Here is a 144179-nt window from a genome sequence, read left to right as displayed (position 1 = left end):
TTTTTCGAGGAATCTGGGGAAAAACTTTAAACGCTTATATCTCCGTTAATATTGAGAATTTCGCAAAAAGGAGCTTAATTTGTGATCACTACTATTGGTAGAGAGTCTGAACTTCAAAATGGTATATAGGTTGTGGGGTCTAGGTGCCAGGAAAATTTCAGATTTTTCGAGGAATCTGGGGAAAAACTTTAAACGCTTATATCTCCGTTAATATTGAGAATTTCGCAAAAAGGAGCTTAATTTGTGATCACTACTATTGGTAGAGGGTCTGAACTTCAAAATGGTATATAGGTTGTGGGGTCTAGGTGCCAGGAAAATTTCAGATTTTTCGAGGAATCTGGGGAAAAACTTTAAACGCTTATATCTCCGTTAATATTGAGAATTTCGCAAAAAGAAGCTTAATTTGTGATCACTACTATTGGTAGAGGATCTGAACTTCAAAATGGTATATAGGTTGTGGGGTCCAGGTGCCAGGAAAATTTCTGATTTTTCGAGGAATCTGGGGAAAAACTTTAAACGCTTATATCTCCGTTAATATTGAGAATTTCGCAAAAAGGAGCTTAATTTGTGATCACTACTATTGGTAGAGGGTCTGAACTTCAAAATGGTATATAGGTTGTGGGGTCTAGGTGCCAGGAAAATTTCAGATTTTTCGAGGAATCTGGGGAAAAACTTTAAACGCTTATATCTCCGTTAATATTGAGAATTTCGCAAAAAGGAGCTTAATTTGTGATCACTACTATTGGTAGAGAGTCTGAACTTCAAAATGGTATATAGGTTGTGGGGTCTAGGTGCCAGGAAAATTTCAGATTTTTCGAGGAATCTGGGGAAAAACTTTAAACGCTTATATCTCCGTTAATATTGAGAATTTCGCAAAAAGGAGCTTAATTTGTGATCACTACTATTGGTAGAGGGTCTGAACTTCAAAATGGTATATAGGTTGTGAGGTCTAGGTGCCAGGAAAATTTCAGATTTTTCGAGGAATCTGGGGAAAAACTTTAAACGGTTATATCTCCGTTAATATTGAGAATTTCGCAAAAAGGAGCTTAATTTGTGATCACTACTATTGGTAGAGGGTCTGAACTACAAAATGGTATATAGGTTGTGAGGTCTAGGTGCCAGGAAAATTTCAGATTTTTCGAGGAATCTGGGGAAAAACTTTAAACGCTTATATCTCCGTTAATATTGAGAATTTCGCAAAAAGGAGCTTAATTTGTGATCACTACTATTGGTAGAGGGTCTGAACTTCAAAATGGTATATAGGTTGTGGGGTCTAGGTGCCAGGAAAATTTCAGATTTTTCGAGGAATCTGGGGAAAAACTTTAAACGCTTATATCTCCGTTAATATTGAGAATTTCGCAAAAAGGAGCTTAATTTGTGATCACTACTATTGGTAGAGGGTCTGAACTTCAAAATGGTATATAGGTTGTGGGGTCTAGGTGCCAGGAAAATTTCAGATTTTTCGAGGAATCTGGGGAAAAACTTTTAAACGCTTATATCTCCGTTAATATTGAGAATTTCGCAAAAAGGAGCTTAATTTGTGATCACTACTATTGGTAGAGAGTCTGAACTTCAAAATGGTATATAGGTTGTGGGGTCTAGGTGCCAGGAAAATTTCAGATTTTTCGAGGAATCTGGGGAAAAACTTTAAACGCTTATATCTCCGTTAATATTGAGAATTTCGCAAAAAGGAGCTTAATTTGTGATCACTACTATTGGTAGAGGGTCTGAACTTCAAAATGGTATATAGGTTGTGAGGTCTAGGTGCCAGGAAAATTTCAGATTTTTCGAGGAATCTGGGGAAAAACTTTAAACGGTTATATCTCCGTTAATATTGAGAATTTCGCAAAAAGGAGCTTAATTTGTGATCACTACTATTGGTAGAGGGTCTGAACTTCAAAATGGTATATAGGTTGTGGGGTCTAGGTGCCAGGAAAATTTCAGATTTTTCGAGGAATCTGGGGAAAAACTTTAAACGCTTATATCTCCGTTAATATTGAGAATTTCGCAAAAAGGAGCTTAATTTGTGATCACTACTATTGGTAGAGGGTCTGAACTTCAAAATGGTATATAGGTTGTGGGGTCTAGGTGCCAGGAAAATTTCAGATTTTTCGAGGAATCTGGGGAAAAACTTTAAACGCTTATATCTCCGTTAATATTGAGAATTTCGCAAAAAGGAGCTTAATTTGTGATCACTACTATTGGTAGAGAGTCTGAACTTCAAAATGGTATATAGGTTGTGGGGTCTAGGTGCCAGGAAAATTTCAGATTTTTCGAGGAATCTGGGGAAAAACTTTAAACGCTTATATCTCCGTTAATATTGAGAATTTCGCAAAAAGGAGCTTAATTTGTGATCACTACTATTGGTAGAGGGTCTGAACTTCAAAATGGTATATAGGTTGTGAGGTCTAGGTGCCAGGAAAATTTCAGATTTTTCGAGGAATCTGGGGAAAAACTTTAAACGGTTATATCTCCGTTAATATTGAGAATTTCGCAAAAAGGAGCTTAATTTGTGATCACTACTATTGGTAGAGGGTCTGAACTTCAAAATGGTATATAGGTTGTGGGGTCTAGGTGCCAGGAAAATTTCAGATTTTTCGAGGAATCTGGGGAAAAATTTTACACCCTTATATCTCCGTTAATATTGAGAATTTCGCAAAAAGGAGCTTAATTTGTGATCACTGCTATTGGTAAAGGGTCTGAACTTCAAAGTGGTATATAGGTTGTGGGGCTAGGTGCCAGGAAAGTTTCTGATTTTTCGAGGAATCTGGGGAAAAACTTTAAACGCTTATATCTCCGTTAATATTGAGAATTTCGCAAAAAGGAGCTTAATTTGTGATCACTACTATTGGTAGAGGGTCTGAACTTCAAAATGGTATATAGGTTGTGGGGTCTAGGTGCCAGGAAAATTTCAGATTTTTCGAGGAATCTGGGGAAAAACTTTAAACGCTTATATCTCCGTTAATATTGAGAATTTCGCAAAAAGGAGCTTAATTTGTGATCACTACTATTGGTAGAGGGTCTGAACTTCAAAATGGTATATAGGTTGTGGGGTCTAGGTGCCAGGAAAATTTCAGATTTTTCGAGGAATCTGGGGAAAAACTTTAAACGCTTATATCTCCGTTAATATTGAGAATTTCGGAAAAAGGAGCTTAATTTGTGATCACTACTATTGGTAGAGGGTCTGAACTTCAAAATGGTATATAGGTTGTGGGGTCTAGGTGCCAGGAAAATTTCAGATTTTTCGAGGAATCTGGGGAAAAACTTTTAAACGCTTATATCTCCGTTAATATTGAGAATTTCGCAAAAAGAAGCTTAATTTGTGATCACTACTATTGGTAGAGGATCTGAACTTCAAAATGGTATATAGGTTGTGGGGTCCAGGTGCCAGGAAAATTTCTGATTTTTCGAGGAATCTGGGGAAAAACTTTAAACGCTTATATCTCCGTTAATATTGAGAATTTCGCAAAAAGGAGCTTAATTTGTGATCACTACTATTGGTAGAGGGTCTGAACTTCAAAATGGTATATAGGTTGTGGGGTCTAGGTGCCAGGAAAATTTCAGATTTTTCGAGGAATCTGGGGAAAAACTTTAAACGCTTATATCTCCGTTAATATTGAGAATTTCGCAAAAAGGAGCTTAATTTGTGATCACTACTATTGGTAGAGGGTCTGAACTTCAAAATGGTATATAGGTTGTGAGGTCTAGGTGCCAGGAAAATTTCAGATTTTTCGAGGAATCTGGGGAAAAACTTTAAACGGTTATATCTCCGTTAATATTGAGAATTTCGCAAAAAGGAGCTTAATTTGTGATCACTACTATTGGTAGAGGGTCTGAACTACAAAATGGTATATAGGTTGTGAGGTCTAGGTGCCAGGAAAATTTCAGATTTTTCGAGGAATCTGGGGAAAAACTTTAAACGCTTATATCTCCGTTAATATTGAGAATTTCGCAAAAAGGAGCTTAATTTGTGATCACTACTATTGGTAGAGGGTCTGAACTTCAAAATGGTATATAGGTTGTGGGGTCTAGGTGCCAGGAAAATTTCAGATTTTTCGAGGAATCTGGGGAAAAACTTTAAACGGTTATATTTCCGTTAATATTGAGAATTTCGCAAAAAGGAGCTTAATTTGTGATCACTACTATTGGTAGAGGGTCTGAACTTCAAAATGGTATATAGGTTGTGGGGTCTAGGTGCCAGGAAAATTTCAGATTTTTCGAGGAATCTGGGGAAAAACTTTAAACGCTTATATCTCCGTTAATATTGAGAATTTCGCAAAAAGGAGCTTAATTTGTGATCACTACTATTGGTAGAGGGTCTGAACTTCAAAATGGTATATAGGTTGTGGGGTCTAGGTGCCAGGAAAATTTCAGATTTTTCGAGGAATCTGGGGAAAAACTTTAAACGCTTATATCTCCGTTAATATTGAGAATTTCGCAAAAAGAAGCTTAATTTGTGATCACTACTATTGGTAGAGGATCTGAACTTCAAAATGGTATATAGGTTGTGGGGTCCAGGTGCCAGGAAAATTTCTGATTTTTCGAGGAATCTGGGGAAAAACTTTAAACGCTTATATCTCCGTTAATATTGAGAATTTCGCAAAAAGGAGCTTAATTTGTGATCACTACTATTGGTAGAGGGTCTGAACTTCAAAATGGTATATAGGTTGTGGGGTCTAGGTGCCAGGAAAATTTCAGATTTTTCGAGGAATCTGGGGAAAAACTTTAAACGCTTATATCTCCGTTAATATTGAGAATTTCGCAAAAAGGAGCTTAATTTGTGATCACTACTATTGGTAGAGGGTCTGAACTTCAAAATGGTATATAGGTTGTGGGGTCTAGGTGCCAGGAAAATTTCAGATTTTTCGAGGAATCTGGGGAAAAACTTTAAACGCTTATATCTCCGTTAATATTGAGAATTTCGGAAAAAGGAGCTTAATTTGTGATCACTACTATTGGTAGAGGGTCTGAACTTCAAAATGGTATATAGGTTGTGGGGTCTAGGTGCCAGGAAAATTTCAGATTTTTCGAGGAATCTGGGGAAAAACTTTAAACGCTTATATCTCCGTTAATATTGAGAATTTCGCAAAAAGGAGCTTAATTTGTGATCACTACTATTGGTAGAGGATCTGAACTTCAAAATGGTATATAGGTTGTGGGGTCCAGGTGCCAGGAAAATTTCTGATTTTTCGAGGAATCTGGGGAAAAACTTTAAACGCTTATATCTCCGTTAATATTGAGAATTTCGCAAAAAGGAGCTTAATTTGTGATCACTACTATTGGTAGAGGGTCTGAACTTCAAAATGGTATATAGGTTGTGGGGTCTAGGTGCCAGGAAAATTTCAGATTTTTCGAGGAATCTGGGGAAAAACTTTAAACGCTTATATCTCCGTTAATATTGAGAATTTCGCAAAAAGGAGCTTAATTTGTGATCACTACTATTGGTAGAGGGTCTGAACTTCAAAATGGTATATAGGTTGTGAGGTCTAGGTGCCAGGAAAATTTCAGATTTTTCGAGGAATCTGGGGAAAAACTTTAAACGGTTATATCTCCGTTAATATTGAGAATTTCGCAAAAAGGAGCTTAATTTGTGATCACTACTATTGGTAGAGGGTCTGAACTACAAAATGGTATATAGGTTGTGAGGTCTAGGTGCCAGGAAAATTTCAGATTTTTCGAGGAATCTGGGGAAAAACTTTAAACGCTTATATCTCCGTTAATATTGAGAATTTCGCAAAAAGGAGCTTAATTTGTGATCACTACTATTGGTAGAGGGTCTGAACTTCAAAATGGTATATAGGTTGTGGGGTCTAGGTGCCAGGAAAATTTCAGATTTTTCGAGGAATCTGGGGAAAAACTTTAAACGCTTATATCTCCGTTAATATTGAGAATTTCGCAAAAAGGAGCTTAATTTGTGATCACTACTATTGGTAGAGGGTCTGAACTTCAAAATGGTATATAGGTTGTGGGGTCTAGGTGCCAGGAAAATTTCAGATTTTTCGAGGAATCTGGGGAAAAACTTTAAACGCTTATATCTCCGTTAATATTGAGAATTTCGCAAAAAGGAGCTTAATTTGTGATCACTACTATTGGTAGAGAGTCTGAACTTCAAAATGGTATATAGGTTGTGGGGTCTAGGTGCCAGGAAAATTTCAGATTTTTCGAGGAATCTGGGGAAAAACTTTAAACGCTTATATCTCCGTTAATATTGAGAATTTCGCAAAAAGGAGCTTAATTTGTGATCACTACTATTGGTAGAGGGTCTGAACTTCAAAATGGTATATAGGTTGTGAGGTCTAGGTGCCAGGAAAATTTCAGATTTTTCGAGGAATCTGGGGAAAAACTTTAAACGGTTATATCTCCGTTAATATTGAGAATTTCGCAAAAAGGAGCTTAATTTGTGATCACTACTATTGGTAGAGGGTCTGAACTTCAAAATGGTATATAGGTTGTGGGGTCTAGGTGCCAGGAAAATTTCAGATTTTTCGAGGAATCTGGGGAAAAACTTTAAACGCTTATATCTCCGTTAATATTGAGAATTTCGCAAAAAGGAGCTTAATTTGTGATCACTACTATTGGTAGAGGGTCTGAACTTCAAAATGGTATATAGGTTGTGGGGTCTAGGTGCCAGGAAAATTTCAGATTTTTCGAGGAATCTGGGGAAAAACTTTAAACGCTTATATCTCCGTTAATATTGAGAATTTCGCAAAAAGGAGCTTAATTTGTGATCACTACTATTGGTAGAGAGTCTGAACTTCAAAATGGTATATAGGTTGTGGGGTCTAGGTGCCAGGAAAATTTCAGATTTTTCGAGGAATCTGGGGAAAAACTTTAAACGCTTATATCTCCGTTAATATTGAGAATTTCGCAAAAAGGAGCTTAATTTGTGATCACTACTATTGGTAGAGGGTCTGAACTTCAAAATGGTATATAGGTTGTGAGGTCTAGGTGCCAGGAAAATTTCAGATTTTTCGAGGAATCTGGGGAAAAACTTTAAACGGTTATATCTCCGTTAATATTGAGAATTTCGCAAAAAGGAGCTTAATTTGTGATCACTACTATTGGTAGAGGGTCTGAACTTCAAAATGGTATATAGGTTGTGGGGTCTAGGTGCCAGGAAAATTTCAGATTTTTCGAGGAATCTGGGGAAAAATTTTACACCCTTATATCTCCGTTAATATTGAGAATTTCGCAAAAAGGAGCTTAATTTGTGATCACTGCTATTGGTAAAGGGTCTGAACTTCAAAGTGGTATATAGGTTGTGGGGCTAGGTGCCAGGAAAGTTTCTGATTTTTCGAGGAATCTGGGGAAAAACTTTAAACGCTTATATCTCCGTTAATATTGAGAATTTCGCAAAAAGGAGCTTAATTTGTGATCACTACTATTGGTAGAGGGTCTGAACTTCAAAATGGTATATAGGTTGTGGGGTCTAGGTGCCAGGAAAATTTCAGATTTTTCGAGGAATCTGGGGAAAAACTTTAAACGCTTATATCTCCGTTAATATTGAGAATTTCGCAAAAAGGAGCTTAATTTGTGATCACTACTATTGGTAGAGGGTCTGAACTTCAAAATGGTATATAGGTTGTGGGGTCTAGGTGCCAGGAAAATTTCAGATTTTTCGAGGAATCTGGGGAAAAACTTTAAACGCTTATATCTCCGTTAATATTGAGAATTTCGGAAAAAGGAGCTTAATTTGTGATCACTACTATTGGTAGAGGGTCTGAACTTCAAAATGGTATATAGGTTGTGGGGTCTAGGTGCCAGGAAAATTTCAGATTTTTCGAGGAATCTGGGAAAATCTTTAAACGCTTATATCTCCGTTAATATTGAGAATTTCGCAAAAAGGAGCTTAATTTGTGATCACTGTTGTTGGTAGAGGGTCTGAACTTCAAAATGGTATATAGGTTGTGGGGTCTAGGTGCCAGGAAAATTTCAGATTTTTCGAGGAATCTGCATAGCGCATATTACCATATTTTTGAAAATCGCAATAAACTCCTCTTGAGTTAATCATACATTTCGACTATAATATAGAACACATGGTGTGGAAATTATTAATAGCAAAACAAAAATAGATGAATGTTGTCATTTGTTTTTACATCTGATTTTTGACTTGAGATTGTGTTTTCCCTTATTTTGCTTCCGCTTTAGCAAAGATTTTTTCTCGAATATTGCCATTTCTTTCACAATTGGTTAAGCGTGAAAGGACATCGAATAATAATACGGAAACTAAAAAATGAGCAGCTCAGGTACGAAAGGTTTAGTAGTTTTCTTATAAAAGAAACCTTAAGGCACCTCTTCTTAATGATAGAACATAGAAGATAGAAAGAAATGAAGTGCTGAACTTAAAATGCATGATTAGCTTGCATTCAATTGATTAGGGAATAATCTGTACTTTTTTCCCTTTATACAAGGTTTGGCAAATAAATTCACATGGCATTTTGTGCAAAGTTAAATTATTATTTTATGAAATTTTGAACAATCTGTAAGCAAGAAACGGATAATAATTTAGACTCTAATTTCGAACTGCAGACTATCTTAAACGCAATGGAGATTATTCCACTTTCACCTAGTTCATCTCATGCTTTGGTAAAAAAGTCGAATAAATTGGCTTCGGACCCAACACGAGTAACATTTGAAGAATAAAATGACGTTGAGGCTTGTTGAAGGACTCAACGATAGTTCCCAAAGTATTATTGACTCTAAGGCAGCAGAACAAACTGTAAAGTGCCACAGATGTAACGATTTGCATCGATAGTCATGTCCTTTTATACCAGTCGAAACTGTAGATCCCGGTTAGTTTCTGTGCTCTTGAATTAATTCTTCCTTGGTCATCTGCATGACTTTCGGGGGAGTATTCTGTCATTTTCAATATTATGACTTCGCTCTGTAATGAATACAGAACAATGTATCATCTAAAAACAAAAATTCAAAAATAGGATCCTTCTTGCCGTAATGGTTGACTTCTTGTGTCTTTTTGTTTATTGTCTCTTAAGTTTTGCTTCTTTTAGTTTGAAAGTTTCGAGTTTTAAATCACTTCCTATCACTGATTTTCAGTCCTCAAGCCATCTTTCTCGTTGATCAGCCTACATTAGGCCTATATTGTTCCCTAATTACATCACAAACTTTTTTTACAGAACAGTTTTGTTTTTTTTTGTTTTCTAGGACGATCAATATTTTTATAATGCCCATCAAAAGGTTTAATAGGGCGCCAAACCAATTGTTTATTTACCATGAGTCATTTACATATTTATTGTTGTGACGTTTCCTTTTCATGCAATCATAACTGAAAGATTTATATTCTCACGACTGAAAAACATACTAAAAATTGAAAAAAGGATAAAACATATATATGAACTAAAAGAATACATCTAGGCTAAAATAACAATGCAAGTATATATTTTTATTAGAATATATAAAAATAAATTCAATTAGAAAAAGGTAACAATTTATGTTCCACGCCCTGTAGTAGTAATTCTTGAAAACGAGATTTTTATACGTTACGTGAGTACTTATACAATTTTCCGATCTGTTGATTTAAAAAAATAAGCTTTAGAAAAAATCATACCCCCTTCCTGCACATACATGGGGAATCCCTTTTACCTGAGCTTAACTAATTTCAAAATAAAACGCTTGTAATAAACCGACTGAGAGCGAATAGATCGTTTTACACAAACCCTTGAAAACGACGAAGATTTTCAACTATAACTTTCGAGGAGGCGAACAACAGTACTTACAATAATAGGACATATGGTTTACAAGAGTTTTTATCTTATAAAATAAAAAAAAAATCCGACCCCAAATCCCCACGCGCCCCTGACAGAGTTTTTAAGATAACGTCCGACGGAATTTCACATATAGATGTCACTTATTGCGCGACAAAACTGCCGTCATGTCGGCACTCCTCATACACGCCCCGTCATAACAATCAAACTGTCATCGACACGTCAAAGAGGTTTCAAAAGTGCTCCTGGTGGGCCCGTTATTGCATTTGAAAATATCACATCCTGGCTCTGAACAGCCATGAAGTTTCTACGAGAAGTTGTAGAGGTTTCGAATGAGAATGATTCAGTCGACGCAAAGAAAAATATCGCGAAAATACTAACGGAAATAAAGCGCTATCAAAGCAAGACCCGGAGTTTCATCGACGCAAACTATGTGGACTTCTTGCCGAACTTGAGCACAAACGAATTGTACTTAGAAGATGGCGAAAAACTTGTTAGGGAGGTAAATGGATGCCTTACTAAATGGACGCTCAGCACTAACATTTATTCTCCATGCACAGGTTGAAAACTTGATGGAAATTGTTGAGAATGATACAAAGAACGACTTGAACATTGCCGTCGATGAGCTGCAGCAATACGTGGAAGAGCTGAGGGAAGCGGCGCTGGGTTTAAGAGTCTCCTACAAGATATTGAAAATTGATGAATTGTTCCAGAGCTTAGAGTCGGCCAAGAGCAATAACGAATATCTTGAAGCCATGAACATCGCGGACAAAATCAAGAGCTTGATCACGGATGTATCGGACAAAATATTCACGGGGTTGGACTGCTATCAAAATGTTAAAATCAAATACCAAGTGGAATCAGAGATGTTGATGCACAAGCTGCGTTTGTGCTTCGAAGAGTTAGTTCAAATGTCGGAGAAATCGTTCCAGAATACAAAAGCTGTTAACGTGAAAATATCGAAGAATAGTAGTCACCTGCATCAAACCATCGTGGCGCTGTTCAACGCAAAATATAACCCGAAACAGTTGTGCGATTTTCTGCTTGAGAATGTTTTCCAACCGATCATCACTAAGCCAGTTTCCGTTGAGCTGAAAGACGACGATGAGGACTTTGTTCAGCTTAATCTGTCCTACAGTATCAAGGACCTCGCTGAAGATCTCCGGCCAAATTATAAAACCGTTTTCAAAAGCATCAAAACAGTCATGACCTGCTTATCTTATATAAATGTTCAGATCTCCGATACTCTGTGTGTCTTTAACATTTTCGGGGAAAAGTTGAAGGAGCAATTTTTAAATTTGCTAATAGGCGAGTGCCTATTGTATGCAATTCCCGACACTATGGACGAAATGAACGATTCAACGTTGGTAGAGGACATCATTGATTTCAATGAGTATTTGGTGAGATTGCCATTCTTGAAAGTGGACCAGGATCGCGATTTGATCAAATACGCCGAGAAAATTGGGTTGCTGTTTCAGAATCGTTTCTGCACGAACATTCTGGACAATGCGATCGATATTATGCATAAAGACCTTCATGATATGATTCTAGTGGCTGAGAGTAATACGTCGACCGAGACAGCAAAAAATCCTTCACTATTTCCAAGGTGTATGATCTCGAAGAGTACTTTGGTGAGTGCGAAGTTCTTAAGCTGATAAACACTGCCATATTTACTGGAAATACTAATATGGCTCTCTTCTAGGAAATCATTAATTTGATGGAGAAAGTGATTCGACAAACTTCCACAGTCGATGATGAAATTTCACAACGCCTGCTTTCAACGATTCCCATAATCCTGAATCGATACCTAACCGAAGTGCCGATGTATCATGAGAAACTTCTACACAATATTCCCCAGCAAACGGCTTTGTTTCACAATAACTGCATGTACTTAGCGTATTGGCTCACAAAGTATGCATCAAAAGGGATCGATCCGTCTGAAAATACAACGAAAAATCTGCAGAATATGGGAACGGAATACTTCGTGAATCAGTTCAAAAATCAGCGGACACAACTCATGGAAATTTTGCAAGGATTCGGTAAGTGTAACATTGCGGTAAATTGAAGACGATGGACGGCGCAATTCAACGTAAGTTGATTGGTTATTTTCGCGATTCGTAATAAGTAATTTCGAATCATGATATGTTATTCACTGCAACAAGTCGATTGATGTTGGATATTGGCTAGTAATTTATTTTCACTAAAACGCAGTGGGCATGATTCGATTTCATTTGTGTTTTGCGTGTATTTTAGAAGTCTGCCTCAGCCTTCTCGGCAACGAAGTCAAGAAAAAAAACGCTTCGATAGGGTATTGAGTAATCGGAAGATATTCTCAAGAGCAGCTCTCAATATTTGGGATAGGGTTGGGATAGGTTTTCCTCATTTGATGATATTGTAGATGTTTGCTCGATCAGTACCAAGTTGGGTTTAGACTTCGTGATCGACTTTAGGACCTCCTGATGGTGCAGCTGGTGCTGGTGGTATCGTCAAGATGTTTCCTCTTTATTCTTTGAGCATCTCGTGTTGTGTCGGATATTACGAGAAAGTGTTTCATACATTAAGTGACGATTGGCCTGAACACTCCAGGAACATCCTACCAAACACTAGTTAGTGAGCACATTATTTTGGTTTATTGTATTATTATTAAAAATCTTTTGCCGCAAGTGAACCTAGGATGACATAAGGAGACAGTTTGTACAGACGTCTGAGTTTTCAGCCATTGAATGGCACTTAATTTAGGTCAGGTGTGGACTACCGCTTTGTTCATAACTAGTAGAATTTCCTTGTGCTTTTATACGGAATTTCCAGATAAGACTTTCAGAACTTTGATCCTGTTTCTTATTTTGCTACATATCGCAGAGGCGACTACGTTATCGAAAGTAATATATATGATTGTAGAGTTACTAATGGTAGGTAGATTGCCTACTAACAATCTAGTTGCACGTTCAATATCTGTCTAAGTCGTGAAAATGATCGCCATAGACTTAATTTCAGGTTATTTAAAAGAAGGAAGTCACTCTAGCGTGACAGCAGAAAAACACCATTTTTTGGAGATAGGTGTATAAATTGCTCTGCATTTCAATACGCAATCCTTATGTATGGGGCCAAAAATTCTTCGGAGGATTCTTCTCTCGAACGCGGCCAAGAGTTCGCAATTTTTCTTGCTAAGAATCCAAGACTCCGAGATCATAGTCTTGTACAGTAAGAGTTTTGACCCTATGGTGAGACGAGCGAAACAGTTTTTGTAAGCTGAAATAGGCTCTGTTGGCTGCCAACAACCGTGCGCGGATTTCATCGTCATAGCTGTTATCGGTTGTGATTTTCGACGCTAGATAGGAGAAATTGTCAACGGTCTCAAAGTTGTAGTCTCCTATGTTTGTTCTTCCCGTTTGACCAGTGCGTTTTGATGTTGTTGGTTGGTTGGTTTTTGGTGCTGACGTTGCCACCATATATTTTGTCTTGCCTTCATTGATGTGCAGTCCAAGATCTCGCGCCAATTACCGCCTGCTTGATCTGGATAACGGCAGTTTGTACGTCTCGGGTGGTTCTTTCCATGATGTCGATATCGTCAGCATAGGCCAGTAATTGGGTTGAGTTAAAGAGGATCGTACCCCTCGCATTTACCTCAGCATCACGGATCACTTTCTCCAGGGCCAGGTTAAAGAGGACACATGATAAGGCATCCCCTTGTCGTAGACCGTTGTTGATGTCGAATGGTCTTGAAAGTGATCTTACTGCTTTTATCTTATCATGCCTCTTTGCCAGTCGTTAGGCATTTATTCGCTGTCCCACATCTTGAGCACAAATTGATTGGTGTAATTGGTCGCCTCCATATTTAAACAATTCGGCTGTAATTCCATCGGCTCCTGGCGACTTATGATTTTTAAGCCGATGAATGGCAGTATTCGTCTGTCGTCTTCGGTTGGCGGAACCTCCAACTCGCCGATGTTCTGGTTGTTCAGTAGTTCATCAAACTGCTCAACCCATCGTTCCAATATGCCTATTCTGTCGGAAATCACATTTCCCTCTTTGTCTCGGCAGGATGAGCATCGAGGTGCATAAGGCTTCACCCTGCTGACTTGTTGATAAAACTTGCGCGTCTGGTGCGGTTGCTCCCTGTACTTTTCTAGTTCACAGACTTGTTGGTTCTCACAGGCTTCCTTTTTCCGTCTGTGAAGTCGCTTCTCCGTCCGCCGGAGTTCGCGATACGTATCCGCGCGTCTCCGCGTCCTTTGAGAATGCAGCATTACTCGGTATGCGGTATTCTTCCGTTCTGTTGCTAGCTTACATTCATCGTCAAACCAGCCGTTCTGACTCTTTTTGCGGCTGGGGCCAAGTATGTTTGTGGCCGTAATTATGATAACGTTCTTCAGGTGATTGTCAAGATCATTTGTTGATGCTTCATCTCCAGGATCTCTGTTGACTGCGGTTATTGCGCCATCCATTTCCCTCTTATAGGTGTTGCGGAGGGCTGTGTTGTGGATGGCTTCAGTGTTAACTCTTAATTGATTGTCAGAGGGTATTCTAGGCGGTGTTGTTGAGCTCGGAGCACCATGCTAACGAGACAGTGATCCGAGCTCATATTGGGCCCCCTATATATTCTGACATTCATCAAGGCTGAGAGGTAGCGGCGTTTGATTAACAAGTGGTCAGTTTGGTTGAAAGTGGTCCCGTCTGGAGAGGCCCACGTATGTCTGTGGACCGCTTTCTGCGCAAACCAGGTACTTCCAACAACCATTTCGTGTGACACTGCTAATTGGATAATCCGCAGTCCGTTATCATTTGTATTTTGGTGTAAGCTATGGCAGCCTGAATACGGGCTCCGTCCCTACTTGGCTGTTTAAATCCCCAAGTACAGGCTTCGAGGGTTCGTTCTACCGCCTCGTAGAAGATATCCTTCTCCAACTCTGCAGTCTCCTCTGTAGGAGTGTGAACGTTAATGTGGCTTATAATTCTAAATTTGCTTCGCAAGCGCAGAGTGCGTAGCCGTTCGCTTATGTTTTCAAAGCCGATAACTGCAGGTTTCATTTTTTGGCTGACTAAGAAATCTACTCCGAGCTCATGATTTACGGGATGGCCACTATAATATATGGTGTAGCGATTCTTCTCCAGGAAAATGGTCCCTGTCCAACGCATCTCCTGCAACGCCGTTACATCAGCCCTATATTGGTGCAGGGTATTGGCTAGCTGCTTGGCAGCTTCATCTCTGTACAGGGAGCGCACGTTCCATGAGAAAATGCGCAAATCGTTATTCCTTTATCTTTGCCGGGTTCGTCGTTGTGTTATCCGTCCAGCCCGACGCTCCTGTTGTGGCTTCGTAGCTTCGGTTTTCCGTGTAGGGTTGTCAGCCTTACCCAACCCCCAACCTGGAGGAGGAGTTGATACAATTTGTCCCGTTTTTAGGCGCGGGAGACTCGCCTTCATCCTTTCGTTAAGAAAGAGCTCCCAGCGGTCACCACGTGGAGGTGGAGATAGTGTTTGGTAGTAGAGCTGTTGGTGTTGGTTCAGCAGGCATTTCCCAGGTTTTATGCTCCATCGTGGGTACCAATCCACGTTTCGCCCTGGGATCTATACTATCGTTTAACCACCACTAATAAATATATGGTGAAAAATTCGTATTTGTATCTTTATCCAGTTCTTCACAAAAAAATTTCGCCTTAAGTTCGCCAAGAAAACGTTTTTTTCGTTTTTACGTAAATTGTAAAATGTTAGAGTGGTGAGAATGTGCAAACTTAAAATGAGACAGGACTCATTTTCAAAAGCAATTTAGGACCTTGCTAGCCTCAGAATATGTTCCATTCCCATATCTGCTCAAAGAAACTTAATGATAGGATATTACCAACTTTTCGAAAATTGTTCGGAAAACTCCCTTTAAGTTCATCCTAGAAATACCGAATTTTGCATTAGCATTGAAGATAATAATAATAATAACTCCGCCGAAGCCGGTCCCAAGCCCGGTTGTGAAAGGAGGAGGGATAGAAAGCTTCAGTCTGAATGGCTGTACGCCACCGCAGCGTCTCAGGGGGTAGGTGAGGAAAGTGCAGGAACTTTGCAGTCTTGCAGATTACTCACTAAGGAAGCTATCTACACACCTGGCAGCTAGGGATAAAATGCACCACCAACAATGAGAAGAAAGAGAAATTTGAGGTCCGGTACGGATAACCGGCGGGAGTCGTCTGACTTGGTGACTGGGTCGGGCTCTCGTAATGGACAGCACGGCGTCGAAACCGCTAGTCGTGGGGAGGTTCGACGTCTAGGCGCCACGACGACCAGGAGCACAGCTCCGCCTGCTGCAGCTGTTTCGCCACCATCTGTGGCGACCACTTCAGCAGGTTCGCGTAGGAAGCGGATGAAATGGACTGAAGAAATGAACCTCTTCATCATCCGCTCCTACTACGAAATAACGGCGGGGGCGGGTATAACATCTTACCGCCCCTTGTTGCACCAGAGATTCGTCGAGCGTTTCCCGCAATTCGCGCACGTGACTGTGCAACGAGTCGCAGACCAGTACCGCTTCATCACTCGCAGTGACACAATCCCGGCCACCATCAGGGAACGTGTTCGACTTGAAGTCATCGGGGAAACTGGTGACCGAGAGTCGATGGGGGCAGAGGCGGCGGCATCAACAACACCACGCCGCACTGCAGGCAACAGGTTCAGTACTCGCCGAAGCACTCTTCTCCACCGTCCAGCTGAGGTTTCCGCTGAAGTTCGGGACGAATTCCAAAGAGCGTGTATAGAATTCTCGGATATGGATCCTTTGCATAGACCAGGTATTCCCAGGCTCTATGCATCTCCAGCAACTCCGGGAATTCTATCTCAAATCAATGATGAGATTGCATCTCGACTGTGTGCTGATATGTCGCTGCTGCAACTACAATCACTTGTGTATTGTGGTGCAGTTGCGGCTATCAGATTGCACGGTCAGAAGATTCGCTTTCGCGTTATTGGTTTGAGTGACAAAAGAGATCCACCATGGAAAATTCGTCTGGAACGTCGGCGGGACTCACTAAGGCAGGACATTGCTAGACTGATTCAGATCAGCACTGGCAATGCCAGCCGACGGGTGAGAAATAAAGTGCAGAGGGTTTACCGGAACTATGCCATCCCCTGTGAGACACCCGTAGTTGAAATTCTGGACACACTAAAACAGAAACTTTCTGTCATATGCAGTCGGTTACGACGGTATGGCGAAAGTTATTCCAGACGTGTCCAGAATGCAACATACGCGAGGAACCAGCGGAGCTTTTTCAGATCTCTCAACGAATCCCAACAGAGCGCCCAGACAATACAGTTCTCGGTGACGGAAGCGAAAGAGTATTGGGGTGGACTTTGGGGGTTACCTGCCCAGCATGCTGAGCATGCTGAGTGGATCACCGCCGAAGGCACCCGCCATGCCAATACACCTGGCATGAATTTCGCGGATGTTACCGAAGAGGAAGTTCGACGAGCTATAAACATCTCGAAGAACTGGAGGGGCCCAGGTCTGGATCGGGTGCAGAATTTCTGGTATAAGAAATTTACCAGCGTACACAGTCGGTTGGCACGCAGTATAAATGAGGTTATGAGTCGGCCGGAGGAATTTCCACCTTTCCTCACTGCGGGAATTACCTACCTTATCCCTAAGAAGGACACGGTGCAGGACCCCGCAGACACAAGACCGATCACTTGCTTACCAACCCTCTACAAATTCATCACGTCCATTATTAGTGGAAGGATCAATGCACACCTCGAGACCAACAACATTTTGTCCGAGGAGCAGAAGGGCTGCCGAGTTGGGTCAAGGGGTTGCAAAGAGCAACTCATTATCGACTCGGTAGTTGTAGGACAAGCAACTAGAGGCCAAAGAAACCTCTTCAGTTGCTATATCGATTATGCCAAGGCTTTTGATAGCGTTCCGCATACCTGGCTAATCGACATCCTACATCTGTATCGCATTGATCCGAAACTAATAAAGTTTTTGGCGACAGTCATGGAAGGGTGGCATACCACCTTGTCAGTCCGTACATCTGAGGGTGCTAATACCTCAGAGCCCATCCGTATTCGGAGGGGCATCTTCCAGGGGGATTCATTGAGTCCTCTTTGGTTTTGTATGGCACTGAACCCCCTTTCATGGCTACTGAATGATACTAGAGGGCATGGTTTTGCAATAAAATATGGCCTACGTGCTAAGTGCGAACTGACACACTTGATGTACCTAGATGACATCAAGCTGTATGCTGGTACTGACAACCATCTTAGAAGTCTGTTGCGAATAATAGACATGTTCAGCCGTGATATTCGGATGGAGTTTGGATTAGACAAATGTCGAATCCAAGCCATTCGCAAAGGTCATCACGAGCCGCATGCCGGACATAGCATTGGTGACCTCCACATCGAAGCTATGACCGAGACAGACTTCTACAAGTACCTAGGAATTCTGCAAGGAACCCATGCTCGAGTTGGTGATCTGAAGGAAGCTCTGCTGTCCGAATTCCTGCGACGTGTAAAGCTGGTGCTGAAATCGCATCTCTCGGGGAAGAATAAAATAAGCGCGTTGAATGTATTCGCCATCCCTTCACTGGCTTATGCATTCGGAATATTGCCGTGGACGAAGACCGACCTGGAAAACGTCCAGCGGCGGATACGGACAACTATGTCCAAATTCCGAATGCATCACCCAAAGTCTGCCGTGGAGCGGATGAACCTGCCTCGGGACATCGGAGGCAGGGGCGTGGTTGACGTGGCGGCACAACATCATCGCCAAGTCGACTCGCTGCGCGCTTATTTTTACAGTAAAGAGCAGGCGAGCCCCTTGCATGCGGCTGTCTGCAAGGCAGACTGTGGACTGACTCCACTTAACTTGAAGGATCGATCTTTCAATCCTCTGAGTGGGGTGAAGTCGGACCAGGAGCGGATTGAGGAATGGAAGTCGAAGGCAATGCACGGTAAACACGTGAATTGTCTCTGGCAGCCATTTGTCGATTTGCATCTGTCGAACAGGTGGCTGTGTGCTGGGGAGCTCTTTGCTGAGACGGAGGGGTTCATGTGTGCCATTCAGGATGGCGTGGTCGCCACCCGAGCTTATAAAAAGCTCATCATGAAAGAACGGGTGGAGAACGACCAGTGCAGAATGTGTGGTTCGGCGTTAGAGACGTTGGACCATCTCATTTCTGGCTGTACTTTTATGGCACCGGTGCAATACATCACCAGGCATAATGCTGTATGTAAGGTTATCCATCAAAACCTTGCATATAAGCATGGGCTGATCACGGGAACATGTCCGGTTTACCGATATGAGCCGCAAGCAGTACTTGATAGTTCTGCTTACAGCATGTATTGGGACCGGCAAGTTCTGACTGATCGCCATACCGCACACAACAAGCCTGACGTACTGCTAGTTGACAAGACGGGTCGCTCCGCGTATATTATTGATGTTGCTATCCCCCATAATAGCAACATTGAACGGAAATACGTGGAGAAGAAGGTGAACTATGAGCCATTGGCTCGGGAAATCAAAGAAATTTGGCGTCTCGAGCGGGTGGTTGTAGTTCCCATAATATTGTCAGCTACAGGTATTGTACCTAAATCCCTGACGGCTTCCCTTGATGTCCTGGGACTTTCGCACAGTCTGGTTCAAACCATGCAGAAGTACACCATTCTGCATACGTGCTCGATGTTGCGGGGGGTGCTCGACGGATTCTCCCACTGACCTACCACCGGCCACCACCACCAGTGCCCCTTTAGTTTTTAAGTAGGTAGGATCGTCCGAGCCTAAATGCTTGGCACTTAGTGCTAGTATTAGGTAAAATCCGGCATCTGCCGAGATTGTGATAACTCGGAAATAATAATCGTTGGCGCAACAATCCATATTGGATCAGGGCCTTGAAGTGTGTTAGAGCACTTCATTCAAGACCGTAACGGTACACTACAGAGCACTGTAGGAGGCAATGTGGTCAGCATTGCGCTCGCCCGAGATTATTACCCTGATTTGACTCAGGTACTCATTCACAGCTGAGTCGACTGGTATCCAACGTCAAGTCACGATGCAAATCCTACTGCCACCAGCGAGATTTGAACCGCGGCCTTCCGTATAACAACCCAGTGCTCTAACCACTGAGCTATCCGGACACGGAAGATAATATCCCGCATAATTCCACCAAGTTTCGTGGAAATTCGACTATTAGCATCAATCTTATCAATTTCGTGCCACTTTACTGCATCTTAAACCATGCAAATGTAAATGACTTCGAACAAATATGTGCAACCTCAATTTAAATCATAGTAATGACAATTAGCCAGGACATCAATTGTATAACTTTAGGGCAAATATTTAGGTAAAACTCTTACTACTCGAATGTCAGCAAGGAGATCCTGCTAAGATATTTTTCTAGCAAATTATTCGCAGTGTTCCGTGAGCTATAAAGTGGCTTTAGGTCCGCCCCCAGAGTCAGAAAAATGCACATCGATTATAAATACGCCTGGCATTGAATGAAATGCTCTACAGTTAATTGTGCCTAAAGGTGTGTTATTAAATGTGAATAATGATCGCTAAAATGACATTCAGTCAAGGAAAGGGTAGTATTGTGTTTCTATTCGGCTGACCAGCTAGATAGAGTATTGTGTACAGTTTGATTCTACTGCACTGGCGTTAGAAATCCAGCCCTTTTGGAGTTCGTGAAAGCCACCCTGAGAATTGTGTGACGAGTTGGACGTCGAATTTCGTCTCCTGTATGGCGGCAGGGATACGATGTTGGATCATGGAGGTTGTAATTTTGAAGATCTAGTGAGGTGATATTGAGGTTGGCGGCGGTAGGGGCTGGCGTGAGATTATGTTGCGTTTGAATTCGTTGGATGGTATTTTGGGTTACAGGAGTTCTTGGTAAATTGTTGCTTACGATTTTTCCATTGGTTGATGGTAGAGGAATTACATTTTATATGGTGACTGAGGTCAGAGCAGATTCCTAGCCCGAACCGTTCTTTGCACAGGATTTCGATTTCAGTGCGGCTGGGGGAATCGGGAGCAGGTACATCAAAATATGACGCTCCCAATTTATCTGAAAAACGAAAGAAGAGAATATACGAACATATATGTGTCCTCGCATTGAAGTAGGCTCTGACAACCCTTGCTCTTTGAGGGCGCGTTGCTCCGGTACAAAACCAGCTACCAGCAGGAGAATTGATGAAATTTCGGATTTTTCGATTTAATTGAAATTTATAGTAACATTTTTAAGTCAATATTTCAAATTTTGAGTCGAGTGATTTTTTCTAATTTTTTTACTTGCAAATAGTGTATTTCGAGAGCCAACTGTTCTCTCTTTCTGTATCACACGGGAGAAAGCTTAAAAAATGTTTGTCGATTGCAGATATCGTACTTCGGAAACGTTTTTGTTATTATTCAGTCCAACTTTTGCCTCTTTTTAATATCCAAGACCTTTGCATACCTCCAATATTTTCGCTTCTATAAGTGCTGCAACATCATTGTCTTTAAGGACTGCTATAGAATCATTCTTCTATTGCTATATACAGTGATGGGAAAAGTAATGACAAGTAGATTTTATTCATCATTTAGCGTTTATTCATTTTATAGTCATAGCACCATTTTCCCCATAATCTCTAAGTGAAATTCCTGTTGTCCGAAGCATATTTTGTAACTTTAGGGAAATATTACAAGTCCTTTAAGGAAGGCTCGATTCCACGATGCAATTCATAAATCTTTCTATATTCATATATATATAAAAATTGTAAGGAAAAAAAGGGAGCCCGCACAATTTTCACCTTGGGATGAATTTTTTGGCATCATTTTTACCCCGGGCCCCGATTTATGTGTACGGTGTAAAAAGTCTATACTTAAAATGGTTTTATCCAGAATATCTAACTACATTATCTCTCTTTCTCTGAGCAAGATGCTAAAAAAGGCAAAGTTGTTTTCGAAGCTTACAGTTTAGTGAGAGGTATCAATCTAGCCATAGGCGCACCAAAACGGAATATGTTGAATTAGTAAGCTTGAATTGTCATGCATTCAGGGCCCCCGGTTTCCAAAATTAACATGGGATCTATAAAAAAATTATATCTGGAGAAAGTGCAGCAACCAAGTACGCGTAGATGACTGGCTTAAAAGACTTTCTTCAATATTGCCCTATGATTCCATTGATGAAGATGCAAACGGAGCGAGTCTTTTTTACAAGTGCTTACCAAAGGGAACCTTGATGCTAAAAGAAGATAAATCTTTTGGCAGAAAGAATAGGAAGGAAAGGGTAACTTTCCTCATTGAAGTCAACAGCTGGGTCGCACAAGTTGAAGTCTTCATCAATTGGGACATAAATAATTAATAATAATAATAATCGTTGGCGCAACAATCCATATTGGATTAGGGCCTTGTAATGTGTTAGAGCACTTGATTCGAGACCATAACGATACACTGTAGGAGGCAATGTGGTCAGCATTGCGCTCGCCCGAGACTATTACCCTGATTTAACTCGGTTAATCATTCACAGCTGAGTTGACTGGTATCTGACGTGAAAACACGATACAAATCCTTCTGCCACCAGTGAGATTTGAACCGCGACCTTCTATATGACAGCCTTGTGTTGTAACCACTCAGCTTTCCGGACCTAAATGATTCGCCGAAAATAATGAGACACCTTAATTATGTGGCAAACAGGTGGTCATGAATTTTTCTAAGTTTGTTGACCGGTGAGGGCAAAAATATAAGGGTAAAATTCAATCAAGAAACATGGTTGTCATTCAGCATTTCAAAATGCATTACCAGTGTAGTGTACTACAACCTATCACAATAATATTCCCATGCACTGTAAGCTATCAACGAATCAAAACATACATTGCAACCCGCGTCATCATTAAACTAATAAATTACATAATCGAGTAAACAAAACATTCCAAGGTACTTGAACTCGACATAGAGTAAATTCACCCGACCTAAAAAACGCCAGGGTTCGAGCCAGAAATGCAATGCATGTGATTTCGCATTGCATTTCTGGCTCGAACGAAATGTGCGCATATGGATATGAGCAATGTATATGCACATATATATGCCTCATGGGAAAATATACTAAGTGCAGTGTTCGAAGTAATTTGGTGTTGAATTACTTTCGAACCAATAATTAGGTCAGATATTATTGTTGATAGATTAATAGCAATTTTAGGTTTAAGACTTTTATATAAAAAAAACGAAACGACGAAATGAATGTTCTTATTGATTAGAACTTCATGCGGTTTAAACATCATCTCTCATCCCACATCATATGGCGACCTTGACAGCCTCCCTCCTATATTACACCAGAAACACAAATTAAAAAGATTTCAGTTTATTTTCAAGACATTACATTTACCATAAATACAATTATATGTACACATTAGCAGAAAATCAGTTTCAAACTCTATAACGTTCGCCGAAGTCCACCAATTCGATATCCCTAAGAGTTTTTTAACGTCCTGGGCTACACCATCGCTCCACCTAAGGCAGGGTCTGCCACGTCTTCTTTTTTAGAGTGAAAAATAGGGGTAAACTGCTACCGCTGCATGTTTACATAGGTTTCTTATTAAATATATGATAAAATCGGTATTTTAAATTATAAGTATTTAGATGCAACTCCTTTCATTTTAAGCAGTTTTTGACCTAGATGTCAGGAAGTACTTAAAACGAACTAATCGACAATTTAATACAAACGTTATTTTCAGATCAGGATCATTGTCTTACTTTATTGGCATTTCTTCCTCGACAGGATGTGTAGGTAATCTCTAGAAAATGTTTCCTTTTCTACTCAATATAGAAGACCAACCCCAGCAGCTGAAAAACAAATTTATTTTGGCTTTGTTATTCCAAGCACGTTTTCTCCAATTTGCGGGTAGAATGTGTTTAAGGGTGAATTTAAACTTTTACTTTGCACTCTTTTCGCTGAAAAAGGTTCTTGTAGCTCTTCCAACTAACTTGAGATCGATTCGAAGTGGCACGACTTGTAACTGTAGAGTTCTACTATTAAATTAGATGATGTTATATGATCCGTTATATATTTATGTTATAAATGGTCCCTTTTACACGTCCCAGTAACAGATCGAGCCCATGTAAGCGTTTTCCGCTTTCTTCCTCTTATGTTGGTCTGAAAGTGCTTTAAAAAACTTGTGTCTGGAACACTCTACGTCTACTATTTTTTTTTTGTTTTTCCCTCCTTTCGAAACTTTACCATAGTTCCCCTTTTAAATGAAATGCCGCGTTCCTTTAATTTAATTCTATTTAAAATCTTCTTTCCGTAATAGATGCTAATTTTATTTAAAAAAGAAGTATTTCGCAAAATGCTCTTCTACTAATATTTCACTTTGGAACAAAAAAAAATTTAGCTATTATTTTGTAAAGCTCAAGATGTGTCCGACTGATCATAACATGCCTCCGCCGTTAATCGTCAGTAATTGTTCAGCGAAATAGAATGACAAATAAAGTACCGTTATTAAAGATCCTTTTACAATGGTTACTAACCTAAAATAGCCTGGACAACATTTTTTTTTGCTGCTAGTTTGAATTTATCCCTATTATTCATCCCACTACTGTGTATATTGTAGGACGTGCACGAAAATTTTGAATTCCAGCTCCCTTTCGAATCACCAACACTGGCAATACATTTATATTTGGCCCTCACGAGAAAGTTGTCTATGTCGCAATTTGCTTCGCAGTAGGTTTTTTATCTCCATTAGGTTAGATATAAGTACCATAAACAATCAATCAGATCGAATATTTTTTTGGCAGGCGTAATCGCTTAATATCAACATTCGGTCGTTTCTGTCTTTTTTGAACCAATTGTTCGTTTAGCGCATGCAAATACTCATAAATCTCTTGTGGATTGAATTTTAACTCATCATTTTGTATTGTCTCCACTATATGTTAAGATAGCCGTTAGAATATTGAAAATTTCTGCTTATTCGATATAATCAACTATTTACAGATTTATCCGATGGAGTTTCTGAACTAGGAATTGGACCACAAAAAGCGATACGCCAATGTTTACGTCAGCTGGATTTGTTGAAAAACGTTTGGCAAACAATTTTACCAAATGCGGTCTATACGAAAACAATGAGCAACCTTTTAAATGATTTATGCTCAGAAATAATACGACGAATACTTTCAATGGAGGATATATCGTCAGCTATAGCTAATGAGCTCGTCGAGATCTGCTCTATTATGATTGAGCGCGCACCGACGATATTCAAGGTATATTTAATGATATTTGATATTAAAATGCATAATTATACATCCCTTAAATTTTAGGACCCTTTGCAAATAAATGTCAACGTAAAAACCTGGACAAAACTTACACAATTGAAAATGGTTCTAGGAGCTTCCCTGGCGGAAATAACAGATCAGTGGTCGGAAGGGAAGGGTCCGCTAACATTAAACTTTAAGGCTGAAGAAATAAAACATTTAATACGCGCTCTTTTCCAAAACACTGATCGGCGAGCGAAAGCCTTAGCTTCTATCATTTAAGAAATTCTGTTTTATCTAATGTATCGTTTTGTTAAAGTAAAACTATCAATCTATGAATAAATACTTTCTGAACAAAAAAATTTTCTATGGTTTTATTCTCTATAGGGAAAGTGAAAACTCTTCTAAAAGTGTTGGTCCCGTTTTGATAAGCGGATATAAATATAACCTTAAATGGTCTTATTCCCTATTACCAAAAATAACAGTTCTTCAGAGAATGTTCCGGTGTGATAACCTCTCCAGTTTGAAAATCTCAGGCATCGACATTGAATGAATCCTTTATAGGTGGCATTCCTCTATACTATTTATGTTAGGCGTTATTTGTACGTACGGATGATTAGGCTTTAGAAGTTCGAAAGAAAGGATTTATTTTTTCTACATATTACGAAAAGAAATACAGTAGACTCTCGAAATAACGAACAGCCAAAAGCGAACGTCAGTTTTTACACATTAGGTATTCTAAGTAGCATACAACAAGTCGCTCGAAATAGCGTTGTAATTGTTCGAAACATATGTTCCGCATCCTTCGTTAGCTTTGTGCGGACATATATCACTTTATTTAAACTACATCTGTGCAATAAAATAACAATATTAAACGATATAGTCTTCAAGTAAAATAAGAGTGCCAAATCCGAAAAGGGTATTTCAAAACATTTGAATAAGCAACTGTATTACTGAGTACAAATTATATTCATTAATATACAATACCTATGATAACCTATTTTAGGACGATCTTGTTGGAATAGAGAAATTGAACCATTAAATATTTCAAAATTAGTTTTGGGAATTTTTGTTTTTGCTACGTGTGTTTGAAATGAAGTATTATCCCAAGAATTTGCTGCATATGCGTAGATTTCACAAAGTTTCCTGAAAACATCTTTATTTTATGGTAACTTGGATACGCATAGCTAATTGATAATGCAATAAATACGGCTGACTGAATATGCAAAAGGCGCACTACCCTATTTATGTAAAGAACTCCGGGAAATATGTTTCAATTGTGCACTTGAATCATTCGAAGCGTGTCTGTGAATCTGTTCAAAACGTGATGAAAGAGGTAGGACAAAATTCTAAACCTTTGAAGTGAAAGGATAAATATGAAGTGACTTAGACAAAGGATTAATTGTATCTCCGGCTCATTCATCGAAGCTTTTGATGTGCACGATTAGAAATTGAACAAACAAAATTTTAAGTGCAACTTTAAGGGAACCCGAGCAGCTAAGAATGGAAAAGGAATTAAAAAAATAATTTAGAAAACAACGATCATGCGATATATGATTAAAGCCGAAATAAAAAAGGTAAATTCTTTCTAGTCAATGTGCGTTCAATTTTATGAAAGAGATGAGAAGTGCAAGTGTATATCGTAACTACGTTGAATTTGTTCTACACTGTCGCTCCAAAAGGAATAGACTTCTTTTCCTTATACAATTTTTAAATTTCTTTGCTATACATTTTTAAGATAGGTTTAAAAATTGGAACAGCGGAATTTCAAAGAAACAAAAACTGACTCTAGATATATGAATCGCTGCCAAATATTATCAGATGATCAACAAAGCACTAAAATATGTAAATGTGCAGAATATAGTGTTAGTTAATATTCAAAATTTACGACAAAACTATAATTTTACAATCTCGAAAAAATATTTTCCAAGCAAAACTCATATATTCTTCCCACAGAAATTGTGTACATGTTATTAAGTGAAAAGTTGTTACAATGCATAGACATAGACATTCTGCAATATCTCATCCAAAATAATGTTTCAAAATAACAAATACATTGGAAATAACGAACAAGCCCTGTTTTTTGTTCGCTATCTGGAGAATACTGTGTTCAAATTTCGGACAGAACTAGGCACCATTATTATAGTCATGATCGATCAATGCGAGTGCCCTCCGTGTATATGTCACGCATAAGACTTCACTCAGATTCGATTTTTGTCTGCTACTTGCAGTCTAGTCTAAAAATTAATAGACAAGGGGAAGCTTCCTCCAAACTACAATTTTTAGTTGTAAATGTAAATATGAATGGGGTAAGTCGCTCCCAAAATATATATTTACATTTAAAACTAAAAATTGTAGTTTGGAAGAAGCTACCCCTTGTCTATCAATTATATTATATATTATATAGGCACACCTCGACTTATCACGTTAATTGGTTCGAAGAAAGTGCGTTATAAGTCGAAGCGTAAGAAATACATGCTCGTATGCATAGGGTAAAGGAGAGGAGAATTCATCGTTAATTGTCGCTTGTTGCTTATGAAGTACTAAAACTAACATTGCGCAAATAACACCTATTAAGATTCAATTCAAAATACATACAAAAATCTAAACGATTTTAGTTTATACTATCAAAATATTATAACAGTACACATAATTAAAAAAGTGCACATGCATATAAATGTGAATATTTGTGAGCCACTCCTCATCACGATAAATCCCTGCTGAGGTTTGCAGTTGAGAAGTTGTCCCAAATGTTAATGGTTTCAAAAATTTAGCTAAAGTTGTATGACTTGCTTTAAGCTTTCTCGATTTGTACAATTCCCGATAACATTCACCACTTTTACTTATTGAAAAGGACAACGTCTATCTTCTTTCATTCTCTCGATTATCCTCCAAATACTCCAACGCCTTCTCAAGGTCTTCCAAAAATTTGGAAATCTTTGATTCCTGGGCAAAATTCATTTCTAAACCATTCAGTGAATAACGCCGAAGTTACGCAAGCCTTTTTATTATGTCTCCAAATAACTGGCAACATGGTTTTCTAAATATTTTTTAAGGCCCTTGGATTTTCCGAATGGTACACCTGTAGAGGATTCAGTTTGAAATCGCCAGCGACATTTCCGCCCAAAACAAGTGTAAGCCTGTCTTTGGAGACTTTGAAGCCTGGTGTTATAGCTTCTTCCTTGAAAGTCCAGTAAAGTCCTGTCTCATCGACATTAAAAACTTGTCTCGCGATGTAACCATGTTTATCAATAATACTCTTAAGCATGTTGGGAAATATTTTCGCTTCTTCATAATCAGTACCCGCTTTTCCAATCAATTTTAAATTATACAGACCAAATTTTGATTTGAACTTGCCGAACAATCCTCGACTTGCATTAAATTCGAAGGCTTTGTTTTCACTTCTGATGATATTGGACAAACTCTTCGCCTTTTCTTGGATGATTGCAGTTGAAATTGATGTTTCTCTAGTTCATGTCGAGAATCCAGGCACACATCAATTTTTCCATCTTCTCTAATATAAAGAGTCGGTGTTTTGTTATTATGATACTTCCTGGTGAAAAAAAGCCCGCCTTAATGTGTTCGTGAATTTTTTCCGCATTCTATTTTATCTGTCTGATAGCACATCCCTTCAATCCTAAGGGAACAGTAATTTGCGCAGCTCTCTCTCTTTCGTCCAAACTTTTAATTTTTAAACTAATAACTTGCCTCTGCCTCTTCTTTTTAGAGGGGCTGTATCCTTTATCCACACTGCTATGTGGGCTTTTGATCCTTTTTCTGTTAAACAATTTTGTCGCTTGGAATATGAAGGTCCGTTTAAAAAGAAAGTTTCTTACCAAATTTTAGTCGTTATTTTTTTTTACTCGAAATCAAACCAATATCGTATTAGGCGTCCTTTAGCCTTGAGTTCTACTACCAAGATTGAATTAAAACTAACGAGGCTTCTTTTATTTATGTGCCAGATAATTATGTACATAGTTGGATGGATTTCAATATTTGCAACATCCGATCCTTTTCGGCTTTATTTGAACAGATTGCTTACATGCAACGGATCCTTATCCAGCGTTATCTGAAAGTGTAATTATGTCCTTCCGTTTTCATGTAAACTTGCAAACCAACCATAATAAACCAAAATAATTTGTTCAGTTGGTTCCTTTTGTTCACAATCATCGAAGTTTGTTCACGTGAACCAAGTTCTTCCCTTTCAACAAATATGTTAATACGTAACTAAGGATCCAAAAAACAAGGAATCAATAAAAAAATTCACACCTCTCAAAAAATTCGAAATAATCGAAAACACCGACCACTTGTGGAACATTCAGACCTATATTCAATACATATGCCCAAACGGCGCCAGAAGAGAAATATTTTAATTTGAACATATGCACATTCCCTCCAATCCACTTTTATCTAAGCGAAAGAACTCCGACAATGGAAGTGTGTAGAATTTAAAATATGTATGCACATAGCGCTAAAAATTGTGTGATAAGTCGAAGCAAAAACGTGTTAACTCGAAGCGTGTTGCTTAATTTTTCGAGTGTCAAAAGTGATATAAGTCGAAGTGTGTTAAGTCCAGGTACACATGTACTGTAATATTTCAAAAGAGATTGTTAACCTGATGATCTTGCTAAACCGATATTTTGAACGTTAGCAATTTTGGATTCCGGAGTGAAATCATCAGCCAAAAAAGCGAAATTTTTAAGTACTTATTTTACAAATGTATGTTTATCGTGTAAACCACGGGGTTGCCTATTAGAATGCCGCCATTTTGTAAAAAATGATGATAACAATTCAATAAAAAAATATTTTCGTACACCTTGAGAGTGTGTTTATTGAACTCAAAAAGAATTTCCTCAATATCTACTTCAGGAACTTTGTATGTGTACGAAGCTTATAACACCCACAAGCTGTATCATATATTATGAATCGATATTAATTTGATTTCCATTTGCTTATAGGTATTTACATATATGCCAAAAATGCATAAATACCTTATATACCAAGAAGTTGGATTCGAATTCCTCGTTGGAGCTCTTTCATGAACCTGGAAGCTATCGTTTTTGGTGGAGATGTTACTTGAAACATACTTTTTCATCAGTAAAAAATTGTCAACTAAACAGCTCAAAAAAATAAAACAACAAATTTAGTTTCTGGAACGTAACTTTCAATTTATTCACTAGTCCACATAATTCAAAAATGTGTTAACCTTCACGAGCTTGCATTAGTAACGGGACTAGTTGCTCGTTGTACAAACTATGATTCTTTCCATGGGTAACTGCTATGATTTTTTCAGCTTCTATCAAGTTTCCAAATGCTTCCTGTAACCGATTCTCATATAACAATAGTTTTCCGCATTTCAGGTATAGTAGCCCGAGAAGTGGATTCCAATCGCCGCAATATTTTCTAAAATGAAAAGCTTAAATAATCACAGGGGATAAAAAATAAAATGTGTTTACCTGAAACCAGGGATCAATCTTAGTCCATATTCTAAGGCAGTTGTCCATTTTTGCACTTTAATCGCAGCTTCAAATGCTGCATCCAACGTTTTCACGTGCCACACGTTGAGCGGATGCAAAAGTGATTCTTGTTTATTCAGGCAAATTTCACATACGTCCAGATCTACGGTGAAATCAAATTTTGTGTAAGTAGTAGAGATTGTTGAATAGATATTTTAAGAGTAGAAGAATTTCATTGGAATATACGCCGAACTAAATTCATATAGTTAGGTATGTAGGTGGTAAGGGATATTAAAATGCTTCTCGAAAAACAAGTTCTAACAAGTCCCTTTTTCCGCCCATCGGTATGTATATGTAATTATATTTTACTCATTTAATAACGCAACATTTTCTTAGTTGCACATTTTTATTAAATATAGAAAGAAAATAAAAAGCACCATAAAACCGAATATTTTGACATAGTCCATTACTTTTTATCTTCATCATTTGATTCAACTATTAGTGGATTAATCGCTGGACCAAACTCTAACTGAATCACTGTAAAGGTTAAACATGGTTTCTTCAATTGAATGAGGGAGAGATGACGTCTATATGATAAATACCGCACAACATTCAATAGTTCTTGCGCCAAGTTTACATTGATCATATGACGAGAACGAAGCTGAATTCTTAAAACAGCTGGGTCTGTATTGAGGAAAAGTGCGTAAGCACCATCTTTATTAAAATCTTCTTGAGTATAGCATTGATAGTTCTTTTGTTCAACCATAATTTTAAATGTGTTAGGCTGCTTAGCCAAAATCAACATTCTTTCAGTGATTACCTCATCATCTATTTCAAAAAGCGTGGCAAGTTATGGATTAAACCCATTTATTGGAGAATTGATACGCAGTCCCAGAAACCCCTGTTCATCATAATATTATTATTATAGCTTGTAGAAAGTTTTAATGTATTTCATGATATGCAGTAGTATATAGGCATTATTTTTTCAGAATCCACTGAAAACACCGAGAATGTAACGAGTAGTAGTGACCGATATCACCACTTTTACTTAAGGGAAAACTATGGTGTTCAAAGGGTAGTACAGGTCCTAGGACAATAACTTAGATTGGAACCCACGGTAGAGCATAAAATTTGGGAAAGCCTGACGAACTAAAAGTAAGAACTCTTTTTTTAAACCCTATCTCCACCTCCACGTGATGATTGCTGGAAATTACCTCGTAATGAAAAACTGCAGACGAAGAGGAATAAAGACGAGTTTCCAGTGTCCAAAAAACGAGACCAACTGTACCGACTGGACCTCTTGGCTAGGGTTTGGGTAGGTTTGACAACCTTACACAGAAAACAATTGTTACGAAGGAGCTGGACTGGATGGATTTTACAACGATGAATCCGTCAATGAAAACGGACAAACCATTTTGCAATTTCGCATAGAACTTGCGCTCCCTCTGCAGAAAAGGAGCTGCCAAGTAGCTACCCTGTCCCAATATAAGGCTGATGTCACAGTTTTACAAGGAATGCGTTGGACAGGGACCGGCTTCCTAGAGTAGAGCCCCTACAACATGCATTATAGTGGCCACCCCGCACACCATGTCCTCGGAGGGGGTTTCCTAATCAACCAAATGTAATCTGCTGTTTTTCGCTTTGAAAACATAAGCGAACGACCATTCACTCTGCATTTGCGAGGCAATTTCGAAGGAAACTGCAAAGTCAGAGAATACCTTCTACAAGGCAGTGAAATGGACCGCCAAAGCCTGTCACAGGTGTGATATCAAAATCATACTTGAAGATTTTAACAGCGAAGTAGGGACAGAGCCTCTATTCAGCTGATATGTTGGATATGCATTATTTAAGTAGCTGTGTCACATGAAATGGTTGTTGATAGTACCTGGTTTGTACGGAAAGCGGTCACAAACAAATGTGAGCCTCTCTAACCGGTACCGCTTTTAACCAAATTGACCCTATGCAAATGATCTTCACAACCACCTGAAGAACGCTATCATTGGTACAGGCCACAAACATATTCAGGTTCAGTCGGAACGCTTGGTTCGACGATGAATGTAAGCTAGCAATAAAAGGAAAGAATGCTGCATGCTGCACCAACGGAAGACGACGGGCAAATGCAACCACCACCAAGCATGAAAGAAACAATCCGTACAATTCATTGGGTTTAGAATCGTAAGTCGCCAGGGGCCAATGGAATTACAGCTGAACTGGTTAAATATGGAGGCATCCAACTATACAAGACGGTACATCAACAACTGACTGATAATGAGGCATTATCTGTCCCATGCATAAAAGGGGGGATATCACCCTAGTGCAGCAATTATATTCTTCGCTATCTTGCTAGGTCGGATAACCCCATACACCCAAAATATCGCTGCCCCATTCCAAAGATGCGCACTCCAGGTAAATCCGCAACAGATCATATTTTCTCTCTGCGGCAAGCAATGGAAAAACTTTTGGAGTTGCAGTTGCACTACCAGAGTAAAACTGTACATGGCTATAAGAGAATTTGGTATTTCGACTGATACGACTGACTAGGCTGATTAATGTGCGCCGCCAGATAAAAGCAGCATTATCATTCTCGAGAAATGCTTTATCATGCATCCTTTTTAATCTGGCCCTCGAAAAAGTGATTCGTAATGCTGATGTAAATTCGGGAGTCACCATTCTCTTCAAGTCCACTCAACACATTAATAAAGGTAAGGTAAAGGCGAAACTATATAGTGGCAACATCAGCATCCAAAACAAAAGAAACAACAACATCAAATAACACTGTTCAACTGAAAACAACACAACTTCGAAACAGAAACTGTTCCGCTCGAAACATCTCAACATAGGGTCACAGTAATTTATGTACTTATAAATTGTAATTCTATATTTTCTCACTAAAATTTGTACCCTTTGATAACTTTAATTTTGTTCAGCAGTTTACCTTTTACAATTTACGTTTACTGTTTCCGCTTAGCCTGATGCTATGAATCTAGTTCCGTTTGGCAGAATGCATATGGTTGATTAGTACGCGTAGACTGTGTGGGCGATAAATCGTTTCGCAGACATGATTCTGTACAATTTCTATTGCTTGAGATAATGATGAGATGACATTGACATTGTTAAAGATTGATATTGATAAAGATAAAATGCAGCATACCGAGTAATGTTGCATTCTCAAAGAACGCGGGCACGCGCAGAGACTTATCACGAACTCCGTCGAGCGGAGAAGCGACTTCACAGACGGAAAAAGGAAGCTTGGGAGAACCAACAAGTCTGTGACCTAGAAAAGTACAGGGAGCAACCGCACCAGGCGCGGAAGTTTTACCAACAAGTCAGCAGAATGAAGCCTTATACACCTCGATGCTCATCCTGCCGAGACAAAGAGGGAAATCTGATTTCCGACAGAATGGGCATATTAGAGCGATGGGTTGAGTACTTTGATGAGCTACTGAACAACCAGAACATCGGCGAGTTGGAGGTCCCGTCAACTGAAGACGACGGACAAATACTGCCACCACCAAGTTTAGGAGAAACAGTCCGTGCAATTCATCGGCTGCAATTCATCGATAAGGTAATATCATAAGCTCAACAAATTCTATACAAAAAAAATATCCAAAATCCATACAAATATCAAACTATTTCAATAAAAAGCTGATCATCATTCACATAAGTCGCCAGGAGCCGATGGAATTACAGCCGAATTGGTTAAATATGGAGGCGACCAGTTACACCAAGTGGTTCATCAACTTGTGCTCAAGGTATGGGACAGCGAATCAATGCCTGACGATTGGCAACGAGGCATTATCTGTCTCATACATAAAAAGGGAGATATCACACAGTGCAGGAATTATAGAGGTATCACGTTGCTGAGTACCATCTATAAGATATTCTCCACTATCTTGCTAGGCCGGATAGCCCCATACGCCCAGAACATCATTGGCCCACACCAAAGAGGCTTCACTCCAGGCAAGTCAGCAACAGATCAGATTTTCTCTCTGCGGCAAGCGATGGAAAAACTGTTGGAATATGGACAACAATTGCACTATCTGTTCATCGACTTTAAAGCCGCTTATGATAGCATAGCCAGGGTAAAATTGTACACGGCCATGAGAGAATTTGGTATCCCGACGAAATTAATAAGACTGACTAGGCTGACCCTGACCAATGTGCGAGGCCAGATAAAAGCAGCAGGATCACTCTCAAGACCATTCGACATCAACAACGGTCTGCGACAAGGGGATGCGCTATCATGCGTCCTCTTTAACCTGGCCCTCGAGAAAGTGATCCGTGATGCTGAGGTAAATGCAAGAGGTACGATCCTCTTCAAGTCCACCTAACTACTGGCCTATGCTGACGATATCGACATCATAGGAAGAACTACCCGAGACGTACAAACTGCCTTCATCCAGATCGAGCAGGCGGCGCGGGATCTTGGGCTGCACATCAATGAAGGCAAGACAAAATATATGATGGCAACGTCGGCACCGAAGACGAATCAACCAACAACATTAAACCGCACTGGTCAAACACGAAGAAGAATAAGGATAGGAGAATACAACTTTGAGACCGTTGACAATTTCTCCTATCTAGGGTCGAAAATATCAACCGATAACAACTACGATGATGAAATCCGCGCACGATTGTTGTCAGCCAACAGCGCCTATTTCAGCTTACAAAGACTGTTCCACTCGAAACGTCTCACCATAGGGTCAAAGCTCTTACTGTACAAGACTATGATCTTGCCAGTCCTCATGTATTCCTCGGAAACTTGGGTTCTTAGTAAGAAAAATTGCGAGCTCTTGGCCGCGTTCGAGAGAAGAATTCTCCGAAGAATTTTTGGCCCCCTACATGAGGATGGACGATTCCGTAGCCTACACAATGACGAAATCTATGAGCGATACCATGACCGTCCGGTTGTGGATAAAATCCGGCTCAATAGGTTACGGTGGGCGGGTCACTTAATCCGTATGGATGAGGATGATCCCACCCGGAAAGTCTATAAGGGCAATATCTATGGTAGAAAAAGAAGACGAGACAGACCCTGCCTAAGATGGAGCGATGGCGTAGGTCAGGACGTCAGACAGCTTTTAGGGATATCGAATTGGTGGACCTCGGCGCAAAACCTGGATGTCTGGAGTTCCTTATTAAGGCAGGCCTAGACCGGATAAGGGTTGTTGCACCGTTGATGATGATGATGAATTGGTGGACCTCGGCGCAAAACCGGGATGTCTGGAGTTCCTTATTAAGGCAGGCCTAGACCGGATACCGGTTGTTGCGCCGTTGATGATGATGAAAGATAAATAATGTTTGCATATGAATCAAAAAATGAATGTTGGTATTTAATTTATGGGGGATCGATTGTCGTAGTCTGTGGATATAAATATTTGCAATCTGTCAGTAAAGTAAGCGAATATAATCATGATGAATGTGAACAATGTGCGAGGATCAGGGTAAATATTTACAATACATCACAATGCAAGACAGATATAAACCTATACTGCGTGAAAGTAACATATATTTAGAGGTGATTAAAGTAGGATTGGTGATGACAGATTGACCCCATCCGAATCTCATTGACTAAAGACTTCAACCTTTTCGAATTGTTCCCAAAGAAAATGCAAAGTAATGTTTACTTACACGCTATATCTTCCATATTTTGTAAATGATTTTTCGTCAAATCCATAATTTCCTTGAACTTTTCACGATGTTCCATTGTTATATAAGAATTACATTTTTCGCACCTATCACTTTCAATATCCACAAGCGCATCACAACGCTCATTCACACAGGATGCAGCATTCATTTCCATATCTTTCTGTTTATCAACACATTGCGAACAGCAACACAAGAAATAATAATTTGCTTTAAGATCATTTCTCCTCTCGGTACTGGTGCTCAACAAGTCAATATAACTAATAAATATCTGCAACAATTAAAGCGGTTATATTTCACTATGAACGCTTTTTGTAAATAATTTATCCAACCTTTGACCAATCCAAACTGGGAATATCTTCGATTAAACGGATACTTAATGTTGTCCCTTCAAATGTTGCTACCGCGTTAGGTTTGCAGCTGTGATCCACTACAGAAACTCCTAGGTAAATTCCAGTTCCAATAGCATTCATTTCAGGGTCTAAAATATTGAATCCATTCGTGATAAGCTGTCAAAAACAGCTAATTAAGATTTAACTTTATTAGTCATATTATCAGTATTATAATACTTACTCTGCCATACATGCTTAATAATTCTGCTTCATTCGGGACGAGCAAGTTTCCAAGGAGGTCTGTTAAAACGGCTCTTAGAGACTCTAGATGTTCGAGGCGTTTTGGGTCACATTTTATTTCATTGTAATCTAAAACAACGGTAGATTTATCAAGGATTATTTTTGTTTTCGTATATATTCTTGGAACAAAAACATTCAAATTTATTAGATATTGGTTGTATGTGTAAAATAAAATTTCTTTAGACAATTTTTTCCTGAAAACCATTCGCATATCCATGTTAATCATATTATTCAATTGTTCAAGTCTGGAAATTTGGTGCCGCATTCAAATTTATTCAGAATATTAGCCAGAAGGATTACGCTGAATTCGACACATGTGTAGTATATGAAGGCTGCAAAATCAAGGCAAGTAACACCCCCGAGACCTACTGACAATATCTTGTTAATCCTTCACTTTCTATATTATAAAGCAATTTGATTACTAGGAGAAAAACTGCATTTCTTTTTCTTTTGTTAAATAAGTAATATCAACTTATTTTTAATTGATTAACCAATCGAATATAAATCTGCAAAAGTTTATCTAACCAATCTAACGATGAAAAGGTCTTTTGTCCATTTTTTCTTGGCTATATCGAACATTGAAGTGAAAAAGAGGAGTCTTTTCCTAAGAATAATATCAAATTTTATTTTAATCGAGTAAATTTTTTACTAGTGTCTTGATTGTCGGTGGATAGTTTAGAAAAATAATTTCTCCACCAAAGACGGTCCGAAACTGTCAGGCGTCTTAGGGGGTAGACGGAGCCTTTTTAATAATGTTTACTATTAACCTATCGCATTTTTACCCCACTGAGATAGTGACTCTCCTTTGAGGTGAGGATCAACTTAAATTATTAAAGGATAGAAAAGTGTGCTATAAAAGGGGGAATATACCTCAACTAATTTTTCAGTTTTGCTGTGTCCGCAAGGATCCGGAAAAGTGAAAAAGGAAAATTTTAATACAAAAGTACAAGATAACAAATTCTAGGTAAGAGCCGCTAATTTTTTTGAAGATTGCAGGAACTTTTATGAAATGGATATTTTTTTCTAACAAAAGATATACAGCAGCAAATTCAGGATCTGTGTCAACAGAACAACAGCATTTCATTAGCCGACGGCTTAATGTTTCAAGGGAGGCTGCCCTTTTGTGGACCCAGCAATTCCGAGACAAATTGAAGGACTGGAAAAAATTAGGATGCTACAAGTGCTCCAACCGAGCGATAAGAAAAAAATAAGAATGTTGATCAAGGATCAAGTTGGAGTCGGAACAAGGACTGTAACAAAGTCCTCAACCAGTCACCTAAATTCAAGCGTCAAGGAGAAAAAAGTCTCTAGAATTATCGTCAAGTTTACATCAGGAGCTTCCCGTGGGGATAATATGCCTATTTGAGGCCAACGAAGCTGCTTCTGACTGAAAAGAATATTGAAGACACACAAAGAGATTAATCGACGAAAGTTTCACACCCTAGCAAATGCGAAAGGCAAGAAACAACGAGCTCACAAACTTTTTACAGATGAATCCCCTATCGAAATTTCTCTGAAACCAAATCGGCAACTATACGAGCAAGAACATCGGAGGGATAAGTTTATATGTTAGATCATCATTGATGAAAGCTGCACCAATAATGGCGAGAACTATCGAAACAAAATATTATCGATCTATGGGAAGTGCCTCAACAACCAGCAGCAATATCCAAAAGGAACATCTCCCATTCTTATGCAAGATGGTGTTCACGGCGCGAAAGCGGGTATAGCGAAAGCGAAACAGTATTTCGCAAAGGTTTGAAACGGTTGGCCATGCATCTTAATCCCATCGAAAATGTATGGCCAAAATGAAGGAAGCAGTTTTCAAGGAACCTAAGGCAACCAGCCGTTAATCGCCAAGTCTAACCCTTAACATACCAAGGGCCTGCCTCGGATGACCTCATAGAGTGATTTTAGCTGATTTTACCGTAACTACAAAAAACAATTAGACCTTGATTTTTATGTCCCAGATTAGTTAGAAATGAATATCATATTAACATTCCTATAATAAGTTATTTGAAAAGGCTTTAATTTTAATAACCCTCCAACGCAAACGTTAGAGAAAAACTAAAAAAAGTAGGAGGTCTTCTTAGCAGCCCAGCGTAGTAAACGACGTTGACGACAGGACCTTGCTGTTAAGGGCTTACAGATAACCAATCTGAGTCTCAATACCCCTAATAGGAAGGCATTGTACCCGAAGTAGGGGAGAAGTATTAGAAAGGATTGAAAGATGGGGGAACTTGAGAAAAGAATATTATTATAAGAGTTTGTATTATAGTAGACAAAACCTAAATGGTATTTGTTATACATATCATAGTATATTTCATAAGTGGGGAAATGGCCACTTCCACCTTCCTTTCTCTCTATACCTTTCAAGTCCACCGGATAACATGTAACTAGCTGGTAGTATCAAAATGGTCGCGGATATAATTTCACGATGAATAACAAAGAAAAACGTGCTGTCATTGAGTGTTGCTTTAAAACCCTTAAATTTGTGACGGAAACAAACATCAAACATTGGAAATTTTAAGATTGTATTATGGCGGATCTGTTATGTTTGTTGTCCAGATAGCTGAGTGGTTAGAGCACAAGGCTGTCATACGGAAGGATTGTGTTGTGATTTGATGTCGGATACCAGTCGACTCAGTTGTAAGCTGTAATCCTGTAGTGTACCGTTGCGGTCTTAAATGAAGGGCTCTAACACACTTCAAGGCGCTGATCCAATTGGATTGTTGCGCCAACGATTCTTATTATTATTGTTTTGTTGCCCAGTGAGTTTGTCCTCAAGAATACATTCAAAGTCTTCCCTGCTTGTCGTAAGAGGTGACTAAAAGGGATAAAATTTGTGGACATCGAATAGGGACTGACTACACGGCTGCGACCTTTGGCTATCGAAAACGGACTACGATTGGTTTTTGGAATGTGTGCACGTTCCTCGACAACGGTTGTAAGGGCAATCAAAATGCTCGCTTTCTTCAACTTGAGTGAGAATTTCAACGATATAAGCTGGACATTCTAAGCCTAAACGAGATAAGAGCAGACGCGAATTTGGTATTGGGTTGTTTCTGACGAGTACCGCAAGGTTCCCTCTTTTGACCTGGGAGTAGCCTTCCAACAGACTTCTGAATGCAAGATTCCGGTCCAGGTTAAGCGGCAACACACTTGTACAGTGCTACTAACAGAGACTTCAGATATAATGGAGAAGGATGCTTTATACGACCAATTACATGCAATTTGGGGGAGGCTTCCTAAAGGCGGGATCTGACAACACTTTGCTCGGACATGTGATTGGAAAGTCCGCCTTGGTGACCGTAACAATAAAGGGTGGAGGTTTATAGGTCTCTGCAGCTTTCACTACTTCGGCATTACTGGCACATTTTTCGAGCACAGAACTTGCCATAAAATCAGTTGTCTTTCAACTGATCGAAACGGTACAAACGATAAGATCGACGACTTTGTGATCAGCAGTAGATTTAGGAATTGTCTCCTGAATTTGCGTATCAAGAGAGGCGCTGGCATCGTCCCTAAAAGGGGTCATCATCTGCTTTTCGCTTACATTCGCTTGCATGATGCAGATATACTGAGTATCCCGCAAGAGAATATCGATGAGGTTTGGGCTGCCATCAAAATGCTCTTTTCTCGTCGTCGGCCACGACCCGAAAGGGCGTCAACATCCTGGAACAGTGTACGTTTAGATTTTCGTTTCACCTCCTTGGGTTCGATTTCGAGAAAGCTTTCGATAGTGTGAATAGGGATTGTATCTGGCGTTCTCTACGCAGAAAGGACATTCCGGACAAACTAATAGCTATTATCACTGTGACATATAATGACCAAAAATGTCACGAAGTAAAAACTCGAAGGAATTTGAGGTCCAAAGCGGAGCCCAAAAGAATTGGATCTTGTCATCGGAAGACGTGGAGGAGTGGAATGGGCGATAGCATCTTTCCTACAACACCTCGGCTACAATCATGATATCTGTTTGCCCTCTCAGCGGGTCATGGACCTTGCTCAAATGGCTCTGCTTTTGGAAAGAGGGGTAGAAAAAGTTGGACAGAAAATAAATACTAATAAAACCAAGGTACCCAACCTTACGGCTATCATCGGAGTAGATTGGCCCGGTCGGCGCACAATCCTGTTACTCGTAATCAAAAGGCAAACGTGGCAGCAGATAGGACATACTTTAAGGAATCTACTCCCCCAAGATGGCCGATAAGTGGGCCGCCTCAAGAACACTTGGCGCAGAACAGTAGAGGAGTGCGAACATCTTGGGCAGTCCTGGGGGAGTTGAAGCGTATTTCGGAAAACCGCGAGCAATGTGGCGGCGATGTGGCAAACATCTAAAAACACGTAAAATGAGTGATATCCGCAAAGCAGAAATAATCGCCTTATTTCATGAAAAATATAGCACACGACAAATAGCGGTCGTTGTGGGCTTTAGTCAGTCCTCTGTAGCAAATTTAAAAAAAAAAATCTGGGTAACTCGGTGTACTGCCGGAAACAGGGATCTGGAAGGCCGAGAAAGACTACATCAGCCGAAGACAGGCTGATGCGGAGATTTTGCCTGCGGAATCGGTTCAAAAGTTCATCGGACATTAAATAAGAACTCAAGGATGACATTGGGACAGAAATTGATGCATCAACGGTTCGGCGGAGGCTCAGAGAGGGCGGATTTCATGGCCGACGTCCCGCAAAGAAGAGTTTTTAAATGGAAGAATGCGGAAATAACGATATTTATGGGCAAAGGACCACGAAAATTGGATCCTGGAACAGTGGCAAACTGTAATATTCTCCAATGAATCCCAATTTAATATTTTTGGGTCGGATTGGGATCCAACACGTCTGGAGAAGATCAGGTGAGCGATTCAATGGGGAGTGTATTGAGACCACAGTATGCCAGCCGGTGAGCAGGATGATCGGAGCTGCTTTTCGTTTTATGGTGTGAAAGAACTTTCATTAATTGATGCAACCTATAAACGAATCTTGGAGGAGCATCTGATACCTTGCATTAAAGAGTAAGATCAGTATTCAAGTGGAGTTATCTTTCAGGGCGATTCTGCGCCCTGTTACAGGTCCAACATTGTAAGTAATCATTTTTTAGCTGTTTTATAAGAAATATTGAAGGTTTTCAAATTATTTGACTTTTATTACTTTGGAGGTACGCAATTTCCTGGCCGAAAACTCAGTAAAACAGCTGACTTAGCCCGGGATCAGCCCGGATTTAAACCCCATAGAAAACTTGTGGGTACTAATGAAGAAAAAGGTAGCTGAACAGAAGCCGAAAAAGCAACATGAGCTTGATTTAATTCTCTTGACGACGTGGAATGATGGAAGTTGACGTGCAAATTCTGCAGAATCTTATTTTATCAATGCCATCGGGGATTAGAGCCGTAATTAAGGCAAGGAGTTTATTGTTTAGTTACTAAGTAAACAAAAAAAATAAAATATTGTGATACAACGAGTTTTGTGATTGATATGAAACATAAACCAAATTTACCTATTTTTCGTAAAGTAGACTAATTTTGAATAAAAGTCCTTCATGAAAAATTTTACATAGGTTTTTATTTTCTTTAACAACTATTTTTAGTGCAAAATATCAATACAAAAAACCCTCATATTACTTTTTTTCAAAAATCAGATTTTCTTACTGATCGGATTTTTTTGGCCCAGTACTGTATATATAAGTTTTGCGCTACTTCTTTTCGGTGGTATAACTTTTTATGAAGGCAAGTAAGACTGTTGAAGACAATGAAAAAAGTGGACAGCCATGTATCGCGAAGAGTAACAAAAACATGCGAACTGTAGATTAATAGAAGAGCTAACTGAAATACGAGACGCCATCAATACAATATATTATTTGAGAGAGCTGCTATGTGCGCGTTTCCTTCCACACGTCTTACCGACGAACAGAGATAACAACGAGTTTGTCATTACATGACTGGAAATAATTGGAACACAGCAGAATTATCTTCAATTCATTATTAAGGGAGACGAAATGCGTTCTCAGACTTACAATCTTGAAATGAAACGGAACAATGGAAAACTTGCCGACCAAAAAAATTTACATTTAAAAAATGAAAAATGAAGACAATGTCGGTCGCTTTTTTGGCCCTAAATCCGGAAAGAATTCATTCCACAAGATACTACTGTGAAAATAAGTTTTGGCCGAAAAATGGTACTTGTGCTCAAATTCCCACCGTCCTACTCTGACTCGAGTCCCATCGACAACTTCCTTTTCCCAAATTGACTCGAAGGGGGACTGTTATGCGTCGCTATCATGAAAACAAAATTAAAAAGTATTCCAAAACAGTTTTTTTAAAATGCATGAATAGGTTAAAATATCGTGCCAACATATCTATTTCGAATATTAAAAAAAAAATTGTAATTTTTTAAACCTTTTATACGCACAGTCTTAAAACGTGTGGGACACACCGTGTATTTCATATGCAAGAAATGACAAATCACATTTTACCGATTATACACTCTTCATATAACCTCTTCTAAAATGCCTTAATGAATATTATTAATCCTACATTGGCCCTTTTGAGATAAAAATTCAACAATTTCCAACATAATATTGGCGTTGTTTTCATTACTGCTTTTAATGTCGAATTCATGACAAAAAAATTTGTTCTTCTTATTCTGATGGGAGCTTAATCACATTACAAGAACCAGTAACGATTACGTGCACAAATGGTTGACGCGATATGCCCCAAGTAGGGGTTAATGGCACACTTATAAATGTATTCTCTAGCAATTGCTTCATGCAAGTTACAGTCTGAATTCCAATAATCTTACAATTTCAACATAACATCAGAAACCATGAAAAAAATCGCCTCATTCCATTTTTTCGTAGTTGTTTTGAATGCAATTAATACTGATATAAAACATTTAGTATCTACCAACACAGAAGGAAATACAATTAACTCAAGCTAGATAATTTATCTAAAACCACTCACCAGACAAAGTGCGAACGGCTTGTCACATTTGTGCCTTTTATCAATTAAATTATTCATTGCAATTTTTCTGTACTTCTACTCAGTACTTATATTTTTCGTATTTTCCACAGTCCTTTCCCCTTTCATATTACTTTTGCAATTTATATAAAAATGCTAACTATCATAGCCGAAACTTGAAATTCAAATCAGACTCACGTGACATCAGATCCATATATTTCCGATAGCACTTTTCCGTGTAGTAACCTCTGATACGATCACCACCATTTCTTAATTTCAAAACAATCCGTAACAAAACACGAGCCGCATCCGGGACAATTTTTGGATATACCTTTTTCAGGTAAGCACATTCCGTCTTATGCACTTCCCATGCACTACTCTGGCAGTCCTGATTGCAATACGCCACATATTTGCAGCTTGAACACTTACGCACTTTGTTCCTAAAAAGAAGGCATATCAATTATCATAAATAATATTAGCATCATTTAATGGCACATTACGTACAGTTGTAAGCAATGATCACACCGTTCTCCTCTGAATTTCGACTTTAAAACATGGACAAATGGCGATTCAGATAAAATACACGAGCCCCTTTTCAATGATGGAGACATTCCGGAAATCTCGAGAAAGCCTAACTAAATCTGAATTGCGTATGCTTCTGCGTTTAATCCCATATGAAAGCAAAGCGTTCCGCCTCGTATGATGTGCTGTTTGTTTCGATGATTATTTTTGAGAGCTCTCGTTTGCATTTATCCTATTTTTAGAAGAAGGTATTATTTTGGTACCTTTCGATGGTTTAGTGGGAATAGAATGCAATAACAGAACTGACGCAGGAAGGTAGAAAAATAAATAAACAACAGAAAAATTTGAATCAATAACATTAGAAAAGTTTTATAAATATCACAAGACACGACTTGTTCAGGTCTCCTTGTTTGAGTTGAAAGCGACGATAAACATTTGCAATTATTAAAAAATATGATTAATGTACTTTTTAGTTGGCAATCATTTTGAAAACAATTATTACGGAAAATATCTTTCAAATAATAACCTTAATAGAAATGCCATTTGAAGAGTGTTAGTAATATATATGAATCTATCTTTACAATTGTATACATGTAGTATTCAAGATATTCAAATGGATCCCAATGAGTGGTCAAAGTTGGAAAGTCCTGGAGTAAACAACAACCGCCGCGGGCGTGGTTGACGCACAATGCCCCACGTAAAGGTCGAAGGCAAGCATATATAATGCGTATGTTCATATTCTGCTCCCGCTTTGCGAATTTTGAACTTTGTACAAACCTACTAATTAGGATTGGAGGAAATTCTGACAAATATGATATTACGCATGCATCTTCTTTTATCCCAGAAATTTAGTAAATACCCAGTCGTTTTTTTTCTTCGCCCTAGATTGAGTTTTATTAAATGACTGTAACAAAGAACTATGTTGTAATATATAAGGAATGGGGGATTGAATTCAAATAATGGTAGGCTCGACGGAATTAAATGGGGTGGAATATCCTGTACATATAATTGAGCGTGTCTACGTGTATACGCACAATAAAAAGGGACTCGCCAAGAATTACATTGCTTTTGTTTGGTGTGGTTTCTTATTTCTTCTATGATTATTAGTACCAGCTTAGTGTTAAAATTAGTAGTAGTAGAGGCTTACCAACTATAGAGTATCGATGAGTACTGAACTTTCATCTATGTAAGAGTGCTCTTCTGTAAATTAAGCTATTGGCGATATTTGAAATCTGGAAAAGGAGTTTTCTGCAACTGTTAAATAACAAGGCAATCCTTGGATGTATACACGAGATTATCAAATTAAACAACGGAAATTAGCCACATAACAAGGATATCAGAAGATCGTAAGACATATAACGTAGCCAATTCATGATCAATGGCGCAACAACCGGTATTCGGTCTAGGCCTGCCTTAATAAGGAACTCCAGACATCCCAGTTTTGTGCCGCGGTTCACCAATTCGATATCCCTAAAAGCTGTCTGGCATCCTGACCTACACCATCACTCCATCTCAGGCAGGGCCTGTCTCGTCTTCTTTTTCTACCATAGATATTGCCCTTATAGACTTTCCAGGCTGGATCATCCTCATACGGATTAAGTGACCCGCCCACCGTAACCTATTGAGCCGGATTTTATCCACAACCTGACGGTCATGGTACCGCTCATAGATTTCGTCGTTAGGTAGGCTACGAAATCGTCTTTCCTCATGTAGGGGGCCAAAAACGAACGCGACCAAGAGTTCGCAAATTTTCTTGCTAAGAACCCAAGTTTCCGAGGAAAACATCGCCAAATATCAAATAAAATTCATCGTTTCATTTTTCTTTCCAAATCCTTTTTGATGTTTCCTTTTCCTTACGTTTAAGATTTGACCCTGTATCGCAAATTTTCGATTATACTTTCATTCGTCATTCTCAAATTCCTATTTCTATCTGCCGCAGTCGATTAAAAATCTGCTAGAATAAGACCATAATTTGCATCTTCTATTCCCAAATGATTTTACATTCCTATGAGAGTCAGTCTCACATCAGTCTCAACCCATCTGACATCAGTCCATCATGAATGATTGAATTGACAGATTTTATTCGAACATTTTTGCGAGTCTGTTTTATCAGTCCACCAGTACCAAATTACGTTTATACAATCAGTTTGTCGTCATTCTGACATAATTGACTGATGCCAGACAGATAGGGAACTGATCGTGGCACACACCTCTTGTGATGGAATCCACGCACAGTTGTTGGCAGCTAACAGAGTCTACTTCGCTCAAAACGTTTGTGCTTGGAAATTTTGGTAAATGGTGAACGTTCGAGAAAAAAATCCGTTGAAGAATGTTTGATCCTTTACAGAAGAAAAGACGAGTTCGTAGCCTATATAATAAAATATAGATATAATATTGCGATCGCTTGGGTGTGGATAAAGCATAACCTGGTAGACCGCACTGCGCAGTTCATCTAATTCGTATGGGTAAAAATAATCTGACCTAGGAAGTCTATAGAAATATATTGTTGCATATGCTATAAAAAGAAGTCATTCCAAATTCTGCTCTAGGGTGTTGAATTGTTGGATATTGGCTAGAAACGGGATGTCTGGACTTCCTATCTACGGCAGTCCTATACCGGATACTATTTGGTTCGCCGTGGACAATAATTCTTCTTTTATATGGAGAGGAATATATTATTCGGAATTTAATGTATATATACTAATTAAGAGGGCGATCGGGTGAACGGTGTATAGTTGATACTTTGCAGCGCCGTCTGGTGGCAAATTACAGCCACGTGTTTAGCGTATAAACCTTTCCCATTGAAATGTATATATATGTACCAATTTTCACAACAGCCGGTTAAACGGTTTCGGAAACTAACTATAAAAAACGGATATATAAAACAAGCGTTTCCATTTTGATATAAAAATAACATTCATTCATTGATTGATATAATTATATACGGTCGATTCCAAAGATTTGATTCTCATTTTGAGAAATTGTTGTACGCCTTTTATATTCCGCCGGGATTTAACCGTTTTGTTGACGACGTAGCTTAAAAAGGAGTTAAAATTTTCGAAATTTTGTTTCTTTCACTCAAAGTTTTCGACTCTGGTACGAGCTATAGCGGCTACCTTATATACTTTAATTTTCCACTTAGAATTATTTTCTTCATTTCCAGAGCTGAGATAATGGGTAACCCAGTTTAAAAAGTGATTTTTTAGGCAGCCATATCATCGCCATATATGTATACTTTCTTTCTATAATGTATAAATAAATCTTTGTATGAAGAAAAGAATTTTTTAAAATCTGTTAAAAGATGCCAGACGGCCCCCTGAAATGACAAGATTCTACTCTAGTTATCGGAAGAACTGTCTGGTTTGAAGTGAATTATTTCGATCAGATTGACCAAATCAAGTCTCACTTTGCCTAATTATAAATGGTATGACACAAGAAGATCAAATGAGAAATATCAACACTTTCGTAAGGAAAATTTACGAATAGCCCTTATGCACACATCAGGAGGCGAATTGCGTTGTACGTTTCGAAAAAAACGGAATAATGCGGAGATAGCACTCCAGATATATTTTGGGATTAGCCTATGATACGCCACTGCAGGTGGATTATTGCATGTTGCGCTGCGATTTGTAAATTAAATTGCAGATTATCAAAAACTCCACTCTAGACAGAAACGATACAGTAGGAGGCTATGTGTTCAGAAAGAGCACTCAGGTACTCATTCACAGCTGGGTCCACTGGTATCCGATATTCGACATACAATAAAATAAATCGCAGGTTCTGGATTCTGCGAGTTTAGGAACCTTTAAAGAGTATTAACAACAACTGTTGGATGAACCCTTTCTTTTCGTGCACCTGCTAATTTATAGCTCAGCGGCCAAAACGTTGTTCGCTGGTCACCCATATATCGATCTATAAAAATATGAAATCCTGACATGTCGGTGAAATAAAAAAAATGTTGCCGTGATCGCAATATAAAAAAGTCTGTAAATCGAACTTAAACCGTTTGCGATTATACGGTAAGTATAAAAACGTGAATGATAGTACGTATATAAATGGCTAAAATGTTCTCAAAAATAAATGGATTCCAGGAGGTATCCAAAGGTACCTAAAAGTCAAGAGAAAATAGAAAAACATTCAACACCCAAAGTGTTATGCGACCCGTGCTAATTGGTGAATGGTATCATAGAATAATAAGCTTTACACGTCTATAGGATTATTGTGCACGTATACCACCAATTATTTCTGTATCGTTCTACTACATCTTAAGACACGAATTGATTTTGTGACTACAATCAGAGCCCCGCTGAGACAAGCACAACGGTACCAGTCTATACCAAGTGCATGGCTTAGCATTCATACTGGTGCATGCAAGATATACCTAAATCTCTACCGAACTAAGGAGTACGGCACCCGTGTTGAAACGCAACACCATGCCGAGGCCCGAAGGTCTCTTCTCGCTTGAGCATAACCACAGCCCTCATGAAACTCCCACTAGGGGGCCAACTGCAAACAACCGAGCTGTACTCATACAGGAATTCTCCCGAAGTATATGAGTCCAGGGGCTATCCCGGTTCCCATGGTACCAGTATACCCCTGGTAAGGTTTCGTGGCTATTGCCACTTCAGATGAGTCCCCGTGCAGACTCGGGTCTGATCGCCCTAATTAGGCTTTGGAGCATTCGCCTACTGCATCACGGCCGGCAAGCCAATGCGATACAGCGTGAAGAATAGCTACATGAGATATGGACTTGCGGACTGGACCCGGGCATTCTCCAAGTGCTAAGGGAAGTGAGACGGAATGTCAATTCCCGCCAACTGAACCGAATTCTGCAGACAAATGGATGGAAATAAGGAGATACTAACAATGTTTCGAAAAAAGCTGTTCGGAGCCTATAGGCGAACAAAGAGCTATCGCATGAACGATGGAAAGAGTGGAACCTATTCAACTGTGCAGGTGATCCCATGTTATACCGAAGACCGCAGTTGGCGACGGAACGCGTAATCAAAAGTAAAGGGAAGATCGGAATAAAAGCCGTTCTGGAGTGGGGGTAGTACTCTGGAAGATAGGAGGTAAGTTAATACACGACACATCTTCTGGTAAACCCAAAATATCAATATTTATGAAACACCAAATTCAATTTCACAATCTTTACTGACTTGACTTTATTTCTAGTGACTTCGTGACCACCAGTCCGCGGACGGATAGGAACGAGTGAAGCTACATAGTAGGAGCCAGCTACTTCTTGTGGGATCCGCAGATGCACACCCACGATGAAAAACGAAGCTCTGATTAATTATCGCGAGGCACATAACCTCCTGGTGTTTGAACAGAGGTGAGCACTTTTATGAGTATATTATTAAACAAAATTTGATAGTACATACTAGAGGTATGTATCATAGAGCGGCGGAAAGACGTAGAAAAGAGACTATAGTTCGAATCGCTCTCAAGCTACTGGAAAGAGATGTATCTGATGAACCCTCGTTCTCAGAACATAGATACATCGGCATGGGTATTGCAATGAATAATAGTGTTAATCTAGAAAATATACCTCGCAATCCACGTGACATGAACTGGGAGCTAAAACTGGTAACGAAAATGGGAGTTGCAAAGAGGATGGTCAAAACCACATACGACATCGCGGTGGTCGTAGATAAACTAAAGAATAAGTTATCACCTCGAATGAAATTAGATATAAGCTGACAAAGAAATAATAGCATTCCAAATTGTAGCTGCTGGAATTGTAATCTTACAAGCCTACAATAGAAGGCACGCCGGCAATTCAGTAGGGCGAAAAATAGGGGAGGAATATAATCAAACACTTACCCAGCATAAAAATGGAATAAAAGTTAAGGAAAATTTGTGAGGAATTGAAAATGCTCCCCGGAAGAATGCGCCTCCAGAGCTAACGATCCAGCTAATCCCATCGTCATTGAAGAAACTGAACAGAGCATACCCAGAAACTGAAACTAGAGATCCTTTAAGAATAAGATGAAGCTGCTCTAAAATACTGGAACTGTAACAGAACACCTAAGAAGAAGGAAATGTGGAAGATAAGAAGAGAAATTATGGACCAACGACCGAAATGAACTGGACAACATTCGATCAACCAAAAGGGGATGAAAGGCTTATAGACAATGTACACAACAGTGATCGGCTGAACTTCTGCTGGACGCTCAAAAGCCTTGATTGGGCTTTGAAACAATACGAAAAAGAAAGCACTGTATAGCTTAAGAACATCTGTGTTTTGAGAGTTCACAGGGAAGAGTGCTATGACTTCTATTATGGGACCTTGGAGTGGAACAATTTCTAGTCTTACTGAACAGAACAGAATATTATGCCCGACAAGAGCAAACGGACACTTTTCCCTAAAAAAATTGCTGTAGATAAGACATCAGCATTGAATCATTCGCACGGTTAACTTGGTATACCAAATCTTGGTGAAGCCCGCGCTTACCTACTGAGTACTAGTAGTTGCCAAAGGTCCAGTAGATGCAAGCTGTCAAGAAACTGTTTTCGTTCCAAAGGCTAACCTGCCTCTGCATTACGGGTGCGTTAAATACCGAAACTACCCTTGCTATGAAGATGCTTGCCATCCTTCGATGAGGCGAGGTTTGTAGTGCATAAATATAGCAAATCAAAAATAAAATCATAAACCCAACACCGGAGATGGGCAACGATTTTGAATCTATCTTGTTCATTATCTTGTGGAGTATAGGGCACCTATAGAGTCTCTGTTTAGTGTTGGTATTTTATTTTTCCTATTTGATTTTCAGAAACTGTGCTTCGTTTTCATTATCATCACACTTTTTGTGCTTACAGTAGCGAAACAGGAGGAAGGGAACACAAATATCCATGACAAACCGTAATATGAACCCGGGTTAACGATATCTAGAAGATGAGGTCCAACCACCTTAAACACCGAACCTTCTAGTATTTCCGTCAAATCAAGATCACGATAGTAAAGGAGGACTGGTCTCATTGGAGTGACAATTATCTAAAGGATCCCTTACTGGGATACATAGCGTGGGATTGGGAACCAGGGCTGGAATACATGGAATGATCCTGGGCCACGAAATGCCGTGACTCCTAGGTCAACAAAACATTTTTTTCAAGCGAAGATATTCGCGATAAACCTACCAAACATGTTAAAATCCATATTCTTGATGAAAGTAAAGCTGCATTAAAAATTTTCTTATCGCATCCTAAATTAGACCTAACTGGTATGAAAATGCCAACCCCGCAGAAACTTTGGCATCCAAAAACGAGATAATGTTAAAATGGTGGATAAGTGGAAATCAGCAATGCCGCAGCTGCGAGAATCATAAGAGATTGGGAACTGAAGCAACTAGTTTATCGGTGGGGACAGGGATGCGCTGTTTGCATGACAAATTAATAATGCAAAAACCAATTCTACACAAAGCACCCTAGCAAAGGAAATAAATACAGAACGACTGCCAGAAGCACGCAGTATTCTTCTGGTGCCAGTTTATTCTTAACATTTTGCTTCTTGTGTTTTTTAGAAATCATTCGTGAAAATTATTGAAACAATTCCAATTGAAGGTAGTCTGCAGACTGTTGATGAAATGAGCTGGTGGAATGTTATAATCAGAAATATGTAGTAAGAAGTTAGATCTGTTTGAATGGGATGCCTGGAACAGTCGTATATGTTCAGTGATAGTTCTAAAACCAATCAAAGCGAAGAAAACGCTTCGATGATACAAAATATCGCACCTGGGGAACTGAAAATATTAATTTTCAATTAGATTCTCGTTCAGTTTCCAACTAATCACGCGTCCAAAATCTCCATGTTCCCTAGGCGCCACATTGACATTCGATCATTAGCAATTAGTTTGCATGTTCATATGTGAGCTGAAAATCTCACGCACCAACGACTGTTATGTTGTCTCAATAGTCCACAAGCTATTTTCGAGAAAACTTCACGATAAATTTAGCACCGATGCCGCAAAATCTATTTTTAGCAGAAACCGCACATCACAGTTGATATCTCTCAGAAATACTGACATGAAACAGCTGTTCGTAAACAAACCACTTTTGTTGAGGCTTCAGTTGGATTGCTTAATTATGGGGCCTGTACACGTACAACCTGGTAGGTAATTACATTGTTAATTGATTTGCCCCCAAACCTTAACATCATAAGTTTTTAAATCTTGAGATTGTGTGATGAGCGTGTGTTGTTGTTCTACACATGTATCATACCAACGTTGTTAACTATGCTGCGGAGAGAGCAAGCTGGCTGCCAGCCTGAGGCTCATGAATACCAAAATTAATTAATAACCTTGCTACCGTTGGTGCAACAACAACAACCGAAACCTGCTCATAGTCTAGCCACTTCAATTATGTTTGCAGCCAACATACAGGTCTGCGGTCTACTCAAATATCTTACTTGGAAAGGCGGGGATTTCCCTAAATACTTGAGGTTGATCTTCGTTGTGCAATGTGAGGACGTTGAATTTGCGTCCCCATCCTTACGCCACTTAATTCTTCAACGGATGAATGAGGGTTCTGTTCAGACACATTTTAATAATAACTACACTAGAGTCGAAACTAGACTTGTATTCCCCAATGTATGCCGCACTTCAAATTAGTCTCATACAAATTACTGATATTAAAAGTACACATCATTCTCAATAGCAGCTGATAAGAAGTAAACAAAACTGCATTACCATCGAGAAGGGTTGCGTAAAGCCACCTTTACATTTAGTTTCTATGAAGTTTCGTTAAAGCATATTAATCAAATTTCACACTTAGAAAAACATAAAATAAATCAAATGACGATACTGAGCTTGGATTAGAATGAAACATCTAAGAAATTATATGCAAGATTCGATCAGGCGGGAAAAGTGTATGAATGAAATCATATGTTTTCTGAGTCATTCCGGTCCGGTCGCTTGACAGCTGCGTCCGATAGGAACGTAGTTTGATTTATTTGACTGGAAACTCAAACAAACCTAAGATGCGTTTTCAAATTTTAATCTTAGTAATTGCTTTAAAATCGTGTTATAGTTTAATCGATCCTGTAACGATAGGTGTCGGCATTGGTCTGGGCGCAATGGGTTACAATTTTGATTTCTTGAAACGAAATTCATATTGTAAATTGTACGAATGTTGTATCGACGAATATATTATTGGTGATGTTGAAGGTTAGTAATTGGACAATGCAAAGTTTAAGTGTAAATAATGTGGATTATCTGCTGCCGTTGTCCTCTCCAAAATTTGATGACATAGAGCACCGCTCTTCGCCTCGATGAGAAATCTTGTTATTTATGGTAGAAGTTTCTAAAAAGTTCAGCGTTTTCTCAGGTTACCCTCACTATGTTGTTCTGAGTTAATCTGTGCAAACAAGATCATTGTCTTGTATAGTAAAACCTTTGACCCTATGGTGAAATAGGCTCTGTTGGCTGCCAACAACCGTGCGCGGAATCCACCATCGTAGCTGTTATTGGTTGTGATTTTCGATAGGAGAAATTATCAACGGTCTCAAAGTTGCAGTCTTCTATCTCTATTCGTCCCGTGTGACCAGTGCGGTTTGATGTTGTTGGTTGGTTGGTTTTCGATGCTGACGTTGCCACCATATATGTTGTCTTGCCTTCATTGATGTGCAGCCCAAGACCTCGCGTCGCCTGCTCGATCTGGATGAAAGGAGTCTGTACGGCTCGGGAGGTTCTTCCCATGATGTCGATATCGTCAGCATAAGCCAAGAGAAACTTCGCAAATTGTTAATTTGTTGTAAAATCCATCCTGTGCAAGGCTCCTTTCGTGGCTTCGTAACATCGGTTTTCCGTGTAGGGTTGTCAGCCCTACCCAACCCTCAACCTGGAGGACCAGTTGCTACATTTTGTCCCGTTTTTAGGCGCGGGAGACTCACCTTCATCCTTCTCCGTCCGCAGTTTTTCATAAAGAAAGAACTCCCAGCGATCACATCGTCGAGGTGAAGATAGGGTTCGGTAGTAGAGCTATTGCTGTTGGTTCAGCAGGCATTTCCCAGGTTTTATGCTCCATTGTGGGTACCAATCCACGCCTTTGACAGTCTCATTCAATGTGTTGATAAAATAGGGAAAGTAAATTCAGCAACAAATTCGATCTATATTTCGCAACGGCGAGTATTCCTTTATATTAATATTTAACCCCAAAACATACACCCGGATGTTCGTGTATCCACTTCCAAGTATGGATTGCAGTAGCTGTCGAACAAATAGTCCCATAATATTGAAGCCCCGGATGTTGGGAATCTAAGCAATCCTATGTAATTTAAAGGTTTTGTCTAATTTGTTTCAATGGCTTAGGAGGTATAATAATAAAAGTGATTATTATAAAATAAACCACAGAAAATAACAAGATTTTTTTTAATGTTTTTGTAAATTTACCATAATAAATGTTTATTGAAACTGGGAAAAGTAAAAATATATTTACCTCAACACAATATATTCATATATTATTTAATATTACTACCAAATAAACACACACAAACAAGATTCTATAGAATGCTGCAAACATATTGGTTTCTTACACATGACTTTTTGGTCTTCCTGCATCGTTTGGCAGGAACCTGTGATTGGTTTTCTGGAACCAGCAATGGCAAATGTCGGTGGATCGTCTTCAAAAATAAGTTCCATTGGCCTTTTCAAATAACCCTCAATTTTGATTTTTGTGTAGTTCCGCTTAGTTTGGCGAGTTATAGCATGTTCTTCAAAAATTCGCATTTAAAGCTAATGTGCCACTTTCCGCAGAAGAAGTTCGTATAGTAGACGAATGTATACTGCCAATGTCGTAAGGTCTACGTTAGAAGACTATACACAGGAGGTGGAACTGCCTAGGGAAGTCTAGAAGCCTTGAGACGTGATATCTGGTCGTTGAGCCTGTCAGTCAAGTTCGCAGATGCGTTGCTGGCATTTTCACGGCGAAGTTTTGGTTTCCATTTGTATAATGATGTGATTTTCCAACTAGGTTCCAAATCAATCGTCAAAAATTGTAATCCAAATAATATCATAATGTCACACACTGTCTGTATAATTTGTTGGCTGGTTACAGGAATTCGCGTACACAGACGTGTTGTAGAAACACGACACGCAACACATAAAGAGACCGTAAAGCGGGCTGCGACTTTGACTAGACCTCAACCCGGATGGTCTATTTTTTGTCCCGCTTTTACTTTCCAGTTTCATCACGTCTGTATGGTCTTGGCTATACTAAATTAAAAAATAGTAATAATGAGCAAAGTTTTGTTGAGCACTGTAGCGTATATTAATATATTTATATTGTTTATATACTGTATTAGTTTTGCAAATCAAATTCAGAATTTTCCAAACCAAATCGTCTTAAATCGCTGTGTCGTATTGAATGGATGAAAGTGTTACAGCTTTGTTTTCCGTAGAACATAAAAACAAAGTGTCACACTTCTTGGTAGCCAAAAGTCTGGTCTATCTTTGTGTGATTTTATTTCGTTCGGAATGTAAGACTTATTTAGCGGCCACCTCTGAGTCAATCGAAAGGAGTTTCAATTTCTTACCATAAAGGACCTCTGGTTGATCATATCCAATTCATAACGGTTAAATTTACTCTCTAGATCAGTGGTGCTGTGGCTGAAGTAACATACATATCTTATTGTTTTCTTCATCTTTCACTTGCGTCAGTATATACCTTGTGAATTCTTTATTTTGGTTGGCACACATTTTGTTGGTCCCCTTCCCAACGAAATTCTAGATTATTCGCAATAACTCGTTTATTAATCGGTAGATTTTCGAAAAATCCTTGATAAATCTTAATTAATTTTGTTTATTTCAGGTGATATACCTTATGAACTGATTTCATAGCCCAAGGAAAAAATATCTTTCCAGTTAGCCGTAACGCCATGTCTAATTTTTCTAACAAGATTTTTAAAATCGAAATTTCCTTGAATCGTCTTTATTCAAATCAGAATATCGTCCATGTAAACGATAACTTTCCCGAATAGGGTTACGTTTACAATCTTCTTCATTACCCTTGAGAAAACTTCAGGTGAATTGAAAGGACAAGTTATTATTCGTAATAACTTTTTGGTGTTACAAAGGCTGTACATTTTCAAATTTCTTTGGTTGATGATAACTACTCAACAAATACAACATGCATAGCGCGCATTCTATAATTGTCATCATTTTTTGGCACCAACAGCATATTACTCGCATATTTCGATTCTGATTCGGCAGTAATATCTAATCTCAGTATTTCCCCTGTTTTCGTACGTAGAATATCGTTTCACTCTAACTCGTATATTAATTTATATGGTTTATATAGCAGTGTGAATGCGTTCCACAGCGTTTAAAATCTTCGGAAATTTGGAAAATGCACCGGTTGCCCATGTATTCACGGATTTATTGTTGGATCTATCTAAGAAATCACACCCAGGTATCATCGGGATTCCTTGAATACCATCACTGCGACGAATAGGATAATTTCCAAACTTACGTCCTAATAATTGTCCTTTTTTCTTTTTACAACAAATCAGTTCAGTAAAACATTCATGATCAAAGGCACTTCGGGACCCAAATATATTGCCTCTAAAAATCTCAGATCACTGACCCCGTCTTTAAATGCCAAATACTAACAGCGATTTCTTTGTTTGAGTAGAGTTACAATATAAACTACTGTAAGCCCACTTGAAGTCTACAAGCATCTTCCCAGCATTCCTCAAACACATGCGTTAATGAGAACAGTTGAGTATTCAGTTCTGAAGCCACCTTGGTATTCACCAATGGTATTTTCCGTGTATGACCTTAGCCTTGTTTCAATGGTTTTTGTCAGGATTTTATATGACGTAATTGTTACAGCGGGGTTTATCTCCTTTCTTAAATAATGGGTATATAATGCTTTGCGTCAACCGATAACAGTGTTATTTCATAAGTTCATATAACAATCAAGGAGATTTGGCAAGTATGCTCTGCCTTGTTTCCACAACTCTTCCGATATCGAATCAGCACAACGAGCTTTTTTATTCCTCTGATTGTGTAGAGCTGCTTCGGCCTCATTTAATGATGGTTGTCGTGAATGTACTTCACCTATTTGCTAGGTTTCTGGTACGATTGTTTGGCCGGAGGTACCCGCTTTCTTCGCTTGAACTCGTCGTTCTATGCGCTTTAATTAGTGGCAGCAAAGTGTCTGGCACCATCTTAGAGAACAGAAAGGCAGACGTTGTCAAACACTAAACGTCAATTGTAGTTATGACGACGGAGATTGCACAGTTATCATTACAGTGGTTGCGATTATATAATCACATAATTACGTAATTGCTCGTGTAATTATTTCCAGCGATTGCGATTATAATCGTGTGATCATATTACCTTTTCATTATAATTATAGTATAATCGTTGACCGAGCTACAGGACGTTACGTAGCTAGAGTATAAAGCGCTCGCATCTAGCTTTTGAATTTTATCCCTAATAAGTTTCATTGAGGGGCCTATTTTAAACTATAGCCTTAAAAATTAGATTTTAGCTGCTCTTGGCAGTAACGGCAATCAACATTTTGATCTGGGGATTAAATTTTTTATATTAAATTAATATAGTCTTTGTATTTTTTCCTTTTTTGTTCAGGTCTAAAACGTGATTTCGAAAACCATCTTTTCGGTCAACACATCGTAATACAGCAGCTAATTCCAGCATTAAAAGCGCATTTGGATAAGGAGCGCACACCTACCAAACCTCTAGTCATAAGTTTCCATGGGACACCCGGAACTGGCAAAAATTTTGTCTCAGACTTGATGGCTAAAAATCTTTACCGCCAGGGTTTAGAAAGCCAATACGTTTACAAATTTATGGGACGATCAGACTTTCCGTTAGACTCAAAAAGTGATATTTATAAGGTAACTGTTATTTTAAGGTGCATTTGAGTCTTTAAGTGATATCGTCCCGTTTTCTTATGTCTCCGTAGAGTGAACTTAATGATAAAGTACGTCAAGCTGTAAAGAAATGTCCTCGTTCGCTTTTCATTTTCGATGAGGTTGACAAAATGCCACCTGGAGTTTTTGAATCCATCGCGTCGCTTCTTGATCATCACACCCACTTGAATGGGATTGATTTTAGACGGTCAATTTTTATATTCCTTTCAAACACTGCAGGTGTGGAGGTATCGAAACGCCTGGCTGAACTAATGAAGTATGGAGCTTATCGCCGTGATACCAAACTGCATGACTTTGAGAAAATTCTTGAGTTAGGTGCATACAATTTAGATGGCGGCCTAAAGAAAGCTGGTATTATAGAGCAAAGCCTAGTTGATCATTATATACCTTTTTTGCCACTGGAAAAGGCACATGTCGAAAATTGCTTGCGGGCTGAGTTTAGAAGATTAGGTGCTGAGCCAAAAGAGGATGTTATAAAGTGAGTTTTATAGTTTGATATAATGTTGAGACTTTCGCATTACTTCCTTTTTTTATCTTTTTAGGTCTATAATTGACAATTTCGTTACATTTGATAGAGAACTAGGGTTGTTCGCGACGACTGGTTGCAAGCGGCTAAGTAAAAAAGTGGAGGTTGAAGTAAATAGTTGAACTGTATTTAGTTAATAGGCTTATAATGATATTAAATTTTTTACTCTATTTTCATGAGACTTTGCATTTCAGGATTTGTGATTTTTTTTTATCCAACCATCCAACCGTTACTTAATTTTCTAGCAAAAGATTTATGAAGGTGTGGTGATATATTTGAGTTTCATCATCCCGACGCTCAGATCAGATATTGTTTTGCCATTTTTTATGGATGATATTTTCAGGATCAAGCAAACAAGCATTTTCAAATCAAGAAGTGGACTGCTTTATATTAAATATGGATCAAAGGTGAATGTAAGGAAAACAATGGGTAGCTACTACTAACGAATAATTTATCAGAATTGGCTTAGAAGTAATTCCACATACCCTACTCGAAGGCATTTATTGCTTGCTTTTTTTTAAGGTTTTGTGTAAAACAAGACCTTGTTGGAATCGGTTTACTGTCTGTCATACGCATTTACTGGAAAACGATTACTACTGGTATGCATTTGGTAGACAGGTGGAAACTGTGACTCCCGTCGCATGCAGTGAGCAACATCCTGCCACCTTGAGCCTAAGGAGAGGTATGCAAAGAAGGGTTTACTATTTTTGTCCATCGTATATTGTCATGTGGGGTATGAAATGAAAGGTCGCAAGTAGCACCTTTCAAAGAAGGTTTTCGACATGTTTTTATTTGTTAACTGTTTCAAAATTGGGCAGATTCTGGTTAAAAATAATCGAGAAAGTAAGCATGTAGGTACCCTATCCTACCAAGGTGCGTATTGATGTTGATAAACAACCTTTCTAATGAAAACCAAAATACGAAGAAGTGGGCTTTCAACATCTTTAATATTACTTTTGTTTTCTATTACTTTTTCCGATTTTCTCGATGCTCCTACATAATATTTGGTACCTTATTTCTTTCTCAAATTAATAATTATTTTCGCTTTTTTGTTTACGAAATCGACATTGAAACCTTCTAGGATTTTCCGCATTACTTGCTTTTTTTCATGTACCGCTATAAATTTCGTTCTTTTCCCCGAATTCTGCATAATAGGAAAGGTATTGACGTTTAAATTATTTATATGGTTTCCCCATTTTCCGCTATTTCAATCGTACAAACTAGATATTAGGTTCCAATTTCTCTACTAAATTCTGCAAATTGACGTTTATTTTTCTATTACTGTTTCAATTCACTGGTTTTATCTTTTGCTCCTCCTATCAATTCAAGAAGTTATCTTGGTCGTTTGGTTTTTGTTAGATTTTTGAAGACGATTGTGAGAAGTATGGAATTCAACAGCCAAAGCTTTAAAGTTGCAATGGAATCAAAAAAAGGCTGCATCGCAGTTTACATAACTAAATATGTAAAATTACTCTCATATCGCTAGTAACAAATCCCATCCGTAATTAACCCAATAGTGACATAGTGTTTTCCTTATTTCTGTTGATTTTTATAATTTTAGTCCAGAATGAGTTGTAGTAATTTGTTTATTTTAGTTGTGCTTACTTTGTGTCTAGTGAAAATCAAGGTTCCACAGCCATCGAGCTGAACAAAGCGAGAATGAACGCGGCCGATTTCGTTCGAATGACTGAATTCAACCCAACGCTTAACCGAGACTGGAAGGGCTGTGGACCATACGTGGTGGAATTCAATGGAGTGTTTGAATCGCAAACTTACAAATAAGCTCGGGATCAACGTAAGTAACGTCCAAAACACCATCATCGTGATGACTTCCTGAATGAAAGGATGAAAAAGATACGGCTCACTCACCGTCTGATCACCGAGCGATCCTCTGTTGAAGGCGCTTTTCACCAGAACACTACGGCTGCGAAATCCCTCGACGGCAATTCGTGAGCTCAAATGCATTGAACCCAAGGAAGAAGTTTTAAGTATTTGTTGTAAATTTATTTGTTTTAATGTCATAGTTATTGATAAAAAAGCCAGGAGCTTGGGTACGAAAATCGAACCGTCTAGGTTTTCAATTACAACCCTTAGTGTAAAGCCCACTCCATACTCTCTGTCGACCAACACAACAAAGCAAACGTGGATTAGATCCAAGCTCTTTTAGTCTTACGAAATATTATTTTCGCCTGCCTATGTTTGTAGCCCTGTTTCTAACGCAATTTACGTGCTTATTCTGAATGATTAGAGCATCGGTGGATTTATAAAATTTGACTCATTTACAAGCTATTATTCTGCTAAACGGTTTATAAAAACAAAGTCAGAATAATTGTTTAATGCGACATGATACTGTGATTTAGATTGCTAACCAAGATTTGTAATAAACTTGTCCAGGTTTGTAATTTAATCGAATAATCAAATTTCCAATACCATTTATATACCATTCATATTTTCTGTTTAATTAGCATATTTCTGAGATAACATGTGTATGTGATGGAAAAGAGCAGAGCCTTTGATCACCCAGATCGTAGTGCTTCATTATTGTACTCGATGACGGAGGTCTGATGAAATATCCCAGATGCGTTGGCGTATCGCAGGATTTTCGTTACGATTGTGATGCTACTGTCCAGCAGCATTTAGGCTCTGCCATTTGTCCTTATCAAACATTTGTTCCCACTTTATGATCACAGCATTACCCAATGCTAGCTACTAGCACTCCAACTTTTGATTGAAATTAAACCCTCTCTTGCTATGGCATTTGAGGACCATTCGTAAGGTTCCAAGATAACTATCTCGCAACTCTGAAAGGCGTTTACATGCGTGCAATGCCACGGAGCAATTTGTGGATATTTTTCGGAGCTTGTGATTGTGCGCTTATCTAAAATCTTTTTGGTGCCGTCGATTTCATTGGCAGTTGGTGCCTCAGCATGGGCTTTCAGTAAATGCACATAAAATCACGATGGCATACCTCCAGAGATGGTGGAAATAATCCTTTAGCTCTCGTCAGAAGTGGGAGTTATTTTAGATAAGAATCTCTTTGAGGCAAAAATGAAACGAGCTCTTACAGCTTATGGGAGTCTTCCTTTCGAATAAAAACGAGAAGTGGGTTTTCCTTCGGTTAATGTGAAACAGTCTTTTAGACTGAAATATATGCGATCCTTAGAGTGAAAACCTGCGTAACTGACGAGCGATTGAAGGGCAAATGTACATATCCCAATCTGCAGCGATAGTGAAGCTGCCCCGCGGTTGTTGAACAGTCCTTTGATTTCCTCAAAAATGGCTCGTTCGAATTCTATTTCTAGATTCAATATGATGGAACTACTCTGGGTAGCCGATTACTGTAACATCAAGCCAAATTAAATCTTTTAGAAATAACACGGTCGCTCTTCTCCCTCTGGAGGCATTGGTCGCAATCTTCCAGATCCGTGGCTCTAAAGATATTGTTTGTTGTGGTAGTGGTTAATAAGTAGTCTGTGAATTGTTTTTCTAAAGCCGGTTTGGGCTTGATTTTACTTAATCGAGGTTTCCTTGGCAGTTTTGGAAAGAGTATATTACTGTAATTGCCAGATTTCATGTTGTTTCCCTTAAAACTGCACATCAAAACTGTTTATATTGAGGTGTAACTATTCCTTTTTATTGCATGAGATACTTTGCAAATTGAACTGGAGGATTCTTACCGTTTAGAATTTTAATCTTTTGAACGTCACTCTCAATATTAATTTTATTAGCTCTTTTTCTGAGTTTAAGGTATGTGTTTAAGAATTCATATCACTGAACTTGCTGGTAGTTTCATTTAATAGCTTGATGAGCTTGTTGACTAGTTTCTGTTACTTCAAATGAGTTTGGTTGGAAGTTGAACGATGAAATTACAAAGGCTCTAAGAAAGATTTATGCTTTTTGTTGTATTTGTTGTTGTTTTTTTTTTAATTAAAGCACTTTATCCTTTGTGAGAGCCGAGTTTAAGGATTCCCTAGAGTTTAATTCTTAATAATCATGTCGCTGAGCTTTCTTGGTCACCTAGATCATAGTCCAGCGATTGATACATAAACCAAGATGCAGACACATTTCTTTACCGGAATTGCAGAACTGGAAAAATCTGTCTTTGTGGATAGGTTACCTAGCTCAGATTTTCATGCACCCGAAGATCAAGTGTTCTGGTAAGCTCGCGAATACAAAAGTATAGTTTAATCGTTCTAGCGGATTTGAGCTCCTTTTGAGTTTTATTACATTCCATTCAAATTTTGTGTTCTAAGAATGATAGTAGAATTCCTTTTAAATTATACAGTATAAGAGATTTCAACAAATTTGCATTTATTCTAGCGGATAAGCCGAGAGTACAGCAGCGGCAAAAAAAACCCAGGGCATTTTTTGCGAATATGTGGTGCTGAGCGGTTTTTCGATAAGAACCGTTGTCTGCCGGGCCTTTTTAAGGTTTTGTGTAAACACAAAACCTTATTAAAATCGGTTTACCGTCTGTCTGTCTGTCTGTCTGTCCGTCACACGCATTTTTCTCAGAAACGGTTACAGCGATTGACACCAAATTTGGTAGAAAGGTAGGAACTGTGAACGCTCACGCATACAGTGAGTTGCATCCTCTTACGTCGAATTTAAGGGGGGGTCCCCATACATGCAAAAGGGGGGTGTAATTTTTTTTTCATCAAATATAGTCATGTGGGGTATCAAATTAAATGTCTCGGTTAGTACTTTTTGAAAACGGTCTTAGTTTTGACATTTATTGGAAAGGTGGGGAGTGCGAGGGGTTGAAAGTGACCATTCCTTTACGGGGGCCATTCTCAGAAACTACCCAACCGAAAAATCTAAAAAAAATCAAGAGGCTGCCACTATATGGTGCCTGGGCTCCGAAATACCTTCCACACTGATATCTGCACAAATAAAGTTAATAATAGTATATTACTATAATTTTTAGTAATTCGCTGCAAAACACCCCTTAAGTTCATGCTAAGACCACGAAATTTCGCAACAATATAGGGTGTAACATAGAGCATGATGTTACCAAGTTTGGTGGAAATCGCACTATTGCTAACAAAGTTATAATACGTCAAAGTCGTCGCTTCTTTGCAAATTCGAGGCTATAAATGTCAATATCATCCGAAAATGGATATTCTCACATAATATTGTATATGCATATATTACGTGCTACGTACTAAGAAATGCACAAAACCTTTCGTACCTGAAGCGTCCAGCTTCCGGTTTCCCGACTTGTTTATTTTTATTTACACTATAGGGCAATGATGAAATAAGTGAATTTGTGATGAAAACGACGATTTTGACAGAAATACAGAAAATTTATATGGTTACTTGTAAATTTATGCTTATAAAAAGGACAAATGTTGCTATGTCGGGTGAGTGATTAGGCGCAGTGAATCTCAATAAGAAAATTCTGGGCGAATTATTCGTAAACGGAAAGCCTAGTGCACCAGTCTGATAGTGGACTTTCAAAGAAGTTGAGGGAGCGTAAGGATAGGAATTTGTTCCAAATATCTCTGCATAATCGTCTTAAAACTTTCTTAATTCTAGTGAAACTGAATTGTATCAAATAAATCTAACGATTTCCTTCAATTTTTAAATATTATTGGATTTATAAGGGCTGAAACCTTTCAGCAGCATTGAGCTCTGGGTTGTTTGCAGACTATGATAGGGACTTAGTCCCTGAAATATCTTAATACTCCTTAATTGATCGAACCATATCAATTTTGTGCATTTCTATCAAAACCATCGCGATTCATTACAAATTCACCTATTTCATCAATTGTTGCAACTTTTAATGTCAATAAACTCAAGAGAAATTAAAAGAGGCCCTTCAGACAACTTCTCATCGAAAAACACCTCAGCATCATATTTTCGAAAAAAATGCCCTCGACTTTTTTTACGATTAGTCTATTTGCTTGGTTAGCTATGTTACAGAATAGCTTGCAATAAGCAAAACCCTCTTCTTTCTCGTGGGCAATTCTTTTCTGCGAGAATTGGGTACATTTTCAAAAAACATGTTACTGCTATAGAGTAGTTCATTATTGGATGCTTGTTGAATGTTTTTTTTTGGGAATTTTTGCTGCATTCTGATCATCCATTTAGCAGATAAGTCGACCATCAACCTTGCAATTTTTTATCGTTGACATTTTGCGTAATATAGCCCCTATAGTTATGGAAAGGTCGAATTTGCGATGTTGATTACTTTCCCATGATCAGCAATGGCATTTCGAGCAATATTATTGATAAGGATTTTGAGAAATCCTTTTTCAGAGACGAAATTCATCATTTAGCTTAATTTATAGTGAATGATCAACCTAGCTAAGTCGGAGGTCATGAAGTGCGCTATACGAATAAACAGGTTTTCTCGTACACTTAAAAGGTGGAGATTAACGCTTTTAAATTGGATGCAAAATCAAATAGAGGTATCGCAAAGCGCTATTAACAATGACCTGATGGTAAAAAACATCAGTGCCCAAGAAGGGTACCGAAAGGCAACAGGAGTCGAATAACTCGAATAACACACCGATGGTAAGGGAGCCGTTGAGAAAACTTTCCCGTTTGTTCATACCTGAGGGCTTTGGCGCCTTACGGCTTTGATCAGGGCAGATGCAGTCTGAATTCGTTTGCTAATACGGACTCTACGTAAACATAGTTTTTTTAAAACTAGATTTTTTTACCTTATATTATGTATAGTAGCTCAGAGGATCGCTGTTTTCTTTGACGAGAAAAGTTCACCTGATCGAGAAGAAATTCAATCTTGATGATCCAAATGGGCATTAGATTTCATACGGCGAGAATTAAGGTAGAAACCTTGAATTTTTCCAGACGTAACTTTACTGGCGACTCCTGATTTGATCTAGGAGGAAAATATCGTTTTGAGCAAAATTTATAGTGACAACAATCAGTGTGGCTTTCAGATCTTTTCTAACTCCCAACTAATGTTCATTCACTAGGGCAGCTCAACTACAGCATGGCTTCTAGGAAGAACATTCTAGCATCGCGTAGCCAGAAACTACTGTATTATTCCCCCAGAATTTCCGGTCTCTATCTTGTTTTTTTACGAAAGAACACTCTTGCTTCTAACTTTGGCACATATTACTTTTATGATAGGAAATACGTTTATGAAATTTTAATTAAATCGGAGTCATAATAAAAAACTTGGACCAAAAAACAGGGTGATTCTCAAGCTTGTGGAAACGCCGCATACTGGTTAAATTCGACAGTTCATAGATAATAAATTTTTAAATCAATAAGATATTTATTATGTTTAGAACCGAAAATATATTTAATAATCCTCAACTACAATTCTATAATTAAAAGGGATTCAGCCACTTCAACCTAGAGTCCTTTACTAATGTTTCACTGTCTAGTTTACGTGTATCATCGACGAATTTCCGAGTAGCTTCGACCCTGCCATCATCAATTTTGATTTCTTTCGTAACAATACATTCTCCGTTTTCCTTTAAAAATGTGTGATCAATGTCGTTCTCTGTTGGCTCGCCATATGGAAATGTGATTGGCACGATCTTCACCAAATGTTTCACTTTCCACAGCCGCTCACAATTTTCTGGGATATTTTTGACAATGGCAAAGTCGTTCATGTTCGTGTCTAGTTTTAAATCAATAAGGATTTTCTTCTCCCAATGTGTGTTTCCTTTCATTGGTTTTATCCGTTGCACTCGAAGGAGCTTTGATGGTGTAATTGGAGGATCCTCTTGGTCCGGCCGTCTGGAATGTTGTCATAATGACAGAATAATCACACTTCAACAGGAGAACTGAATGATTACCTCGGATAGTATATCACGCCTTCGTATCGCTTTCCATCCTTAAACAAAAGGTGCTTATTTAGCTTGCCGTAGTTGCGCACAGATTGCACAAAACAGCATTGAATTTGAAGCAGCCTCGCACTCATTGCAACCGAAGCCTCACGCAACTACCAACGAGCGATTGCCTACTTCTTTAGGTTATGTTTTCTGAACAGCTGTCAGAAAATGTACTAGTGCTAGGGTTCTGTGCATTTTTAAATTGGTTACATACACTATATATTGGAAATACAATAATGCTCCGATGTACGTTGTCTTAATTTAGGATATTCGATGGACGTATGCATTTATTTAAATTTATGTGACTGGAAGACATTAAGATCTTAAATATAATATACAGTCAACCAATTAAAAAGTTAGACAGCTATTGCAGTACACTTTGAAGTCAAATATCTCGAAAACCATGCGATATTTTTTTTAAATGATTTGTGAATGAAAAAACAATAACTTTTACAGATGTTTTGTACCGTTGTTATTATTAATTCTATGTTAGACAGAAATATTACAGAAAAATAATAAAGTAAGCGGTTACCGTATCCAAAAAAAAACTTGGATACTTCAAGTTATCATTTTATATCGCAACACGTAACGCGATTACTGCTCATAAGGAGATGCCGTCATGTTTTGTGTTGTATTTAGAACTCCTGGGCTCCCTGGCGCATATTACAATGATTAACTTCATTGCAAGTATCACGCGTTAAAGGGCCGAAAATGAACAATGGGCAGCTGTCTTGTGACTTCATTGAGATGATTATTAAATATTATAAAAGCATTCAGAAAATAGCTAAATACGCAAAAGTCAAAGTTTACTGTTCATTAAGAAAGTGGCTAGGCTTCTCCCAAAAAAGGTAGTGGTCGAACTGTGAAAATGTAGTCGAAGCAAACAAAACGGTAAATTTTGTGAAGCATTAGAAAAAACTCCAAGACAACTGAAGTATCTATGGCGAAGAATGTTGGCGCAAAGGCATAGTAACGGGTCATCCTAATCCCATTCATATTGTTCTGCACAGAAAGGAATTAAGGGCCTATAATCCGAAGAAGAAGAAGAGTTGAATATGCTCAAGAGTTTGTTAATAAGACAGAAGAGCTTTGGGAAACCATTATTTTTTGCGACGACTCTAAATTCAACATCTTCGGTTCCGGCCTACAATTGGTATGGAGGAGGGTGGTCACTGCCTAACAAAATCGTAATACGAAGCCAACAGTTGAACACGGTGATGGCGTCTATAGGAACAGGATTACTGCGTATAATCCAAGATAACGTCACTAAAATAGGTTCTTGACATATTAAGCCAGTACTACCAGTAACTATGCCAAAAACAGTACCAGGCCCATTTGAAAAAGTAATTTTAGGCAGAATGGTCGAAGGACACCTGCCCATATCAGGGAATAAAAGAAGTATAATTACAATAATTAGTTAACATATCTAACTTCAAGCTATCGAATCAGCCATTTTGATATAACTCTCTTGTAAGCGTAACCACGCAACGTATTTCTGCAAATCGTAAAATGCGACTAAAAGAGTAGAAAGTTCGTAAGTGTAACACATATTTTCGGATAAGATCTTTCTATTCTAAAATTCAATATAGGTCTTTAAATTGTATCGAATTTTGGAATTTGGTTGGTAATGGTAACAGATTTATAGATTCCTACAGCTTTTATCGTCCTATCATTGGCGGCGCAGTGTTCTATTGAAGTGCTCTAGGTTTAGTTAGGTTTGTTTTAACCGGTGCAAGCATTGAAGTAGGTAGGGAATGTTACGTTCAGCGGTAGATTTCGGATTTGAGCAATGCATGCACTGATACGAGTTTTTATAACTGTTTCGATAAAAGCGACCACTGATGATAGGAACGTTATTCAAAAGTAGTGATTCGTATAAGGCACAGGGAACTCATCAAATGCTTTATCATCTTTGCCCTGGAAGGAGCTTGGTCTACAATCCAGTTAAGCATATAAACGAGGCAGATTTTCTATGATCATGATTAGTTTTTGCTCCAACACAAGTAAGATTTTCAGTCAAATTATTTATTACTTTTCTAAGTCCAGGTAATTTTATCAACGCTACCACCAGCCTGTATGGTTCTCAATGATATCTGGTAATGTAGGTACCTCAGTACCAGCAAGTAGACTCTGATACGCATCGCCATTTGTCCTGTGTTGCTTTATGACAGTTGAGAGAGTATGAGAAATCGTCACTGGAAAATTCCCATTTTGTATCAACACTTGCTCAAGAAGCGTTAACGAGACACTCTTTTAGGATGCAATCACGAAATATTTCGACATATAGGTCAGGAACCTGAGTATGTAATGGAAAAATGGATTTGAGGGGTAAATCACCAAATATTTATTAAGGTGGTAAACAAAGTATTAACTCCATTTTCTTTATTATTTCCTACTATTCTTTGAGCTATGAATTGATATATATTTTTTTGCTTTCAGATAAGTATACAAAAAACTTTCTTTCTGTTTTATAGAAATAAAATTACAGAACTGATAAAATTTAGTTTTATCTGGATTCCACCAGAAAAGACGTCATGGACAATATTGATAGAGCTGAAGAGATAAAACGATTAAAGAAACCATAGTTGAGTTCAAAGATGATTTTCAATTTCAAAAGGGTGAATATGAAAAGATTAAAAAAGATTTGGGACCAAGATTCGATCCAATTGATCTAGACGTAATTATCGTCTAAATTAGCCAACATTGCATGTCAACCAAGCTCGTAAGAATTTACAGAAATAAAAAAAATAATGCGGTCACATTGTTTCGCAATCCTTAATTAATTTGCACAAATACCGCCGTTTTTAATTTGCACAGATACTTGACAGGCAGATCTATTCTGCAGATAAGAATATATAATATATATAACAATAACAAAGTGAAGATCACTCAATTACAAGCCCTACAAAATGCCTTGAAAAGGCGTTCGTATCAATAATGCGTGTTTTGCTTATATTGAGATCGGTATAGTCCGATTTTTTTTTTTAATTTTTGAAGGTTTGTCTCACAGTATATGTACTAAGCAGTACCCACACTAAATGGTCTGAATTTGCGAATGAATTGGGAAAGATTATCCGCACGCATCAAAGGCCCTCAGTACCAGTATCAACATGTGGTTTAGCGTCTATGATGTGTACGGATAAGTGTAGCTAAAACATTCGTAAGTCCATTTACAACGGATGTGTGCATGCTACTTATTTGATGTACTGCGGGCCGGATTATCCAGCAAAAATGGCATATTCTCATTCCCTCATTCAAACATGTTGGTGCATTTGTGGTGATCGGTTACGAAAAATGTCAAATACGATTTCAATGCTCCTCAAACATCCATCTTAAATATTCTTTTACACTGATTTCGATCTATGTATTATGGTGGTCGCAACTTATATAGTAAACGCGATAAAAACTATAGAAATAATTGACGAAATGCCTAAATTTGTTGATTCTAACGAAGCTTGATGTCTTACAGCAACAACTAAATCTATTAGAGAATACCGCTGGCTACATAGAAATTAATGGCTGTTCCGATACTTTTTCTTATAATAAAATGTCAATTTCTGCTCCAATAACAATACTTATTTTACAACAGACCAGATGTAAAGGGAGGTAGACCTACAGTTTACCCTTCAAAAAATAGAATAACTAGGAAATTTTTATGTTTTCAAACGAGGGGTAGTCTTTGATCATAGAATAAATATTAAGTGGAAAAATCAATAAAAATTGGTGATAATTTAAGGTCTTTGGAGATTTCATATCACATATAAACTTCAAATCGTTTGATTGAACTTCTTCAGAAGAAGTACTTTTTAACCCAACCATTCTTCTTTCGCGGAATTTCGAAAAAATGGTCTTTCAGATTTCTAATGAGATATTCTACTTTACCATTACCACACCATTTCAGAGAAAATGACCAAAAATATACTACATTCGAAACAAAAACCTCCGCATTTGCCTACTGTCTGTAGAATATATCGAAAACCATCGATTCTCGGGGCTCTACAAGCGATATCGTATTGAATAGAAAAAAAACTATAACAAAAAGCGATAATCTCTGAAAGGTCTAAAAGAAAAGTGAAAGGATTGGCTATAGAAAGTGAATTGAATGGTGCAAGAGTGGGTATTGCCGTTCGACTCCACGCATGCTCCAAGAAAGATTGTGATGTGTACGGACAAGCTTCCGCAATACATTCGTAAGTCCAGTCTATTTAGAGTGGACACTCCCTATTGGATATACTGTGGTGTTGACCATGTAAATAAGAGGATCGGTATGCATCCGACAAGTAAGAACTCATAGAATATTATGATTTGAATATTCAAAGAAAAGTATAGGTCAAAATATATCATGGCTGCTTATTTTCATACATTTTCAATAAAAAAAACAATCATGGAAGCTTCCAGACAGGAGCCAACAGCAGCTGAAAGTGAAGGAAAGTTATCAGAAGATCTTTACTCGACCAGACAATGAGAGAAAAAAAACACCCTCTAAGTAGAAAACTTTAACTAAATTGGATCAAGTTACATAAACTTGATTTTCACCCTGGGCTGGATATCCCTCCCTACGTAATATTATCGGAAATAGTGGAAAAAAGAGCATTTGATCAAAAAGTCTATTTAAATTTATAGTTTTTTATAATAATCTCGGACGAGTTCATTGCCGACACCACCGCCTCCTAGCCTATCGTTATACCAGGAACACACGGGCAACCAGGTTGCTAACCAAGTTGCAAGCTGCAGCGAAATTGCACGTGTATGGGCAAGTTGCGGTTGCTTGCAATCTAAGTATGGTAAAGCAAAAATAAAAATCGCTCTTGACACGATCTTCACTCGTTAAAATCTCCTAATTAAGTTGCATGGTCTGTGGCGAACAAATTTTTAAAAAAATCATAAAATATGACCTATTTTTAGGAGACCAAAGGGGTTTCCCTTTAAACACTTAACAAAAATTGGTAGAATATCCATCAATAATCTCTGTAATTCACTAAGCAAGGACGATATGCATTGTATGTAATATCAACTAAAACGAAGATTTAAATCCACTTTTAGGAAGCATGAACACTGCATGGTACTACAGATTCTGGCCGATATACGTGAAGCAAAGTAATTAGCGTCCTGGAAAGATTCCCAGAGAAGCTTCCGTGAAAATTGATACCTGAAGAATTCTATTCTGGGTAATCCAGTCGATAATGCTTTTAAGCAAACTTTTATATTTATTCGAAACCAATCGTCTTAGAATAAATGCAACAAGTACTCTTCGTTTTAAGTTATTATTTGGGTGAATAGTGGTAGAGAGGGTGAGTCCACTATAAAATATAATCAACCCAGGAGGGAACATTAATGTCGTTCTTGCTTTTTAATAAAATGGGTAAACTGAATTTAGGAACAAGAAAAATCTATTTTCATTAAATATTACCTTATATACAAAATCGTCTAGGCTTTGGTGAATAACAAATTTTCATATCAAAAATTAATATCATAATCGACCATTTGCTTCTCCAACTTCCACCATTTGTCCCAGAAACCAACATCCACTATTCTATCTCCGAAGTTGATATATTGGGGCTGAAGGTACGGGCACATCGCCTTGTAAATCGCCAGACTTTTATCGTAATTATCAAGCCAAATGAATGAAACCACACCAAGTGACAATCGCCGAACAACGCCTTCATTGTAGCATCGTTCTATGAACTTCAGGTGTTGCGAGGAGTTGCTATTATGGCAGGACTCGTGAATCAACACCATTTCACTGTTGTATCTTCTTAGTTGATCGATGAATGAAGTTTCATCGGGATTGCGTTTGGCAGCAAGATAAGCGCTAGCCGCGAGAGATCCTATGATACCAGCCTTCAGTGGCTTTGCCCGGATTTCCTTACCGACGTCCAGTGCAACATCCTTGTAGTCAATCGCCAGCTGCCTCCAGTAGTTCAACCACTTTTCAATGATAGTCCCTTGCAGTCGACTGGGAAGTTTTATTGAGCCTAGTGAAGTCGATACTTTTTCGGTGTTCGACTGAACTAAGTTCGTTAACTTTGTGCGGAATCCTAATATCTTTGCGGACATGTTGAAAACTAGTCCAGCGCTATCCTTCCCAAAATAACACGTTGAGGTTAGGAATTACAATCTGACTGACAGTTCGTTACAATCATCTGATATCAAAGCGAGGTTAAGTTTCGTGTGTGCGGTGTACGCGCAGTGTTTGTTGTTTATAAAATCGCCAATTTTCAGAGTAACTATGGACGAAACAGATGCCGAATTTGTAAATTCAAATGACGACACGGAGGATGATAAAAATGACACAAAAGCAGTGAGTAGTGTAGATTATAGCGGTAACAAAAAATTGTGGACCCGACAAAGCTTGGTTCCAATGAAGTGTAGAAGTATCATGTCTCCTTTAGTGTATCAATCTGTAAAAATGCAAGACGTTCGAAGATGTGAATATGCAATCTGCCCAGCAACATTTTGGATAAGTCTCATGATGCCGACTGTTCCACAATCTGAAGTCAATTTGCAGTTTGTTTGCGTTATATGAAGCAACGCCTACCAATGAACGCGGAGTATGATACTATTCCCTCTAGGCAATCACAAATATCCATGGTCAGAGGAAATTGGAGGCACAGATAGAATCATCCCCTTCTCTCGTTAGGTCTGGGTATACTTCCAAGCAAATAACAAAGTTATCAAGTGGCCACTCAACCACCGCACTTCGTGCCATAAATCCCTCCTTGCCCAAAGCTTGCATGCTAAGAGCCTGTTCATTCGACTAAGTAAATAATACAACTAAACTGTTTGAGGCGTAGTACGGTGGCTTTGTTACACAAAGGAACCGGAACATTACATTGTACCGTAATTGATAATTTGCTAAGTAGATAATGTATTTGATCCTGGCACCAAATTACATTGTATATCAGAAACATAAACTTTCTGGGTCTTTCTGAAAATACATCGTACCTATCCACTTATAGCGGCCCCCGTATGATGGCTGCAGCAGTCTCCGGGTGCCATCAGTCCTCACCAGGATGTGGGTGAAGACTTCGAGGTCCCTAGGGGTGGGCCACTGGTTCTGCGTGAAAGGTTGAGGAAATGCGGAAACAAATGGCTCCTCTTACGATCAATATGGACACAGCTATGATTGTTATGGGTTCGAGAAAGCGGATTACAAACCGTCCAACATCCACCTGACCAAATTACGGTCGGGTAGGCGCGCCTCGCGGTCTGCATCGAAATCCGGCGGGTGCTCGTAACATCAAAGATTCGCAGATAGGGCCATTAAATATACCCTAACTAAGTTCGTTGGGGGACGTGGCTACGTCTACCCGGAGCGTAGCAACAAATCGCTCAACAGTGTACGACCCCCTTAGTAGGCTCAATTTCCGGTGCACACAGTCGCAGAGTTTTCGGTCACTCCCGTCAACAGACCTAACAAATGATTTCCACAGTAGCCAGCAACTTCCACACCCACAAGCATTTACGGGTACAGGCAAGTAGAGGTGAGTCTTGGCTTGCGTAAGACTTTTTCGTGTCGGATTTCCTGCGTTACTACCGGCTGCTGGGAAATATGAAGTATATGTCCTTGATAGACCCCACAACCTCTCTTAAGTCGTCAGTGAACATTTCAACCTGCTCGAATAACAACATTCTTTCCATTATTTTTTGAGGATATTGCCGATCCATGTATTCGTGCACTCTTCCACATTACAATACTGCTCGTATCTCTCAGCCAGTTAAGTATGATGTTCAGCAACACATCAACACTACTGATTGCCCAATCTTCTCGAAGGTGTGCCCCTTACCATATCAGAAGCTTGCCGTTGCCCCGAAAGAGATTTACCAACTATATTAAACAAGGTATATGCAGACCCTCCAAAGATGTTGGTCATCTTCCCTCCATCTCCTCCATAAGTCTAATAGCGACCTTGTGGAGCTTACACACGTCTCAATGATCAGATTTTGCGTATTCCTTAACAAACTGTCGTGTTTTCTCGACTTTGGAATTCGCCAAGGCATACCACCAAATCCCTGTAGCTCCCCCCAGCAATACCTTCTGCACTCTCCATGGTTGCCTCCTCCATCGGTTTCGAGCATATGGCACTTCTCAATGTTGACAATTGAAAATTCCTCGAACTTCAGGTGAAATTTCTAGGCCATTTCATTATCCCTGACGGCATACAACCCGACCCAGACCAGATACAAGTGATCGCGGGCTTCCCACAGCTTAAAACGGCAAAGGACCTCAGAAGGTTTTTAAACATGATAAACGACAGTATCTATGATCGCTTATCTGAACATCAAGTACTTCCGTTTTTCTTTTGAGAGAAGGCCGTTGACCTTGTTCACGGACACTTTTGTCAGACAAAGCGCTCCTTCACCAACTTCTATCTCTATGAAAAAAGACGGTAATTCCTGTCCTGAGGCCTGAAGCAATATCTGTGACAACGATTTCAGTACAGTTATGCTAAGGTATACTTTGTCGAGATTGAATTTGGGGTTCCAGGCGTAATAACCATGCAGTTCGAATCTGTTCTATTTTGGAAGCCGGGAAGCACCTCGGTTTGAAATACCATCGAACAACTGCATACCATTTCTTGTCTAAAGGAATCCTGAAACGTAGACAACGGACACTGAAAGGCTTTATTATTGTACGCAACGATTCATCCTAGTCGTTTTGCTTCGGTCCCTACAACCGCCCGCGAAGAGTTTGCTGACAACCCTGTTGGCCTGGTGTTGATAAGAGAGACGATCTTGAGGAGACTGGATTGTAGCGCCTGCTAGGGACCTCGAAGTCTTCATCCCCGTCATGGTGAGGACTGATGTCATCCGGAGGCCGCTGTAGCCACTATACGAGGGCGCCTCATTGTGAGTGGAGAGCACTCGCTTAGACTGGACGTTGGAGACAAGCCCAAGGCGACCTCCTCACACAGGCTGAAGCTTTTCTGCCAGGTAGTAGAGATCACTGAGGGGAAGATTGAAAGTCGCGTCCTTTCGTTTTTACGGTCGTCAGTCCGCCTGTGCGGCCGAGTAACCAGGTCATGGTTTCTTTGCCGAAACCTCTTGGTTTCAGTTGGGGGCGGACTCGAGATTCGTTCCAAGCAGTCGTCGAATGCGGAACATGTGTTTCAATTTTTCACTTTTGATTCGAGTTGCCATTAAAATAAAAAAAAAGCTAGATTAAAAATAAAACTAGGTAGCTTGCTCCTACTACAATATATTTTAATAGTTAGTAAATACGTATTTCGAAAGCTACTTACTTTCTTCCTCAGTACTTAAACTACCTAGGTAGCTTATTTGGAAAGCGAATTTTGATGTATAAGATAATTTAAAACGGTATTGAGGTGTCAGAAAAGCTCTCGTTTCGATTCGAGAAGTAGACTCCTGCTCCATAACCATTTTCTGTCTGTGAGCCATCTCTGCTCTGAATAAACAAATCCCAGAGCTGCAAATTCTGTCTGTGCCTGGAGTGGTTATAGCACAAGGCTATCGTACGGAAGGTCGCGGTTCAAATCTCACTGGTGGCAGTGGGATTTGTATCGTGATTTGACGTCGGATACCAGACGACTCAGCTGTAAATGAGTACCTGAGTCAAATCAAGGTAATAATCTCGGGCGAGCGCAATGCTGATCACATTGCCTCCTACAGTGTACTGTAGTGTACCGTTACATCCTTGAATGAAGTGTTCTAACACACTTCAAGGCCTTGATCCAATATGGATTGTTGCGCCAACGATTATTATTATAAGGGCTGCCGCTTCACCTTAACCCACCACACTACGGATGCATAAGCGAACATCGGCCTAATGATAGCAACATATACCCACATTACTACCTGAGGCCTAAGTCTCCATGTCGAGGCAAAGCTCCGCCTATACAGCATATAAGCTTTTGCCTAGAATAATTCTCAGATATTTCACTTCTTCGGAGAGTTGGAGGGTTGTACTCTTCATCTCTGGAAAGCAAAGCCATTCAGTTTCCTCCTTTTTGTAAATAATACCATTGTGGTTTTATTTGGATTTACTGAAAGTGCATCTCTGAGACACAAACTGTCAATCAAATCAACGGCGCGTTGTGTATTTCTACACACCATTCCGAGATCTCGACCAACAGGCAGTACAGCCTCGTCATCCGCATAAGCTTGAACGTGTATTGGCAGATTTTGCAGTTCGCATAGTAGTGAGTTGATCAGCATACTCCACAGAAGTGGCGATAGCACACCTCCTTGAGGGCAACCTTTCTTCGCTTCCGTTGTTAAGTAGCGATCAACATCCACTTCAGCACACAACACTTTATTAGAGTTTCGTCGACACTATGCTCTCTGGCGGCATTACAGAGCGTTTGGAAGGGCGCATAGTCAAAAGCCCCTTCAATGTCCACGAACACCCATATCGCGTACTCACTCTTAAGAGTTGCATCCTCTATCTTTGAAACCAAAGAATGAAGAGCAGTCTTACAGGACCTTCCACGTTGGTAAGCGTGTTGGTTTTCATTTAGGGGGTGCGACTTTAGCGCCTTCTCGCGAATGCGACGCTCAACTAGTCTCTCCAGACATTTCAGCGAAAATGATGTTAGGCTGATTTGTCTGAAGTTCTGTGGAATAGTCATCTTTCCCTGGCTTTGATATGAAGACTACTTGCCCCTTCTGCCAAGAGGAAGGCACGTAGCCCAGAGCAAGATATCCCTGAAAAATATTTCTTAGAAGTTTCTCTAAGTGCTCTATACCCTCCTTTAGCATCGCTGGGTAAATGCCACTCATACCAGGTTCTTTGAAGTGTTCAAATGATTAGTATAGCAGCTCTCGCTTTTTCATTGGCAACAACCGCTCTCGCAGTGTCCCAATTCCCCTTGCAACACGTTCGTGTTGAAGGGTTTGTAGAAACCGCCAATTCTCTTTTTCCCACTTCTGAGACCTGTTCTCCCGGGCGGTGTACTTTCAAGAGAGTCTGTATAGACTCAACTCTGGAGTTCGTGAAACTACCATCCGGTTTTCTAAGTCGAACTTGGCCGACTCATCCTTATTAAGGACTCTGCACAAGCTGGAAGTCTCCCTTTCACCTTCCAGTTCCTCACAGTATGCTCTAAAAGAGTCTAAAATTTAAAATTATTTTATTTGTACATTTATATATCGGCAGTGCAGGCGGGCGCAGAATTCTTCATTTGTGGTATGTCTCCTGGCTATATGCGTCAGTCTGAATTTTTTCAATTGTAAAAGAGGCTGCGCCTTCTGGCAGAGGTGCTTCCAGCTTTGACTAGAAACCAATAAATTACAGATATTCCTATTGAAGTCTTCACTTCAGAATTCAATTGCTTCTGTCTTAATGTCGAGGCAATTCGTTTCAATTCAAGTACGAATGGCCATGGTCGCTATCCTTCTCCAGGGCAATTGTTTTCCAATCATATCCTTCATTCATGTTATACAGTAAATGTTGAAAAAAGCACACCTAATCGAAGCAAATAGAACGATTCCTCAAATCTTCTTCGAAAATAGTAAATTGTTGGGAACTGGTCATGCGATATTCTGTTGTTTTTTATTGCTGCACTATTGCCATTAAAGACCCTGATGAAATAGTTGTCTTGATGTTTTTATGATGAGTTATGACGGCTATATCATTTGAGTATAATGAAAGATAAGTTGGGGCGTGTTGCCTTGAGAGCTCACGCCTTGAAGGATTCCTTAGGAGAACATTGGATTTTATATTTCTGACTTTGTTCTATATAAAAAAGTTATATTCCTGCATGTCCACTACTTGAAGCTCTCTCCCATTTTTGACACAATTATCTATGGCTGCGTTCAATTCATTTAACTATGAGCTAATTTAGAATTGATTCATTCGATAAACAAGTGAAGGAAGTTCTCTCAAATTTGTCGTTATTTTTTAGGTTAGTTATGCGGTGAAAAAAATGATGGAGAGGATGCTTGGTGAGCGTAATTACACAATGCGAGCAATGCAACACAATACCAATCCACATCTCAACTGTTCGCGGTACAATATTCCATCAAAACATTTACAAAAGACTGAGTTGAGGGTGACTTTACCAACTCCCGTCTTCACTTCCACGCATGGCTCCTTGGAAATAGATCCAAGTTGTAAACGCGTACTTGAACATCGTCGGTATATGAATTCTTTGCGATGGATGCCTTACGCATACAAAAGATGCGAATGTAAGAACCTTTTTTTCGACTTTTCTATACATTTGACCTCAAATTTTCTAAATTTTCTTAGCAAAGAAAGTATACCGCAATGTCCGCAAAAAAGGAGTGTATTCGTACAATATCATAAACTTTGCACGGCTATTGGAGCAGAACCCGGACGAGTATTTTAGTGGTCGATATGACTGGTATTACACGGGCGGCAATCTTGATACATTCAATTATAACGACGAGAAATACGTAGTACATGCAACAGGAAAACGTCTTGTAGACTTAAGTAAGTTCTTGTGGATTTCCAGAATAACGGAATGTGGACGGCAAATAAAAAGTGCTTCTCGTATATTTTCAGACATATCAAAAGCGGAGACACACATGAATCACACAAAACTGACACGCATTTTGAGGAAACGAACAAAAGTTTTGCTAAGTGGAAACAGGAATCCAGAAATATTAGAAATTCAGACATTGAACCGCTCGCATCTGTCAGTGAGAAGACGGAATTATCTTTCATTGTATACATTCGAGGACGACGCCCTGAAATATCGTTTTCATCTGCACAATGGGGTTGTGCCCTTTATCAGTTCAACAAAGGAATCTGATACATCTGCAAATATTTTAACCTCTGACCTGAACAAAACTGTTGCCTTGTGGGATCTCAACGTTTCAGCAGAAAGACCCAAACAGTTGCTTTTTTCATTGAAAAATAACGAAAAATGTAGCAATTGGAATTGCCTCCGGTATATAGACGATAATATCTATGGTTTTGCGGATCAAAACAAATTTTACACTTTAGATTCGCGTCAGTCTCCGGAAGCAAATCATTTATCGTACTACAATGTGCATCCTCATACAGAACTTTGCGATATAAATACAATAATGTGCCCTAGTCAGTTTCGAGACTTGATCTATTTGGGGTCTACGCATACGCTTTTGGCTATAGACAGACGTTTCATGGGTTCCAACTTTAAGGAAAATCAACATATTGTTATGAAGTGGACGCATCAAATGAGTGGATATCCACTCATGCTCCGTACAACACATCTGGATAATGTCGAGACGATTCTTATGGCCAGTAACATAAATGGCGATGTTCGAATTTGTGAGAATAATCGGGTGACATTAAGGGAACCAGTAACTGAGGACGATAATTTGGCGTTTGCATACTCTTCACCCAGTTTGCCAATAGTCCCACCTAGTATGAATGATGCTTACAGAAGGGCTAGGTTGGAAGGACTTTGCTTGAATCCATATACGTTCATGGAACAACGTTTAAGACATTGTCACGTGGGTGTCAGTTTTTTAAATACTGAAGAATATCAATCTATACTGGTAGCAAATAGCAATGGAGACATATTTTCGCATATTTTAACCGATGCCCACGAAGAAGCCATGATTAACGAGGATAATCTAGCAACAATGAAACAATGGCAAGATGAGCTCTTGAATATTGACATTCAAAACAGACCTGCTCTAAATGTGACTACTGTTCAAAATCTGGAGTCTTTGAAGAAGGTTTTCCGTTGCGATCAACTAAATGTTGGCGCAGAAGAGGAAGATCCCCTAAGTGATCAAGTAGGCAGCGGAATTCCTCGTGGAAGATGGCGGCGCTCAACGAAAATGCTTCAAGGATTTAAAGATTTTTTGGCTGCTGATATTCTTAGTATTTGGGATCTAGAACAAGATCATGGTGAGAATGCTGAGCGACTTGTTCTTCCTTCACAAGTAGAGGAGCCTGTAGAGAAAGATATTGATAAGTGGCTGAAAGAAAATGAGGTAGCGGAAGTCGATGAGAGCATACTAAGCACATTGAATTTGCCGATAGACAACACTTTAAATGAATCCGCATTAAATAGTAAAGTTTTAGATGAACCGGTTTCACAGAAAAGGACTATTAAGCCGGCAAAGCGGAAATATGTAAAAGGATTTTAATTTTACAGCGATAGATAGATTTTAAGTTAAAAAATTCATTTGTTTTTAATATAACGTACTGTACTGCTTTAGGTGATGATATTCATCACTTATTATTAAATTTTTATAAAATAAAAAGCATGCATACTTGTATGCATCTAACATCTCAGCTTGTTTCTTGATTCGCTATTTTAGGGCTCTTTCAAAAAGTAGTTATCTGACTGGACTAGCCCATTAGTGCTATTAGTAATATATAACAATAGTTTCTGTTTTAATAGCTATTTATGTACTTGACAATCTTCATAAGTCCATTGAGAGAACAGAAATAAGTAAACCGCCCACCTTTAGTCTAATTTGTATCACAAAATTTTTATGTATGAAAATAATGGTTCCGAAAAAAAGTGACCTAGTGTCGAAAAGCGGCTGAAGTTTGTGTATCAGGATATATATATATATGTTTAGGATAACGGTTCATGATTATAGGCGGAAATATTGCTGACTGAATCGTCATTTAGGTATGAGGTTTCAATTAATACGCATAAACTACAGGTTATTTGTCATAGTTTAGCGATATTTTATGTGGAATTTTAGAAAGATCGTTAAAAATGCATCCGTGGTGATACCATGCAGCATAATTTCCGCTATCAACATAACAGGAAATTCGTTATGTTATTCTCTAGGGTTTTCGACGTCAGCTGAAACTAACGCAAAATTTTCATGAATACCAAAATGCATATGGTGTGTTCACTGAAAAAACAAAATGGTTTGGAAAATTCCGGACGGACTTGGAGGACGAAACGCATGAAGGTCGCCCAAAATCTTCGAATACTGATAGAATGTAGCCCTACTGAGAGCTAGCACAAACGAAGATTTCAGATTGATTCAGAAATGTTTACTAATGAACTGGGCTTGAATGCCGTAGCTATGTCATGAGTATTTGATAATCATGTGGCATACACTAAAAAATCTTTTCGATGAGGATCAAAAGGATGCACATGTTCGTTTCGCGAAATATGTACTTGTGAAATCTAAAAACCACCAGTCTAGCATCTTCGACAACATCGTTACAGGTTACGAAGCTTAGTTTTATAAGTACGATCCGGAAAGCCAAGCCAATCCGCTTGTCAAGGAAAAGCAACAAAAGGAGTGATGTCAATTTATTTCATCCCAGGGGCCAGCTACTTTTAATACCCTACAAAACGCTAGCTCATCCTGCTCAGAAAAACACCGTGTGATTTCTGGTTATTTACAAAATTAAAAAAAGATAAGATGAAGAGTTTTTAGTTCTAATGAGGAAAGTATAAATACAGTCAAAGTAGAAATTTAGAAGCTTCAAAAAGATTTCAGGGAATGTTTTGAAAAGTGAATCTAAAAAACATACGAAAGAAGCGCATTGAAATCAATGAAAATTACATAGAAAAATACCGTTTGGTATTTTTTTAATATAAATTTACCGAACTTTTGTTGGTCCCTTTGTATATCCGAATCAATTCAGGATACAAAAGCAAACATACTTAGAGTACAAATCAAAATAAAATTGTCAATTACGGAATAGAAGTACATATGAGGGTCTCAAAAAACGGCAAAGGTGAAATCCAGACACTGCCGAAAAATCGTATTAATGACGTTAAAAACTCAAAAAATGCCTAGTTAACACTCTGTAGTGAGACTTTCAGCATCATATACATCTTTCATTGGGCAGTGGCATGAATTTGCCCAACGTTGGATATATTTGGCTAGAATTTTTCTCCATTATTCGAGGAGACGTTCCATCAAGTATTTTTTGGATTAATAAAAACTTGTTTCTTTTTCGTTGATGTAAATATTTATTCTTGCAAATACCGATATTTCGGGAACCACTTGTTCCCTTCATCAGTGCTAATATTTGCGGTATTTGCAAGAATAAATATTCACACCAACGAAACAACAAATTTTTAATATTTCAAATAATTAATCGTTGGAAACACCGCATAATTTCACTCAAGTATTTTTTGTTCGAAATGGAACCTTCGCGAATCCTACCGTCGACATAATCCCGCAGGTTCTCAATAATATTCCAGAGAGAGGTTTTGGGTAGCTTCAGACAATTGGCTCACTGTTTTCGCATACCTTGAATGTTAAACAAACACCCAATTTCTCTGCGCTGGTCGCGTCCATATTCCCCTCTAAGAATACCACATTATACACACTATCCGCCCCGTTACAGCCCCTCTAAAATATGGTAAGAAAAAGCAGTGTTATCCATTGGGTAAAACTGTAGCAAAGCCATTGCTTTTGGATGCTTAAGTCAAAATACCTGAAGTTCGCGCTTCAGGTACAAAGGTTTTGTGTTCATCTTATGTAAGAAACTTCAACGCACATTTTGCTATCCATATATAGCTACAAATCCAACATACTCCTTCATATTTTTCCCAACTACAAGACATACTTACATATTACAGCCATAGATACTATATTATTCTCACCGTAAACAAACAAGCTGCCTATTTCCGATTTTTTTTGGGGATAGGGTAGGTGAATGCGTTTACGCACAGTGTTGGACTCTCGCAACAGCATGCTGTCGGACTACCAACTAAACACCTCTCTGTCATCAGAGAACTAGCCTAGAACCGTTTGATACATTACTTCGGGCTAGCCCTCCCGCTCTCCCGGCTTTGGGAGCCATCAAATCAGGGAATTCCTTTCGCCAACGGGAGGGGAGGGGAGAAGGGAGTTGTCAGTTCAGGGAACCCCTTACCATCCGATCTCTCTGCTGTTCGACTTCAATCTTCTTCGCAATAAGAAGAGCCCGGGAGAGCTCCCCTGCTTCTGCATAAAGCTGCTGACGAAAGCCGTTCCACCTCTCGCAAGAGAAAAGGGTATGTTCAGCGTCGTCCACCACTCCATTACAGAACACACAATCCACCAAATTTGGTGTCAACCGCTGCTACAGTCTCCGAGAAAAACACGTGTGATTGACAGACAGAGAAGACCCTATTATTGGAAGAATAGTGAACTTGCCAGCCTTCGATCGATTTGACATAGAGCGAGACGAACGGCTTAGAGAGCAATAGGTAGGATCGATCAAGGGCAAAAGAAGCATGCCTATAGGGAAGTCCGCAAGAACCTCAAGCTCGCCATCCAGCGGAGTAAGAGGGAATGTTTAAAGGAGCTCTGTTTGGAAGCGGACATAAATCCGTTGGGTAGCGTCTATAAGATCGTGACGATTCAGAGGCCGCTCATCTTCTCAAATCACGGGTTATTTCCCCAGCAAGAAGGGGGTACTGACACCTTTCAGCGTCCCCTGAATGTGACGCCGATTCCACCAGTCATCAGGGAAGAGCTGCTGGAGATCTGCGGTTGAATAGACTACAGCAAAGCCCCGGGTTTGGACGGCATACCGAATAAGGCCCTCAAATGTAGACCGGATATATTCGCGGAGCTGTTCGAAACGTGCATGTCCGAGGGTATCTTTCCTGCACCATGGAAGCGGCAGAAACTGGTGCTGCTGCCTAAGGCTTGCAAACCTCCAGGGTAACCGCCCTCCTATCGACCCATATGTCTTCTAGACACTATGGGGAAAATGTTGGAGCGGGTTATTTATAATAGATTACTCCCAGTCGTCGAGAGCCAAGGAGGCCTTTCAGATAGGCAGCATGGGTTCCGTAAAGCCAGATCAACCATTGATGCCATCAAAATGGTTACTGGCTTGGCCGAAAATGCAATTCACGAAAGGGGTTATCATCATCATCATCAACGGCGCAACAACCGGTATCCGGTCTAGGCCTGCCTTAATAAGGAACTCCAGACATCCCGGTTTTGCGCCGAGGTCCACCAATTCGATATCCCTAAAAGCTGTCTGGCGTCCTGGCCCACGCCATCGCTCCATCTTAGGCAGGGTCTGCCTCGTCTTCTTTTCCTACCATAGATATTGCCCTTATAGACTTTCCGGGTGGGATCATCTTCATCCATACGGATTAAGTGACCCGCCCACCGTAACCTATTGAGCCGGATTTTATCCACAACCGGACGGTCATGGTATCGCTCATAGATTTCGTCATTGTGTAGGCTACGGAATCGTCCATCCTCATGTAGGGGGCCAAAAATTCTTCGGAGGATTCTTCTCTCGAACGCGGCCAAGAGTTCGCAATTTTTCTTACTAAGAACCCAAGTTTCCGAGGAATACATGAGGACTGGCAAGATCATAGTCTTGTACAGTAAGAGCTTTGACCCTATGGTGAGACGTTTCGAGCGGAACAGTCTTTGTAAGCTGAAGTAGGCTCTGTTGGCTGACAACAACCGTGCGCGGATTTCATCATCGTAGTTGTTATCGGTTGTGATTTTCGACCCTAGATAGGAGAAATTGTCAACGGTCTCAAAGTTGTATTCCCCTATCCTTATTCTTGTTCGTGCTTGTGTTTGACCAGTGCGGTTTGATGTTGTTCGTTGATTCGTCTTCGGTGCTGACGTTGCCACCATGTATTTTGTCTTGCCTTCATTGATGTGCAGCCCAAGATCTCGCGCCGCCTGCTCGATCTGGATGAAGGCAGTTTGAACGTCTCGGGTGGTTCTTCCCATGATGTCGATATCGTCAGCATAGGCCAGTAGTTGGGTGGACTTGAAGAGGATCGTACCTCTTGCATTCACCTCAGCATCACGGATCACCTTCTCGAGGGCCAGGTTAAAGAGGACGTATGATAGCGCATCCCCTTGTCGTAGACCGTTGTTGATGTCGAATGGTCTTGAGAGTGATCCTGCTGCTTTTATCTGGCCTCGCACATTGGTCAGGGTCAGCCTAGTCAGTCTTATTAATTTCGTCGGGATACCGAATTCTCTCATGGCAGTTTACAGTTTTACCCTGGCTATGCTATCATAGGCGGCTTTAAAGTCGATGAACAGATGGTGCAACTGTTGTCCATATTCCAACAGTTTTTCCATCGCCTGCCGCAGAGAGAAAATCTGATCTGTTGCTGATTTGCCTGGAGTGAAGCCAATGATGTTCTGGGCGTATGGGGCTATCCGGCCTAGCAAGATAGTGGAGAATATCTTATAGATGGTACTCAGCAACGTGATACCTCTATAATTGCTGCACTGTGTGATATCTCCCTTTTTATGTATGAGACAGATTATGCCTCGCTGCCAATCGTCAGGCATTGATTCGCTGTCCCATACCTTGAGCACAAGTTGATGAACCACTTGGTGTAACTGGTCGCCTCCATATTTAACCAATTCGGCTGTAATTCCATCGGCTCCTGGCGACTTATGATTTTTTAGCCGATGAATTGCACGGACTGTTTCTCCTAAACTTGGTGGTGGCAGTATTTGTCCGTCGTCTTCAGTTGGCGGGACCTCCAACTCGCCGATGTTCTGGTTGTTCAGTAGCTCATCAAAGTACTCAACCCATCGCTCTAATATGCCCATTCTGTCGGAAATCAGATTTCCCTCTTTGTCTCGGCAGGATGAGCATCGAGGTGTATAAGGCTTCATCCTGCTGACTTGTTGGTAAAACTTCCGCGCCTGGTGCGGTTGCTCCCTGTACTTTTCTAGTTCACAGACTTGTTGGTTCTCCCAGGCTTCCTTTTTCCGTCTGTGAAGTCGCTTCTCCGCTCGACGGAGTTCGTGATAAGTCTCTGCGCGTGCCCGCGTTCTTTGAGAATGCAACATTACTCGGTATGCGGCATTCTTCCGTTCCGTTGCTAGCTTACATTCATCGTCAAACCAGCCGTTCCGACTCCTTTTGCGGCTGGGGCCAAGTATATTTGTGGCCGTATCCATGATAACGTTCTTCAGATGGTTGTGAAGATCATTAGTTGATGCTTCATCTCCAGGTCCTCTATTGACTGCGGTTATTGCGGCATCCATTTCCCTCTTATAGGTGTCGCGGAGGGTTGTGTTGTGGATGGCTTCAGTGTTCACTCTCACCTGATTGTCAGAGGGGATTCTAGGTGGTATTGTTATTCGAGCTCGGAGCACCATGCCAACGAGATAGTGATCCGAGTCTATATTGGCCCCCCTATATGTTCTGACATTCATCAAGGCTGAGAGGTGGCGGCGTTCGATCAACACGTGGTCAATTTGGTTGAAAGTGGTCCCGTCTGGAGAGGCCCACGTATGTTTGTGGACCGGTTTCCGCGCAAACCAGGTACTTCCAACAACCATTTCGTGTGACCCTGCTAATTGAATAGTCCGCAGTCCGTTATCATTTGTTTTTTCGTGTAAGCTATGGGAGCCAACGTATCGCCTGAATACGGGCTCCTTCCCTACTTGGCTGTTGAAATCCCCAAGTATGATTTTGATATCATATCTGGGACAGGCTTCGAGGGCTCTTTCTACTGCCTCGTAGAAGGTATCCTTCTCCGACTCTGCAGTCTCCTCTGTAGGGGCGTGAACGTTTATGAGGCTTATATTTCTAAACTTGCCTCGCAAGCGCAGAGTGCATAGCCGTTCGCTTATACTTTCAAAGCCGATAACAGCAGGTTTCATTTTTTGGCTGACTAAGAAACCTACTCCGAGCACATGGTTTACTGGATGGCCGCTATAATATATGGTGTAGTGGCTCTTCTCCAGGAAACCGGTCCCTGTCCATCGCATCTCTTGCAACGCTGTTACATCAGCCCTATATTGGGACAGGGTATCGGCTAGCTGCTTATCAGCTTCATCTCTGTACAGGGAGCGCACGTTCCATGAGAAAATGCGCAAATCGTTGTTCCTTTGTCGTTGCCGGGTCCGTCGTTTTAATATCCGTCCTATCCGAGGCTCCTGTTGTGGCTTCGTAACGGTTGTTTTCCGTGTAGGGTTGTCAGCCCTACCCAACCCCCAACCTGGAGGACCAGTTGGTACAGTTTGTCCCGTTTTTAGGCGCGGGAGACTCGCCTTCATCCTTCTCCGTCTGCAGCTTTTCGTTAAGAAAGAGCTCCCAGCGGTCACCACGTGGAGGTGGAGATAGGGTTTGGTAGTAGAGCTGTTGGTGTTGGTTCAGCAGGCATTTCCCAGGTTTTATGCTCCATCGTGGGTACCAATCCACGTTTCGCCCCGGGACCTATACTACCCTTTGACCACCAAGGGGTTATACCAGCAAATATTGTGTGGTGGTGACCCTGGATGTGAGGAATGCATTCAATTCGGCCAACTGGAATCTTATACGAAAGTCTCTAGCCACGATTGGTGTTCCCACCTACCTCGTCGCTATTGTCGATAGCTACTTGCTAGAGCGGACACTCTGGTATAATACCGATGATGGACCCAAGGAGTACGTTGTATCCGCGTGAGCCCCACAGGGCTCTGCACTGGGGTACTTAACCTTCCGGAGGAGGCCACGGTGGTGGGTTACGCCGGTGATATAGCACTGGTTGTGGTCGCAAAGCATCTCGAGGATGCTGAGTTGTACTCAAGCGAAGCAATCAGTGTTGTTAAGGCTTGGTTAGAGAGTGCTGGACTGGCACTCGCGGAGGAAAAGGTGGAAGGATTCCTCCAGGAGAATTCCCGGAGGATGTGCTCCCGGTCCGGTTATTTGCGGTTGGCCCCCTAGTGGGAGTTTCATGGTGGCTGTGGTTATGCCTACATCGCGGGCAGAGCTTCTCGGAGCTCGAGCGTGGAGTTGCGCTGTACAACTCGGGTGCCGTACTCCTTAGTTGCGACAGAGGTGTTAGATAGGCCTCGCATCCACTGGTATGAATGCTGAGCCTGTACTCAGTATAAACCAGGACCGCTGTGCTTGCATGGCGGGGCTCTGATCGTGGTCCCAAAATCAATCCGTGTCCGAAGAGAACCGTGGGCTCATGCCTTCACGACAGGAACTCACCTTAAACCCCCAGGACTTTCATCACTTCCAAGCCGGCCATCAAATATTTGGGGGTGATGATAGACGGAAAACTCAATTTTAAGCAGCACATAGAGCTTACTTGCGAAAAAGCATCCACCACGAGTATGGTTCTCGCAAGGATGATGCCGAACGTAAGAGAACCCCCGCATACTTGCAGGCTGCTCACAGCCAGGGTGGTGAGTTCCATCATGCTCTATGCAGTTCCCGTTTGGGGAAAAGCGCTGCAGGTTTTAGGCAATGCACATAAACTGAGTACGATTCACAGAAGAATAGCCTTAAGAGTGTGTTCTGCTTTCAGGACCGTCTCAGACGATGCAGCGTTCGTCATCTCGGGAATGATGTCGGTGGTGGGAGTCGGGGGTGGTTTTAGTGGGTAAAAATCTCACACTCTAGCGTGCCCAGGCCAGAGTCTTTTGAAGATTTCCACCTCCTACAAAAAAAAAAAAAAAAAACAAGACAGTAAACCGATTTTAATAAAGTTTTGTTTTACAAAAAACCTTAAAAAAGACTACAGGGTTAATGAAACAAGACGTCAACTCGATATTGCAAATAAAACTATTATCACTCGCCGTGTACAATGATAGATGATTTATTATTTTTGATCAACCGGAGTTTATGCTTATGATGATAGATTGTAAAATTTGCAGTGTTTCATCGGTTAGTGCCCTACAAAAAACGCAGCCAGAAGTCACTAAAATGAAAATAAGCTGAGTGCAAGAAAGAATATATTGAAAACCCTCAAAATGAAGTGGCTGGACATGACTCATCAAGCGTACTGTATCTTAAAAGCCGTTTTTGGTAGAATAGTGTGCATAAAGTTCTTTATTATGACAAAGATGTCATATCATCATGTACTTTCCCAATTGTTCGGTTAGCTGAAGAAGCTCAATAGGCCAGAAATAAAAATGAAAGTTATGATCAGGATTTTTCCACAAGAAAAACTTTGCAAATCGATACCAGACAGATCTCATAAATATCCTTTCAATGTCAACTACATGTACATTTCATGAAGGAATAAATTGAGTCGGAAGTCTTGACAATGCTGTCCTTGCCCAGAAGAAATAAATAATGTATTTATTTTATGTATTTTCATTAAATAATAATAATATATAAAGACTAACTTTTTCAAACAAATTTATGGGTTCCGTCTCAGAAGGAATTAAATCCCGCTAGAAGGTAATTACAGTAAGCCGGGCAACACAAGTTACTCCCATTCAAAACACGGTTGAACGAATCAACAGAACAGTGAAGCCGAGAGTGTATTATGAACCTGATTGCTAAGATGGACTGAGTATCTGTATCAACAAAAAAAGTAAACTGGTAATCGTAACACAGAACAAAAGTGTGCTATTTATCGACATCATACAAGTACGAGCAGTTGTAATACTGTAGACGGGCGCGGACGTTGCTGCAATCCAATGGAGCTACTATTAAACATCTAAAAATTGTTTTATAAGGTTTATATCGACATAGACAACCTGACTAAAATTTGTTTCTCGAGAATCATCGTGAGCACTGTTTAGTTCCCCTAACCTGTAGATCCGTGAAAAAGCATTGTTGCCTACTTGATGACACCTGTATTTAATGTTTGAAACTAGAAGCGATGACGCGCCGACCTTCTCGACCACCTATTACCCACTCAACGATTTATAACAGCTTTCTATATGAAGTTCTACTAAAAATAAGATGATATCCTCCGGAAGAAGAGAAAGAAAGACTCAGTTTACATCATATTTCTATATTTAATTACCTATTAAATATATACTTTCATAAGTTTTAAAAATATAATATGTTAAAGAGTAATGTAATCCACGTTTCCATATTATTATATAAAATACATTACCAAACTACGAGCTATAGAACATTTCTTTCGGGAAAACAAGCGATAACATAGCTGACGAATAGAAAATAATGCTTACTTTTGTAAATAACAACGTCCAAATAAAATATGCTGTTCAAATGAAAAATAATGAAATTTTGCTTTACCTTTGACAAGCGAATGATTCAACTTTTGAAGTTACATTTCTCCTATATTTACTTATAGTATAAATACGCAAGTGCTTTTGAACTGTACATCGAATGCTATTTTTAACACTTTTATATAATTCAAATTGTTGCGATAACCAGCATCCAGATTTTCATCCATGTTTCCCTATTCCACTTGCGACAGTCTCGCAAAGCAATTGAGTTTTGAACGTTCGTGGAGACAACATCTGCTTTATTGAAGCCACTTGTGCACAGGGTTACACTCTGTACAACTCTCAATATGACGGTCAATCACACTTTCTGACGAGAGAGACTTCGGAAAACTTGCAACGGATATTGTGTTACAAAGAGGACGCTTTTAATTCTCGTTTTACACCGACAATCGGTGGACATTTTGATTGCTCCTAACGTGCTTACGCAATTCCAGTGACAGCAAGTAGAGAAATGTTTGGGTTCAAGGAAATGATAAATAAGAGGAATAACTCCATCGATAAGGGTTGGATATATAAGGGCAATACATACACGTGTATTCTGGTTAGATGATATAATCGAACCTTTTCTGCTTCGTTTTACTTAGTTTACGTTTTCGTTCCTAACAGTAGTAATGTGCAAGAAGCAAATCAAACTGTATGAAGTGAACATTGAACTTAAACATAGTCTAGTAAGTTTAAGGGAGTGAAATTAAGACGTTAGAGTAATCACTTAAATTTAAGTCAATAGTAATTGATTGAATATTATCTGGTTGGATTGCTGTAAACCGCATTAGATTCGCTCGCTGGTTGGTTCTCCACCACAGTAAATTGATCACATACCTGCTCACTACTGATAATGTAATCGTTCGACTGCTGTATAATGCCGCCAGTTCGACTCGTGGCTCCTGATCCCGAGTGCAGGATAATCTCATTTAGGCATTGGTTTTCCAGTCCAGTTGATATTTGAGGGGTCCGACTTTCATTACCTTTGTAGTTACCACCATCACTGAATATGTTGGCATGTTGGTTATGTTGTGAGGGCGTAATCACGTTTGTTGAAGTAAAAAGTTCATAGGTCAATTGACCCGGGTCTTGTGACGACAATGTTGGAGATATTTGACTTTGTTGCTGCAGACCGGTCCCATACAAATTGTTAATATTGATGGAGTTTGAAGTCTTTGGCGCGATAGCTGGATTCGTGATTGTGATCGGAAGTTCAAGAGATGACCGTGCTGCCGACGATTGCGTCGTTACACCTATAACGGCTAAACTGTCGTCGAGATTTTGTCCAATCAAACCTGTTTCATTGGATTTACTATTTATCACAAGTTCGCCCTTCGATGATGGAATCTCCAGAGCTGACATAATAGGTGGCATGATGGCATTAGTTTCATTGGTTGCTGCCGTTTTGGCGTTATTTATTAATTGGTACTCGATAGGGTGCTCTACAAGCTTAATGCCTTCCGAAGTCTCAATTTGCAATACATTTCCGATGAGTTGCCCTTCTTGATAAACTTCTCGATCAAGCGATTGAACAAGTATCTCTTGGCTTGGTACTTCGATGCCTTCTTCCAGTGCTGTAGCGTCTGTCAGCAGCAGATGCTGTCCGTCTATTTGAATCGTTTGATCAGAAAGTTCTGCGCGACCATCGCTCCCATCAATAGACTGTGCTACGAACAAGGTTTCTCCGTTTGACAATTGTACAGCGGCTATTTCTCCCTCCGGACTACCAATTACAGTAACGATATTCTTAAGGTCAACATAGAACGTATTCGTTCCTTCTTGTACCAGCAGCTGATCGCCCATGATATTTTCCCCATCATCGGCATGCTGAATTACAATTTCTTGCGGGTCGTGCTGCAACACCACCTCTTGCGGATGCAAATGTTCCAGTTGAAGCTGCTGTTCCTGCTGTAATTGCAGTTCTTGTTGCAACTGTAGCTGCAACTGATGCTCTTGCGTCATTTGTTGTTCATGCTGCAGTTGCTGATTCAATTGCATTTGCTGCTCCTGTTCTGCTTGTTGCTGCTGCAGTATATGATGTGATTGCTGCAGTTTAATTTGCTGCTGTTGATCATGTTGCAGTTTATATTGTTGCTGCATCTTTTTCTGTTGCGTTGCACTCATATGATCATGATCTGCCTTTCTGCGTTTTGCCTGTGTTTGTCTCATAGGCGGTTGCTGCTGCTCGGTTTGCATTTGCTGCTGATGGTGGTAGAGTTTCATTTGGTGCGCTTGCTGATTGTTCAATTGATGTTGCTGATCTTGTATGTGAAGTTGACCTTGATGATCAACTACTTGATTTTGTGTCATTAGTTGATAATGCTGCGGCTGATGTGTTTGTCGCTGATTATGGTGAAGCTGTTGTTGTTGAGGCGTATGATGCTTTTGTTGTGGCGGTGATACGGTCGTTTGGATTTGCGTGGACTGTTGATTGAACATTGCTTCCACATTTTCAGTAAGTCCTTGCTTTGAATGATCCCGTATTAGGTGTGCACCACTGTCTTCAAATGTCGCGGTCCCTGCAATAAAGATTATAGTTTGTAGAAAAATATGCAGGGTAAATTTCAAAACATCAATGCGAACTGCTGTTCAACGTCGTCGAAATACTTGCTGAGATAAGCTCAGCACAAATAAAGCGTCGACATGATGGTACTTTAAACTGATCTTCTGCACATTCTCCTTAGAGAGTTTTCATGTGATATCGAATGACCATAAAATGCTTTAGTAGTAAGTGAGATGAGAAGACTCTCGGGAAAACGCTATAGGTTTTCGTAGAGACGGTTCGTTTTGTTACCACTGCTATCGCTATGAAGAAAATGCGACCAAGTGTGAACGCTCGCGTAAGTCGGCTAGCAACCCCGTTATCGTAAGTTCAAACGATCATGAATAACGAGTAAAAGAATTTATGGTTAATTTAGATACCTCACCTAATTAGATTCACTTACAAATAATAGATTTAAATATAGCTTCGTTTAGTATCTACTAAGGTAATTCAACAAACCGTCTAAGGCTACTTTTGTGATCCAAAAAAAGGAAAACTTTATCGATAATGAAGCCGATGTCTCTGTACTACCTCACAAAATGGTTGAATGGAGAGCAACTTGCTCCTACTCTTTATGGTCCACGGACTCCTCTTTTTGGGTGAACGTCCGAAGTTGACCATAAAGAATGGGAGCAAGTTGCTCTCCATTTGGTGCGGATCGACATTAAATAGATGCGGACTTAGGACTCCTCATATCTTAAAAATTGTTTAGCTCCGGCAAAGTTTTGGTCCGAACTATGCGCGGCTTCACGCTGAATTCATCTTCGTCCCTCTTTTCAAAAAGAAATGCATTAATGGGCAGAATATGAAGTGTGTCGAACAGTTTGGGTTTCTAAGAATCATTGTTTCTGCCGTCAATTTACTAATTTTGAAAGTTTATCCAGCGAAACACTTCTGCACAAATGATACTGAAATGAATTGGGGAATGATATAAGGGCTCGACAGAAAAATTTCACCCCTACACCGCAAGGCGTTATTTATCCTAGTTAGAAATCGAAAACTTAGTCCCGCCGCTGCTAGCACCGAGTGGTAGACAAGTCCGTAAGATAATTAAGCTAGTGCACCCTCCATCCTAGGACATGACAGAAGTTTCAATTAGTTTAAATACTATATATCTACATTTCTTCGACAAAAACCTCGTGATTTCAATTCCGTAGATTGTACGCTATCTCTCCCCTACAGCTGGTTCAAATAAATGGATCATAGATATAATCTAATACCGTAGAAACCTTAGTCGATTTATGTCTATGTTACAAAATTATTCTCGATTGAAAATGTCAGACGACGAACCAAATTCTCGTCAGTTGCGGAAGGTTTCAATTTTCTGTTTCATTATGAAGAAATCTGGGGATAAGCATCATCGAATACTCTCAAATGATCGCAATGAAGAAAAACTTGGACGGCGTACGGGCCAGTTACCCATAGATATATTGATCAGAAAGCGGAAATGAATGTGGATAGGTGGCACATTAAGGTAGGGTGACAATTGCATTGCTGGCTTCGCCACGTGATGGAATCCACCGGCCGCCAAGTGGGTAACTCTTGAAGCACTTGGTGTAAAATGGTGGAAGACCAGTGTAAATTTTTTAGGAAATCCTGGAGGGAAATAAATACATTTCGACCTTCAATGTCGTGTCATGGAGATAAGCTGGCGGGATACTTTTACAAACGAAGAAATAGGTTGGCGCAAGGCCTGGCACTCATACGCACTGGGATTAGAAGACGGAAGTGGAAGGAAATAGATCACACACTAAGGAGGAGTCACAATTAAATTGCGGTGTGAAGAATTCGTGAAGTGCATTTCAGGTAACCGCGAACGATGGTGAATAGTTGTGGTTGACACGTTTTACCTCACCAAGGGGTAAATGCCAACCATGTATACATATATTGGCGCACTATGCCCCATTCAGGGATAACTATCAACCATATAATTGTGACTGAGGACGAAAAATGGATTCATTACGTTAACCCCCAAGTGCAAAAAATCATGGAGTTCCCGGGCATCTTTAAGCACGAACTGCTATAAGTGGCGAGTGAAACAATCACAGACAGTCGATGTCGAATGGATTTGAGTCGACTACCTTAGTACAACGGGAGACACAATGGTAAACGGCTTAACTGACCAATACATCCGTTTCTATGCCCGAAAGAGTGCTTAATACCTTTCGCTTCGCCAAAACATCTAAGCACTAGAAGCGTGAGTAGCATATAAGCTCAACGAATCTCATCTCGAGAAAAATTCTGGACATTGTAAGCTTGTTTGCCATATATAGGCACATATGACAGATGGTGCTCGATATCGAAGGAAAAATAGGTTAAAAAATGTGCAAGCAAAACACTCCCACACATGAAGTCGTTGCTTAGAGCAAAATTCATGTAGAACAAGTAATCATAGAGAGCGTAGCATATTTCGAATAATTTTATTAATAATTGTATTAAAGGGGTCATAGAAATAGCATTAAAATGTCAATAAATAAAAATATAAACTTACCAGAAAGTAAATTTTGCTGCGAAACTCCATTTCCATGATTATTTCTCATTTGTTTTGAGCTTCTCGATGGCCCACTTGCCACGTCTTTAGTGCCGTGTGAAGATCTTTTCGTTGTCATTCTTTGTGCGGGAGCATGCGGCTCACCGATTGGTACTAAAATCGGCAAGTCTACTGAACCACTCTCGCGTACTGACATTTTCCCGTGCATCACGCCTCCCTCAACCGGTGCGAGTTCATTGAAACCATGAGCCGTGAGTACTTTCCCGGTTGGTTTCTGTTCAAGACGTTTAATTTCAGCCAAGTTGCAGGATGACTTATCTCTAGATATATCAGCAGTGTTAGAAGTACGCCTGCTCTGCACTTGCGTACCCTGTGTTCGACTCTCCACCATTGCTATTTTCGGCGAGGAAGCAGAGTATGTGACTTGACTTGAGGTTTGTGATGTGAACGGCGCTACGCTATGAATCAGTTCTGGCTCTCGTTGTTGATGTTGCTGACTATCTAGATATGCGGTCGAATATGTTGTTGTACTCGAGTTACTTGCAATAAGGTTGCCTTTACTTGTTATAAACAGTGGGTCACCTGCACATGTTTTTATCACAGGGCCCTTCGCCGGAGTAAGGGGCGGACCAGTCATCACTATCGTTTGTGAACTGATAACGTGCCCTCGACTTTCCATAGGCGACCCTTGATTCAACGTGAATGACGGAGTTGGTTCTTCTAAACTATTCGAGATTTGTTTCCGAGAACTCTTTTCTTTGGGTGGGCTTTTCCCTTCTTTAGTCATAACTCCGGTTGGCTGCACATTCATTTCAAAAGATTGTTGTGCGGAAAAGGGATCATAGAAATTATGCGGAAGAAACTGCGACTGAATCTGCACTTGTTGTGGCTGTTGTTGTTTGCTTCTTTTACTTTGAGATGGTCTTGTACTTTTCTTTTTGCTAGTAGATGTAGTGTTTGTCGGGAAAACAGGCGTTGAAGAAGTATTTGATCGAATTTCGCCGTAATTTGATATAGGCTCAGAGTCAATTACGACATTCACTTGAGGTTGCGATAATCTAAAAGCGCTTAAGCTACGTGTTGTTGTATGGGCATCTCTTACTGCGAGTGGGCTATCCATTTCAATTACAGAAGAATTTAAGTTAGACGGCGATTCACGTCTGCCCAATTTAGTTGAGGTCGGTGTTGTAAGGTGAACATTCGAAGAGCTAGTATTTTCCATAGTGGTGTTACCATAGGGCAGTAGGTAATTGTCATTTAACGTCTTTGTCTCCTTCACTTCGATTTCATTTCTTGTGAGCACATTTGATTCTGGGTGTGAAATTGTCCTCTTTGATCTATCGATTTTAGGAAATTTAGGAATACACACATCTGACACGTTTTGCAAGTTTACTTGCCTTGATCTGCTATATTTTGGCTTTTCGGGTGGCATACTATATGACTTTGATCCTTCTGAAGTATTATGGCTTTTTCCGTCTGCTCTAGAAGTGTTTCTATCGTTCTTATTTTCCTTTGAAGTTGAGTATTTAGATTTCTTAGGAACTTCAATTCCATCGCTTTGCTCATCAAAACTATAAACTTTGAAACGCTCTTGAATTTCCTCCGAGATAGTGGCCGTCACTTGTGGTTTGGGTATTTGATCTTTAAGTCTAGAAAGTCGTCGTTTCCCCGAAGGCTTCGATTCGGGAACTGGTGCAGATATTACGGAAACAGGAGAAGTTTCGAAGCTATTGGACCCACCAATATATTCATCTTTTGGTTTACTCTGTCTTGCCTTTTCTATCTTACCCGTTTCTCTGATCGACTTAAATGGCTGACTTGGTTGGATAGTTGGCTCGCAGTCAAATCTGAGCATATTGACAGTTAGCGGTGTCGGTGATTTCTGCGAAAGTGTATTATCTTGTTCTGTTATCCCTAACGTTGTGATAACTGGAATATCTTTAGGATCGTTTGCAACGCTGCTGCATTGACTTCTGCTGCATTCCATTTCATTAGTTATAATTTCTCCACTTTGATCCAGGACTCTCACTTCTACAACTAACGACTCATTGCGTATATTATCGACGGAAGCTGCATCATTCACTTGCATACTTGGTGGTGCCACGTTCTCATTTATTTCTTCAACCGGTAAAATTTCATGCTTTTCATAATCCGGAGACAGGGCAGACGACGATTCACTCTGGACAAACACTTTTGGAGGCGTATATTTCAAATGATTTTTGCGTTTCCTACTGTTTCCGTTTTCCAACTCTTCAGTTGTGTCTACAGGTTCGGGATTTAGTGCTAAAGGATCACTTTCATCATAATTTTTGTCACCATCTTCTTTGTGATCGTCATAAGACACTTGTCCTTCACTTCTATCAAACATTTCTTTTTCTGTGGGGAACTCAACTTCAGGCGTTTCGGTATTTTCACTGATTGGTACATTACACCTAACATCAGTCTCATTATTTTTAGAATTTTCAGTTTCCGTCTCAGGATTCATTTGAATTGTCTCTTCCATTTCCGCCGATTTAACCATTCCTTCGAAACGAAGTTCAACCTCATCTTCTGCTCTTTCTGCATCTAGAATGATGTCAATGCTTGAGGTTAGATTCGATATTTCATCTAATATCTGCTCAGCAGCATTCATTTCTTTTTCTTCATGCGATTCTGTCATATCTTTCGTCTCATCGATACCTTCGTCGTCTCTCTCTACGCTTTCGTCAATAATTTCGTAGATGGGAATGCTGTTTTCAATAACGACGTTGTTGTCCATACCTTCATTATGTTCAATTTGTTCAACTATCACCTCATTATATTCAGTCTCACTTTTGTCAGTTGCTTTGATTACCTCTTCTTGAGGAGGACCCGAGTCATTCATAGGAGGTTTTTCGCTATCTACATCGAAGTCTGATTCCTGGTGGTTCTCACCCTCCGAATAGTTTTCGGGAATATTATTTTCCGTAACGTTAGGAGATACATTCAACTCTGCAGAAATCAATATCGGTTCTTGCTCTTTAGTAATTTCTCTTTTTGTATCATCCTCGATCGCCTCGAGCTGCAGTTCATTGTTTTTACATTGGTTTACTTCTACTGACGGGGTTGATAGGTTGTGAGATATTTTCACATTTTCGTCTAACTTTTCGTTCGAAATATCTGCAACAGGTTCAGCTGCTAAACCCAAGTCCAAGTTCAGTGCATTTTCCTTGCAGCTTGTCGCATTTGGTAATATCTCCGAAGCTTCTGGCGCTTCTGAAGTCTCTTCGGGCGGCTTTGCAAAGTTATCTTCTGTTAGTGCGCTCAAAGTGGTTTCGTGTTGTTCTGGTTGTGACTGTAATTGGTCTAGATCAAGTTTTTCGAAATCCAAATCAATTTGCTTTTCGACAATGGTCGGGCAAGCAATTTCTGGCTCATTTACTGGTTTGTTACATGCATCAGTATGGGTCGCTTCGACGTTTTGGTTATCGGTCTCATTGATGTCACAAGGAACTCTTGCTAAAGCTTCCATATCTGCGTTTTCGATTTGGATCGTAGGTTCTGCAGTGGCCGGTTCAATATCTACGTCTTCCTTATAAGTGGGTGCTTCTGAGGCGATGTGTTCACGTTTCGACGGTTTCTTGCTCTTTTTCCGTTTTTGCTTTGCATGCCTTCTATGGGATGAAACGGTATGTTCTTCGTCGAAATCTTCTGTATTGTCTGCTACTTCTTTATTTTCGCGTTTCTTTTTACCTGAAGATGGACTTGGAGGAATTATTTTAGGTATAGGATCATCCGCACCATCATAGGGTTCACTACTTTGCACGGAATCTTGCCGACTAGTTCCCAACTCTATCTCCTCGTTGCAAGTTTCGACAACAGTATCTGACGTTTCTTTTGTATCAATCTTGTTGTAATCATTGTCGTCTTTTCCTTTATTTCTTCTTGACTTCCTTCCAATCCGTGAGATTTGATTGATCTCAGTTATATTATCTCCTTCAGTCGCTACTTCGACCTTTTCTTCTATCTTTCTTTCAGGTGATTTCATGGGAGCATCTGTAAATGAACAGTGATTTCATTATAAAATTGGTGATAATTTTAATTTAGTTGACAGTAGGTTATTATTCCTACTGTGAACTTCAATGAGAAAAAGTGTTTTGGAAATCATAATCAAATCAGGCCAGGACCCCAGACAGCTTTTAGGGATGTAGAATTGGGGGACCTCGGCGCAAAACCGGGATGTCTGGAGTTGCTTATTAAGGCAGGCCTAGACCGGATACTGGTTCCGGTGTCCGTCGTAGTCGGTCCGAACTCCGGTTGTGAAAGGATGAGGGATAGATGGCTTCAGTCTGAATGGCTGTACGCCATTGCAGCTTCTCAGAGGATAGGATGAGAAAAGTGCAGGAACTCTGCAGTCTTGCAGATCAAATCCATTAAATGAGGAGAAGAAGAAACCTAACAACCGTGGTGGTTGGGTCGAACTCCCGTAATGGACAGGCACGGTGTCAAAACCGCTAATCGTGGAGCGATTCGACGTCTAGGTGCCACGATGACTAGGAACATGGCTCCGCCTGCTGCAGCTGTTTCGCTACTTAAACAGGTTTGCGTCCTACTAAGAAATAACGGCGAGGGCAGGTACAACACCTTATCGCCCCTTGTTGCACCAGAGATTCGTCGAGCGTTTCTCAAAATTCGCGCATGTGACTGTGCAGTGAGTCGCAGAACTGTACTGCTTTATTATTCGCAGCGATAGAATCCTGGTCATCATCAGGGAGCGTGTTCGGCTTGAGATCATCGCGGAAACTGCTAACTGAAATTCGATGGGCCACAAGCTGCAGCATCAACACCACCCCGTACTTTAGGCAAAGGTTTTAGTTTTAGTACTCGCCGAGACACTCTTCCTCACCGTTCAACTGAAGTCTCCACTGGGCTACGGGGCGAATTCCAAACAGCGTGTATAGAATTCTCGGAAATAGATCCTTTCCATAGGCCAGATTTTCCCAGATTCTATGCATCTCCAGCAACTCCGAGAATTCTATCGCAAATTAATGATGAGACTGCATCTAGGCTCTGTGCTGATATGTCGCTACTGCAACTACAATCGATTGTTTATTGTGGTGCAGTTACGGTTGTCAAATTGCACGGTCAGAAGATTCGATTTTGCGTTATGGCTTTGAGTGACCGAACAGATCCACCATGGAAAATTCATCTTCTCATTGCGGCAGGACATTGATAGACTGAATCAAATCAGCACTGGAAATGCCAGCAGAATGATGAAAAACAAACTGCAGAGGGTTTACAGGAACTATGCCATGTCCAGTGGACACACTAAAACAGAAATTTTCTGTCGTATGCAGTCGGTTACGATGGTATGGCGAAAGTCACTCTAGACGTGTTCGTAATGCAACATACGCGAGGAACCAGGGGAGTTTTTTTTTGGATTTGTTAACGAGCCTTAACAGAGCGTCCAGACTATGCAGTTTTCGATCACGGAAGCGAAAGAATATTTGGGTATACTTTGGCGGTTACCCGTCCATCATGCTGAGTGGATTACCGCTGAAGGCATCTGCCATGCCACTATATCGGGCGTGAATTTTTCGAGTGTTATCGACAAATCATAAACAGCTCGAAGAATTGGAGGGATCCTGATCTTGATCAGGTGCAGAATTTCTAGTATAAAAAATTTACCAGTATATACAGCCGGTTGGCACGAGCCCTGAAGGATCGATCTTTTAATCCTCTAAATTTGACGATTTGCATTTGTCGAACAGATGGCTCTGTGCTGGGGAGCTCTTTGCTGAGACGGGTGGATTTATGTGCACTTAGAAGAAGCTCATAGTAAAAGGGCGGGTGGAGAACGACCAGTGCAGAATGTGTGGTTCGGCGTTAGAGACTTCGGACCATTTCATTTCTGGTTACACTATAATAGCACCGGTGCAAGACACAAATAGGCGCAATGCTGCATGAAAGGAGATTCAACACAACCTTGCATACAACCATGGGCTGACCGCAGGGAACACGTCCGGTTTACCGATATGAGTCGCAGTCAATAGTTGATAGTTCTGCTTACAGCATGTATTGGGAACGGTAAGTTCTAACTGATCGCCACATACCACATAACAAGCCTGATGTGATATTAATTGATAAGAGGTTGCTCCGCGTATATTATTGATATCACAACTTCCCTTGATATCCTTGGAATCTCACACAGCCTGGTTCAAAAAATGCAGAGATAACCCTTCTGCATACTTGCGCGATGTTGCGGGGAGCTCTTGACGTGTTCTCCCATTAACCTATTACGGACCACCGCCACCAGAGCCCCTTTATCTTTCAAGTAGGTAGGATCGTCCGAGCTTGGCATTTAGTGCTATTATTAGATAAAATGCGACATCTACCGAGTTTGTGACAACTCGGAATAATAATAATTAAGGAAAATTTTAACGAGAAATCAGAATAATTTAACATGGGATGATCGAGATGATTTAGCGTCAGCATAGGTTTTGCTAGGAGGATATATTTAAGTGAGAAGAAACAAAAATATATTTGCCATTTATGTTTTGATGAGGTATAGCGCGTCAACCCACACCTACGCGTATCCGTTCGCGGTACGCTGAAATGCGCTTCAGCTCCACTTCCGCCTGAGAGATTAAAGAGATGTCAGCAGCGTAGTCGAAGTGTACGGGGAAAGATGATGTGCTTCTACGTACTCCGAACATGGCAGCATGGAGAACATCACCAATAGCATGAAGAAATAATATCGGACACCGTCTTCGCTGTCGCTCTGATAAGAATTATCAGTTTTTCCGAAATGCCCCTCTTGCTTAGAGCACACCACATACATTCCCTGTTCACTCTGTCGAAAGCTTCCTCGAAGTCGATGAAGAGCAGGTTTCGAAAACCTAAACTCTGCGCACTGATTCAAAATAATCTTGAACGTTTTCATGTGGAAAATGCAGCACGATTCGGAGCGAAAACTAGCCTATACTCTGTCGATCAAACTCTCTAGAAGAATGCATGTCTTAAATGCCCAGAAAAGGCAGCAAGGCATAGATTGATTGCAACAGAGCTTCCACACATTTGTTTCCTGATTAATATTGGTGATACTGCTCTACATGTCAAGCCGACTCGCGCGGACAATTTTAAGTTCTCTGTAAACCGGGAGTTAGGCAATCGCTTTTATTGAGTACAAACAACGGAGCCCCTATCCATAAAAACTTGTTTGCAACCTAAATAGGGGCAAATTCGTTTACGGTAATAAAAGGCAGCGTTTAAAATCGACTAAAACTGCTCCACGATTACATAGCAATAAAGTTTAGAAACTAGCACTAAAGTCGGAAAAGTTAATATACATCGAGTGGTGGCAACAGGCCGGTAGGTGGTCTAATACTAGAAGTGTTTCCCACATCTTGAGATATACAAAAAACTTCAGATACTATCTGACCACCCAATTTAACAGGTTGCTCACTTCTAATCTACAGCCCTATTCAGTACGACAACGCAAACTATGAATTGCCATGGAATCTATTATAGCCGAGATAGGAAAAGTAGTCTTTATGTAAAAAGGAAAGAAGGCTATAGAACGAATGGAGGCGAGAGGGAAGCCCGTCCAACTTTGTAGGTGAAAGTTAGAGAGAGCGATCGGAGTTAAAGACACCACCAGAACAATGCCATAATCCGAAAATTCCTTTCAAAAGACCTAGGACCAAAAATATCTCGCAACACATCAGTTAGGTCGGTCATCTGTTCCCTAGAAAATGAGAAAAGGATAGAACCAAAACTAACTCCGCAGCGGAGAAAAATATCCAAGAAAGCTATACTTTCTGAGGTATGGGCTCCAGTTTGCGTGGGATGATAATATTTTACGGTTTGGTGAGGCTAGGGAAGTACTCAACAGAAATAAGATAGTTTGGTTACCGGACATTGTGATATTATATACGGACGGTCTAGAAGAAAAAGACCCCAAACATGAGACTAAAAGCGAGGAATGGAACCTCATTTGTTTGAAATGAGAGGAGAGTGGAATAAACCGCTTCCTAAGAATAAATGGCTGCTCTCGTATGAGGCTAGGGACCGGAAACGTTACCTTGGCTTCTCACAATTCCCCGTAGTAACATATGCAAGCCGCCCACAATTCATGTTACAAGATGAACAACAAATCAAAACAGCCGAAATATTAGGACACCATTATTTTCTGCTATAATTATTTATTTTGCCATTTGTCATAGCAATGATATTCAAGGAATTTTATTGCTGAACGATAGCCAGCTAGCTTAGAAGTCCCCTGCTTAATCAGATTGTTTGAAATTTACCCAAAACGATTACAGAGTAACCTGCAATGAGTTTGCCTACTGTTATATAGAGTTCCTTGAGGTATCTGTTGGTACGGAAAGGTCGTTCTTTTAGAATTATCCTGGATTCAGCTTTACTTATGATAGGTACACCAAAGTAAAATAACATGTATATCAACTGCTGGTGCGAATCACAAAGTGTGTACGATGAGTATTGGAAAGATGTCCCAGAACGCCCAAATAAAATTTCGAAACTAAAAAATAAATTAAATAAAAAGCATTACATACCTTCACATATAACATTGTCCACGTTAACATCATTTATATCATCCTTCAACACCTCCCGCTTCGCGACTTTACGGGATTTTTGGCTTTTCGACCTTCTGGATCGTCCCGAAATTGGAACTTCTTCAACTATTTCATTTTCCGTTTCTACTGCAACTGGTGCTTCTACAGTCATCTGTGGCACATCGGCTACTTCCTCTTGTTGCAGAGATTTATCTTCCGCTTCAAGATCGACCACGTTATCGCTTTCCTCTTTCTGAGGCACTATATTATCTGCAACTTCTGACTTTTCCGCATTATCAGTTATTTCTTGTTGAGATGGTAGATAGTCATCTATTTCCGAATTCTCTACATTAGCATTTGTTAACGATGTATTTTCACTAATCAAAATTGAGTGATCGTCCTCCGGAGCCACCTGTGGAGCAATGTTACTTATCGGGGCAATGTTATCTGAGTTTTCTTCTGTTTGATATTGGAGCACATTAGCTGCCTCCAATCGATTTTCTGCGCATAGCTTAGAAGGTATAGAAATCAAAGTTTCTGCAGCTGCTAGCACAATTAAATCATGTTCATTATCAGTCATTGGAAGGTTTGAGTTTCCCTCAGAAACTTCCACTATTGTCGAATCGATCGACTCGTTGTCTTCTACAAATATTGCCTCGTTCATTTGGTCTACGGAATTTCCGTCATCTTTAATCGACACAGCATCCGTCTCTTCTGCATTATAGCTTCTATTATCACGCTGCTCGTCCATTTGTGCAGGTGTATCGAAGTGCATATTTTCGTCTACAGTTTCAGATTGTGGAGGTTCTTCGATGCATACAACTTCATGGTCTTCAGGTTTCAGCAACTCCGATTCATCATCTCTGGCCGGGGTTAAAATATTCTGCTCATTGTTTCCCGACGGCTCAGTCGTCAATGAGTCATTATTTGAAAGTGAAATATTCGTATTTTCTTTCTCGTCAGAATCTGCCTTGTCGATTTTATCAGATGGGGTTGAAATTTCCATTTGACTAGGTAACGCTTTGTCATTTGGTGTATTCACATTCAGTTCGTTGGTTTCTTTACATGGTTGCTGACTTACGGTGAAATTCGATTGAATATCTGTTGTCACCTCGGTTTCTACCTTGTCAAATCTAGGTCGGTTGCGAGATTTGAAAATACGCTTACCGCGTTCTTTTGGTGGTAACGCACGTACGTCATGCGGAATAGACTCGGTTTCACCTTTTAATAACTCTGGTGTTATAGTAGTATTCAAAAGGTTCTCGATGTCCGCCACTAACTGTTCATCTTTTTGCTCGATTGCCTTCCGTTCTTGTTCCGTAGATGTAGAATTCTCATCTTCAACTGATTTACTTTTATCTGGAGACAGATATTTTTCTTTTAGCTTACTCAATGTTGGGAAAAAGGTGTCAGCATCGGCTTCCTCGTCATCCTTAAAATCAAAGCAGGAAATGGTTTTCGTCGATTTTTGTTTCTCCACAGACGATGGGGCAACTTCGACTTCTGTATTTATTCGAATTAACGGTGTATCTTCCTCTTTTGAAAGGACACCTTCCAAACCATCTTTTGTATTCACTACTGCACTGGTGGGAGATTCTAAACTATTCTTGCTAGTTTCGGTATTTGCGTCTGGAGGAGTTTCAACATTGTTTGATATCTGCTGATCGCTCTCCAATGAAGGGGAATTTGTTTGGATTTTATCGTTTTCCTCATTCACGGGGATGTTTGGAGTATTGAATTCACTTAAAATAATGTCCCTTCTATCTTTTTTGGGTATATTACGGTATTTGGGCGTAGTAGGGACTTTATCTGGGGTTGCACTGTTATCTGTTTCTTTCTGCACCTCCTGATCTGGCTGCGAAATTGAATTATCCAAGACATTGGGAGATTGATTTTCGATCATTTCAGTGCTAGATCCACTAGCATCGTTGATATCTTCTTGTGGTTTTTGAACCACACTTGTCTCTTCTTCTTCATCGTCATCTTCACTCCAGTCGGCCAAAATAATATGTTTCAAGCCCGGTTTCTTAGGTTGCCTGCGTTTTTTAGGAGGTTCCACAGGGATTATTTCTTCTACTTCCTCCTCTTCCTCGCTCTCTTCATTTTCCGTGTCAGTGTCGAGCCTTTCAGAATCAGAAGATTCTCGACGGGATACACACACCCGTAAAACTTCTTTAACTTCTTTTGTGGGTTTCTCTGCTTCTCGCTGACTCTGAATACTACGCTCTTCAGCTGAAATATTTCAATCAATAAAAAGCGTTTTAACTTATAGAATCGAGTTATACCTTGACTTGGTGTGCTACTTTTTGTATGTGTTTTCATGTGCATTATCATAATATTGCAACGCGCTGTCGTGAATGGGCACATTTTGCAACTATATGCGTCTGATGGTGCGCTTGTTTGGCGCGGTGTTATATTCGATACAGTCGTGATAACAAGATTTACCTGCAATGATCAAAAGAAATTTAGGTCTATAGCGCACTTGACAACTCACCATATTAACTTACTTTTGGCTTAACCTCCTGCATGATCGGGGACACTCTCGTCTTCCTACCACCAGAAACTTGTCGAGGAGATTTTTTACTGCCATTATTCTTCTTTTTGGTTGCACTATCACCGAATATATTGGAGTAGGAAACTTTTTTAACTGGACTAAACTGTTCGCGCGAAATTATGTCCACATCTCCGTTGGTTAGCTTTTCGGCATGTGATACGTCCGAAGGAAACTTCTCCATATATTTTTTATTGCTCCTGAGGAGATCTAGAAATGATTAATTTATCGATTATTAAATTGCTTTCAATGTTGCCGTACAAAACCACGTGGTAATTTTATCAATTTATCAATCACTTACCCAGTCCTTTCTTGATAAATTCATTTTTCCTCGAGTCGTTGTATTTGCAAATATTTTTTATATTTTTTACGTACTCACTGAAAATATTTCGTTTAGTTTTATGTTGAGAAGGGAAATGTGGGTAAATTACTATTTGGTCTCTTTGAAGAATCGAACAATGACCAGAGGTCGTTTTTTCACTGCGCTCAGTATCCCCTTCGGCAACCGACTTTCACTGCATACTTCACCAGGCCACCAACAATTTCCTAGCTTCACCCAAACCACCTCGCCGTCTTGGTACTCTGTATTTTCATCCATTGTTTACATATAAAAATGTCGGCTTTAGGTTGGCTGAAATATTTCAAAAGTAAATCATTTTGTTGAATTTTGTTTAGATCAGTTTTTTCAACACTTTCTTTGGTCTCATATTGCTAATAATAATCTTTGCTGTTTGAACAAATATAGAAATCAAGAAGTATGCCAGATTCAAAAATATATTTTTTCCCCGAGCAGATTGCAGAAAGTATAACAGTTCGCAATTAGGGATTTCGAAAATAGTTTTTCACCTAGCCGCATTATTCGTCCAGTAGCAAAAACCAAAACTGCTGAAGCTCCTCAATTAGGCTACTTCCTCCAACAACGATGAACTATTTGAAAAATACCTTTCCCTTATGAAGAATGGTGATAAAGTCAGACCATTGAAAGATTTAAATACAATTAAATTCATTAATGGTTAAAATTCGACAGTTAAATATCCAAAGCCTTATGAAAAACTAGCGTCCTTTGAATACAGCAATTGTAATATTCTTCTTAAAAATCCGATTTTCAGATTCACAACTCTGGTGCAGTCGTCTCCCGACCTCGGCTTTCAGAAGCATAACTATAAAGCCTGAATGATATTATCATCATCAACGTCCCAACTACCCAACGCAATCGTCTCTCGCTGTTCTTCCTATGATGTCTACATTGTCAGCAGACGACAGATGTTGAATGGACTTAAAGAGGATGGTGCCTCGCTCATTAACATCAGCATCGCGGATCACGTTTTTTCAGGTCCAGATTTCAGAGGATGCATGATAAAGCATTGCCCAAGTTTATCACAGTCACGACAAACCCTCTGTCCAGACTTAAATTCGAGAAGTGAGAATCGTGAGGACTCGGTGTGTTGGGCCCAATGAAAAATACTCGACTCCCTTATTGCTTCTACGGATGTTGATTTTTCGTACATAATACATTTTCGTACATTTTACATTTTCAAACATTTGGTTAAATTTTTGGAGCTATAAAACTTTGCTCCTGAAGTTTAGTAAAGTCCAATTGAAATTCAAGATAACGCCATTGTTTCCTGTCCGGATTTTACGTTAGGTAGTCGACAGCTTCAATCACGCATTGAAGTTAATCCGATAAGAGATGGCAGCATGCATAATCTCAAACCCTTATTTGTTGTCAAATAGAGTTCGTATAAATATAAATTTGGCGTCCCCCAGAGAAAATTCCGATGAGTGGTATTTGGAACCCTCGGTTTTTCGTATTATTTTTATGCTCAAGGCCACTTAAAACCTCTTATAATACATATCTCCAGCATAAAAATCTTGTCAATTCATATTGCTTTCAAGAAGGGAGAGTGGGAAGTACGAGATAAATATTTTCTAGGAAATCGTTTAATTCCTACCAAAATGAAAGAGAAATTTTATTGATCGGATGCTAGATGTTCTTTCTTCCCTACAATTCAGTCTCGTTGTGGCACATTACTATGCCACTTCTGCTTCTGCTGGTCACATCGCCCACGGGTGAATGGCCTGTGTGCCGAACAAGCTCTTTGTTTAAAATAGTAACAGACCAGGGTATTCTCCGACGATATGTCAGTTGTTCATGAAGGCTTGCAGCTATCGAATGACAATGGGGGTTACTTTCTATGTACTTGGTATTGGGATAACTGTATTACTAGATTTCAGACAAGGCAGCGAGAATGTATCTAGCGCTGTTAATGCATCCAGTGACATCCAGTTAGTTGCCACAATCGGTAGAAACTACGCTAGATATATAAATTGATCGACGTCTTCTATACTCTGTCAATTAATGAAGATAGGGAAAGTGCGATGACCCGGTAGAGTGAGAAGATTGAGATAGAGATTGCTGTGTGTGCTTCAGTTTCACTATCATCACACATAACGCTATGTAAATGATAAGCTCACAGCAGCGAGCCACACAAGACGAACACAGACATCCATGACACCGATTTGAACCCAGAGCAGCGAAGCTGAGAGGCTGATACCCGTGCTGCACGCTTAGGTGCGATAGTTCCCTCCCCTTCAGTTGCTTCTCCTATCGTTCCATCAGATGTTCCTCGTGGTCATTCATCTTCTTGGTGCTGAAGATCATGAAGTTTGTCTCACTTTACGAGACCACGTACATGCGATGAATTCTAGAGTTGAAACTCTGAATCTCACACTTTTAGAATGCTTTGAAGAGGCTTTTCCTATTACCCTAGCTCAAAGTGGTAAAAAGGTTTCCTGGTGGAGCTGAGAACTGCAAAGACTCAGGAAATCAATCAGACGACTTCTGAATCGCGTTTGTAGGTAATCAGAATGAAAACTGATTGAACTTCCAGAACTAAGCGTCAGAAGAATTCGGCCAAAGACTTTTTTAGAGCATACTGTGAGGAACTGGAAAGCGAAAGTGAGAATTCAAGGCATTATAGAGTCCTGAAAAGGGATGAGTCGGTTAAACTGGGCTCTCTTAGAAAACTGGATGGAAAGTTACCAGCTCCAGAGTTGAGTCTATAAACAATCTATTGGGAGCATACCATGCGGGAGAACAGATGACAGAAGTGAGAGGGAGAGAATTGGCTGTTCCTATAAACCTTACATCCGATGACTATTTAAGGGGGTCATCCCGTGTGTCGGGTTGGAAAAATCGATGAATTGTATCTATATATAGTGGAGAATATGCGGGCAAAGGGATTTTTTGAAATTCCGAGTCGTTCAGAAATTACAGGGTTAAACAGGTAAGGAGTTTACAGCCGCGGCTAGAGTACTCGATGAGAAAGAGCATCGAATCTTTTTTTACCTGTTAGTTTTTTACCTGAGCCTTATAAATTCGAACACATGTATAAATATAAAAAGATGGAAAACCAATCAATTGTCTAAACTTATTTGCTGTTTGGAATAAAAAGGATAATCCAGTCTAGAGTGAGCACTGAAAGGCTTTCAAGCTATACTCAGTTATATTTTGTTGTAAGTATTGTGCTGTTTGTGTGTTCAGTGATTTTTTTAAATGGATCGTACGAATGGAGATCGTTTTAACGTTCAACGCCATGCTCGCACTAAAAAACGAGTATTTCATGAGAATCGATACTTATCAGAGAAGAAAAAGGACTTCGCATCAACGTCAGCAAAGAAACTTTTAGCAAGCATGAACGTGGATGTTCCAATTGCGACAAATTTTGTATATTGGATTTTGCTGGAGTTTTCTCCGGTATTTCTGCAAATAATAAAATATACGTAGTAGTAAAAAAGGAATGCGTAGGACATGTCGAGAAAAGAATGGCAACGCGGCTTAGAAATGCAAAGAAGAATCACAAAGGCATTGGTGGAAAAGGGGCTGGAAAACTTACTGCTAAGATTATTAACGACCTCACTACATTTTTTGGGCTAGCTATTCGAAAGAAGGAATGAAGCAAGAAATTTGGGCAACTTTCTTCCATAAATGTTCTACAGACGAAAATCCTCAGCATCAAAATTGTCCAGCAGACAGTTGGTGCAAATGGCGCAAAGCGGAAACTATAGGAGAACTGGATAGTTTCCACCACGAGAAGGCACCTTTGACTGAAGAAGTTCAAACAGTCATTAAGCCAATCTTCGAAGATTTATCACGAGATGATCCGTTGAACAGATGTTTAGGAGCAGAGACCCGGAATAACAATGAGTCGTTAAATACATTGATCTGGACTTTCACTCTTAAACACCATCATTCTGGGGCCAAGGTCGTAGAAATAGCCACTTTTCTGGCTGTAATTATTTTCAATGAAGGATGCAATGGCATTCTCAAAATCCTAGTGACAATGGGATGTCAAGTTGGTCACATATGTCAGGTTTATGCAGAGAGCAACAATCGGCCTTACAAGACTTTTTTGAAGAAACGGAGGGTGCTCTCTATGGACCAGGTATAGCAGATTAATGGTGAGTTATAGCCGTAATAATTAACGGCAAGTTTGCGGACACAGCATGTGACCGCTTGAGTGCAACTCTGCATGTAATCCACAGCTGGTGCCTCCGCAATGGACTCACGGTGAACGCTAGAAAGACTGGACTAGTTATGTTCACTAAGAATGTCAGGTGGGGCAGCTATACGCTACCCACCTTAGCAGGGGCGGAAATCCAGCTGGCACAAACAGTCAAGTACTTAGGAGTACATTTCGACTCCAAGTTAACGTGGAAGCATCATATCCAGGAACAATACCAGAAATCCTGCAGATTGCTCTGGTGCTGTAGGAATGCGATAGGTAAGACCTGGGGACTTTCACCTAAACGGATATATTGGATGTATACATCCATAATAAAACCCATTTTGATGTATGCATGCATCGTCTGGTGGCCAAGACTGAACTTTGCTAACAGCAGGAAGCTGCTAACGCAGATTCAGAGACTTGGTTGCCTAAGTATTACTGGAGCAATGAGTACTACGCCGACTGCGGCACTTGAAGCCATCCTAAATTTACCCCCCATCCACTTGGAGGTGAAACGGAAAGCAGCAAACGACGCATATAGGCTCGATACCATTGGGGCGTGGAAAGGCGGCCAATCCAACGGGCATGCGTCTATATGGAAATTCCTTGAAAAACATCCGGTAGCCCTGATGCCGACCGATCATATGGTTTCCAGATTCGTCTTTGAAAAGACATACACTGTCGTAATCACCGAAAGAGAAGAATGGTCGACAAGTGGCCATGAGTCTTTTCAGATTACAGACTTAATAATCTTCACCGACGGGTCAGTCACGGAGGATGGATCGGGTGCAGGCGTGTTCTCGGAGAATCCGATTATAGAACTGGCCCGACCCCTCGGAAAAATGACGACCATATTCCAGGCGGAGATATATGCCATTTCATTGGCAGCAGAAGAATGTCTGCGACAAAAATGGAGGGGTCGCACCATTCGAATCTGTTCCGACAGTCGGGCGGCATTATCAGCCCTAGATGGCAACAACATATCAAGCCAGTTGGTGTGGAGTTGTCGTCAGGTGCTGCTGAAACTTGGCCGACTGAACGAAACATTCCTAATGTGGGTGCCGGGGCACTCTAACATCGCCGGTAATGAGGGGGCTGATAGACTGGCTCGCCGAGGGTCTGGATCCACAATGGTGGGCCCAGAACCAGCTCTTGGAATCCGACCATCTACTGTCAAGTCTACTCTGAAAGGTGAAATTGCAAGGATTCACGCAACCGAGTGGAGAAATTTGGACTCTTGCCGGCAAGCGAAAATCCTTGTAAAGGAGCCTAGGGCCACTAGAGCGGCATTTTTGTTGTCCCTTAAGAAGTGGGACATGAAAACCCTAGTAGGGCTTTTGACGGGACACTGCCCCTTAAACTACCATATGGAAAAGATTGGGGTAGTGGTTTCGGCTGTGTGCAGCCAATGTGAGGAGGAGGAGGAAACTGCCCTGCACTTTTTATGCAGCTGCCCGGCATCCTCAGATCTCAGACGAAGACACCTTGGCAAGGTTTTCTTCAATGAAGAATCTGCACACTCTCTACCTCTTGAGAATGTTCTCAGATTCGCTAAAGCCTGCGAACGCCGTAGGCGGGAAGCCATTGAATAGGCAACTTACGGGGATAGTACAATGGGCCTAATAATGGCCTGAGTGCTCGGAGCTGCGGCTCCCCCCATTTAACTAAACTAACTAACTAATGGTGAGTTAAAATTTTATTGTTGATAATCACATTTAAATTTTTAAATGCGTTTTTCTCGAAACTGCATCTTGAAAATCGGCTGCCACCATAGCTCAAAATCTATCCAACCAAATTCTTTGAAATTTTCACGACTTCTTTAATACATATTTCTACGGTCCGCAAACTAGGATAATTGCAATCGGACCGGTCGTTTTTTTTATTCATAAAAAAAGCCGTAAAAAATCACCAAAATCCAAAAAATTAAGTTTAAAAGCCCACCAAAAATTTACCCTTTTAATATTTTCTAATTACCCTAGTTTGCGGACCGTGGAATATTGTCCACATTAAAATGCCGTTTAGTTTTTTTTTCCTCAGATGAACACAGCGCCCTACAGCGTGGCAGCAGAAAAACACCTTTTTTTGGAGATGGGTGCATAAATTGACACGTATTCCGAAAACTAGCTACGCTATCAAGCTGAAAAACTTATCAAATATACTAGAGATATCAATAAACATATGGTGAAAAAATCACGTTTCTATCCTTACCCAGTTCTTCAAAATAATTTTTCAAAAAAAGGCGAAAAAAAACGGCCTTCACACAGGATGACCCCCTTAAAACCAAAAAACTTCAGACATTTTCGCTGAAATGGAGAGACTGGTTGAGCATCATATCTGCGAGAAGGCACTAAAGTCGCAACCACTAAAAGAAAAAAATCATTCTTACCAGCCTAGGAAGTCATGTGAGTCTTCTTTTCATTATTTCATTTCAAAGACAGAGGACGAAACTGTGAAAAAGGGGGTACTTGAAGGGATGTTCATGGACATTGAAGGGGCGTTCCAAAAGCTCTGTAATACCGCCAGAGCGCATGGTGGTGGCGAAATTTTAATTAAGTGGATCTATGCTATGCCCAGAGATTGCTGTCTGATCAAAAGGGGGTGTTGATTGTTACCTAACAATGGAAGCGACAAAAGGCTGCCTTCAAGGAGTTATGCTAATGCCGCTTCTGTGAAATATCTTGATCGACTCACTACTATGCGAACTGCAAAATGTGACAATATACGCTTGTAACCGGACAAAGGGTGAAGAAAAAGAAGATACGCCCAAGCTTATGTGGATGACGTGGTAGTGCTAATCGTGTGATGTGTTCAAATACACAACACACCATTGGTTTGATTGATAGTTGGTGCCTCAAGCACGGACCTTTAGCAAATCCAAATAAAACCCAATTTTATTGTTTACAAAAAACGAGGAAAACTCTCCGATGAAGTGAAATTTCTGAAAGTTACTTTAGATTCAAAGTTTCAAGTACAAATTCTATTGTAATGAATACTACCCAGGTTGTCCACGGTTACGCTGACGGCATTATTTTAATGCATAGGAGCAAGTATGATGATACCTAGAAAGGTGGGCTGCGCATAAATGCACGCATACATCAAAATGAGTTTTATTATGGATGTATACATTCAATGAATCTGTTGCGCTGAAAGCCCCAAATCTTACCTATTGACCAGGTACCCAAAGTAGTTCCACCGCATTGAATCTAGAGATAGAGTTCAAACGGTTTCTGCATTCATGAACGATTTTCGAGGTGATCAAAGAACTACTCAACGCCCTCATTACAGCTTGGCTGTCACTGCAGATTGCGATGCACCTGCCCTTCAACCCAATTTGCCGCCCTTACGATCGCATAAACTTCGGCTTGAAAAACCGTTGCATATTGTCCCAAAGGAAAAGCTCACTTCTCGTTTTTATTTGAGAGGTAGACTCCGGCTCCAGAACCATCTTCTGCTTTTGAGCCATCGGTGTAGAAGACTTCCGTATATACCTCCATGCATTCCTCTGGGTCTTCCCAGTCCTCTCTACGCTTCAGGGTAACTTCATATCTTCTACCAAACAGAAGTATGGGGACACGAGAATCGGAAGGCATTGTAAGAACTGTAATTCTATCAATGCTCTGTGCCCTCACATCTGTTGTTTCCCCATAGATCTAATCGAATTAGTCTATGAGCTGCTTTTATTGCTGCAAATTGAGTGGTGCATTCAGAGCTGCGCCGGATGTCGTGCTCATGGCACCAGTGATAACCAGGCACACAGTTCTTGGCAGTGCAGCTAGTTTACGATGAACACCTTTTTGTCTCACCTTAACCCACCACAGTACGGATGCACATAGGAACATCGGCCTAATGATGGCAACATATATCCACATTACCACATGAGGCCTGAGTCCCCATATCGAGGCAGCCCATAAGCTGTGGGAGCTCGTTTCATCTTTACTTCTACATGGTTGTTCCAAAGAAGTCTAGAGTAACTCCCAGATATTTCACTTCTTCGGAGAGTTGAAGGGTAATATCCCTCATCTCAGGGAGGCAAAGTCCATCCAGTTTTCTCCTTTTTGTGAATAAAACCATTGTGGTGGAATGAATCTTAGTAAATGAAAAAAAAAAATAGAGAAAAACTAACTGTGGGCTGTAAGTTGGCTTTTTTCAATCTGAAGTATGTAACCCTGAGGGCAACAGCCTGGGTGATTGACGAGTGTTGAAGGTTGATACATCGCAATCTGTAGGAATTGTCAAGCTGCATTGAGAGCGTTGAGCACTAGCATTTAGAGTGTCAGTAGGATCGGATAATGATGCTTTCAAAATCTGGGAACAAGCTTCCCATAATGGCAAGTGTTATAGCCTTGATCTTGCTAGATGTACCAAACTTTTCCTCTCAGAACCAAAGATCCTTCTGGCAAAATTTATTTTGTCGAAAAGCAGGGAGACTTGTCCAAGATGATACGGGGAAGCGGAATTTACGAACCATTTTCCATGTGAGTGCCTCGTCTATGGATGCATCAAACATAGGATTTTTAGTACCGATACGCTTCAGCTGCAGCGGGTAGCATCACATCCACTATCGGAAATCTTGCGATATATAAACGAATCCGGGATATTCCGTTAAACGGGGTAATTGAGCACAATGGACCTCTAGGGGCTGAGTGCTCGGAGGCTTGGCATCTTCTTCATCTCATACACACCCAAACACACAGAAGAATTTTATGTGAAAAGATTGCCCGCAGTAACAGTCGCAATCGCGAAACTTAGAGCGTTTTTTAAATATTAGCACCGAACATATCGATAAGCGAATTTTGTCAAGTGTGTCATCGGCAAAAGGTGCTGACGACCATGAAAGTCCCATCGAATTTTTGCCACAATACATTCAGTTCCGGCGATGCCGGTGTAGTCTACAAGATACATCAGATTCACGATTCTTTGCAACTGCGAAATACTCCAATCGACGTTCTCAGTAGTTTCACACGAATTGAGTCACATAAATAAACAATTTCAATTGTTTTTATAAAATACTTCAGGATTATGTATTTTGATACGACTGTTTAAAAATAAAGGAAATTTCTGAATAATTCTATTTTTTTATCTTTTGCATGCTAATTTGACAGTTTCTCTTATAGGTTCCGCCTGAAGCAAGCTCCAGGTATAGCGAAGAATATCGGCCGAGCCCTTGAAGTTCATGATATGTGGGCTCCACTGTATATGGCGCAGGAGAACGTGTGAACTTTGGGGAATGTTATGGCGAGAATTGAAACAAAGAAACCAGTAATGTGTAGTGCCATTTGGGTGCTTTTTTAATGAAGACCAATTCGGAACACTCCGGTTGAATGTAAGTAACTGTGAAATTGATAGTGATAGACACGAACGGGAGGGCCATCAACGCTATACCGGACGGATGGTTCCCATTCATAATACTCTAATTGACAAGTAAGCGGCGATTATAGACAATCAGGACAGAAATCAACCCTAGTAAGCGTAGATCGTTTAGTCGACTGCTTTCGGACAGTTGTCAATCCTCTTTGCAATTCCTTAACCATTTTTTAGTCCACTCCGAGTAAAAGTGAAAGTGGCAATCTCTAGATACGCGTCCAGAGTGCTGACACACGGCAATGGTAACGTCCACTGTAGCCGGTACGTCCGAGCAGGGGCAAGTAAAATAAATAGAGCATAGTTACCTTATGATGTGCGGAGATATCACAAAGGATATCTGCGAAGCAATCACTGCAGCTAATGTCCCATGGCACCGCACGCAGGAACCTGGCTGTTTGTTGAACCCGAGTCGCTCCTACTCAATCCTCCTGTACACGTAAACACCTCCAATATATTAATTAGTAGTTAGATTGCGAGTGCTAACAATGTCAATTGCAGTTCTGCGTTTCGCTGTCGACTGTCACATACAAACATTCAATAATGTACTTAATGGCGTACACGGAAAATCACTGGGCGCTATTTGATCGCCTTTTAACACATCCGCATAATTGACAATTTATGCAATTCGATAGATGATTTATCAAAGGCGCTCGATCCCAAGGTGTTTCTAACTTTGGACAAAACAGACGACTAATTTGCACATCAAGTTTCCCTAAAATTGTTGACGGCAACTTTATGGAATACTAGCCGAAATACGGGCGAGCAGACATTTTTGCATCGCGGTGCAGGTATGAGATAAATGTATGGTTCAGAAATCCATTGCTTTGAGATATGTTCATGAGTGTGAAAGAGACGGAGTGAAGCGTCAATGCGCGTTATGAGATATGACAGGGATTAGTTTATACGATTTCGGGGTTATGTTAGGAAACAGCATGAGGAATCTTATAAGAATGGCTAATATTAACGCCCAAAGTTAAATCCTTTCTTTTTGCAATAAATAAGTAATCTAGATAGTAATGTTTTCAAGATTGTTATAATTTATGCTCATTTAGTCGGGGCATTAACTTACTTCGTCTTTTCATTCCTCATTCCCCGAAAATTTTATAAACAATTTAGTCTTATTGTTTATAGTTTACTTCTCATATGTCTAGAACTCACCGCTTGGTGTCGCACTAATAGGTCTAGCATATCTTTGACAAGTGGAAGCCTGGAGATTGTTTACAATTGTGACAGCTCTTTCCAATTGTTTTTAGGTGTTTACCCGAAAGTTCATTAGTGGTAGTAATGTTTATGAATTTCTGGCACTTGATAGCTTAGATCCGAGTAGACCCTAAAGTGTTGTTTCCAACATATAATTCGTAGTGGAAGAATTTTTGATGTTTCCGATTTGAAATAAACTTTATTCGGAGTGACTACATCAATTGTCCTATCGCGTTTTCTGAATATAACAGCCGAAGAGGAGAGATAACATGTCATGCAACTATGCCGATGGCTTGTCGCCCTATGAGCATAAAGGAGTGCTTGGTTTGCCAGAGGTAAGGTTGCAGCTAAGTCGTAGCTTAAGAAATTAATTCTTTGGAGTATGAGTAGGCTATGAAACGTACAGTATTGTAATTGGCGCTTAAAAATAGGCGGCCATACTGGCCGATCGGCATCCATGCGCAACCTTATGTGTGTACATTTCCCGGCAGAACTATAAGACATAACTCACATTTCAATGATTCAGGGGAAAACTAAGCAAGCAAAACTATAATTATTTCAAAACGACTGAGGTACACTGTGAAATATGCCAGGGGCTTCCAACAACCATTTCGTGCGATACTGCTGACTGGATAATGCGCAATCCGTTACCATTGGTATCCCTATGTAAGCTATGGGAGCCGACGTATCGCCTGAATACGGGCACCTTCCCTATTTGACTGTTGAAATCTCCTAGTATGATTTTGATATTATACTTGGGACAGGCTTCGAGGGTCCGCTCAATTGCCTCGTAGTAGGTATCCTTGTCCGTCTCTGCAGTCTCCTCTGTAGAGGCGTGAACGTTTATCAGGTTTATATTTCTAAACTTGCTTCGCAAACGCAGGGTGCATAGCCTTTCGCTTATATTTTCAAAGTCGATAACAGCAGGTTTGATTTTTTGGCTGACTAAGAAACCTACTCCGAGCACATGGTTTACTGGATGGACTCTTCTCCAGGAAACCGGTCCCTGCCCATCGCACCTCTTGCAACGCTGTTACATCAGCCTTATATTGGGACAGGGTATCGGCTAGCTGCTCAGCAGCATTCGGTCTGTACAGGGAGCGCACCTTCCATAAGGAAATGCGCAAATCGTTAATCCGTTGTCGTTGCCGGGTTCGTCGTTGTAAGATATATTCTTTCCGAGGCTCCTTTCGTGGCTTCGTAACAAGTTATTTTCCGTGTAGGGTTGTCAGCCTTACCCAACCCCCAACCTGGAGGATCAGTTGGTACATTTTGTCCCGTTTTTAGGCGACTCGCCTTCATCCTTCTCCGTCTGCAGTTTTTCATAAAGGCAGAACTCCCAGCGATCACCACGTGGAGGTGGAGATAGGGTTTGGTAGTAGAGCTGTTGTTGTTGCTTCAGCAGGCGTTTTCCAGGTTTTATGCTCCATCGTGGGTACCAATCCACATTTCGCCCTGGGACCTATACTACCCTTTGATCGCCACAGACATGCCATTCACACAAAACAAAACCTTATTAGAATCGATTCATTGTTTGTCTGTCTGTCACACCCGATTTATTTGGAAAAGGCTTGACCGATTGTCACGAAAATTGGTAGTGTGTGATCTGTTGTTCCCTTTGCATACAGCAAGTGGCGCTATTTTGTGTTAAGTTTAAGAGGGGCTCCACATACATGAATAGAGGGTGTAAAATTTTTTTTCATAAAATGTGGCCATGTGGGGTATCAAATGAAAGTGCTCGATTAGTACTCGAAACTGGTTTCATATTTGACATTGGATGAAACATAGGGGAGTGAGGGTTCAAAATATGACCCACAAAAAGTGTAACAGGTCTCATTCTCAGAACCTATCCAACCGAAAAATCTGAAAAAAAACAATGGTGCATCTCTTCGAAATTTAGGCTTCAAAATACATTCGGTTCCGATATCTGCACAAATAAAGTTAATAACAAATTTCCACATTTTAGAAATTTACCCGGCAACCCCTCTTACATTAACGGTGTAAGGGATAACCTAATACACAATTTGGCCAAGTTTGAAGAAAATGTAACTATTATTAACCACCCTATAGGGTGAAACTTTGCCATTTTTTGTGAATTTCGTGCACTCTACAACCTGTATGACGTAATCATCACATGTCAATTCCTCAATACCACAGCGAAATGAGTTCTTATAAATGGGATCGCAAAGAATTATTTTGTTTTAGTTTTTTAGTTATTTGTACATGAATATCACTTACTTCAACCAGACATGTGTGTATGTAGGTATATAGTATATGCGTGCTTCATTAGCAGGTAGTTAATCCAGGTAGATATATTTGTACATTAAACTAGCGGTATTTAAGGTACGTACTATATATGTACATACGTATGCCTTTGTGCACGAAGTAAATCGGAAATATGGGTACGATCAATTCATATGCGTGAATATATACGTACAGCATTCGGAAATAGGCAATTTGTTTGTTTAGGGTGAGCATAATATCTACCGCTGTAATATGTACGTACCTCTTGTAGTTTGAAAATATGAAGGAATATGTTGGATTTTAGCTATATATGGATAGAAAAATATCCGTTGAAGTTTTTTACATAAGATGAACACAAAATTTTTATATCCGAAGTGTGAGCTTCCGGTATTCCGACTTATTTCATCGAAGAAATGATGATGATCAAAATAATGTAATTACCTGAATTTTTTATATAAAAATCAAAACCTGGTTTTCTTATATAAATTGAAAGTAAGTCGAATCCTTTGAGAATTTACTGTATTTTTAACCCCTTACAATAAATTCTGAAAATTTGGTGGATATAGCGTGCGTAGTTTCAGAAAAAAATTCCACCCGGACACCCCCCAGGGGGGAGGCGCACGTCGGTGCTTTATAATTTTTTGTTTCCGATGCCACTCTCTCAGAGGAATTCGGAGGTTGAAAGTAGCAATTTTGTATGGTGCTCCGATTCTTGCCATCTGCGCTAAGTCGCATATCCACAAATTACAGATTGCACAAAATAAAGTGTTGAAATTGATATTAAATCATCCAAAATTCTTCCACACAAAGACACTGCCCTCTTTAACCAAGGTCGCCTTAGCTGAGATGACATTAAAAGAAATTACAAAAAAAAATTATGAGAGGATCGGCAATCCTCTAATGGCATCCTTGTAGGATGAATCTTCGTTTAACAATTAGTTGATAATTATGTAGTAGGTTAAGGTAGGATAAATTTAAGGGCAATTTAAGCTGGACTCTTAAATTGTTTTTATTACTATTATTGAAATTGTACATATGAACTATTGACTATAAACTATAAACATATATAAATCTATGAATTTGGATTTGCTGATCTGACTAAGTGCTATTTTATCCGAAAATCATATTAAAATATGCCTGTCTGCTGTGCGGTACGCATAATTTAATAGAGTGCGAGTTGCGAGGTGAACTTACCCGTCTCTTTGCGGGCATGTCATATGGAAAGACCTTTCCTATTGACCCATAAAGGAGTACTTTTTCGCATACCGGGTCTTTTTTCTGGTAGCTAAAAGTCTAAACCTTACAGCCCCTCCGTATTCCAACCGTGATAGTTGTTTGTAATGATCAGATTTAAAAAATAATCAAACTCCGGGCCAAGTACTTTGGTTGAAATTAGCATTGACAACTATTAAATTGTAATTAGATTTTCATCCAACCTTCTCCGTGGAATGCGTAATATTCTTCTGCCATGCACCATTTTCCCGCGGGTTTGATGCTATTTTTATAGCGTAAGGGGGATAATAGGCACATTTTTTTATGTTTTATTAAAATATGACGTCCATCAAAGATTAGCTTATTCTTTTACTTACTCAGATATTTTAATAAATATTTTTCTCGATTGTTGCAGAAATTGGATGACGAAGAAACGATAGAACGTAATTGTGAACTGTTAGCGAAATGGATTCAGGAATCAAAACATGTTGTTGTTCATACTGGAGCGGGTATAAGTACCTGTGCAGGCATACCAGACTTCCGGTAAGCGCAAAAGATGATTTCAATTGAGACATTATATTTCTCATGTTAAATTGGTTTTTGAATGCAACATTATTGGATTCCTTTAATTTTATTTCTGAACTTAATTAATACTTAATCCTTTTCGAAATGGTATTCTTGAATTGACTGTACTGCATTCAATATTACTGTAATACTTTATATCTGAATTCCAATTAGGGTTAGGTAAATTAACTTATTGGATTGTTTTTGGATACGAATATCCCTCATTTTGGACGATGTTCAAATGTTGGTTCGTCGTGGATGTTCGCGTTCGTCTTTTTGCTGTCCTGTCGTCATCTGCACAGCAATGAGTGTGATGATAATGTAACTGAAGCACAATCTCGTTTAAAAGTGAGACCGTGTAGATACTCTTTACTCCACAAAGGAGTGGACAGGAGACACAATTTCTATTTCTAAAAAAAAAAACCTTCAAAATTTAGATGGTTTTATGCTTTCTTAATGAATTCAATATTTCACCCAAAAGAATCGAGTGATTCGAACGTTAAGATAGTTGCATTTTTAACTATAACCTCTATTTGAATACTCCAAATTACTTGCTACCATTTGATGAATTATCTGAGATTTGGTGTGTATGACTGACAAACGCAACGACTCATTCTCTTTCCTTCTATTTAGCAACCCAAATACCGTTTCATGATGTCTGCGAACACTCGTGGTCAGATAAATGTTGCAGAGCAGTTAATGTTGTCATTTTTTGCTTTTTCTAAGTCTTCCCGAAAACGTTGTACACATTAAGGCATTATTTCTTATAAATTAAATACTACATAAATATAAAACAGTTAATTCAATAATGAAGTTAACGCAAAAAACATATTTCAGATTGCTTATAAATATAAATATTAGCATTATTATTTGCTGGACCCACCCCTAGCCTGCAATACTGCTTTGATTTTATTTGTCGTGTAATCGACTAATTTTCTGCAGTAATGGTGAGGAATATCGTTACTTCACGCGTCTTTAATTAGGCAAAGTCTGAGCTAGTGCTCCATTGTAATCGATTACTTCGTCTAACCGAATTTTCTGAATGCGTTTAGATACCACAGGATTTTCGTTAATGGATGTCGCTGTACCCGCTTCAACTGAAGCACATCAACACAAAAAAAAACCGATGTCTAATGCGTCCATAGGCATTGACAGAAAATGTTCAGTGGGTTTCGCTTCATTACGTATCATCTTGAAGATCCCTATCCGGAGCATATGCCTAAGTAGTGAATTACAGCCAGTCAAATTGTCCAAGTTTTCCTACTTTTCGACAGGATAAACTTTGCAGTATGTTTGTTTAGTTGTGACAGAAAAAGTTTAACAACATTAGGGTCTTTGATAGCAGTATTAGCCAATGCTACTGATACTCCAATTGTTGGTTCCGGTCGAGTATAGAGGAAAATTGAATCCTCTTTTGCTAAGGCATCCAGGATTTCTTTTCCCTCCACACCACAATGAAAAGATACCCAGAGTGACTCCATCGCATTGAATCTAGAAATCGGTTTCGGTGCTCAACACCCTCAATGCAATTTGACTATCGCTACAGATTGTGATGCGCCTGCCCTTCAACCGCTCGCTTGTCCATCACTCGGGTTGGCGCCCTTAGGATCGCATAGACTTCAGTCTGAAAGACCGTTGCATATTGTCACAAGGGAAAAGCCAACTTCTCATTTTATTTCGAGAGGTAGACTCTTGCACAGATCTAATCGGATTAGACTATCAGCTGCTCTCATTGCAGTGTTCTAAATCAAATCAAAAAATCCAAGGGTTGCAAATTGAGTAATTCGGAAGTCGTGCTCATGGAAGCAATAATACCCAGACACACACCATGGTCTGGAAGGACCCACAGTCAAACGCCTCTTCAATATCCACAAAACATCTCATCGCGTACTGGTCTTTCAGAATTGCGTTCTCCATCTTTGAAACCAAAGAGTGAAGAGCAGACTCAAAGGATTTTCCACGTTGGTAAGCGTGTTGATTTTCATTTAGTAGGTGCGACCTTAGCGCCTTCCCGCGAATGTGACGTTCAATCAGTTTCTACAGAAATTTCACGGAAATTGGTGTTAAGCTGATTTGTCAGAAGTTCTTTGGATTTGAATAGTCCCCTCCCTCCCTTCGATATGAAGACTACCTTAACTTTCTGCCAAGAGATAGGCACATAGACACGGATCAAAAGATCCTCGAAAAATATTTTTCAGAAGTTGTTCTATGTGCTCTGTACCCTTCCGCGTCATTGTTGGATGCTATCCATGCCAGGTGCTTTGAAGTGTTCAAAGGATAATATAGCAGTTCTCTTTCCACTGGTCACAATCGCTCTCGCTGTGTCCTGATTTAAATTGCAATACTTTCGTGTTGAAAGATTTGCAAAAACCGCTAATTCTCTTCCTGCCACGTGTTCTCCTAGTAGATAGGAAGAGGCGTTGGGATGCTACAGATTAATTTGACTAATCTTTATGTTTGTGGACCTATGTAAATATAGTGTAATATGCAGTCACTAACTAAAGTGTCTACTGCGTCAAGTCTGGATTTCACCGGGATTACCAGCTTGTCTCTACCGTCCGCCGAAGGTTGAGTTTCTCTGGTTATTGCCACACTTAGTAGTGTAGCAACGTCCATGTCCTCATTCATAACAAATTTCACCTTCTTTCGAAGTACCTTCCTCTGTTTTCGGTTGGGGGTCTTCCTAGGTTCACGATGTGCGAACTGCATGGTTCCGCTTCCTCATACTGGTATTACACCAGTTGCGTCCACATCACAATCTTTTCTTTCTGCGCTTTTCCTAAAGTTGAAAGCATGTCTTCCACAGATTTTTATGTGGGGGGAGGAACATGAATCTGGTGAAGCCTTCGAAATCCGTTCTTCGGTCGTGACTTGATTCTTCAAAGTCGCAGGTCAACTCGAAATCTATGCCTCCTTACCACTTGGAAAGTTACAATCCGTTACTTACATCTTCATATATGCTCTAGGAGAATTCCTGGACGATGTGTTCTCGGGGCGGTTACTTGTGGTTGGTCTCCTTGTGGGAATCTTATGGTGGATGTGATTGCGCCCATAACCTGGGCAGAGCTCCTTATGGCTCAAGCGTCGAGTTGCGCTGTACAATTCGGGGGTCGTACCTCTTAGTTGCGGTAGAAGTGGTAAATAGGCCTTGTATCCACTAGTATAAATGCTGAGCGTTGTTCATATAAACTCCGTATGACCGGTGCCGCTCTGATTGGGGTTTCCAGATCAATCCGTGTTCGAAGAGGACTGTGGGATTATGCCTAAACGGGAGGTACTCACACACAGATTACACAGTACAAACTGAATATAGGTAGCCAATATTCAGTTTGTACTGTGTGATCTGTTCGAGGAGAGTGTTTAGTGTTCTAGGTTAGTATAAGGATCGCACATTCCAGGATCCAAGAGAGTAGTCTAGTTTCAATTTGCGTGGTTGTGTCCATTCATACAATCCTTTCCGAGGTGTCTTAATAGGGTAATGCCAAGAAGGGTTGCCGTTCCTTCACTAATAGGCGGTAATATAGTGTCTCATACTCGCTAATATTGCCATTAGCTCCATTCGGCAGGCCTCATGGGGAGGCGATGGTTCGGTTTCGCCTGCCGATCAAAAATTTAGCCCGGTGAAAATTGTATTACTGTCGGCTTTTATCTCCAACCGTTTAGCGAATTTAATAGAAAATGTACATGAAAATTATACCATAAAATATCATATTATCTTGGAGTTCTACATGTATATTTGCATTTCAAATGTGCAGGGGACCCAACGGCGTTTGGACGCTAGAAGAAAAAGGTGAGAAACCAAACATAAACATATCATTCAACGACGCCGTACCGACAAAGACGCATATGGCCTTAAAAGCGCTTGTGGAAAAAGGTTACGTCCATCACATAATCAGTCAGAACATTGACGGGTTGCATTTAAAGTCGGGTTTGTCGCGGAAATATATATCAGAGCTGCATGGAAATATGTTCATAGAGCAATGCAACAAATGTCGCAGGTACTTTTTTTAATGAGTTCAGTTCAATAAATATTCATACCCGTTTGGAATCACAGGCAATATGTTTGTAACAAGCCAGCACCTACGGTTGGTCAAAAACTTACTGGAGGGGCTTGCAGAGGTGGAAAAAATGCACGTCCATGCCGTGGCGGGATGCTAATAGATAACATTCTGGACTGGGAACATGATTTACCTGACAGGGACCTAGATTTGGCATTCATCCATTCAACGTAAGAATTTTATTCGATTTTGTTGAATGTGTGTACAATTATTATGAATTTCAGATTAGCAGATTTGAACATAACTCTGGGAACTACATTGCAAATTGTTCCGAGTGGGAATCTACCTCTGAAAAATAAAAAGTTGGGTGGAAAATTGGTGATATGCAACCTTCAACCAACGAAACATGTAGGTGATTTGATTTGATTATGTTGAATAAATAATTGATATTTACGGTAATTGGCAGGATAAAAAGGCGGACTTGAAAATTTCAATGTACGTAGATGACTTGATGACGAAAGTTCTGAAACGACTGGGGATTGAATTACCCGAATATAATGTGGAAGTCGATCCAACAAAACAAGAACAGACCAACTTTGAGTGGACAATACCTCCCGAAGATGTAAAAGAAATGGATAAGATATATTCTGCCAGGATGAAGGAAAGACCTAAGAAAAGAGGAAAGAATGGATATTACCCTATTTGCAATAGTAAATTAATGAAAAAGGATTTTAAAGCAAAAAGTGAGAAAAATGAGTGTACGAAAGAGGAGGAGAGTAAATAAAATGAGCTGCCATCATCTGTCGAATATGTTTTCAGACATCTTCAATTAAATTTTTAATTTTAGAATATATTTTAATATTAATTGTAAAAGTTGTCATGTAGTTGTTTTTTCTTTTTCTTTAGTCTTTGTCCTGTCCACAAGCGGAGTCAGCGCATCGTGATTAGTTGCGCCATTTGTCCTGTCAAAGGCCTGATCTGGATGCAGTCGCGGGGCTTTCAAATTCTCATCCAGCGTATCAAATCTCCGTTGTTTAAGCGGTTTGATGGTCGCTTACCATCGACTTCGATATTCAGACCAATGCAAGTGAACTTTCGTTCACGCGAATCACGTGACCATACTATCGAAGACGTCTCTCTCGCAATTTTTCCCACGATCGGTTTTTACATTCTTCGATTTTCTGATTTTACTCTTCCTCTCCTGGGCTGTGCACATTTTACGAGGATCATCTCTCGTTTCATAGAATTTTTTTCGATAGGTAGCAAGGTCTAGATCGTGGTCCTAGTTCAATCCTAGCATGAGATTTTTCTTAGCACGAATAACATGCCAGTACAATCTAAGCGATTTCTCGTAAATTCTCGATAATGGGTATGTTGCCATATAGGTCGCAAATACTCTCATTTCGTACATGATTGTAGCGAATTATGTCATTCATCCAAAGCAGCATTTGCAACGGCAAGGTGGCATTCGTTGTTTTTGGTAATACCCAGCGCTTGGAACTTCGGAGGACGATGGTTTGAACGACGCTGTAGTAAATTTTGTCAATCATGGCTTCATGGCATAAGTCACAATTGCAGAGCGAAATAGCGGTCCGACGTACTCAAATTGCATAGTTCAGGGTAGGTCGTTGTTGGAGTTGATCGGCAAAAACTCGTGTTTTTCAGATTTAATGGTAGATCATCAGTTTTTTAGTTTGGCGTTAGATATCCTTCGTGATACCGTTCATGACAAGAACGAAGAGAAATGTTGAAATGACGCTCCTTTGGCAACGATCGAAAAGGATATGGAGCGATTTTGATGCACATATCATGCTTTGAATTCTTCTGTTGCGCGGTGTAACAGTTTGGTGCAAGCGAATGAAGTTCCTCTGACAGTTCTCGAAGTGCATACCAAGGTCTTCTCTGGATCGAGCAACATAGTGTGAAAAGGATTATGGTTCTTTAAGAACAACCACACGGGATGGACAACACAATTCAGAATTCACTGAACCAGGGGTTTGGATTCCAGCTCTTCGCTACCTAGAGTTTAAATACAACACTGTTAGGTCCTGTTTCTTCCCTACCTTTGTTCGTTTGATTGTCTTTCGAACTTGCATGTTTCTGATAAGGGGGTTTCTCTGCAATGTTTGCAGAAGCATTTCGATGATTTTTATTCGAAGTATTCCCATTACTTATCTGCCGCGAATCGGGTTTCAATAAGCAAAATACAGTCCCTTTCATGGCAGAAGTGTTGGCTATTTCGTGCACGTTGGCGCCCACCTTGACAAGTCGTAGTTTTAGATCTAGCAGTGAAATTCCTCTGCATTTTGTGCCCATTAGTTTCCTAAGGCAGACTGTTCTTTACCGCACGCTTCCCACATCACCATTGGTGATGCCGGTTTGATGTTGACATAAATAACTTTTACTTCAGGAAATATGGTTTCATTAATTGTAGCTATGCCCGACCTTTCGACTAGATTTCAAAGCTGAGCGTACGAAAGAGGCATCTTGTCAATGGGCAAATTCAATTTAAACGCAACGTTGGCTCCTCTGACACCCGAAGTTTAAGCAGCCTGCCGTCCATTTGGTACTAGATTAGCTTTCCGAGAAGTATCACTTGATTAGCCGAGAGAAGTAAGGGGCACTCAGTTTCCAATCATAGTTGGCTAAATTAAAGGCATTCCTGACAACTAATGTCACCAGCGGGTAGTTCTTACCAATGCCTCCATGACTATTGGCATCGCACCGACCGTAGGACAAGTTCGCTGAATCCTATAATGCCGTTGCGACAGACCCCTCGCTAGCTCAATGAACGGAAGTAGTCTGTCAAATATCATCTTCTCCTTAGCATCTAAAATGCAGATAGGGCGATATAAAGGTAGTGTTTGGGGCCTCGGTTGCAGAATTATCTTTTGCCTTTCACACTAAGCAGGAAATACTTCTTCCACTGAGCACGATTTCAAGTGCTTATAAACCACATAGGAGTTTTGTTCGGAATTCTGTCCAGTATCCCCAATATGTCCATAAATTTTGTGTTCGGAAAGACGTCCTATCGAACCGTTCGTCGAGCTCCATTTTTCTTTTTACCAAAAAAGAGAGTGAACAAGAGCCGCGATTGCGTCACTGGGACTGTTTTTTGCCAAGGTATGTTGTTCATTACGACTTTCTAGGGAGTGCCTCACGGGTTCATGTTTGTCTACAACGACGAGCTGAGAGTCATCCTCCAGCTTTCCCTTGACCTTTGGTAAAGCCTCCAGTTCGCAGGCCAGTTGATCTCAGCATCGTGATTTCCTGTATTGTGTACGGTGGTGCAAACACCATTGTGGAAGTGTAGCGTCACATGTTTACAGACTGACATAACCTCCCATCGACTTCCGCTGCAGGCGGTAGCTTCATTCTAGAACCGCCAGGAAGTCTCCTCCTCTACAGCCCCAGCAGACTACCTTATTATTCCAGTTTTTCTACTTCCAATGTCGAGAAAAATGGTGGTCACCATGGATGTATTGTTCACTCAGTCGACAGGCCATCTCTCTCGACAACGTGGTACTGAGGTATTTATGTCGAAGGTTTTAGTATAACCCTTTACCTTGGTAAATAAGTACGCATCCTACGTGATCAGTTCAGCAAAAGGTTGTAAATTGCGGACAATTATTTTGGGCATGGTCTGCAGTGTGCAGCACCGGTTTGTCTCTACTAATGTGCTATCGTTGCTCTAGATGGAAAGTAGCAGCTGTAGATATGGATAGCCCAGGAATGTCATTGTTTCTTGCATGGCTTGTCTTTCACTTGCCTATATCGCAGGGTAGCCCGACCTATTTTTCATACAAGTAGTGCTACCCTGATTTCAGTATGATTCACATATTACCACTACGTATACATTAGACCCTCGAATGGTTTAAAAGAGCATTTGATTTGCCGCGGTAATCAATTTAACTACTGATTCATTGACAAGCCAATAATAGCAGTCTGTGTACCCCACATATGCCATCTTGATCCTCTTTATGGAATGCTGTTGGTAAGATTAAATTGTTTCTTTAGCCTAACACGCGATGTAACCTTGTCTAGGTATAGTTATCTCCTGTTTTCAGTCTGTAACGTCCGCTTGCTCGAATAATATCAGATCGTCTGATAGTAGCTCGGCGAAGGACATATTTCTTGGAAATTATTATTTCCTGGCGGACCTTCTTTTTGTCCTTTAGTTGCTTTTTATTGCCCATCTTTGTCTATTGCTCGGGTATACAAGCTTTCGACACTCTCCCTTTTTACCGCAATGGAGGAATTACCAACTTTTCTCGAAATTCCCATCAGCTCTGCTTTCTTCGGTGATGAGGCTTTTTTCTTGCAAGCGTGCTGGATTCCAAAGAGGTCTAGGCTACTTTATTTTGAGCTTACTTGACTACTTGACACGATGTGTTTCTCCTCTCGCTTTCCCACTCGCAAAAACCGCCTGCATTAGGTTTCTGAAGCTCTTCACCGTGAAAATGCTTCCTTTTTCCTTCTCTATATATTTGTTTTATTTTTATTGCCAATTTTAATTTCCGATTTGCATCGAATGTGCCTGATGCGTACATTTGCATGCTTATAACGCCTCCGCTGAGGGTTCCCTTATCCGTAAGTGGGGATGCATCTGATGGGAGATCTGACAACTCTACGGAGAAAATCAATGTACTTTACGAGACTCCGAAGAATCCAGTGGGTTCGAATAGAACCAGCATATTCTCATGACACTCCATGAATAATCTGAGAATCCACCTTCCAAACAAATACAGAACAATGTTAGTCAATAGAAATGATTATGCAAATTGCTGTTCTTTCCTCGTAAAAATAATGGCGGAAGGAAGTTTTTGATCCTAGATTATATCACGCTTTATTCGAGGGGGCTATCTTCACCGTGTACAATATTGAATATAACCTAGATAGATCTCACATTGGAGTTAACAGTTTACGGCACTTCAACGACGAAGTTTACAATTGGAACTGCAAACCAAATTTCTATTCATTTCCAATACATAAAATATTTTTATTTGACTTTTAGTAATTATTATAAAAATGTGTGTAAATAATGAAATTAATTGTCTATATTACATTAATTCGTTTTATATACAATCTGATTTGAAAAATAAGGCATATATATAAATTTGGAACCACTAGCGATCACTAAAGCATTATTCGTATTCGCAAAGATGCCCACACTTTGGACAGTTCTTTCGATTAGCAAACCACTGTTTCATATGTTCTAAATGTCCACCATGCGAGCATCCCTGACACCATGCATACAATCCACGTACTACTAGGTGGCAAACGCTACATTTGGATGTTTCTGCTGATTTACATTTACCACAATACCATCCTACTGATCCGACTAGAGGTCGACCACATTCCCCGCAGTTCGTATGCACAGTCGTGGACTGTTGATTTACTTCTCGGGCAGAACGAATCCACGATAAATTGATAATTCTCGTTGCTTCATTCCAGAGTTGATGATTATGAAGTTGTTCAACGTAAGAATGAAACCAATTTTCCTGGAAAAAGTCATAGAAGTCTATTGGTTATCTTGCCAAATTGCTGAGAAATTATTTGGTGCTAGTACCGAAAGCGGGATAGACTTTCGAATACGGATGCGAGAAGGAAAAGGTGATTAATAGCAACAAATTTGAATGAAAACTATTTTTTTTTTATTTTGTTACCCATATGCAGACAATATGTTGTTATCAGAAGAAAGGGGAATAAATAACAAACACTTTCAAATTAGGAGAAAAACAGAGAGACTAAGAAATGGTATTGCAGATCGCCCCGGAACTGAGATATTTTGCCAACAGTTAAGTTGGAATATGATCCGCATTTTACGAGATGTACCTGGAATGTTTGAGACCATCAGAGTATCTGAATTTCAAAGTGCGATAGAAAAATGACGGTAAACTACAACAGTATGAAAACCAGTGTTGATGATGATGTTGATGAAATCGATCAACGGAGTTTTACCATTGAATATTTCATAGAAAACCTCAACAGATCGAATTGGATCGTTGATAAAATGTCAATCCCATATTTAATCTTTTCATTTTTGCTGGTAATAAACGATTCGGCTAGCCCATAATTAATGAAAAATGTACTTCCTTAGTTAGTATTATGCAAATTGCACAAAAAGTAAATAAATATGGGTTTCTATAAGGATAACTAAATAATATGGCGAAATAACTTACACGCACTCTGCGTGTGTGAAAATCCCATCCTGGGCATAACGTAAGACAATGCCATTCACTTTTCCGAGGAAATCACGTATGAAAGGTAGACAGTCAGTAAATCTATTTTAATAATGCCTCCTTGTCCACACTTTATTAAAACGGGATATGCAATTGTTGAAAAAACATCAGCATTAACAATTTAAAAAAGAAATATGGAATATGGCAACGTAGGCCAGCAAACTCCTTAATGTAGCATGCCGTCGAGAGATGCTAGTCAGACTCGGGAATGTGAGACTAACAGTTAGACACTACAGCCCCTAAACTATTGAGAAAATTTGCATGTCTGAATTTCATGATACATTTGGAATCCAGAACAGGATTGATATGAAACCCACACATATAATGTAATCGCGAAAAGATATGTAAAACGGGTATGAAGCTAAAATTGGGAAAATGGTGAGATCGTGCGAAGCCTTAAAATTCGAAAACTCAATTTCGCGATTGAGGATCTACGACTGATCACATCTTCATTCGATGTTGCCTTAAGTAAAAAATAAGTGCAGCATATAGGGTCCCCGCTCTACCTTGGAATCTGAGGCCTAATATTTATAGACATTCTCCTTGAGCCTTATTCCTGGCTATGAGAAGCTGATTCAGTTGCTCGCTCTTATAGATAGATCAAAACTGTCTCGATAATGTTTAAAGGCTAACTTTTCGAAATTTCATTACGTCGAAGGAATGGCCGGCGTATCTCAACCAGGTCAACTACAGCATGTGGTCGATTTTAGAGGCAGTGGATTGTGCAAAACGTCACAACAGCTCGGCGACGCCGGGAGGGAGACCGGTTGCCCTGGGATTTCAAATTACGTTTGAACTTGACTATCGCCGATGAGGCAGGCTATTTTGAAACCAGCTGAACATATTTTTATTTAAGACCTATGTTATTTTCATTAATTGATGTTTCGTTAAATTTCTTTTATTTCATTAAAGTTAATAGCAAAATGTTTGCCCAAGTTGTTTCACTCAGAAGCACATATCGAAATTACCTATTGTAGTTAATATTTTGCTCTGGGATTTCACTGATGCATTATCATAAATCAATTTTTCTTTGTTTCAGGTCCTCTTCCCTGAGGTCCAGGTAAAATTCACATACTTTTACAAGGGGCATCTAATAATTTTTGAATTTATTATCCATTAATTTCAGTATTCGTGCTCGTGAATTGTTCGCTTCAAATTTTTACGATTCCCCAATATCCAGAGGCCTTGATGCAAATGTGAATTGCATCCCGTAATATGACACGCGAATTTTTGACTGATGTGTGAGGCGCTGAAGTATCTTTCAGAACCGTTTCACATTACTGGCCAGCGCGGATTTATTCAAGCGACCGTTACTATGATAATTTAGTGGAGGTGCATTTAGGATCTGGTGGACCAACTTTTTTTCAGAATTTTAGGATAGCTCTGCGCTCATGGTTGACGCCACATGACGTGTCAACCACACCGCTACGCCATCGTCATCGGTTCGTGGCGTGAAATTTTACGGCGGGCCATGCGTTATCCATTTTGGGATGGTGGGTTCCATTATATGGCATAACTTGCATTGCCATGCCACTTCCGCCTTCTTATCACACATATTTCTCCCGTATGTATCTCATTCATTTGTTATTGTCTAATGTCAACATATCCCGATGGCACGATGCAAACATGGATTGATAAAAGCTTGCAGTTCCCAACTTATAGCGTTGTTCACTTTCTTTCTGCCGTCGGTAGAAACAAGCTACCTAGACATACAAACGCCTTCGATGTTCTGCTCATTAATGCAAATATGAAGAGTACGATGACCAACCAAACTGACAAACTACGTTTTCCTAGTATTTACCTTGATTCTGACTTTGCTTGCTGCTTCTACGTAGCCACTCCAGATATACTCCCTATTTACGCTGTCGGAAGCCTTCTCTAAATCGCTGTGGTGCAAATGAAATCGAGTTCTGAATTCCGGGCACTTTTCCAAACTGATCTGCAAAGTGCTGACGTGGCCAGTTCAGGAGGGTACAAACCAAAACCAGTCTGCTCATTGTAGTTTAAGCTTTTGATATGTACTTTGATTTGTTCCAGGATTATTTTAGCTGTTATCTTTGTGACGACAAGGAGCACGTAATTGCTGCACTCAAGACGGGTGACCTCTTTTCGAAATCTTAACGATCTCCTTCTTCCACTGTCTGGGAAAGATTTCGGATTCCCGTATATGTGAAAGTAGTAGCTCTGCAGTAACTACATGAGAAGTGATGAATAGTTCTGCCGGGAGACATTTGCCTGCATTGTTGGTTGAGACGGCTTCACTTCTATTTGGAGGAGCAGTCCAACACCGTATGATAAGGCGGCTAGCTATTTAATCGAGAAGAGGCGGAGCTTCACCGGATTTGATACGGTTGAGAAGGATTGTCAAGCGCTCCTTCTGCACCTTCAGCGGCCCATCATCGCGAATGAGAAGTGGGCCGTTAAAGTTCCTCACAGAAGCATAGAAAGATTCGCGGACACATGTAAGTTCATTCGAGATGCGATATATGATTACGAAATCATGATTATCTGTGTTTCCCTAACCACACGGTAACTCAGTTCGAGTGCGTCGCGCTCGCCACTATCTGTCGCAATCAACAGAGCACTCAGTCTCTTTTCCTCTTATGGATTGCTCAAAGTATCTGTCATCTGATTAGCAAGGTAGTTCTCCCACTGTCAAGCGCCAGCTGGATTATCCAAGCGATCGATGTTAAATTGGGAGGGTCACAGATCTCCAATCCTGTAATAAACGGTAGACGCAACACACAGCGAAGGCAAACGACTATTAGATGATGATCCCTTTTGACGCTTCGCATTTATTGTTACACAAATAGGAAGACAACTCTAAATCTACTACTGATCACAATATGGTCAATCTGATTGCTCGTACATTTCGGGCCAGTTGACCTTATGGCAAGCTCTGTCTTTGAGACTTACAAGACGGTGGAAGCTGCAAAAATCCACATATTACCGGAAATTGGCAGCGATGGCGGGTAGAAGTGGTTGATCAGCTATTCTCCACATAGTTGGCTGTGGTAATCGTATAAGTATGCGGATAATAAATTACCATTCAATACCTTCCTGTCACAATCTTTGATAGTATTTTTTTTTTGGTTTCTGACAACACTGTTGATAGCTGTTAAAATAAAAGCTAAGGAGTGAAAGGAGGGGATAAATAATCACAGAGATGGAAATCAGATACAATTCAAGGGTAGCAAGACCAGTTCCCAGTTCTCAATAATCTTCAGGCGGTAACCGAGATCACGACCTGAAAAGTGCCTGGTTGAGGAATCCTGCGAAGCCGTCTACTTTCATCATCAACGGCTCAACAACCGGCATCCGGTCTAGGCCTCCCTTAATAAGGAACTCCAATCATCCTGGTTTTGCGTCGAGGTCCACCAATTCGATATCCCTTAAAGTTGTTTGGCGTCCTGACCTTCCCCATCGCTCCATCTTAAGCAGGGTCTGCCTCGTCTTCTTTTTTTACCATAGATATTGCCCTTATAGACTTTCCGGGCTGGATCATCCTCATCCATACGGATTAAGTGACCCGCCCACCATAACCTATTGAGCCGAATTTTATCGACAACCTGACGGTCATATATTTCGTCGTTATGTAGGCTATGGAATCGTCCATCCTCATGACGGGGGCCAAAAATTCTTCGGGGGATTCTTCTCTCGAACACGGCCAAGAGTTTTTTCTTGCTAAGAACCCAAGTCTCCGAGGAATACATGAGGACTGGCAGGATCATTGCCTTGTACAGTAAGAGCTTTGACCCTATGGTGAGACGTTTCGAGCGGAACAGTTTTTGTAAGCTGAAATAGGCTCTACTTTATTCCAAAAAAAAAACCTTGTTGTTATATCGATAGATTTTGAAAATAGGATCTGAATATTACTTGCCACCGAAATGTCAATGTTGGCGATTAATTAAGTTAGATGTGTCGATTGATGTTTGAAAAATTCTTGCTGCTTATTCGAGTGTGTGCTATTGTGGAGTGGCTGTTACAGGGCTGACAGCGCGGAAAATGTGGTATTCATTGAGAGGTATATGGATGTGAATATGCACATCGACATTTTAGAAAAAAATCAGCATGTCAGCGCATAAAAATTGGGTGTTTGTGAAACATTCAGTTAATGGCAGTTAATGTTTTCAATCCTGATGAACATTTCAAAATTTTTATAAATTATAGAATCTTCGAATTAGAGGTAAGTTACAAATGGTGTCGTCGAGGCTGTAAATATGTGTATGTATTTATGTATGTATGAAAGTACTTACGTAGACAACATCTTCAATGGGTAGATTGGATCGGCTTTCATTCATGGCTATCAATATCGATAGAGACGTTTGAATGTCCCCTACATCTGCCTGTAGAGTTAGACAGTCTGCCATTACCCGGTGAGGCTCCCACATGGGTATTGTTGGAACAACATTTATTTTCAGAGTGCTCGGTGGATCGGGTGGCTAAATAACGACAATCCAGGAAAACTATAAATTAGTTTATAAAAGATTTCCCTAGAGCACAAAAACTTACCGGCGACGGTTCTTGCCTTTGCTCGGCACTTATTTCTGGCTGTGGACGGGCAGCTTGCAAGTTGTGCAGTGCCGTCTCGGGTATCGACCAGTCTTTCGTGAAATCATGCGGGCCAACATATAAGAATCCATCTCTTAAACATTTCACATTTTCAAATGTAATTTGTGATTTTTCAAATATCAATGGTTCTGCGACGTTGAAGCAAGGTTTTTGTTGGCCACTTTTCGGACTAAGAAAGTCAAGAAGCTTCAGATCATCATTTGGATTTCCCTCTAAATCGCTTTCTTCGCCTTCATTTTTTTGGTTTTCGGCATTGTCTCTTGTATTCTGAACTTGTGTCAATCGACGATTGTTTATTAAATGAGATTGACTAGATAGCGTTGTTCTTGCATCGATTTTATTCGTTTTTAAATGCAAAGAACCGTATATGGCTTTCATGTAGTTCCACAAAATAGCCGCCTGAGAATTACAATCTGAACAACAGTTTTATCGAAAATATTAAGAATCTTACGCTGTGTTTTCCATACTTCTTGGAAATCGAAGCATTATGCTCGCATATGTCAGATAGTTTCTTGCCATTCAGGATATATTCCTTGGCGCAGCCAATGAAGCATTCAAAATCCTTCAGCATTATGGGTTTATTGCTATCTCCTCCGTAGGCTGTATTCTATGTTAACAAATGTTTAAATGCGAATAAATATTTAGAACAATAAATTACCAATGGGTGCATTGTGAAAGCATACAGCTGCGATTGTGCTAGATGAAATTGATCCTTTTCCACTGGTGCTTTGCTTTTCTGGGACCTGCAAAATTTTGTCAATGTGAATTATTTTGCAGGGGAAAGGAAAATAAATAATTACATAAGATTGTTCCTAGAAGTAGATTGGGTCATTGTAACAGGCTTAATTTTGTAAGCGTAAAGCAGTTCTCCTTTGCAGTTCAAACTGGCACCTTGTGGATTTGCCTTTAAGACTGGATAGGTTGCATCCTTGAACGCGTGTTTAAAGATGGTTGAGTCTTTACTGGCAGACAGGAGGACATGCGGGTCTGACCCTTTCCACGCTATACCTGTTGTTATGTTTGTGTGCTCGTTAAATGATGCAAATGGGATAAATGGTCTGCGAATATCCCAAATGTGTATACTATAATCAACAACTACCGCACAGCTCGCAATGTGATGTCTGAAAATGAGAATGTTAGCTCTTTTACGGAACTTGATCGTCTAAAATGTGAAAATTTACAATCTATCGGGCCGCCATTTGACCCGCCCCACTGCTGCAATTGTATGTATTGTGTACTCAGAAGAAGCTTTTCCCTCCATGTTCCAAACCTTTATTGTTGCGAATAAAAATAAACTTTCTATTACTGACATCTTAACAATTATTTGCAGTTTATTTGATTTTATATCTAGTTAAATAGCGGAATGTACACTTTTTTGGTTTATTAGAATCTCGCATTGGTCCTACAGTTTCATTTTTCTTCTGAAAGATAGAAGGCTCTGCCTTTTACATTTAATTTAGAATTCTACTCAGATTGTGGTAGTTTATTTTTACTATCATTTTCGTCAATTATAAGACCTGCAGAGGAATTTGCAGAGATAATAGCTAGAATAATACTGGAACCCACCCATAAGAGGATACTTGTTACCTACCTACTAATATTTCGATTTTTTTTTCATTTTCTTTTCGATGATTTTTAATCATGTTCTTTGTTTTAAAAAAGAATGCAACTCTTCTTGTTGTCACTTTCAACGCAAATTCCATGTAGTTTTCACCATTTTCATTTCATCTATTAAAAGCAGTATTTGAGAGTTTGTTTTTAAAGGTTCTTTGCCTGTCACATCCAATTTATTCGAACAAAGCTAAGTTCATTATTTATTTGGCGAGAATGTATGGTCCAAGAGACCCGTTATATACAGCAAGTGGCAGAGTTTTGTGTCGAGTATAAGTGAATCTTCTATTATTATCATGTGTTTTCAATGTTTAGATTTCCAGGTTTCTTTCCTAGTGAGGTTTGCTGCGTTAATGTCAAAGAACAGCAGCCTTAGCTAGAACCGAGGTGGGTGCCAATCGGTGCTATTGTTGAGTTGGTTGCAAATTAGCCTCTCGATCTGGTTGTCCCGGGTTCGAATCCTGCTTGGTCATAGGTGTTTGTATTCGTTTCTATGTTATCGCACTCTCCTTTTTCTTCAGCCTTTGTCCCGTTCACAAAGGGGGGTCGGCTCGTTCTGTGGTATCCCACTGTTGTAGGTTTATCATTTGCAAGCATTAAGTGTGATGATAATAATGAAAGTACAGTTCAACATGCCGAACTAATGCGAAATCAGGTGGCGATTAGACAAAGGACTGGCATTTCGGAATACGGCATACCTTCGCCCAGCCGAACTATATCCAAATTAAGGTTACCGCCCACTGGGAATGACAAGACAGATTTGACTTCACTGCGAACTACACAGCACGAATATTGCCTGGTGTACTTGCAAGATATATATATTCAAAACTTACAATTAACTTATGTCTGATTTAGGCAAATACCTCTGTCTGACTTAGGCAACAGCCAGACAAATGTCTGTGCCTGTTTCAGACATCAGAAAGACAAATGTCTGTATTTATGTCAGACAAATTTCTGCTTAAGCTAAATGCCTGTTTCAAAGTCTGCGCTTGAATCAGACCAATGTTTTCATCTGAATTGGACTTCTTGATACAGATCGTATATATAAACAATAAGATAGTTGCGAAATATGCATATATGCAAAAATATGTATGTCTCTAACTGGTTGCTTCAATCATAAAGATATCGCGTAGAAAATAACGTCGAACTGGCAAAATTCCAGTCAGAAAATTCCGATCATGCTTATTCTAAAGATTATGTGTTCGAAGCAACTGAAGCCACAAATGAGGACTTCAGGACTGATCCCTGTGAGAATTTTCCCATGGTGCCTGCACCATGGGCGTTGGGCGGAGGCAATCATTTTACATTGCATAGTTAAAGCGTCAGTTATTTATTGAATTCTTATGTCTTCGGAACTATCAGTTCTCCAAAACTCAATTGTGCAGCGGATACTAGTGTTCTGCTCGAAACGTCTCACCATAGGGTCAAAGCTTAAGAGCTACAGTAAGCTGTATAAGACAATGATTTTGCCTTGACTTGGGTTCTTAGCAAGAAGAATTGCGAACTCTTGACTGCGTTCGAGAGAAGAATCCTCCGAAGAATTTTTGGCCCCCTACATCAGGATGGACGATTCCGTAGCCTACATAACGACAAAATTTATGAGCGATATCATGACCGTCCGGTTGTGGATAAAATCCGATTCAATAGGTTACGGTGGGCGGGTCACTTAATCCGTATGAATGAGGATGATCCCACCCGGAAAGTCTATAAGCGCAATATCTATGGTAGAAAAAGAAGACGAGGCAGACCTTGCTTAAGATGGAGCGATGGCGTAGGTCAGGACGCCAGACAGCTTTTAGGGATATCGAATTGGTGGACCTCCGCGCAAAACCGGGATGTTCCTTATTAAGGCAGGCAGGATACCGGTTGTTTCGCCGTTGATGGTGATGATATTTTGACTGCTTACTCGCGCACTTTACAATTCACGTCAAAACTAATATTAATTTCGCAAACTGATCGCGTCCGAATGGTTCGAGTAGTGAGAGCGCTGAGCAGTCGTAGCGGAAGATCGCGGTTCAAATCTCAATGGTGGCAGATGGATATGTTGTCGTGACTGGATGTTCGGATACCAGTCGACTCATCTCTCAATGAGTATCTAAGTCAAATCACGGTAATAACAGGGGCGAACGCAATGCTGACCACATTGCCTCCTACAGTGTACTGTAGTGTACCTTTAAACTATTCAATGAAGTGCTTTAACACACAAGGCCCTGATAGAATATGGATTGTTGCGCCATTATTCTGTTAAAGAATATTATTATTATTATTCCTTAAAGAACTATTGTGCCCCTTTTACTGGTTATAGTGTACCTATTGATCATAGTATCTCAAGCAGGCCTATAACCGTCAGGAATTTTAGTATGTTCCCTACTTCCAGATCTTTCAGGTTTGAATCTGGTATTAAGTATTCTCCCAGATGCCTCGACCTACTTTGCACAAGTGCCGGACACTGTCCCAGGACGTGTATAGAGGTTTCGTCATACTCCTCACAAAACCTGCAGGCAGTGTCCGTATATATCCCTAGCTTTCCTAGGTGATAGTTCAGCCGACAATGACCAGTGAGAATTTCCACTATGATCCGGAGGTTCTTTTTGGTGAGGTTTAAGCAAGCCTTTGTGCGCATGGGTTCGTATCCCCCAATAAGCACCTTGGACTGCTCCATCCCTGGTAAGCCCGCCCAGTATAGTTCCCTCAACCGTTCCTCTTAATTTCTTAGAGTCCTAGTCATGAAACCGTTTCCGATTCCACAGAAGGGTTGTGGCCCGTGTAAAGGCGTCCCTGCTCCCTTTTTGACTAGTTCGGAGGCACATTTGTCTACGGCGTACATTTCCGCCTGGAATATGCTAGTGTACCTCCTCATTGACTCAAGGTACATTTTCCTTGGACCAATGACACTGGCACCTGCTCTCTCTGTTGTAAGGGATCCGTCAGTGTACCAAGTAATCAGTTGCTGGTTTAAGCCGTATGTCGCAGCCATGCTCTCCCAGTGTGCCTTATTACTCCAAAGTGTTTCAAACTTCTTATCGAAGTGAAACCTCGTTGTCATGTTATCCCTTGGTATCAGTAATTTGGGATACCACCTAGAAAGAATATCAATATTCCTTCGATTTAGGCAGCTCCCCGCCTCACTGATACTACCGGCCATCCTGAATATTTCCCTCCTTGCCTGCATCTGTTTGTGCAGATGGAGAGGGGTTAATCCCAGAAGGACTTCAAGGGATGCCGTTGAGCATGTCCTCATCGCCCCACTGACTCACACGCAAGCCATCCTTTGCAGCTTATGTAATTCCCTGGCTTGTGTGCTGAGCTCGGTTCTTTCTGCCCAGATTACCGCTCCATAGCAATCATTGGCCTTACTATTGCAGTATATATCCAAAATAGTATCTTCGGGCTGCAACCGCATTTTTTCCTGGTATGGATCTACAAGTCATCAGAGCCCTCGTAGCTTTCCGACATGTGTCTTCAAGAGTAATTTTTGGTATAGCGTAATTCCCAAATATTTGAACTCTGTTTCTCGTTTCACCTCCATATCATGTAATATTATAGTTCTCAGGTGATCAAGCTTACGCCTCCTAGTGAATGGTACTATGGTGGTTTTGGCTGGGTGGATTCGCAGTCCCACCTTCCTGCACCAGGCACTATTAACCCTTAGTCCAGTTTGGATTCCATCACAAAGGGTATCTTCATATTTGCCCCTACAGATTAAAACAATGTTGTCCGCGTAACCCTGGACTTCTATTCTAGTATTTGTTAACAGGTCCAGGAGTTCATCCACTACTATACTCCACATCACCGGCGATAGTACCCCACCCTGTAAACAGCCTTGAGTGGTGTTCATGACAATAGAATTTGTACCTGTCGGTACTTCTATTTGCCTATTTTCTAGCATTTTGCCCATCCAGAATGCCAGGGTGTTTCACACTCCTTTGCGGCTCAGGGCATCTTGTATTTCTGTGTGCGGTGTGTTGTCGAATGCTCCTTCGATATCCAAAAACGGGCACAGTGCAATTTCTTTTGTTTCTATGGCATTGCGTAGTACCTCTGTCAGCTGATACAGCGCAATTTCAGTTGACGAAGTACTAACCCTTTCATTTGATAAGCCACACGACCACATCCGGTAAAAAAATGTTTAAATCCCTTCTCTGGATGTAAGCGGAGCCTCCTTTATACCCCACCTAAATTTATGTCACTCACTGTACGCGTGGGATTTCATAGTTACCATCTGTCCACCAAATTTCGTTCGGGTCGATTTAGTCGTTTTGGAGAAAAGTACGTGGGACAGATGCAGACAGTGAATCGATTTTAATCACGGTTTGTTTTACACAAAACCTGAAACAATAACAAACATATCCGTAACTCATTAACTACACATATAACCGCTTCATTCAAGAAGGTGAATTCCACAAGAAAAGCTCACACGTCCTTAGACAAGCCAGGCTTGCGCCTATAACTCGGCACGCTAAATTCGCTTCCAATTTGCTTGCCAAGTTTGACATGCAAACAATTAGACCCTCGCTGGGTTTCCAATAAAGGCTAATTCCACCGTCTAATTCGTTCCGAACTTGCATTTCTGTATGACGAACTCGCGCCCAAGGAAAACCGAACTTGAATTTTTAGTCGAGATGTGCATTTTGAAATTCAAGAATACACGACAGAGCATTTGTTAGCTCGTCCACCCAAACCTCCCCACAAAACCTTTCATATCTGAAGCGCCAGCTTCCAATGTATTATAGCTAGTTGCCCCCTCCTTCAGTACATTTTAGAATCTGGTCAGATAGGCAGGAGGAAGGAGGAAGTACTTGGCTACAACTGCTGGCATAGAACAGGTGGGCTCGGCGCGCCATGCGCTATACACTAGCAGGTATGTTTTTGTTTTATTTTTTCGATTTTTTTCTTACGAAACACTTAATTGTGAAGAAATATTAATTTTAAATTACCTTGATTTGTTTATCGCGACTACCGGTGGCCAACCAATTCTTATTCGGATGCCAATCACAAGTGTATATTGGTTCGCTATGTGCGGTGAATTGCAGCGTGCACTTGTCAGACCTGAGGAGTAGCCAAACATATTCCATTTCGGAGGTCAATAAGCGTAACGAATAGCCAACCAGACACAATTACATACTTTCTGATATCCCACAATTGAACTGTTCCATTCTCCGAGACGGCGGCAAATGTGTTTGTTGAGTGTGGACTGAACTTCACATCGCGAACACTCTCCGAGTTGCTGAAGTACGTATTCACTGACTTATCCAAACGCAAGTCGAAGCACTTGATCGTTCCATCCTGGGATCCCGACAGTAGCAAGTTCGGTTCACTGCTGTGGAAGGTGACTGTATGTGCGGTGCGTTCGTGTTCATTGTAGACGAGTAATTGTTTCTGCCGTCCAAATTTCGAAAGATCCCACACCGAAACTACACCGTTCGTGGCGGCCGTCGCTAAGATGTTATGATCGAGGGTGCTCCATGCCACGTCGTTTGAGGAATAGCTCAAGTTTTGGTTTTTCCCTCCGCGCATATTGCAAACTTCGGTGAAGCCATCGTATTCGATCGAGAATATTTTCAAAACTGCAAACGCAAAGTTTTTTTTATCAGTGGAAGAATCAAGTGTGCATTGAGACTGCATAAAAGTCGGGATAGTGTTTACAAATACTCACGGCTTCGGCCTGCAACAGCGATTTGGGTGCAATCTCTGTTCAAAGCTAGCCCGTTGGCATGCCCGTCTTGGCAAATGCGTATCCAAGTCGTTGAGGATTGTGCCATTTTGTTATTGTGCACTTTGTTTACCGCAAAGTATAATCAATCGGCTCTTGGCACTCATATCACTCGAAATGACGTTTTGGTGGTGCTGGAAAGATGTAAACAAAAACATCCGGAGATTGCAGTTAAGGCTGTTTCTGAATTTAATTGGGTCAAATTATTGTTTAGGGAATTGGCAGCGACAAGAGTATCTAAGATATAAACTTCCGGTTCGAGGAAACAATGTTTAATTTATGTAACCGCAAAGATGGAGGGTAATACCTTCCTTGATGCCGGTTATAAAAATCGAGTATGTTGAATGTAGTTTTTCTTGAAATAAATGAAATGGAATTTGTGTACGATTTTCAGGTTTTATTCATTCGCAAGGAGATTGTAAAACTTGAAATGAAATTAGGAGAATTGGAAAAAAATTATATATTTGGAGTTGATAGGGGATAGTTTCTTTAAATTCTAAAGAATGCGGATGCCTTTTATGATAACCTAAGCAACCGGGACTTGTATTGCTCATATTACGAAAAAGAGAAGGCTTTCGAAAGTGGAAGACTTCAAATTGCGATACTCCAAGGACTTATCCACCTCCACCAATTGAGGAAATAGTGTAGAGTTAAAAAAGTGATGAATTCA

General features: G+C 40.0%; 9 protein-coding genes across 12 annotated transcripts; 4 read left to right on the top strand and 5 right to left on the bottom strand.

Moving 5' to 3' along the window:
• Window positions 1-9929: 9929 nt before the first annotated feature.
• Window positions 9930-25277, top strand: LOC119655470 (centromere/kinetochore protein zw10). Its single transcript, XM_038061372.1, has 5 exons — window positions 9930-10224; window positions 10283-11353; window positions 11425-11761; window positions 24659-24924; window positions 24982-25277. The coding sequence occupies exons 1-5, from the start codon at window positions 10021-10023 to the stop codon at window positions 25195-25197; spliced, it is 2094 nt and encodes a 697-aa protein (XP_037917300.1). The 5' UTR covers window positions 9930-10020; the 3' UTR covers window positions 25198-25277.
• A 4772-nt stretch (window positions 25278-30049) lies between these two features.
• LOC119655829 (histone-lysine N-methyltransferase SMYD3) lies at window positions 30050-52747 on the bottom strand. 3 transcript variants are annotated; one of them, XM_038061936.1, is made up of 8 exons: window positions 52532-52747; window positions 44107-44356; window positions 43801-44042; window positions 36591-36718; window positions 36350-36526; window positions 36003-36288; window positions 30372-30534; window positions 30050-30318 (listed from the first exon to the last, which is right to left on the bottom strand). In XM_038061936.1, exons 2-8 carry the CDS (start codon window positions 44211-44213, stop codon window positions 30117-30119), a joined length of 1305 nt encoding a protein of 434 aa, XP_037917864.1. In that variant the 5' UTR covers window positions 44214-44356; window positions 52532-52747; the 3' UTR covers window positions 30050-30116. The 3 variants fall into 3 exon arrangements, with proteins under 3 accessions (XP_037917864.1, XP_037917863.1, XP_037917865.1); XM_038061935.1 differs by lacking the exon at window positions 52532-52747 and adding an exon at window positions 51859-52162; XM_038061937.1 differs by lacking the exon at window positions 52532-52747 and adding an exon at window positions 52014-52158.
• Window positions 52748-53008: 261 nt separating this feature from the next.
• LOC119655856 (torsin-like protein) lies at window positions 53009-58718 on the top strand. The gene is made up of 4 exons (XM_038061975.1): window positions 53009-53288; window positions 57714-57982; window positions 58051-58496; window positions 58561-58718. Exons 1-4 carry the CDS (start codon window positions 53102-53104, stop codon window positions 58664-58666), a joined length of 1008 nt encoding a protein of 335 aa, XP_037917903.1. The 5' UTR covers window positions 53009-53101; the 3' UTR covers window positions 58667-58718.
• A 7055-nt stretch (window positions 58719-65773) lies between these two features.
• Window positions 65774-66518, bottom strand: LOC119654441 (39S ribosomal protein L30, mitochondrial). The gene is made up of 2 exons (XM_038059841.1): window positions 66323-66518; window positions 65774-66263 (listed from the first exon to the last, which is right to left on the bottom strand). The coding sequence occupies exons 1-2, from the start codon at window positions 66445-66447 to the stop codon at window positions 65849-65851; spliced, it is 540 nt and encodes a 179-aa protein (XP_037915769.1). The 5' UTR covers window positions 66448-66518; the 3' UTR covers window positions 65774-65848.
• A 5208-nt stretch (window positions 66519-71726) lies between these two features.
• Window positions 71727-72492, bottom strand: LOC119655381 (mitochondrial import inner membrane translocase subunit Tim29). The gene has a single exon (XM_038061249.1). The coding sequence runs from the start codon at window positions 72413-72415 to the stop codon at window positions 71816-71818; it is 600 nt and encodes a 199-aa protein (XP_037917177.1). The 5' UTR covers window positions 72416-72492; the 3' UTR covers window positions 71727-71815.
• Window positions 72493-72516: 24 nt separating this feature from the next.
• Window positions 72517-80570, top strand: LOC119655380. Its single transcript, XM_038061248.1, has 4 exons — window positions 72517-72659; window positions 78223-78505; window positions 78567-78770; window positions 78843-80570. The coding sequence occupies exons 1-4, from the start codon at window positions 72588-72590 to the stop codon at window positions 80420-80422; spliced, it is 2139 nt and encodes a 712-aa protein (XP_037917176.1). The 5' UTR covers window positions 72517-72587; the 3' UTR covers window positions 80423-80570.
• Window positions 80571-89905: 9335 nt separating this feature from the next.
• On the bottom strand, window positions 89906-116976 carry LOC119656297 (protein split ends). Of its 2 annotated transcripts, XM_038062736.1 has the most exons (9): window positions 116459-116976; window positions 106713-106912; window positions 106583-106659; window positions 106238-106491; window positions 106016-106175; window positions 103731-105962; window positions 96594-99210; window positions 95197-96533; window positions 89906-92682 (listed from the first exon to the last, which is right to left on the bottom strand). In XM_038062736.1, the coding sequence occupies exons 2-9, from the start codon at window positions 106877-106879 to the stop codon at window positions 90923-90925; spliced, it is 8604 nt and encodes a 2867-aa protein (XP_037918664.1). In that variant the 5' UTR covers window positions 106880-106912; window positions 116459-116976; the 3' UTR covers window positions 89906-90922. The 2 variants fall into 2 exon arrangements, with proteins under 2 accessions (XP_037918664.1, XP_037918663.1); XM_038062735.1 differs by having other exon boundaries at window positions 89907-92682; window positions 95197-99210.
• A 407-nt stretch (window positions 116977-117383) lies between these two features.
• LOC119656298 (NAD-dependent protein deacetylase Sirt6) lies at window positions 117384-126209 on the top strand. Its single transcript, XM_038062737.1, has 6 exons — window positions 117384-117688; window positions 121225-121352; window positions 125129-125371; window positions 125428-125601; window positions 125656-125779; window positions 125838-126209. The coding sequence occupies exons 1-6, from the start codon at window positions 117623-117625 to the stop codon at window positions 126153-126155; spliced, it is 1053 nt and encodes a 350-aa protein (XP_037918665.1). The 5' UTR covers window positions 117384-117622; the 3' UTR covers window positions 126156-126209.
• A 4005-nt stretch (window positions 126210-130214) lies between these two features.
• Window positions 130215-143668, bottom strand: LOC119655625 (GATOR complex protein WDR24). Its single transcript, XM_038061595.1, has 10 exons — window positions 143453-143668; window positions 142922-143363; window positions 142734-142845; window positions 137367-137455; window positions 136986-137306; window positions 136844-136928; window positions 136637-136792; window positions 136126-136584; window positions 135870-136055; window positions 130215-130872 (listed from the first exon to the last, which is right to left on the bottom strand). Exons 1-10 carry the CDS (start codon window positions 143556-143558, stop codon window positions 130516-130518), a joined length of 2313 nt encoding a protein of 770 aa, XP_037917523.1. The 5' UTR covers window positions 143559-143668; the 3' UTR covers window positions 130215-130515.
• Window positions 143669-144179: the final 511 nt, after the last annotated feature.

The sequence above is a fragment of the Hermetia illucens genome, chromosome 4 (assembly GCF_905115235.1).
Source record: "Hermetia illucens chromosome 4, iHerIll2.2.curated.20191125, whole genome shotgun sequence".
Taxonomy (NCBI): Eukaryota; Metazoa; Arthropoda; class Insecta; order Diptera; family Stratiomyidae; genus Hermetia; species Hermetia illucens.
The sequence above is the reverse complement of the archived record's forward strand: the minus strand, read 5'-3'. Positions and strand labels throughout refer to the sequence as shown.

Bases quoted from the DNA above. Each gene is read 5' to 3' on its own strand.
- LOC119655470 (XM_038061372.1), top strand. From the start codon at position 10,021: ATGAAGTTTCTACGAGAAGTTGTAGAGGTTTCGAATGAGAATGATTCA. The intron at 10,225-10,282 runs GTAAATGGATGC...CTCCATGCACAG, and splicing joins GCGAAAAACTTGTTAGGGAG to GTTGAAAACTTGATGGAAAT. The intron at 11,354-11,424 runs GTGAGTGCGAAG...GCTCTCTTCTAG, and splicing joins TGATCTCGAAGAGTACTTTG to GAAATCATTAATTTGATGGA.
- LOC119655829 (XM_038061936.1), bottom strand. From the start codon at position 44,213: ATGTCTCCATCATTGAAAAGGGGCTCGTGTATTTTATCTGAATCGCCA. The intron at 36,719-43,800 runs GTGAGTCTGATT...CCGTTGTTTTAG, and splicing joins ATATATGGATCTGATGTCAC to ATTACAATGAAATAAAATGT. The intron at 30,319-30,371 runs GTAAACACATTT...TTTTCATTTTAG, and splicing joins AGATTGATCCCTGGTTTCAG to AAAATATTGCGGCGATTGGA.
- LOC119655856 (XM_038061975.1), top strand. From the start codon at position 53,102: ATGCGTTTTCAAATTTTAATCTTAGTAATTGCTTTAAAATCGTGTTAT. The intron at 53,289-57,713 runs GTTAGTAATTGG...TTTTTTGTTCAG, and splicing joins TATTATTGGTGATGTTGAAG to GTCTAAAACGTGATTTCGAA. The intron at 58,497-58,560 runs GTGAGTTTTATA...TTATCTTTTTAG, and splicing joins CCAAAAGAGGATGTTATAAA to GTCTATAATTGACAATTTCG.
- LOC119654441 (XM_038059841.1), bottom strand. From the start codon at position 66,447: ATGAGTGCGAGGCTGCTTCAAATTCAATGCTGTTTTGTGCAATCTGTG. The intron at 66,264-66,322 runs GTAATCATTCAG...ACAACATTCCAG, and splicing joins GGCGTGATATACTATCCGAG to ACGGCCGGACCAAGAGGATC.
- LOC119655381 (XM_038061249.1), bottom strand. From the start codon at position 72,415: ATGTCCGCAAAGATATTAGGATTCCGCACAAAGTTAACGAACTTAGTT.
- LOC119655380 (XM_038061248.1), top strand. From the start codon at position 72,588: ATGGACGAAACAGATGCCGAATTTGTAAATTCAAATGACGACACGGAG. The intron at 72,660-78,222 runs GTGAGTAGTGTA...GTTATTTTTTAG, and splicing joins ATAAAAATGACACAAAAGCA to GTTAGTTATGCGGTGAAAAA. The intron at 78,506-78,566 runs GTAAGAACCTTT...AAATTTTCTTAG, and splicing joins CGCATACAAAAGATGCGAAT to CAAAGAAAGTATACCGCAAT.
- LOC119656297 (XM_038062735.1), bottom strand. From the start codon at position 106,879: ATGGATGAAAATACAGAGTACCAAGACGGCGAGGTGGTTTGGGTGAAG. The intron at 106,176-106,237 runs GTAAGTTAATAT...TGATCATTGCAG, and splicing joins TGCAGGAGGTTAAGCCAAAA to GTAAATCTTGTTATCACGAC. The intron at 99,211-103,730 runs GTATGTAATGCT...GTTCATTTACAG, and splicing joins GGACAATGTTATATGTGAAG to ATGCTCCCATGAAATCACCT.
- LOC119656298 (XM_038062737.1), top strand. From the start codon at position 117,623: ATGTCATGCAACTATGCCGATGGCTTGTCGCCCTATGAGCATAAAGGA. The intron at 121,353-125,128 runs GTAAGCGCAAAA...TCAAATGTGCAG, and splicing joins GCAGGCATACCAGACTTCCG to GGGACCCAACGGCGTTTGGA. The intron at 125,372-125,427 runs GTACTTTTTTTA...TTGGAATCACAG, and splicing joins CAATGCAACAAATGTCGCAG to GCAATATGTTTGTAACAAGC.
- LOC119655625 (XM_038061595.1), bottom strand. From the start codon at position 143,558: ATGGCACAATCCTCAACGACTTGGATACGCATTTGCCAAGACGGGCAT. The intron at 136,929-136,985 runs GTAATTATTTAT...AAAATTTTGCAG, and splicing joins ACTTCTAGGAACAATCTTAT to GTCCCAGAAAAGCAAAGCAC. The intron at 136,056-136,125 runs GTAAGTTTTTGT...GTCGTTATTTAG, and splicing joins AAAGGCAAGAACCGTCGCCG to CCACCCGATCCACCGAGCAC.